Source organism: Eschscholzia californica, unplaced genomic scaffold (genome assembly GCF_041429995.1).
Source record: "Eschscholzia californica isolate CP2 unplaced genomic scaffold, dmEscCali1.0.p SCAF_5, whole genome shotgun sequence".
Lineage (NCBI taxonomy): Eukaryota > Viridiplantae > Streptophyta > Magnoliopsida > Ranunculales > Papaveraceae > Eschscholzia > Eschscholzia californica.
This window is the reverse complement of record NW_028238472.1, coordinates 40,395,842-40,510,378: the sequence shown is the minus strand read 5'-3', so window position 1 is coordinate 40,510,378 and position 114,537 is coordinate 40,395,842. Positions and strand designations below refer to the sequence as shown.

At 35.5% G+C, this 114,537-nt stretch overlaps 10 protein-coding genes across 18 annotated transcripts; 5 read left to right on the top strand and 5 right to left on the bottom strand.

The window, feature by feature from the left end:
• Positions 1–10,393: 10,393 nt before the first annotated feature.
• Positions 10,394–12,311, top strand: LOC147539217 (threonine synthase, chloroplastic-like). The gene has a single exon (XM_086642109.1). It carries the CDS (start codon positions 10,474–10,476, stop codon positions 12,070–12,072), a length of 1,599 nt encoding a protein of 532 aa, XP_086498235.1. The 5' UTR covers positions 10,394–10,473; the 3' UTR covers positions 12,073–12,311.
• A 6,069-nt stretch (positions 12,312–18,380) lies between these two features.
• Positions 18,381–27,336, top strand: APM1 (aminopeptidase M1). Its single transcript, XM_086642107.1, has 19 exons — positions 18,381–18,675; positions 18,803–18,948; positions 19,040–19,142; positions 19,470–19,656; positions 19,741–19,834; positions 20,003–20,156; positions 20,276–20,380; positions 20,492–20,608; positions 20,730–20,843; positions 21,856–22,038; positions 22,155–22,443; positions 22,533–22,654; positions 22,757–22,854; positions 23,926–24,103; positions 24,195–24,309; positions 24,550–24,617; positions 24,720–24,794; positions 25,738–25,815; positions 26,920–27,336. Exons 1-19 carry the CDS (start codon positions 18,448–18,450, stop codon positions 27,100–27,102), a joined length of 2,637 nt encoding a protein of 878 aa, XP_086498233.1. The 5' UTR covers positions 18,381–18,447; the 3' UTR covers positions 27,103–27,336.
• A 730-nt stretch (positions 27,337–28,066) lies between these two features.
• Positions 28,067–30,042, bottom strand: LOC147539215 ((RS)-norcoclaurine 6-O-methyltransferase-like). The gene is made up of 2 exons (XM_086642108.1): positions 29,205–30,042; positions 28,067–28,685 (listed from the first exon to the last, which is right to left on the bottom strand). Exons 1-2 carry the CDS (start codon positions 29,985–29,987, stop codon positions 28,389–28,391), a joined length of 1,080 nt encoding a protein of 359 aa, XP_086498234.1. The 5' UTR covers positions 29,988–30,042; the 3' UTR covers positions 28,067–28,388.
• An 8,152-nt stretch (positions 30,043–38,194) lies between these two features.
• On the bottom strand, positions 38,195–39,845 carry LOC147539214 (uncharacterized). Its single transcript, XM_086642456.1, has 2 exons — positions 38,826–39,845; positions 38,195–38,505 (listed from the first exon to the last, which is right to left on the bottom strand). The coding sequence occupies exons 1-2, from the start codon at positions 39,766–39,768 to the stop codon at positions 38,468–38,470; spliced, it is 981 nt and encodes a 326-aa protein (XP_086498582.1). The 5' UTR covers positions 39,769–39,845; the 3' UTR covers positions 38,195–38,467.
• Positions 39,846–42,926: 3,081 nt separating this feature from the next.
• On the top strand, positions 42,927–59,924 carry LOC147539213 ((S)-coclaurine N-methyltransferase-like). 4 transcript variants are annotated; one of them, XM_086642103.1, is made up of 9 exons: positions 42,927–43,207; positions 52,204–52,312; positions 53,016–53,240; positions 57,861–57,960; positions 58,081–58,191; positions 58,372–58,461; positions 58,556–58,614; positions 59,319–59,733; positions 59,843–59,924. In XM_086642103.1, exons 1-8 carry the CDS (start codon positions 42,997–42,999, stop codon positions 59,512–59,514), a joined length of 1,101 nt encoding a protein of 366 aa, XP_086498229.1. In that variant the 5' UTR covers positions 42,927–42,996; the 3' UTR covers positions 59,515–59,733; positions 59,843–59,924. The 4 variants fall into 4 exon arrangements, with proteins under 4 accessions (XP_086498229.1, XP_086498228.1, XP_086498232.1 ...); XM_086642102.1 differs by having other exon boundaries at positions 42,943–43,207; positions 59,319–59,769; positions 59,850–59,924; XM_086642106.1 differs by lacking the exon at positions 42,927–43,207 and adding an exon at positions 48,188–48,811.
• A 2,795-nt stretch (positions 59,925–62,719) lies between these two features.
• On the bottom strand, positions 62,720–65,621 carry LOC147539212 (uncharacterized). 6 transcript variants are annotated; one of them, XM_086642296.1, is made up of 6 exons: positions 65,173–65,489; positions 64,405–64,460; positions 64,026–64,093; positions 63,343–63,469; positions 63,148–63,265; positions 62,720–63,045 (listed from the first exon to the last, which is right to left on the bottom strand). In XM_086642296.1, exons 3-6 carry the CDS (start codon positions 64,027–64,029, stop codon positions 62,992–62,994), a joined length of 303 nt encoding a protein of 100 aa, XP_086498422.1. In that variant the 5' UTR covers positions 64,030–64,093; positions 64,405–64,460; positions 65,173–65,489; the 3' UTR covers positions 62,720–62,991. The 6 variants fall into 6 exon arrangements, with proteins under 6 accessions (XP_086498422.1, XP_086498424.1, XP_086498421.1 ...); XM_086642298.1 differs by lacking the exon at positions 64,405–64,460 and adding an exon at positions 64,802–64,897 and having other exon boundaries at positions 65,173–65,406; XM_086642295.1 differs by lacking the exon at positions 64,405–64,460 and having other exon boundaries at positions 65,173–65,621.
• A 4,952-nt stretch (positions 65,622–70,573) lies between these two features.
• Positions 70,574–73,855, top strand: LOC147539211 (ran-binding protein 1 homolog c-like). The gene is made up of 4 exons (XM_086641541.1): positions 70,574–70,940; positions 71,069–71,220; positions 71,338–71,463; positions 73,263–73,855. Exons 1-4 carry the CDS (start codon positions 70,780–70,782, stop codon positions 73,481–73,483), a joined length of 660 nt encoding a protein of 219 aa, XP_086497667.1. The 5' UTR covers positions 70,574–70,779; the 3' UTR covers positions 73,484–73,855.
• Positions 73,856–78,920: 5,065 nt separating this feature from the next.
• Positions 78,921–81,304, bottom strand: LOC147539210 (nuclease). The gene has a single exon (XM_086642277.1). It carries the CDS (start codon positions 80,756–80,758, stop codon positions 79,190–79,192), a length of 1,569 nt encoding a protein of 522 aa, XP_086498403.1. The 5' UTR covers positions 80,759–81,304; the 3' UTR covers positions 78,921–79,189.
• A 13,755-nt stretch (positions 81,305–95,059) lies between these two features.
• On the top strand, positions 95,060–99,680 carry LOC147539209 (conserved oligomeric Golgi complex component-related / COG complex component-like protein). Its single transcript, XM_086642101.1, has 13 exons — positions 95,060–95,148; positions 95,287–95,414; positions 95,501–95,653; positions 96,123–96,271; positions 96,916–96,993; positions 97,081–97,174; positions 97,321–97,395; positions 97,562–97,858; positions 98,135–98,202; positions 98,289–98,343; positions 98,462–98,600; positions 98,721–98,905; positions 99,117–99,680. Exons 2-13 carry the CDS (start codon positions 95,295–95,297, stop codon positions 99,426–99,428), a joined length of 1,725 nt encoding a protein of 574 aa, XP_086498227.1. The 5' UTR covers positions 95,060–95,148; positions 95,287–95,294; the 3' UTR covers positions 99,429–99,680.
• Positions 99,681–100,583: 903 nt separating this feature from the next.
• Positions 100,584–103,919, bottom strand: LOC147539208 (uncharacterized). The gene is made up of 2 exons (XM_086642100.1): positions 102,349–103,919; positions 100,584–102,165 (listed from the first exon to the last, which is right to left on the bottom strand). The coding sequence occupies exons 1-2, from the start codon at positions 103,494–103,496 to the stop codon at positions 100,908–100,910; spliced, it is 2,406 nt and encodes an 801-aa protein (XP_086498226.1). The 5' UTR covers positions 103,497–103,919; the 3' UTR covers positions 100,584–100,907.
• Positions 103,920–114,537: the final 10,618 nt, after the last annotated feature.

Sequence of the window (114,537 nt, the reverse complement as noted above, 5' to 3'; positions counted from 1 at the left end):
GTAACAATACGCCCAATTTTTCAGTTAGGATAATGATGAACTTATTCGGAAGATCATCCAGTCCGTTCGAATTAGGAGTCGTAATGCTTAGCTGGAAGCCCCTCACGATTGTCGGGTCACTTCGGTGGTTCACGGCTAACATAAATCAGATCCTACAACGGGTTACACCAAAGAGTGGTGGCTTAGTTGACTAATGGGAGTGTGCCTATAAATGGATATGATCCAGTTTGATAGAGGCAAAAGGATAGAAAGAATTGGGCTCGAAAGAGAGGATCCCGAAAAGGTGTAAAACCCACTTCTGGGTCGGCCAGATTAAGCCCATTAATGGGTTGATCAAAACCGACCAGAAGGGGGTGTGGGTCGGATATGCAAAGCCCATAAGGGGCTGGTATGGCCGGCCATACACAAGGAAACACCCTGATGGGAATCCCTCCCATTCTGGGATTTCTTGTCAGATAGGGTTCTGACAAGTTTATCTTTTCTGGGACTCTTATTATTTTCTCTATATAAGGGTCATTAGAGAACCAGAAAAGAGTGGGATTTTCTCAAGAGAAAGTCAACTCTCTCACACATCTTAAAAAGAGAATGTTTTAGAGAAAAACCCCAAATGATCTACCTAGCCAAAAGAAGATTAGTTCTTCTTCTCAACCTTCAAGAACGTCCTAGTTGTCATTCAAGAAGGGAGATTAAGTCAACTTGCTCGGGTGTCTCAAGTAGAGGAGCGAAAATTGGAGCTCATCTTCGGGATAAAAGCATCGCAATCTAGTTCGAGGGAAAGCGTATTCAGGTATTCTTCTTCCACTTTTTAGTTCATAGTTAGTATATGCATGTGATCCTGGTAATCAGCGTTAAACATATGATGTTTGAGATTCCGCTTACAACCTTAGTTAGGTGAATAGGTAACACCATAACCCAACAGTGACGTCACACAGAGTCTTATTTTGGATAGGACTCTGACTTTATGGTTTCTATATAAGGACCTTATTAAAATAGATGTTGATTTGTCTCTTAGATAATTTCAATCTCTGCCACATTAAGCAGAGAGAGGGAGAAAGCTCTGAAGCTATCTATCTAGTCTAAAGAAGAATCGTTCTTCGTCTTAACCTCTGAGTAAGTTCGTCCTTGAATCTAAAGACGGCATATCGAGTTGATTGCTCAGGTGTCTCAAGCAGAGTAGTTATAATATGGAGCTCTCCATCTTTGGGATAAAGGCGATCAATTTAGTCTGCGGGAAAGCGATACAGGTATAATCCTATTCTTAAGTAGTTCATTATTAGTTTATGCATGAGATCTGAGAAACTAGTGTTAGACATACTAGACAACTGATCTTCCGTTTAGATTATTATGAGACTTCATAACCTAGCGGTGGCGTCAGAGCCTCTTGCACGAGCTAATTTTGGCTAGTTGGACTAAAATCTGGACTTGTTTATTTAGATAGATGAGCCCGAAAAGTGTTTCAGACATCAATTTGATTAGTTTTGAATTGGATTTAAAAGTTATTCAAATTGATTTCAAAATTGAAGTTTGAAAAGTTTTTAAAAAAAATTGATTAAAAAAATTTCGGCTTTTTGAAAAGTTTTTCACAATTTGAAATTAGGGTTTTGAACCTTGAATTTACAATAGGTCAAACCAGAAAGAAAAAAAAATTAGACATGTGCTCTGGCCAAGACGCGTCTCGGGCCAAACGCGTCAGGGCCAAACACGCGTGCCTTGGGCTTTGACCAAGGGTTGTCCCAGGTCAATCTGAGATCTATCTCGGACAACAGGCTGAGATTTTTCGAACTTTGACCCAAGTGGGAGTTTTTCGTCTTTTCTCCAAACTTTATCTCAGTTACACGTAAATTTTTCCCGAAGTTGATCCGGAACGTCTGAAGGTCTAAACAGACTTTTTCTTAATATTAATTTTCAAAATCATTAAGGACAAAACGTAATGCGACATTAGTCCAAATTTCACTAAAATTGACTTAGGGCTTGTTTGGCATAAAAATGTCAATATTTTTTCCCGAAACACTATCTAGATTGTAGCAAACCCTGATTCGACCTCTAGAGAGGAATCTTAACTGGCATGCATACTTTATTATTTTATGAATATCATACTATTGTGTTTGTTTGTATGTGAATGAGAAAACTAGTATGACCACAAAAGTTTTTCTATTTATTCTTGTTTATAAGCACAAATGTGTACCCAATGTAATTATATTTTAATTTCAAGTTAATACGATCTGCGAATCATTGAGTCTTGTAATTAGAGTTTATAATCTGAAATGCCCATTAAATAACTCAAGGATGAGATCCTGATTAGAGTAAGAGAGTTCAATGGAGGTTAAAGGATGAAGATCCAGGCCAAAGAAGAAAAATCCTAAGAATATTAGAATTTTTAGGTTAGGGTCCTTACTAGGATCCATTTGTGCTTTGCTTTCTCGCACGCATTTGCTTCTTTATTTATGTTTTTTGTCGTGGATGATTATATTTGAGTTCATAGTAATGCATGCTTGACAAAAACGTAAAAGTCCGAAACAAAATTTTGAGTAAATACCAACCCAAACTAAGACACTTGTCGAGTCCTCGATCATTGATGAGTTGCCTCTGCAGATTTCCATCTTTCATCGGTAAAGATGTTACTCATCTAGGACGACGGGGTTAAGGGTAGGACCCTAATCGGCTTAACCTCGAAGAAATGAGGTCTTGCATTGATAACAAGTTTTAGAATTTTCATCTTCTTTTAATGTATTGTTGATATGGCTAGTACAAAATTATTTTCCAACATTCGATCCTTGAGAAGGAATTAACTATAGTAATTTCCTTTATTAGAAAAAGGAATATGTGAGTCGTTTTCAGATTCAAAACAAATAAGAACGTTCAAGAACACCCAAATCCGAATGTTGACTGCTACCTCGCCAGTCGAAGATAGAAATAATACATTACTTATGGAAAAAGGTCGAAACGAGCCTTTTGTGAACATCCATATAACTTTCTCTTTCTAAGAGATTAATGAAATGGATGCATACAAACCATTCGACAACTAAGGAACAAGTTCCTGTAGAAGTCGTGAATGAAGAGGTACGCGACCTCTAAGGACATCTGAAAGTTGTCTTGAAAAGAAAAAATCGAAAGGTTCTCATGTCTTCGATATGAATTGTCTGTTCTAAAAGATGGAACGACTCAGATTATCCCATCATCGAGAAATAACAAACATTATCTCTCAAAAATTTCAACAAAGATTGAACAAAGATAACTAATGAAGGTGATGTCCTTCGGACAAAGATGCAATGCGAGTAATTTGCCAGATAGGACAATTGATGAAGAAGATCATCAAGTCCGGACGATTTAGGGATCGTAGCGTTTAGCTGGAAACCAATTACGATCGTCGAATCACGGGGCGATTCGAGGGGCTAAGTTAGTCCGAATCCTACATTAGGTTACACCAAAGAGTGTCGATTTGATCAGAAGATATGACTAGAGGGATGGGACATATAAACATGGGTGAGACCCATAAATATGTCCAAAAAGCCTAAAGAAAGCTAAGACAAAGATAATACGAAGGTCGGAACGGGAAGGTTTTGGTCGGGGCACTTAAGGGCACTTAAAGGGCCACAGTATAAAGGGCCCGACCAGATCTGCCCATTAGGGCTTAATATGGCCGGCCACAATAGAGAAAGAAAGAGAAATAGAAACTAGTTTCTATTTCTACAAAATCCTAAACCTTCTTCTATTTTGGTCTTTTAGGAAACCTAATTAAGGTTGAACTCTAACTTTAGGATTCTATATAAGGACTTCATTAGAAGAGAATTAGGTGTGGAAAATTCTTAAAGAGATTTCTAACTCTACAACATCAAGTAGAGAAAAAAGAGAGAATAGTTCCCAACTATCTTGATCTAGTCTAAAGAAGTTGTTCTTTGTTTAACCACCATTGGAGTTCTAGCTAAACTTAAAGGTGGGAGATCAAGTTGATTACTCGGTGTCTCAAGTAGATGAGCTACAATTTGAGCTCCTGGTCTTCTTATTCAACCGCCGTATTGGTTCGATTGCAATTAACGATTAAGGTAATCTCTAACTACTTAGTTCATATTTAGCTTATGCCTAAGATCGTGGGATACTAATTTTAGACATTAGATGTCTGAGATTCCTCTTAGAACACTAGGAAACACCATAACTCAACAACTAAGACCTTGGATAAGTCACTCAACTTGTGAAAGACAACTGAGCATAACATTTGAAACGTCGAGTCTAAGAAAAGTTCTTGAGATTTAGAAACCAAAGGTCCAAGAAACGGTTCTTATGATTCACAAGGAACATAAAGTTTGAGTAAAGAAAAGCTAAACACTTGGGACAAAAAAAAGTCAAAGTAGTTACCTAGTCTAGGGAGATTTGTTGTTTGGACCCCCTTTCGTATAATTCACTTGCTGTTTGGACTCTCTTTTTCCACAGTTGCACTTTCGACTCCCTTTTTCAAAAAAATAGTTAAATATAACAGTACAAAATTATTTTTGAGATAAAAATACTATTTTACCCTAAGTAAATGAGAAATACTATTTTACCCTCCACATAACCTAACCCAACCTATTTTTTAATCCACATGTTTACTAAACCTAACCAGTTGACCCACAAGCTGACCCTACGAGAGAAATCTATCGACTGCCAAAACAACAAATTGACATTCGTCTTCTTCCACTCTCTCGCTATAGCTTACAGACAAAATCGACTGGAGAAAGCGAATTGTGAGATCCCCTTCTTCTTCTTCTTCCATTCTCTCTCAATCGACCTTCATCATCTCCACTGACCTCTTGTTCTTCTTTTTTTTTTTGTAAAATTGTTTGCTTTTTTCTTGCAGAAACCGATTGGGGTCCAAATTGTGAGTTTTTTTTTTACAAAAATCGATTGGAAGATGACTATGGCCGCATTTGGCTAAGCTTAAAAGAGGCTAAAAAGCTGCTTATAGCTTATTAGGAAGTGCTTATAGGAAAGAGTCGCGTTTGGCGGAAAAAGCTTGGGCTTTTTAAAAGCCATAAAAGCACTTGTTAGGGAAAAAGCAGAAGCCACGATTTGTGGCTTCTGCTTTCTGCGTTTGCGGGAAGCCGTACGGTAATTATTCTTAAGTCTGGGACGCACAAATAACTCTCCCTCCCTCTCTCTCATCTTCTCTCACGTTTCTCTCTCTAATCTCCTCTCTGTAATTTGAGTGATTTGATTATCATTACAATTAGAAGACGAACAAGGTGTATATGAAATAAAGAAAAACAGTACTCAAAGTCAAGGTAAATTTGTGGTGTTCTTCATGTTTATGATCAAGATTATGATGTGGCTATGAAGGGGAAAGAGATTGATGGATTTCTCTTTTATATCCACTTTGTGATCAATCCATTCCTTTCATACTCTCCTTTATACCTAATTCTTAGATCCATTTTCTCTCTCTACCCATTCTTCAATCCGTTTTCTCTCTCTACCCATTTCTTCAATCCATTTTCTTTGATAAGAGGAAGAGAACTAGTTTCATTAATGGCCCCCTTCTCTTTCAATTCAAGCTTATCAAAGCTTTCTTTAATCGAATCAATGTATTCATCCAATTTCTTCCATTGAAAGGCAAGAAAGAAAGCAAAGATGATTGAGATTCAAGATCTTCTAATACCTTATTAATATTTTGGTTTTTTTCATTACTCCTTTAACAAACTCAGTTAACAAATATGAGTAAGGTTTGAGTGCCTCAAATCAAAACTTTATACTAATTAACATTCTCATGGAATCTCTATTAAACCAAGTAAGGTCTAAAAATCTTTCAAAAAAAAGTAAGGTCTAAAATGTGCGTCTGTCGTCTAAAATCTTTTGGTTAATTTTGTTTCGATATTGTTGTTTTTGAAGGATATATTTCAATGTAGGATGACCATCACAACTTTTGTTTCATAGATCACCATGACGACTTAGGTAGTTGGAACTGACCGATGGAGACAACTATACAAGAGAACAATATAAACTATAAGGTTTGTTTTGATGAATAAGATTAACATGTAATTGTTAGGTAAAAACATTTTTAGTTTCTTTTTGCCAAATGCGCGCTGTTAAATTTTATTTTCGAAAAAGCGCTTTTATAAGATATTACCAAACAACAGAATTTGACTTTTATGAAACACTGAAAATTAAGCGCTTATAGAAAAGCAACTGCAAATACAATCCGTTTATCCAAATGAGGCCTATAACAAGTTCGAAGAAGCTGTAAGTTCTTTTTTTGCTTTCACCTTTCTACATATTTTGAATTTCATACAATTTTGGGTTTCAAATATTTAAGGTTTCTGAAAATTGGGAGTTTTCTGAAATTGGAGTTGTTCTAATCTTAGGGGTTTTAAAATTGGGAGAAACCTTAAAATTGGCGGTTTAATTTTGTTACTTTTCTACCATTGCGTGATAGTTAAGCATATCTCATTTCACTTTCAAGTGAAGCATCAATATCTCATGGTGTTAATTGTGATAGACATATCTTGTATAGAATGTCTGCTAGTTAGAGAATATCTATTGATTTCATCTTTCTGATTTAGCCAAGGAGAACATCAACACTAAAACAGAGAATTTGGGAATATGGTGCATACTCAAAGTTGTACGCAACCACCACCAGCTACTCAAGGTTCTACACAACCACCACCTGTAGAGACTAGTACACCACCACCATCACTTACTCAAAGTTCATGTGAGTATATTAAGTATACAATAGTTTGTTTTTTGTTTAACGAATCATTAGTTGTTACATATTTTTAAATATTTTGTTAGGGGGAGACTTGGAATTACCGTCCTTTAACCTGCCAGCTGATCCCGGTATCCCCTCATTTGATTTGGGATTTGAATTTGATGGCATAGACCCTGAAAAAGTTATTCCCAAATTTCATGAGCCTGAGCCTGATCCAGAAGACAACACTATACTCAATTTAGATGGGATTCCTACTGACGACGAAAGCGAGGATGAGGAATTTCTTTTTAAATCTAGGCTTGGGTTTGATGACGATGAATATAATGAGGATGAAGAGATGGAGCAAGTGACTGAGGATAAAAATGATGAAATTGAAATTTATGAAGAATCAGATGAAGGTGAAGAGGATGAAACCAATGTATCTAGAAGTGAAGTTGTTATCGATGAAGAAGAAAAAAATATCACCAATTTGAGAGTGACACAAGAGAACTGCAGGAAGTAGACTTTGAGAGGGAGTTTGAAACTAAAAGTGTGATTAAAGTGATGGGCTTTGAAGTAGGTATGTTATTTAAGTACTAGACATATGAGACAACGTATCAGAGCATATGCCATATGCAATCAGGTTTTGTTGGATTAGAAGAATAATAAGTCTTTTAAGCTAATTATTGGGTGCAAAGAGAAGACTAGAGAAGTGAGGGAAAAGAGAGTGTGCCGTGTGATTGGAAACTTTACGGTCGAGTAATTGGTTGTAGGAAAAACCCCATAAACATGGTTATGAAAGTGAGGTCTTGCCACAATGTGCATACATGCCAGAAGCTCATTGACGGAATCAATCCATGTGCCAAAGTGACTTTTTGTGCAGATGCAATTGAGGCAAGATGTAGAGAAACCCCAAACATTTCAGCCCGTATGACTGATTCCGTCAATGAGCTTCTGGCATGTTCTTTGGTTATGAAAGTGAGGTCTTGAACATGGTTATGAAAGTGAGGCAAGATGCAATTGAACAATTGATTGAGAAGAGCATTTTTTGTTGTCATGTTCTTTTGTTAGGGGAAGTTTGAAGAGATAAACAACTATTTTGTCGTATTATTCACTGCTGAATTTTCAAACCATTTAGTGTTACATAAAAAGACTATATTTTGTTGTCATATTTTTCATGAATCAAATACTTGCTTTATGAGGTTGTAGTTTCTTCCTGTTATTGTTAGGTATTCTGAACTCATGAAGTTTTTCAAATTAGGATGGGTACTTCATGAAGTTGTTGAACACATGAAATTGTTATTGCTAGGTGTTCTGAACTCATGAAGTTTCTCACTATTTTTAGTGGCTCATGACAAAATGAATAGGATTGACCCCTCCACAAGAAACAATATTGTTAATGTTTACTGTTATCCATTGATCAATTTTTGGGGACTTCATGAAGTTGTTATTACTTTACTTCCTTTATGGAACAACAAATTCCAAACTTTCCAAGGATTCAGATCAACTGTTCAATTTTTTACTGTTATCCATATTTTTTAATACCAAAATTAAACAAAACAATCAAAGAGAAAAAATAATTTCAACAAAAAGTACATCTATTACATAATTAACATCTATCCTTACATATAACATTCACAATTAACATTTATCCTAACATAACTAAAATCCACAAGTAATATCTATCCTTACGTAACTTACATCCACAACATAATTAAGAACATTAAGAACGCAATTTCAATTTTTTTGCGGCTTCCTCGCATATATTTTCAGGATTGATTTCTACTTTCGATTTATTCTTCATTGATTAGGCATTTCAGAAATGGCATACCATTGTTAGGAATCTTCTTACATATTAGGAGCTTCATTTTGCCGGTGCATTCGTCGAGATAACAAGGAGAAAAATTCCAAGGACAATTTTGTAAGTAATGATTACTTTTCCCACAACCATAACAACCTTCTTGGTATACGGATCTTGTAGACGACGAAGAAGTCGACAAATTTATTTTTGCGATTCCAGAATCCAACCACTGAAATGCACCGCAATCGGGAAATTGTCACGAAAGGAACTTCGTTCCAAATGAATGAGGTCTAGTCGACATCCCTAATTTTCTAATTCTATTGCAATTGTCGTTAATACATCTCGAGTACATCCATGTGCAATGGAATGATTCATGGCTAATTTGATCACATATTAAACAATTGTCTTTGCAAAATGAACAAAATCAAGTAATTGATCCTCTGAACCTCGAGATGGAAACAAATGAGAGAGAGAGATAATTACATTAATCAAGTTAGTAATTATAAAGATTAGGTCAAAAAATTCTAACTTCTCTTACTTTGATAGAAAGAGTTCAACTCAAATGAACAAAATCAAGTAATTATTTCTCTAAACCTCACAAATGGAAACAAATTAGAAAGAGTGAAAGTGAGTTTAATTATTTCAGTAATTATAAAGATTAATAGGTAAAAGAACCCTAATTTCTCTTACTATGATGAAAATCAACTCAAAAACCCGAGAGACTTCATTATCCGAAGAGAAATCAGAACATTTAGATAGAGAGAGAGAAGGAGAGAAATTCTTCACCGATTAACAAACATTCAGATATCAACTCGGTTTGAGATTAACATGCGTTTAGAGAGATAGAATGAGCGCGACAGAAAGAGATTCTTCATTGATTTCTTAGGGCAAATAAAAAAAATAGAATTTTAGAGAGCGAGATTGCATCAGATAGAAAATGACTTGATGATTCTTCACCGATCTACAATCTTCAACAATCACTAACTCATGCTTTCTTCACCGATCTACACTACCGGGTGAAAATGGTGAAGAACTTCTTCGCGACGGTTGTGACGCTCCAAGCCCAGCAATTGTCGATATTGTCCTCCCTTTCACCACCACCCTCGCACGGATGGTAGGAGATTTTGTTCTTGGCGAGAGCACCACGGACTCCCCCAAAAGGCCTCGGTATTGGGCGAAGACACGCGATTCGCCCGACCTATCAGAGCACGCAGCGACATCGTGGACCCCCCCCCCCCCACATACACGATTTTGTCCTCACTTAGCCACCACTCAGCGTGGTGTGAGGTTTTGTCTTGGCGAAGGCACCACAGACCCTCCCAAGAGGCCTCGGTACTTACCAAGCTTGAGCATACACCTATAGCCCAGGCTCCGGACACTCTCGTGAGCGATGTGGGACTATCACAACGGTGATCGAAATTTCCCAAATAGAGGTGCGCGAGCTCACTAACCATGGTAAGGGTTGGGCTAACGACCCCCCTTTTCATATAGCTTGAATCTTTGAACCCTCGATCTCCATACACGTGGCAGACATCGGCTTGCTGAGTTAATAAACTAGAGGGTCCTCAGTGGAATATCAATTATACAAGGGTATGAGAATTATTTAAAGTATAACTTCAGAGACAGAATATTCCCTTTCGATTCAACCAAAAGGGAGACCAAAGTGCAATTCTGAAAAAAGGGAGTCCAAACAACAAGTGATTTATACGAAAGGGAGTCCCAACAACAAATCTCCCCTAGTCCATGACCAAGATTTTTTTTCACACGTGTAACCGTTTATTGGCTTCTCCACAAGTGTTTTAAGGCGCCTCCATTCACAAACTCCTCTCAAAATTGCCTTGATGGAGGCGCTTTTAACAATTATAAGTGGCGCTTTTAAAACTTCCCTTACATAACCACGTGCATTTCATGTGTTTTGTGTATCAATATAAATTGCCGTACAGTATCAGAAATCAGGTGACGTTTGCCCTCACTTTATTAGAGAGAATTTTGTTGAGAGAGAGAGAGAGAGAGAGAAAAAATGGCTGCCTATTCACTCTTTCAAGCTTCACCTTGTTCACTCAAACCAAAACCTAAATCAGCCTACCGAAACCCTAGAACCCAGTATCATCATTCTCTCTCTATAAGATCTTGTGCCTCATCATCACCATCATCTGATGTTTCAGTCACAAATCACTCATCAAAATCAACAATCTCTTCCCCAAAACACCGTCGTCATGCTGATGAAAACATTCGTGATGAAGCTCGTCGTCATCACACAACAACAAATGATCATGGATTTTCAGCTAAGTATGTTCCTTTTAATGCAGATCCATCTTCAACTGAATCTTACTCACTTGATGAAATCGTTTATCGAAGTAGTTCTGGTGGATTATTAGATGTTCAACATGATATGGAAGCCCTAAAGAAATTTGATGGTGAGTATTGGAAATCTCTTTTTGATTCACGTATTGGGAAAACTAATTGGCCTTATGGATCTGGTGTTTGGAGCAAAAAAGAATGGGTTTTGCCTGAAATTGATAGTGATCATATTGTAAGTGCTTTTGAAGGTAATTCTAATCTTTTTTGGGCTGAAAGATATGGTAAACAAATTTTAGGTATGAATGATTTATGGGTTAAAAACTGTGGAATTAGTCATACTGGTAGTTTTAAAGATTTGGGTATGACTGTTTTAGTTAGTCAAGTTAATAGATTACGAAAACTAAATCGACCCGTAGTTGGTGTTGGTTGTGCTTCAACTGGTGATACTTCTGCTGCTTTATCTGCTTATTGTGCTGCTGCTGGAATTCCAGCTATTGTGTTCTTACCTGCTAATAGGATTTCCATGGCTCAATTAGTTCAACCCATTGCTAATGGTGCTTTTGTTTTGAGTTTAGATACTGATTTTGATGGATGTATGCAGTTAATTCGCGAAATTACAGCCGAATTACCGATATATTTAGCAAATTCTTTGAATAGTTTGAGACTTGAAGGACAAAAAACTGCTGCAATTGAGATATTGCAGCAATTTGATTGGGAAGTACCAGATTGGGTTATTGTTCCTGGTGGAAATTTAGGAAATATTTATGCTTTTTATAAAGGTTTTCAAATGTGTAAAGAATTAGGGCTTGTTGATCGAATACCTCGTCTTGTTTGTGCTCAAGCTGCAAATGCGAATCCGTTATACTTACATTATCAATCTGGGTGGGGAGAATTTAAGCCAGTTAAGGCAAATACAACATTTGCTTCTGCAATTCAGATTGGAGATCCTGTTTCTATTGATAGAGCTGTTTATGCTTTAAAAAATTGTAATGGTATTGTTGAGGAAGCAACTGAGGAAGAATTAATGGATGCAATGTCACAGGCAGATCTTACTGGTATGTTTATTTGTCCTCATACTGGTGTTGCTCTTTCGGCTTTAATCAAGCTTCGAAATAGTGGAGTTATTAAACCCACGGATCGAACTGTTGTTGTTAGTACCGCTCATGGTCTAAAATTCACCCAATCGAAGATTGATTATCACTCAAAGGAAATTCCAGACCTGGCTTGCACTTTTTCTAACCCGCCTACGAATGTGAAGGCAGATTTCGGATCGGTTATGGATGTTCTAAAGAAGTATTTGTTGAGTAAGAATCATTAAGAGCAGGGCTGTTGCTTTCTTTCGAGGTCTAGGTTTATGCATTTTCTCTTTAATGTTGTTCCTAGTTCTTGTATTTCGTCGTTTTTGTTTCCCATTTGTAGTACAAGGAAAACCAGATCTTTAAGGGTGTATGGATCCCGAAAAACTATCTGATTCAGTAGAGATGGTAAGCTTTCAGCTTCATATTAAACCATGTTATCATAAAGTTATTATCAACTAAATGAAGGGCAGTTTTTCAATGCTATTGTTTTAAGAGAGTAGTGTTACTTCATATGAGTGCTAATATAGCATGGTACCTTAACTTACTCAATAGATGGTGAGCACTTGGGATTGACTGACACATAAATCACTCAGGGATCAGGCCATAGGGAAAGAAGAGCTTAACTCCTGAATACACACACACACAAGCTTTCTGTTGTAATACAAATATGTATCGATAATTGATACATGGCCACTGTTCTGGGGAAAGCAAAAATGTTTCCGGGGAAGACGGTGCAAACCCAAAAAAACTCAAACCAAACACTCCCTCCCCCTCAAGTTGCCGGAATAAAGTTAGCCGGCCGGAATTCTCTCTCTCTTCTCTCTCTCCTCTCTTCTCTCTTCTCTCTCTCTCTTCTCCTCTATCTCTTCTTCCGATCTCCCTTCTTTTCTTCTCTTTTTTTGTTGTAGTTCCGGCGAAGGGAGATCCCCTTCGCCAGAATTTTCGTGAGAGGGAGAGAGCATAAGATAGAAGAAAGAAGAGAGAATTAGTTGAGGTCGCCGGAATCCGGTGGAGGTCGCCGGCATTAATGGTGGAATTTGGTGGAGGTCGCCGGAAATTTAGTTAAGGTGAGAGGAGAAGAAGAAAGAACAAAAAATTGAAAGGGTGATGTTTGGAAGGAACCAAAACATTTGTTTTCACCCAAAACTTATTGCCCTGGAAACTTTACTTATTTCTCCGAAACACTGGCCTTGATACATAGGCCACAAGCTTTCTGAACTCTAGAGCACCTTCCTTTTTTTGTCACTCCTGGCACGTTGGGAGAGAAAAGGAATGGGTGGAGAGAAGAGAGACAGCGATACTTGAAATGATTTCAGCACCATTCTACTCAAATTAACATTTAAGATCATTATCCATCTAGGGCTTGTGGATGTGAAAAAGTAAAAGAGGGAAGAGAAATGAACAGATTTGCTAACTATCATTTTGTTTCTCTCGTATTTAAAACCACCAACCCTTGAAGATTTTCAAAGATGAGCTCCTAAGGCAAACTGCTACCATTATAATGAATGATCCGGTTGGAGTTGTAAGAGGTTAGTCTTCCACCCTAGAGGTTATGGGTTCGAGGCACGCTAAAAGAAAAAAATGATGCTAATAGGTTGGAAGTGTATAAAACAAAACCAAAGTTGTGGTTTGCAACCGTGAGGATTTTCGGCGTGACCTTTCTTTTGATTATATTTTCAAAAAAACAACAGAACTGACTAAAAATATGGAGAGAAATAAGGCAAATTTGAATGAAATTTTCAAAAGAACTACAACACTAAAAACCTTCATAGTTAGAAGCATCCATTGGCTGAAATACTCTTCATCATTGAAAACTTCTACAGGCCGAAATTTTATATAATTCGTAAATTAAAAAAATAATAATTTAACTTAGAAATCTGATTTTTTTTTCAAATCACCGTAAAAAAGTTTATCTTACATCTAAAATTATTATATGATTCTTGGTATTTTGATTTTGTGAATGTCAACCTCCACTGTTAATAAAACTTTTGATTATCGAGACTCTATATCAGTGAAACATCATCACTGTCAACTTCTTGTAGGGTCCGTTTGATACGTTGGAATGTCTGAGTAAGAAAATCAACCTTTTTCTAATGGGAAAGAAAACATTGTTTTCCATGTGAATTGAGTTTTAAAGTGTTAGATAGAGTTGTAAGAAAATGGTGGGGTTCCTTCAAAAAGTTATGATATTTTCTTTTATATACCAATTCACTGAGGGAGTGCCTTTAAAAATGATGTTTCAATAAGATTCAACTTGGGTGCCTATAGAAAATGAATTATTAATTAGATCTCATCTTCCCCAATTTCAGGATACCCTAAATATCTTCTTTTCCCCAAATCGAAACCCTAGATTTGAGGGAAGAAAACCCAAAAATCTCCCAAAAAGTAACGTAATCATCCAATTGTGTCAGTAGAGATTGAAATGGAAAGTACCAGTATCCTCTTCCTCTTCTCCTTGGAATCCAACAACCTTTGTTGGTTTAATACTTTAATGCTCTGGAAAATGACTTTTTGTTTTTGAAATGGGTGAAAGGATGGTCATGATTTCTGATGGGTTTGTAGTAAAGGATTTCTGGATGGGTAAGTTCTCCTGAAGAATCTAGCCTTTCATCACTGATTAACCATGAAGTCCTTAAATCTATTGTAATTGGAATCCTCAAGATAGAGTGAACTTCTGTATAGTAAAGAAACCCTTAACCGATTGAGATGAACAGTTTCCTTTTATAATAAAGTTTCAAAATAACGGTTTCCTTAACCGATTTCTCTATGTAAGTATCCAGAGCTGCAACAAGGATCTCCAAGAACAATAATAAGCCTGTGAGGGGGGAGAAAGAGAGCTTCAAAATAGAGAGGAAAAAACATAGTAAGGGGGAAAAGCAGAGAGAGGGAGTTTGAGTCGAGAGAGTAAGGTGCTGTTTGTTTTTTTAACTTTTCAGATCTGAAATATGAATTGAGATCCAATTCAGATTTCAGATGTTTGATTTTTAATTTAAGGAAATCTGAAAACTTGGCTGAATTGGGTGCTTGGCTGAATGGGCTGAAAAAGAACCCATTTATTTCAGACTTTAAAACAAGTCTGAAACCAAAGCCCAACTGCTGAAATATAAAAAATGACGTTTATGCCCCTGTCATTAGGAAAAATCATGTCTCACTTTTCATCACCACAAAACCACCCCACCATAAAACCACCACCACAATAAAACCACCACCACCACTACCACAAAACATATAACAACCACCACCACCAGAAAACACAAAACCACACCACCATAAAACCACCCGCACCATAAAACCGCCACCACCACCACAAAACATAAAGCAACCACCACCACCAAAAAAAACATAAAACCGCCACCAGGAAACATAAAACCGCCACCACCACCACCACCACAAAACACCACTGCCACCACCACAAAACACCACTGCCACAACTAATACTAACAGAAAACTAGAGAGATGTTAAGAAACCTATGAAGTACTAATAGGTTTCTATTCGCTTGAAACCCTCGCCGGATCTGGCGAGGGTTTAGGTTAAGTACTAATACCAACAGAAAACTAGAGAGAGATGTCAAGAAATCTATTAAGGATCTTCAACTGTTAAGATCTTTCTCTGATCTGGCGAAAGCTTTAGTGGATGCTTAATTGTTAAAAACTTGGAAACTATGGAGATAAAAAGAGAAGGAGATGAGAGATGAGTAGCTGACTAGGGCATAACAAATGGGGGGAGAGAGTGGCAGGAAAGATGAGGAGAAGATAAAATGAAAAATTAGGGTTTCTTTCATAAAAAGATCCATAAGGGTATAAATGTCAAAAATCTAACTCAGACTTCCTCATTCAGATCTAGAAAACGAACATCTAACTTGTAGATTTTTCAGATTCAGCTAATTCAGATTCAGCCAATTCAGATTCAGACGCTTAAAAAAAACAAACACAACCTAAGAGAGGGAGAGAGAAAAGAGAGCGCAAAAACGAAGTGTGAGAAAGTGATTTCACATGTTTTAGATGTGAAAAATATATGACTTGGTTTTCTCACTTTTTTTTTCTTAGGAAATTCAGTTTCCAACTCTTTTGGTTGAATCAAACAACGGAAAATCGATTTTCACAAGTATCAACCAGACCCTTATTTATTTAATTAAAATAAACTTTCAAGATGGTATTTTAAATTTTGATGGTGTTTGTGGTGAGTGGTTGCTGGTGGTGATCCTTAATTTGTTTTCCAAAAATATTTCAGATCTGAAATCGTAATTGGTCCGAATTAAGATTTCAGATGTTTTTATTTTTCATTCAACAAAATCTGAAGTATGGACGGAATGGATCACATGTCTGAATGGGCGAATAAGGGCCTAATTATTTCCGAATTTAAAACAAGTCGAAAATGAGTTTCCATCAAATGAAAACATTTAAAAAGATATGTACCCCATAAAATTTTGGAAAACATCTCTATATCTCCATGTTCATATTTGTCACCTCACCACCACCATTACACCACCACGATCATCATCGTCATCATCATCATCATCACGGACCACAACCACCACCATGACCAAATGAATGTGCTTGGGAGAGGACCCTTTTTAACACAAGTGGAGGGAGATCCTGTAAAACTTCAAAGGGGTTATTTCCTGAAAGGCCCCCTTACTTTATGACCAGCTTCCCGCGTAGCTCTCTACTTTATCAAAAATACCTAGAAGGCCCCCTTTTTCAATTACCATTAATTCTCTGTTAACTAATCATCACCTCTCTCTCCTCCATCTCATCACCTCTCTCTGCCACCTCATCGTTTTCACCAACGACGGTCACCGGACGGGGCGACCTTCAAACATTAAGAAAAAATTTTCTCTCTTCTTCTTCTTCCCCACTCTTCTCTCCCCTTTCCTCTCTCTTCCCCTCTCTTCTCTCTCTTCCTCTCTCTTCTCACTCTCTCTTCTGACTTCATTCTTCTCTTGGTGGAAAAAAATGTGAGTGAAAGACCCCACTGGGGCAGGAACTGCCATTCTAACCCTTCTCGGGGGATTCCATCCACAAACGCAAAGTTTATGGCTGACCGATATGGCCCACGGATCCTGAATTTGAGACTTTCTACACCAAAAATATTCTTTTAAACGAAGGTATTCGTGCTTGGATGGCGGCTCAGGATCAGATTCAACATTCTAGATGTATATGTATCAAAAGAAAAAAAAAGAGTTTTGTCTATTCTGTTAAAAAAAAGTGGGGAATGCGAATTCACCCGACCCGATAGTACCCATTTTTGGAACGTCTAGTGCCAAAGTCACTGGATGGGTAAGTCGCCAATCCCTAAAACGGACTATCTAATGTACTTTATCTGCTGGGCGGAATAGGAGAACACTCATCTTGGGGTGGGCTTACTACTTAGATGCTTTCAGCAGTTATCCGCTCCGCACTTGGCTACCCAGCGTTTACCGTGGGATTCGCATATTGCGCACTTACTCTTTGTTTTATACTCCTAGAAATCTCTTATTTATACTTTATCGACCCTGGTTTAAGCGTTCGAAATCCGTGGGATCTACTACTCTTTTTTTTCCAAATCTCTACCGCACATGACTTCGAGAGTTATGATGATATTACTGAGGAACGTCTTTATCAGAATATTTTTGCTTCTCAGTTCAATATGTAACAGGTGTATTTTCTTTGAACCTAATTTTTGTATTTAGTAGCTGGTTCTAATGATTAATTGTAAATCAATGAAAAGATTCTTGACCTGCCATTTTTCTAGTTCCTATGAGGCACTTGGAGCTTATCGGCAGAAACGAATCAATTTAGATAGTCCTTTGTGGCTCCGGAAGGTATCTCTGAAGTAGGTCGCGATTGATAGAGTAATTCGCACATACACCCTAGTACATGTTCCTCGACGCTGAGGACATCCCCGAAGAGCGGGGGATTTTGTGACATTTCTGATTGACTGTCTTGTGTTTCTAATAAGTTGTTTAATAGCCGCGGGAAGGACTGATTTGAGGATGAGGAATTAGCAGACCCACTCGCTTTCTTTCTTCCCGTTCTTACTCCAATCGAAACTCTTTGGTTTTTAGAAAGCGTTGCAACAAACGAGGTATTTCACAATTGACATGAGATCTGGACCTAATTCGAATAAGTATTTTTCTTAGTAGGAACTTCAATTACAATAAATAATAAAACAATTGAAAACTCCAACCGATTAAGCTCAACTTTCCCCAGATCTGAACTGTGCAATAAAAATAATAACTAATAAAAATCTCTCTCTCTCAATAAAATATAACAATAAATTTCGTAACATTTGATAATACAAGTGTCCGTGCCCTAGGGCACTGGATATATCCTCGTTTTTGATAAAGTAGGTGGCTATGCGGGAAACTGGACATAAAGTAGGGGTCTTTCAAAAAATAACCCAACTTCAAAAGAAAATATCAACCAAACAAACGCTAGTCCTTTTTGGGCTATAACTATGTTACATGTGGGCAAAATAGAAACACTTGATCTTGTTAGGAGACACGTACACATAGAAAAACCTACATATATTAGCGAGCTTAATATATCTATCCGTTCCGAGCCTCCGAGAAGAAAAACGAATAGAGAGAGAAAGAGAAGAGCGTTAAAAAATTTAGAGAGAGAGAAAAAGGATGGAGAAGAAACACGAGCAATTCAAAGGTCAACCAAGACTACCAAAATTTGCAGTACCAAAACGTTATGATCTCAAACTTAAACCTAATCTTATTGAATGTAAATTCACTGGAAACGTTGAGATCGACGTTGATATCAAATCTGAAACTAAATTTTTAGTTCTTAATGCTTCTGAACTCGTCTTTGATCTTGCTTCTGTTTGGTTCAAAAGTCATTCATCCGAGAAGGTAATTTGGAAAGAAAATGTTTCTTTTTTTGTGATTTTTTTTTTGTTAGATCTATGTTTTATTGATTTGGATTGAGTATTGATGATAAAAACTGTTTCATTTTGATTCAATGTTCTTGTTCGATTAGGAAATTCGTCCTTTGGCTGTTGATTTGGTGGAAGAAGATGAAATTGTGGTGTTTGAATTTGCTGATGCTCTTCCACTTAATGAAGGAACATTAGGTATTGGTTTTGATGGAATCCTCAATGACAGGATGAAAGGATTCTATAGAAGGTAATATTTTGTTTCTTGATCCCTTACTTTATAACATTAAGATGAATTTTGTTTTCTTAATAATGTTTTTTTTTTCTGTGTGTGTTTGTAGTTCTTATGAGATCAATGGGGAGAAGAAGAACATGGCAGTTACTCAATTCGAACCTGCTGATGCTAGGAGATGTTTCCCATGCTGGGATGAGCCTGCTGCTAAGGTAAAAGGGTGATTGCACTCTACTCATAATGAATTTTATATTCCATCTTAGGGATGAAAAGCTATTGCTGTAAAATTGTTTATTCTCAATCTGGGTTTATTTTTCTTGTTCCAAGTATATTAGTACTCATTTTAGGGGGTTGGGAAGTTAATGGGTGAAGTATGATGCATACTGACATTTGTTCTTTGGGGTGTTTTTCATGTTAACCTTGAAGTGTCCTTTTATACGCATCGTACTTTGGTTGCTTGTCAGTGTAATTATTGAAAAGATGAAACACAAATAAGCTTTATTGCCTTAAGTATTGACTAATCTATTATTATGTTACAGGCTAAGTTTAAGATGACATTGGTTGTACCATCTGAACTAGTGGCATTGTCAAATATGCCAGTCGAAGAGGAAAAGGTTGATGGGAATCTCAAGACTGTGACTTTTGAGGAATCACCCATTATGTCAACTTATTTGGTGGCTGTTGTTGTTGGTCTGTTTGATTATGTAGAAGACCATACCCCTGATGGTATGATTGTATGCAAGAGCTTACTTTTTTATTTGATAGACAACTCATCTTTTAGGGACTTGATTACATAATTTATATATGCAGGAATCAAAGTTCGGGTATACTGTCAAGTGGGAAAGAGAAATCAAGGGAACTTTGCTTTAGATGTTGCTGTGAAGACTCTTGATTTATATAAAGAGTATGTTGCATTTCTTTTTTATCAATTGAGTATCTGAATATGATTTTCCGGCTTTACACTACTGATTTTGATCTTGTATTTTGTTAATGATTTTTCTCCAAAATTGATAAGTGCTAAGTCAAAACTTCTTTGGCAGAAAGCAACTAACTTACTGAGTGAATTGGACAGGTACTTCGAAACTCCATATTCACTACCCAAACTGGATATGGTAGCCATCCCTGACTTTGCTGCTGGGGCTATGGAAAACTATGGTTTAGTCACATACCGAGAAACTGCTTTGCTTTATGATGATCAACATTCTGCCGCTGCTAACAAACAACGGGTAATCGGCGTTCCTGAAATCTGATCTGCATATTGGGATGCAATTATAACTATTGAATATGTTAAATCACTATTTAGTCATATAGCATATTTTGACTATTTCATTGTACTTCACTTCAGGTTGCAATTGTTGTTGCGCATGAGTTGGCCCACCAATGGTTCGGAAATCTTGTAACCATGGAGTGGTGGACACATTTATGGCTGAACGAAGGATTTGCGACATGGGTATTTTTAGCTCTCCTTCATCTGAAGAATTGAATACCCTGGTCTATAATATGATGTTTACTTATATTACTTTACAAAGAGCTACTAACATCTGTCCTTCGATTCTTGTAGGTGAGCTATTTGGCAGCTGATAGTTTGTTCCCTGAATGGAAAATTTGGACTCAATTTCTTGACCAAACTACAGATGGTCTTAGGCTGGATGGACTTGCAGAATCACACCCAATTGAGGTAATTTTTATTTTGGATATTTAGTTTTTGGTTTTCCTTTGAATTTGTCATGCTGAGGCTGATCTTGAGCTTCCATGGTACCATCTCTTTTATGTAAGTTAACGAAAAGTTTGTGCCCCAGGTGGAGATAAATCATGCTAGTGAGATTGATGAAATTTTTGATGCAATAAGTTATAGAAAAGGTGCCTCCGTTATACGGATGCTACACAGCTATCTTGGTGGTGAAAGCTTTCAGGTTGGACCATTCCTCTTAACTGCTTTAACCTCTTTATATCCCGGTTTCTCTCAAGGAATGAAATTTCGAAAAAATTCGGTCGAAATGACCGAAAATTTTCGGTATTTCACATTACCGACACGAAATGTAGCTTACGTAAATTTCGTGTCAGATTTAGGTCGAAATCTGCACAAAATTTCCATATATTCGAAACAATGGTGGATTATTCAAGAGATTTCTTCCCTAATTTGATCATAGACCCATACCTTCTTGTCGGATTATTCAAGAGATCTCTCTGTTACATTTCTTCAATGGATTTCTTCACTGATTTGGAAGTGAGTTTTATTCAAGAGATTTATTCCCTAATTGGAAAGAAAATCTAGAGAGAGAGAGGAGAGGAGGCGTCGGTTTCTCTGGACTTGACGAAGGTTAAATATGAGAAATTAGGGTTTATCAGGGAGACTTTTTGTTGTTACTAAGCAGTTACTTCGAGTTTGATGTTTAGTTTGTTTTAACGTCTTCAATATTTAACCCCTATTATAACTGTTTAGAAGTTAATTTTATTCAATTTAGCCCCCTGATTTTACTGTGTTCTTTCATTTTAGCCCCTAAACTAACAGATGACTATTTTGTGGGTGTTATTTTCGTAAAGAAATTCAATTTAGCCTTAAATCTAACTGTTTTACTGCATATTAACCCTCTAAGTAACAGTTTATTACAGATTAGCCCTTTGTAAAATTTCCACACAGACCGAAACGTTTCCACGAAACGGTTCCACTTGTGGACCGACCGAAATTTCCACCGAAACTGACATTTCATTCCTTGGTTTTTCTATATCTGTTCTCTTGTAAGATTTTGACATCAATGAACATCTCTATGTTTCTAGCTCCACTTTTTTTTTGCATTTTTACGCAAAATGCCTAGATATCTATTACTATGACCTAAGGTATGGTGTAAGTCTTATTTATGTTTGTCGTCCCTTGCAGTGGCAAGCTACTAACTATTTGTCTGTGGATATGATTTCTTCATGCAGAGATCACTTGCTTCGTATATAAAAAAATATGCCTGCTCAAATGCAAAAACAGAAGATTTGTGGGCAGCTCTTGAGGAGGGATCTGGTGAACCAGTGAACATACTAATGAATTCATGGACAAAGCAACAAGGATATCCAGTAGTATCTGTACAACTAAAAGATGGCAAATTGGAATTTGACCAGGTTTATTTGTCGCAATTTCAAACCTAGATTGGCTTTATGTCTTGTTCTAGTTTAAATTTCATTACACATCTTAGGATTGCTGATAGAAATCTTACAGATTATGTAACTTATTGCAGACACAATTTTTACAAAGTGGATCCAGTGGGGAAGGTCAATGGATCGTCCCAATAACATTATGTTGTGGTTCATATGACTCTCACAAGAGTTTTTTGTTACAAAAGAAATCGGACTCCCTGGATGTAACAGATATTCATGGTTCTTCAGATGGAAATGGAAACCATCAGAAATGGATTAAACTTAATGTTGACCAAACGGGTTTTTACAGAGTGAAATATGATGACGATCTGCAAGCCAGACTTAGATATGCCATAGAGGCCACTAACCTGTCTGCAACTGATAGATTTGGTAAGATAGTCTTTCAACTACTTAATAGCTAATTAGCGTAGTAAATTGAATCTTGAAATAATCTAACTTCATATTATTTTACTGGACAGGTATTTTGGATGATTCTTTTGCTCTCTCTATGGCCTGCAAGCAGACGCTATCCTCTTTGGTTGCCTTAATAAGTGCTTACAGGAAAGAACTCGACTATACTGTCTTGTCACACTTGATCACTGTAATTTGCTCGCCCATCCATACTTTGATCATCGTTACCTTTTTTTTTCCTTATCTAAGTACCTTGTTTCTTGCCTCTAAAACTAATTTCCTTTCCACATAGGTGAGTTCCAAAATTACAAAAATTGTTGCTGATGCAGTTCCAGAGTTATCAGATTACATTAAACAATTCTTCATCGGCCTATTCCAGAACTCCGCGGAGTAAGTTGGTTCTCTTATGTTTCAAGGGTTTAATGTCATTTCTTTTGTACCCTTAAAAGCGCTATAAGTCCATAATCAAGGAAAAGTGTATTATTGACGCAACGGAAAACTCAAAAAAGCTTTAGATCTTTGTCCAGAACTTAGAAAAATCGAAAACATACAAAGAGTAGAGAAACTGCGGTCATTTTGTCGATAGACCAAATTAATTAAACAACTACTAGATCTCCTTTATGTGTATTATGATTTCCTAAACCTAATCAAACTCGAATAATTCGAATTAAGAACTTCTAAATAAATAAATAATAGAATGTAAAATCTCGAAAGTTTCCTAAAAATTTAAAACTATTAAATATAATAAATTATCTACTAACCCAATATATTAAAATACAAAAATTACTAGGTTTTAAGATATCTAAGATTCTCGAAATATGGTCTGAGAATCTCCTGCATCAGTTGTTGTCCTTGTAAGTTGTAACCATATATATCCTTTCGAAAGGGCGACTTTCTTATTTTCATCTGTCGCCTTCATATTGCACTGTTCTTGGTGAAGAAATTTGACTAGTTAGTTTTAAGTTTTGACACTGAAATTGTCCTTGTGAGTTGTAACCAAATATATCCTTTGGGAGTGACGACTTCCTTATTTTCATCTGTCACTTTCATATTGTTCGATTCTTGGTGAAGAAAATTTGACTTCGCTGGTTAGTTTAAGTTTTAACACTGAAGTGGCATGTAGTTTATCAAATAAATTTAGTTTATGTGCAAAAGAGAATCATGCCAGAGATCAAGAGCATAAAAGTGATTCCTTTTGCAACTCTCTAGTTCTTGAAGATATTTATCATTTCTAAAGCAGAAGACCATGAATTGTTTTGTTTTTGAACAAAGAAATCATGCCTTGTAAAGTTGAGCAGATGATATAGTAGTAAAATTTAAGATTTTTGTGATCGAGCTAGCAACAATAACTTAACAAATAATAGAAATTACTTTCTTATTAATTGTTTTTAGAACCTCCACGAAACAAAACTTATTCCTTTTTTTGTCTTAAGAATGGCTAATGTTTGGCTTTATCTGCAGGAAATTAGGATGGGAGGCGAAACAAGGTGAGACCCACTTGGATGCAATGCTCAGAGGAGAGATTTTGACTGCTCTTGCCTTGTTTGGGCATGATTTGACACAAAATGAAGGGGTTAGACGTTTTCGTGCATTTTTGGATGATAGAAATACACCTCTTCTCCCTCCTGACACACGAAAGGTAGGTGGAAAGACTACTTCTGCTGTCTTCATAATATTTCTTCTGGTTTCCTTGTATTTATATATTGTTTATTGTTATCAAAATTTTGCAGGCAGCATATGTCGCAGTCATGCAGTCTGTTAGCACTTCAAATAGATGGGGTTATGATTCACTTCTAAGAATTTACAGAGAGACTGATCTAAGCCAGGAGAAAACACGTATCCTAGGTAAACTGGATTCACGTACTTGCGTGATATATAAGTACACACACACACACACACACACACACACATATATATATACATATACATATACATATACATATACATATACATATACATATACATATACATATACATATACATATACATATACATATACATATACATATACATATACATATACATATACATATACATATATACACCTTTCCTCCACATTGGCTGAGAACTTGCTTCATGTTGCAGGTTCACTTGCCTCCTGCCCGGATCCCGGCATTGTTCTTGAAACTCTGAACTTCTTGTTGTCATCTGAGGTGACTTAATTTTCTATTATCACCTCAAATATTTCTTTTCCCAAGTGATGAACCAAACTTTTTCTAGTGAAGATTTTGAGTAGGTGAATATTCTCAATGTAGGTTCGAAGTCAAGATGCAGTCTTCGGACTTGCTGTAAGTAGCAAAGGACGTGAAACAGCATGGTTGTGGCTTAAGGTATTATTTGTTTTCTATTCTATATAACTGCATTTGCCGTTTAGTTCGGCAAGGCGATTTAAGGCCATAAGCCTATGCCAAACTAAGTCTGGCAAGGTTTTAAAAAACGTTTTTACGCTTCAAGGCGGTTTGCTCTCACAAGGCAAGGCGGTGCCTCGAGGCGCGCCTCGATGCGTAAAATACGAAAAGGATTTGCTAAAGCCAATGACATCAATTATGTAAAAACATTGCATCACAAGTTTTTCAAATTTACTACCGTAGTGAAAAGTCTGAAGTGTTGCCAAACAAATAAAAAGTAACAGTGAAAAGTTTACTACCATTAGCAATAACAAGCCCCCTTAGCCTAAAATACATACACCTCGTCCGTTTTTCAAACGTTGAAGTCGGGTTAGACACCCTAGGGAAGTCTGGGTTTAGAGCAAGTCTGTTTCAAGTTTCAACATATTCTATTTTGTTTAATTCTTATTTCTTCGAACAAGGTTCATTATTACAATAATGTCACGTTTACACTATTTTTACACCAGTTAACACAGGTCATCTGATCGTTTCTTTTACTGTTTTTGAAATGTGAAAATGCACTCTGTATAATGTAAATAATGAATGGCCAGTATGTCTAGCCAGAAAACTCGTGTCAAAGACTTTTGTCCTTATTTTTGTTTCTAGCTTGAGGATTATCTGTCGGCATAGGAAATCTAATCTTAGAATGATATAAATGGCATTTTGTAATTCGAAGTGGGAGCTTGTTTAAATAGACATTTTTCCTCATTGTTCACCTTCTAATGTGTTTAGTAAAACTTTTCAGACCTTTATAATGAACATTATGGTACAGTTCTAAGTAGGCAAATATCTAGCGTGCAAAAAAAAAAAATGTTTGTGGGAGCTAATGAAAGAATACCAGTAACACTTCTTTATAGAAATAATGCGTCCCGTGGCTATAATGCAGGATAATTGGGATCACATCTTGAAGACCTATGGTCCTGGATTTCTGGTGACTCGTTTTGTCAGTGCTGTTGTTTCACCGGTCAGTCTTCTCACAATGATCTCATTTCTTGTGTTTACTACGTATAAACATGGTTGAAATTTCAAATATTTCAGAATTTGATCTTATTAGTTTGTTCTATAGCATTCTTTATCTCTTCTACAAGGGATAGAAGATAGAGAAAGGAAAGAGAAGAACAGAAAAGAAACGGAACTAGTTCATGACGTTTATTTCGTGTTTTTAGTTACTAAACTGAGACCTAATCTAACAACCCTATCATTAAAAAATCAACTACATCATCATTGATTTGGGCAAGTCAGAGGTTCACTCTGCCAAATGTAGATGGTTTCTTCTTGGAAATGAGCCTGTCCTTGGACTACCATATGCTTCCCCACCTGACCAACCTAGATTCTATGGAATGTGTGAGAGGTTCTTTTTTTTTATAACTTAACAAAGTCGCTTAGGCTATGTGGGACTAAGTGCAGTAGTCAATCAAATTTTTGAAAAAAAACATAAGCCTTTCAGCTCACATCAGGACGACTTTGGGTTTTCTTGTATCTATCAGTATTATGTGTTATACTTTTGATTGTTTCGACATAATTAAAATCTATTGTTTGACCTTTTTCTAAATACATGACTGAAACCTCATTAGTCAAATAGATACTGGGAAACATTGAAAGGGGCAGACAGAGCTACCATTTTTCTCGGGATTGAGCCTGTCTGAGACTAGCCCAGGTTTCCTCCACCTGACCAGCCTAGTTTGTAACTCCAACCAAAAGGCCTAGTTGGGATTTAAAACAAGATGCTATGTTAATGATATAAGATATAGGCAGGTCAGCGAAGTCTTCCTAAGCACTAAGGCCTGATCAGGATCAGGAAGTTGTCCCAACTCTCCCAAGCAATACGGAGCTAAATGAATTGCACACGAGCCTTTCAGCTCACATCAGAATCACTTTGGGCTTTCTTTGATCGCCAGTACTAATCATTATTTTTTTTAATGTTTTCACACTAATAATCCTTATTTTCGACCGTCTTGATTTAATTATGACTATATTATTGAAAGCTCATTAACCCTTTGATATAATACTAAAAAGCACTAAAAGAGCAATTTGGGCTGACAGAGTTACTATTTTTCTTTGGTTTCAGTTCTCATCCCCCGAAAAACTCGCTGAAGTTGAGGAGTTCTTTGCTGCTCGTACCAAGCCATTCATTGCAAGGACGTTGAAGCAGAGTCTGGAGCGAGTTAATATCAACATAAAGTGGGTTCAAAGCATTAGAGATGAAAAATCTTTCGGAGAAGTAGTGAAAGAGTTGGCATGCAGGAAGTAATAGTAAGTTAGTTCTTAGTTTAACTGAGCGTGGATCTCGGTTTCATTTTCGTTTTCTGTCTTTAACAACAAGTTTTAAGTTTTATAGAATTTATCAGATCAAATAAATTTCAAACCATGTAGCTCCATAGGACAATCGCGTTTTAATCTTTTTCTTTTAACCAGTGTAGAACAACCGAAATACGATTCTATCTTTTAATGAAATTGCTGAAATAAACTATCAAATTCATGAAAATAGATGCTCTTGAACACTTGGTTCAAATGATTATTATACCTTAGCGCTGCTTTGTCTTGTTCAAATGGGACGGCATCTTTAACATAACTCTTGAATTAAAAATCTCAATCTGCATATATGTATATTCATGTTATCTATATAGCGAAATATTATACATAGAACAGAAGGGATAAAAATATTTATCAATAAAGAGAGTTGCATTTTACTAAAATTGGATCACATAGACTTGGGTGTGGTTCCTTTTTTTCGTCAAATCTGAATTAGTTTTGTGTATGCTTAGTTGTTTTGTATACTTTTATCTTGAGATCATAAAATAAGTATTTGTATCTGTTGCATGTAATTTATGCTTATAAATTAGATAAGAAAAAGTTTTAAGGTTTGAATATACGAGAGAAGTAAACACATGCAAATATTCAAATTATACATGCATGTAAATTCCATAGGTTGGTTCAAATTTTAGATTAAGACAAAAAACAAACAACACCTTAGAAAATACATTTGTTTCAAGTTGTATCATGGGATAGTAGGGCACAGGTTATGTCGTTCCACTATTAGTTTAGTATAACACAAAGGGCTACAAGTACGGTTTTTTTTTTTTTTGTTAAGAGGGCTACAAGTACGGTTGTGAGGGAGGCACGAATGCACAAATATATTTTTTTTGCTAGAGAAAACACTGGTATTTTATGAGGGTTACCTTTGGATCTATATCCTGATAAATCATTCTGTCCAATTCTCATCAAACAATTTAGATCCAAACCACCCACAAATTATTACATTATTTATACCTTTAATAACCCAAGTCCAACAAACGATGGATTCCAACACTTTCGAGAATCGAATCTGGGACCTTCAGGGTTTTGGTGTTTATGTCAACACCCCTTTGCTCCTCATTCTTCGAGAATCAGAAAGATCCTTTTCAAGTTTGAATTTGTTTATTTGGAATCTGGGTTCCACTTTCAACCACGACTACTTAATATTTAGATATAATTAAGGTACCCATATATATACACACATATATGGATTTCAAATTCCATTCTTCGTGTGAGAATAAGTTAAGGATAAGCTTCAATTACAGATTGGAGAGCAGATATTTGTGTGATCTTGTAGGAAGTAAATCCTGCAGAATGAACCAGCAAGTTCTTCCATTCTTCTTCTGTTCTTTCCTTCCCTCCGCTGTTAAGCATCATGTCCAAATCGAATGTGAGTCTTGTTTTCGTGTGTGGATGCTTCGATTTCTCATCTACAACAATATCGAGGATAATAACCTTCCCCCCAACTTTAGGTACTGCCTTTTTACATTGCGTTAGAATTTGAATACATTCTTCATCTTCCCAGCAATGAAGTATCCACTACAATTCAATGAAATTATGTCATTATGAGTTCATTAAAATTGATTAAAATAGAACCGTTGTAATTAGCCAACGAGTGATTCTGTCGATGCTACAATATTGCTACAGTTATACGACAAATTGCAATAGTTGTACAACAATTCATTTTCTGTTTTTCAGATTGTTTTCAACAAGTGTCGGAATTACAAAAACCATAAATGCAATTGAGGTGGAAAAATTATGTCCATAAGAAAAAAGGTTGTTGTAATTCAGTTGTATGAATAGTTCTTTTTTTCAGCGAAGAGCAATATTTAAAGTATGGATGAGTATAATCTCTATGAAAGAGATAGAGGTGTACCAGGAGTGGAATCTAGTCTTCATATATTATATAAATCACAATTGTCTTGTTTGAGCTTGGCCATAGATTTATGTCTTAGATATATATTCATGTCACCTACAACTTTTTGATCCGATGTTTTAAGTTATATATGTATAAACTCAAAAAAATGAGTTATATATGTTGAGAGAGAGAAAGTGTACCTTCATTAAGATTGCATCTGCACTAGGCATATATTTAAACATGTCACCTTCGATCCAAATGACATCGGTATCGGTAGAAGAAGACTCGGCAACAACATGAGGTAGATCATAAACCATACACTTTATGTGTGGAAAAGCTTTAGAAATGGCTTTAGCAGCTGTTCCGGGTCCTCCACCGACGTCTACTAGCGTCGTTAACCCTTCAAATACATTCTTACAATCGCTAATCAACGCGGCCACCATTCTTCTACTATCACTAGCCATACACTCATTGAAAAGCTTATTCATCTCTTGATTGTCACCCATATATTCCCATATACTCTTCCCTAAAGCTTTCTCAAATATAGTACCACTTTGACTAGAATCATGGCTCAAGCTCTCCTTTAGGTGATGCCATGGAGCCATGAAAGCTTCTTGATGTGCTCCTAGTATTAACGTAGCCATTGATTTATCGTCTGAACTTCTAACGAGGAATTTTCCTGCAGATGGTGCAAGTCCATATTTCACTTCTCCGAGGTCATTTATCTCTTTAGTGAAGAGCTTCATATGGATTAAGTACCGCATAACTCGGTATAATCGAGATAAATCGGTTGGCTTATTGACAGGAAGTTGTGAGGCTAATTCCGATAGTGATATTGGCTCGCCATGTTTGTGAATTATATCGGCAATTTCGAGCTCTATTGCACATTTTAGGACAAGCGACCCAGCGAAGCCGTAAGTGATATCCCATATTCTAGTTTCCATTGCTTGATCTTCAACATTATTATTCTTGTCGAACTCCATGAAGAATTTGTCAGTTTTGATTTTGTTAAAAATGAGAAGTTTTAGTGATATATTATTCTTCAAATTCTCTAAGAACGTGTCTAATAGTTTAAGACTGAATGTTAGACACGAGAAACTCGTGCCCTTGTGAAAGACAAAAGAAAAAAAGTGGAGGAAAAGATAAACAAATTATACTGTGTCCCAGCAAGTGTCCTGTGTCTAAACTTTGCTTTCTAGGGTTTGTTAATTAATCATTGGGGTTCAAATTATTAATGAATCAATAGTTTGGGGGAAAAAATTCCAAATAGATATTCACAAAATCTGAGTCTTATATTAGGGACTCAAAAGTTTAGGAGATTAACAATGCTAGTAATCACACTAGTAATTACTCGATCACTAGACATTCATATGGTACCTTAATACTTTTACGAAAATGTAGTTGTTTTTTATGAATAGTTGCACCACAATTTTATCTGTTACAAAGAAAATACTAAGAAAATATGTTATAGATGATTGTTTCGAGATGTCAATTGTTACGTTATGAATCTTGATGTCTCTAAGTACCACGAGTTCTACTATTTGTGAGATATGCATTGAAACAAATAATTCAGAGTGGTACTATTTATGATTTATAGACTGATTTATCTAATGTTGATTTTACTATTTATTCGATAACTACTGAATGGACATTTTCAACGATGAAACTTGTCAAAACGAGATTTGACTACATGATGGAGGACAACTTGCTTAGAAAATTCAAATTGTACACGTTGAATGAGAACTTGTTGAGAAAATTTTCTCAGATTCAATAGTGGAATTGTATTATTCGAAAGACTGGTAGGACGTCTACATCTTTATTGATTCTAATCAGGGGCGGCCCAAGTAGTTGGGGGGCCTAAAGCGAAAAAAAAATTTGGGGCCCTTTTTACATTAGCTATAAAAAATTATTTTTTCGCTGTAACAGATAAATTAGTATGAAAAACATAACTAAACATCACAAACATGAACTTTATACTATATAAGAAGACAAATTGTACATATAGAGTTGAGCTAAATATGTTTCGAAAACATTCTTCTTGCCTATTGAGATGCAAAATTACAAAATACTATATAAGAAGACAAATTGTACATATAGAGTTGAGCTAAATATGTTTCGAAACCATTCTTCTTGCCTATTGAGATGCAAAATTACTAATTATGCGTTCCTAGTCAAGTTCTTGCCTTTTGAGGTGCAAAATTACTAATTATGAGTTCCTAGTAGTTCAACAAAAAAAAAAGAATATGAGTTCCTAGTACTATACGAGAATTAGGGCCTACAAAAGAAAAATTAAATCAAATACCTATAATCTAATTGTACAATTCTATAAATTACCAATGTAACCTTTAATGTAACAAAAAAGGTGTGTAGTTAAAAATTGAATAGAACACAAACAAACTAACTATTAAATTATGACTATGAATACTTATTCGTTGTATTGGAGGAAATAAGATTTACAAAATAAATTTAAATATATATCTTATAAGGAGTAGAGAAGATCTCGAGATGAGTCAATCATAAAATATAATTTTTTTTCGTTGAGACCTAAATTTAACACTAAAAAAATCAATCTCTTTGAGTATAGGATTGAAATGAGATACATTAAATATAATAAACTAAAATAATACTCCCTCTGTCCCAAATTAAGAGTCCACTATTCCTTTTTTGGATGTCCCAAATTAAGAGTCCCATTCCTTTTTTATCACATAAAATCCCTTACTTTTCCATAAATACCCTTTCTTATATGTTTCCAATATGTGGTGCATTAATTAAGCTAATTAAGACATTTGATTATTTCCAATACAAAAATTTGTTTTTCAATGAACAAATCCATTTTTTTTAGATTAACCAAGTGAGAAATTATTATGGTTACATGTATTTCTAGGATAAAAACTGTAATCTTTGAACTAGTTCAAGAAAAATTATCAAATAAATAAGGGTAAACATAGAAGAAGAGAAAATGTGAAAATAAGTTGGATTCCCAATATGAGACTCTTAATTTGGGACGGAGGGAGTAATAATAATGAAATTTACCATCATAAAATAAGAGAGAAAAACAAAAAAAACCATTAGTTGCTTTTAGAGTTTAGAGAGATATTGCAACAAAAAACATTGGAGTGGTAATTGGTAGAAGTTTGGTTTTGAGGGTTTTTGCACCATCCACAGGAGAGAAAAGTAAATATTTACTGTCTTGAAGAAAACAAAAAGTAAATATTTACTATTAATTTACTAAATTAGAAAGAGAGAAGGAATAAAAGCCTCTAAAAGTAAATTAGGAGTTGAAAGTTTTTAGGTCTGCACATCAAAAAGTAAATATTTACTATTTAATTGTTTTTGTGGGCCCCAAACATTAATTGATTCTCCCTTCCAAATAAGTAACGCGTTTGGGAACCGTTTCAAAGGTTTAGGCATTTGGCCGGGCTTTTCAATATTTTGTTTTCTATTTCTTGGGGGTGCCTTTAATCCACTTGTATTTGTATGAGAATAACAACTAAAGAAAGACAAGCAACAAAATTCTTATACCTACGAACATTTATAGCTAAACTATAATGACGTGTAAATAATTTAAGGGTTATTTTCCAAATGGCCCCCAACTTTGTGACCAGAGCTTCCGTCTTGGCCCCCTAGATTAGCAAAAATACCCATATGACCCCCTTTTTCCGTTATCTCTAACTGTCCGTTACTCTAACTCCTCCACTTCATTTCCTCTCTCTGCCAAGTCACCTAAAACGCCACATCATCATCTTCTCCGGCAGGGCACGCCGACCGGCGACTTTCAAACATAAAAAAAAAAATTAAAGTTTTTTTCTCTCTCCTCTCTCTCTCATTTTTTTTCTTTCCCCTCTCTCTCTAGATCTAGAGAGAGAGAAGGGAAAGAAAAAAAATTTAGAGAGAGAGAGGAGAGAGAAAAACAAACTTTTATTTTTATTTTTATTTTTATTTTTATTTTTGAAGGTCGCCGGCCGACGACCCTGCCGGAGAAGGTGATGATGTGGCGTTTTAGGTGACTTGGCAGAGAGAGGAAATGAGGTGGAGGAGTGAAAGTAACGGACAGTTAAAGATAACGGAAAAAGAGGGTCATATGGGTATTTTTGCTAATCTAGGGGGCTAGGCAGGAAGCTGGTCACAAAGTTGGGGGCCAATGGGAAAATAACCCATAATTTAACTCTCATCCGGTAGCTTTAAGGATCTTTATATGACTTTAGGACCCGGTTAATGATGGTAATTATAGGGTTTACTTAATTCATGTATCTATAAGACTCTCCATTAAAAAAAAAACAAAAATATCATTATAAACCTTGTGTTTTTTTTGTTGTTGTCTAAGAGATTGATAGTGTCGTTGGTTTTCTTGTTGTTGAAAGGTGTTGATGGTTAAATGATCAAAACCAATTTAAATAAAACTCAATATTACAATTTCAACTATAAAAGCAGCTATAAGGCTATCTGGCCTATGGTAAAAATAAATGTGTTAAAACAGGATTTTAGGTTTGGGCCAATATACAATTAGTTTCTGTATTTCTTCAATTATGATTACTCAAATTTCTTCACCTAACAATCATTGAGGAGTGGATTTCTAAATCCATGTGATGTATGTGCAGTTTTTTTGTTGACACACGATGGTGACCTAAAAATTAGTCATCAGTTGATTAGGTCAATAAGTTAAGAAAAGACCAAGAATCTAACATGTCATTTCGTTTTAAGTCACGAAGGAGGTGAATCCAAAAGAGTTCTATGACTCAACCCAGAATGGGGGGGGGGGGGGGGGGGTCAATACGAGTGTCTTAGGCGCCTAAGTCCTGATTTAGCTCTAAAAATGATTAGATCTGCCCTGGACTTTGGAGAAGTAAAGGAGGTATGCGGCAGAAGCGTGCCTACTGCCTTCCCAAATTAAGCTCGAAGCTGATCCAAGATCTCGGGTAGAAATATCTTAAGTTCTTAAATGACTTGGGATGCAAAGAGTCCCACGGGGAGGAAACTTTCCCCACAAAATATGCAAGATCGACAATACAGTCTATCCAAAATACCAAATATCTTTAAACAAGGAAACTTGTTATTATCACAATCTATCAAAGATGTGGGATAAATCCGAAGAAGGAAGTTAAATCTCATACGACTACGATATAGTAGTTTCACCATAAGAATGGGGGTCCACACCGCCTATTAACATTCGGTTAAACAAGTCTATATAAAGCAACAAGCTCACCTTAAAAGCACGATCACAAGCTCAAACAATCAATCGAAGGCTCAGTTCCTAAACTTGGAACTTCATACTCAATTAGTTCAACTGGAAGAACGCCTTATTTACTTAAGCGTCGACGAGATTCAAAGAAGCAGTCTCTTTATCCTGAGTGATAACCTAAAGTCAAATCTAGACATTATCACAACGCACCCACTTTTATGCATTTATCATCCTCTCTTATACACAAGCGAATGATTCTTACAAGCAAAACACACAACTAAATTGTGTACAATGTGAAATGCATAATGTAAACACATAATGCATCTAAACTTATATGAGATATAAAGAAAATTATGTTCCATACGATGGGGTATATGTTACATACAATTTGTTTTATGCACTATAATCGGCAATTTTTTCTTCTTTATCGCGAAAGTATGACTTTGAACCACTATAAACCTGACTCTTGGACTTGTTCTTCATTTTTGTTTGGAAGATGACCCTTGGCATATTTGGGGTTTGTTTTTGGACCTCTCCCCAAACCCTCTCCAATTTTTCACAATCGGTTTACAATGGATTACCGCTACACTTAGCCCAACTTACTTCACTCTACATTGCATTGTAATGTGCTAAACTTGTTAAGACAAATCTGTTTTGCACAATTTAGTTATATCGTCCGTTTGTATGATATTCTTGTATCACTAAGGGTCGTTCTATAATATTCACTAATGGAACATGATTAGTCATAGATTCTTGGCAAAATGAAGAATCATCCTTAATGTGAAATCAATCTGCGGCAAAAAAGAAAGAATGAGAAATTTTTCCACCAAATCAGGTTGGAAACTGAATTGCAGGGTTCGGCTGATTAAAGTCAGGTTTGGATGTGCAAATATCGCATCTAAGGGAGTAGAAACTAATACAAATTAATAATAGATTGAGATAAACTCTTTTCTTTTAATTAATTCTTATGTATACAATAGGAGATGTTCTTCCCCTTATATAATTACAAAAGTTACATATATAGAATATATTATATAACGTATTTAGTATATCCCATATATCATATATATCATATATTCAATATATATCCCATATTAAGAGAATATATTCTATATTATGTATATATGCTATATTGAGAGAATATATCCTATATTCAACAATATCTCATATATCATATATATCAATATATTCAATATATATCCCATATTGAGAGAATATATTCTATATTATGTATATATGATATATTGAGATAATATATCCTATATTCAACACTCCCCCTCAAGATGGAGCATAGATGTCAATCATGCCCAACTTGTCAATCGCTTTGTTAAATATTCGTCCGCAAACTCCTTTTGTAAGAATATCTGCAAGTTGATCTTCTGATTTTACGAATGGAAGACATATGAACCCTTTGTCAATATTTTCTCTGATAAAGAACCGATCCACTTCAACATGTTTCATACGGTCATGTTGAATTGGATTATGTGCAATCATAATTGCCGCTTTATTGTCACAGTGCAGATCCATTGCTTTCACAAGCTTAAATCCAAGATCCTTCAATATATTTCGTATCCATAGTAATTCACACACCCCTTGAGCCACACCCCGTAACTCAGATTCTGCACTTGATTTAGCAACAACTTTTTGCTTCTTAGCTCTAAATGTTACCATATTCCCACATACAAACGTAAAATATCCAGAGGTTGACCTCCTGTCTGTTATATCTCCTGCCCAATCTGCATCGGTGTATCCCATTACTTCCATATCACCACCTTTCCGGAATAAGAGACCTTTTCCCGGAGATTTCTTCAAGTACCTTAGTATTCGAAAGACTGCCTTCATATGTTCTTCACTTGGATTATGCATGAATTGACTCACGACGCTAATGGAATATGCAATATCCGGTCTAGTATGAGAAAGGTAAATTAGTCTCCCCACTAAGCGTTGGTACCTTCCTTTGTCACATGGAACTTGATCTGAAAATATTCCCAAGTGATGATTTGCTTCAATCGGTGTATCTACCGGTTTGCAATCAAGCATCTCAGTTTCAACAAGAAGATCTAATATATACTTTCGTTGGGACATGAAAATACCTTGACTTGATCTTGCAACTTCAATGCCTAAGAAGTATTTTAACTGCCCCAAATCCTTCATCTCAAATTCCTGCGACAAATAGTTTTTCAGAGCCTCCATTTCCACTGAGTCATTTCCAGTAACAACCATATCATCAACATAAACAATAAGAGCAGTAAGTTTGCCTAACTTTTGTTTTATAAACAAAATATGATCAGAATTACTTTGTTTATATCCAAATGCCTTCATGCTCTTTGTAAATCGTCCAAACCAAGCTCGTGGTGACTGTTTTAACCTGTACAATGCCTTCTTTAATTTGCAAACTTTTCCTACTTCAGAATTCGTGACTCCAGGTGATAACTCCATGTATACTTCTTCTTCTAAGTCTCCATTGAGAAATGCATTCTTCACGTCAAACTGTTGTAATGGCCAACCTTGATTGGCTGCAAGAGAAATGAGTACACGAATAGTGTTTATCTTTGCCACCGGGGCGAAGGTCTCCTCATAATCCACACCATACGTCTAGGTATACCCTTTGGCAACAAGTCTGGCTTTGTACCTGTCAACACTTCCATCTGGATTCGTCTTTACTGTAAAGATCCAACGACACCCAACAATACGATATCCGTGGGGTTTATCAACAAGTTCCCAAGTGGAATTCTTCTGTAATGCATTCATCTCTTCATTCATAGCTTTCTTCCATCGTGGATCTGATAATGCTTCCTGCAAATTACTAGGAATAGATACAGAGGATAATTGATTCATGGTGCATGTAAATGACTTAGACAACCTATTGGTGGACACATAATCAGAAATTGGGTATTTGGCTTTAGAATTAATATCTGGTTCATAAGTAAATTTTGGAATACCTTTAGTAGATCTTTCTGAACGTCTAGGTTGAACATCATTAACAGTGATAGGATCAAGTAATACCTGAGGTTAGACATTCGGAGGCATGTCTTCGGTAGATGGTGTTAGAAAGTTGGAGTCACAGGCAACTTCTACTATTTCAGCTTGATCTCCCCCTGTTGTCTGATCCTCTCCATTCTCATTAAATTCATCTTCACTACCCTGATCCCCCCCTGTAATCTGATCTGGTTCACTCCCCTTTCCATCATCACCTAGATTACTAGGCCTATTGAAATTACTTGTCAAATCCTCTAGTTCCTGAAATATATCCCCAATAATGGGGAACTTTCCTTCACTATCATTTTGTTTCTCCCCCTGGAAGATCCCATAAAATATGCATCTAATTCTCGAAACGAAACATCTAATGAGATATATACTTTCCCCTCCTCAGGGTCATAACACCGATAACCCTTTTGAAAATCAGCATATCCAAGAAACACACACTTTCGAGCACAATGATCTAATTTTCCTCGTTGATGTTTAGGTATATGAACAAAGACAACACACCCAAAAACACGTGGTTCTAGGTTTGGCATTGCAGGGATGGTGATAAGGTCATGGAGTTTTTTGAAAGGGGTCTGAAATTCAATGACCCTAGATGGTGTGCGGTTTATCACACAGGCAGCAGATTTTAACGCCTCTCCCCAATAATTTAATGGCATATTCATTCCGAAAAGAGACGCACGAACAACTTCTAACAGTTGTCTATTCATTCGTTCAGCTAACCCATTTTGTTGTGGGGTATAAGCGTTAGAAGTTTGATGTCGAATGCCATTATTTATCAGGAACTTCGCCATGTCATTACTAGTAAATTCTCCTCCGTTATCAGATTGATACACTTGTATCCTCCTTTGGAATTGGGTCAAAACCATCTGAAAAAATACTTTAAATACTTCAAAGACTTCACTTTTATGAGTGAGTAGCGATACCCACGTCATACGAGTACACTCATCGATAAAAGTCACAAAGTAACGAGCTCCAGACAAAGAAGGAATACGTGCAGGACCCCATACATCAGAGTGAATAATACTAAAAGGTTCTGAACTTTTATTGGAACTTGGAGAATATGTAATACGGTGACTTTTAGCAAGTTCACAAATATCACACTTAAATTCTGAAACACTACACTTCGAAAATAACGATGAATTTAATTTCTGAAGATATCCGAAGGAGAGATGACCCAATCGCCGATGCCATAACCAAACATTAGCTTTTGCTTCTTCAATTCCTCCAACTTTATTCACCTGATGAATCCTCTGCTCTCCACTACTAGACAGGTCCAAATAGTAGAGATTGCCCTTTCTAACACCACAACCAAGAACCTGCCGCGTCACTATGTCCTGAAAAATACAGAATTGAGGCCAAAACGTCACAGTACATGCAAGTGCAGCAGTGATCCTACTGACTGATAGGATATTATACTCTAGCGCGGGAACAATGAGGACAGAGTTTAATGTCAGATTTTCAGATATGTCAGTGGAACCTTCCCCAATTACAGGAGAGGAACCAACATTAGCTGTGTATATAGAGGTTTGGGTTGAAGGTATAATGGATGATAATATGCTAGTGTCATTTACCATGTGATCTGATGCACCAGTATCAATTAACCAAGTATTATTCAAAGAATTTACAGATAAAACACTACCTTTAATTTTCATACCTGACTGGGCAACATTCACTGATGGAGGAATTATAGCAGAATCCTTCTTCGCAGATATGTTTTTCCTAGGTCGCTTTGTAAAATCCCACCATTCCGGATACCCAATGACTTCATAACACTTCTGTTTTGTGTGTCCCTTCTCTCCACAGTGGGTACACTCAAGATCAAGGCGTAAGGGTCTAGCCTCTTTGTGAGAATTCCAGGAACCTTGAGGTTGTCCCTTTTTATAGTTGACTGCCATAACTGAAGACTCAGTTACAAGTGTTTGGGTTCCCATCACCTGTTTGTGAACTGACACCCTTCGTACTGTCTGATAAGACTGTTCCAAAGTAAGTGGAGGGTCTTTTCGAAGAATCTCACCACGCACCTGATCATACATACTATCTAATCCAGAAAGGAACATGTGAACTCTAAGACGTCCTACATATTGTTGTAAGATGGCGATAGACTCAGCACTTTTTCCTTTCACATTGTTGCGTTGGTCAATTTCTTGAAAAATTGCTGCTAATTCATCATAATAGGTCGCAATAGATCGACCAGCTTGTTTTGTTGAGAAACACTTCCTATGTAACTCAAAGATTTGAGTTTCATCAGATGTGTCTGTATACATAGCTTCAAGAGAGTCCCAAACTTCTTTCGCAGTTTCCAAACAAACATACCTGTTCATTAGTGTTGTGGACATTGAGTCGCACAACCATCCCTTCACCTTATCATTCTCCGAGTACCAATTTTCATATTCTTCACTTCCTTCTGCAGGTTTCGCTTTAGTGCCACTAATATACCCCCACATCTTCCGACCATTAATACGCATCTTCATGACCTTTGACCAAAGGGTGTAATTATTCTCATTCAGGGTATTACCTAATGGAAAGGGTGCATCGATGTGGTTATGAACAACGTGAGGGTTTGATAGTACCATTGTTGCATCATCATTGGAACCCATTGAGCTTTCAATTTCAAGATTCGCAGCGGAATTCAATTCAATTCAATTCGAAATAACCAGGTTCAATTACCGAACCTGCTCTGATACCAAGTAGAAACTAATAAGTAGAAACTAATACAAATTAATAATAGATTGAGATAAACTCTTTTCTTTTAATTAATTCTTATGTATACAATAGGAGATGTTCTTCCCCTTATATAATTACAAAAGTTACATATATAGAATATATTATATAACGTATTTAGTATATCCCATATATCATATATATCATATATTCAATATATATCCCATATTAAGAGAATATATTCTATATTATGTATATATGCTATATTGAGAGAATATATCCTATATTCAACAATATCTCATATATCATATATATCAATATATTCAATATATATCCCATATTGAGAGAATATATTCTATATTATGTATATATGATATATTGAGAGAATATATCCTATATTCAACAAAGGGGGCAAAAGATAAACATGCGTCAAGCAGACATGAGTCTATGCTAGGCGGATATATGTCTATTCTAAACGCACAATACTAAATGGAACATGAACATTTTAAATTATTTATAATTGTTTGTTACAATGACATCTATGATTTCGCCATCCGCTTATACGCATAAATGACAGATTTTTGTCAATAAACAACTGGATTATGTACAGTATAAAATGCGTAATGTTAGATGCACAATTCATTTAACATTATGTGATATACGACTAAAAATGTATTACATTTAAAGGGGTTTATGTTACATACGATGTGGTCTAACAACAAAGAGGACAAATTTTTCAAACGCAATAGTACATTGACGGGTGACATTTTTGCCACTCCGAACCAAACTTTTTGGACCTGTCCCTTATTGTTTTTTTGGACCTGAGACCCTCTCCCCATCAACCTTTAACTTTGAACTTTTTGCCCGATCCCCTTAAACTTGCATCGATTTTAAGATATTCATCTAACTAATGAACACATGATGGAAAAGTCCAACTTTGATCCTAGAATTCTAGATCTGGTCTTTAAACGAGCAATTATTTCTTAGGAGGAATTATATAGGTCTTAAGTCCACAAAATTGTGGACTTGATATACTTTTGGTGCAAATATTTCAAGGAGTATTAAAATGTTCAATAGGTGCACAACAAGTCGATTTAAGGGACTACGTTGTCTCCTATAAAATATATTAAGCGAAAGCCTCAATGAGGGTTTTTGTTTGGACTTGTGCCCTAATGATTTTTGCCGTCATCCTTTCTCTTGCTTTCGTCATGATCAAAATCCATACATCATTTCCGTCTAAATTTATTTATTTTTTTTCGAACAACAGTTTAGACAATCAAACGATTTGATAATCACGTCAGGATCCATAAGTCAAATGAATTCTTGATTATTTCTTCAATCTTTGTGGTCTATAACTGGTATGGCAAACGAATCAACTCATTTTATCTTAAATGTGATTCATCAATCATTATTCACCATCCACCTAATTGTCATGCAACTAAAATGTGAGAAAGATTTTTTTTTTTTTTTTGTTGAAAAAATGTGAGAGAAAGATGCAAGAAAAAGATCTAAGATGTTTGAATCCACCTAGTAGTCATGCTTGAGCTAATATTCAACATTAAATTATTAACTATTACACATGCTTTCTATCAAAAAACTATTACACATGCTTGGTGTCATATCTATGATCAACTTTAAAAGAACATTATCATCCTATCGAATAAGCATACACAATCAAAAGTAACTAAACATTGTGTATCAAACAAGCATAAAATATCAAAGAGTTGATAAAAGAGCAATTAAAATCAAGTTGTATCTACATCGAAACAAAAATTGATTGAACCTAAATGAAAATGTCAAACTCTAATCACATATAATAAAACGTCACTAAGCATTATATGTCAAAACATAGATCTAAAAGAACAAACATCAATCTCTAGAGCATGCCATAGCCCATAGGCGATGTCGTGAATTCGAAAGCTTAAAAAAATATTGTCTTAAACTCGAAGGTTACTTGAAGCACGACATGCAATCTGATATTGATGTAACTCAACTGTTTGCGGAACTCAAAGTTTTAAATGTAATTTTACCAAGTGGCATAAGAAAAACGATTGAAGTGCTTGATTTTATTAGTTCTAATTCTAGAGAATTAAATATTTTTCCAAATGCTTGGATTGCTTACAAGATTGTATTAACTATACCAGTTACAGTAGCCTCTGCTGAGAGAAATTTTTCTAAGCTAAAATTAATCAAGTCTTACCTCCGCTCCACCATGTCACATGAGAGATTGAACGAGCTAGCTATTTTATCAATTGAACAAGATATGACGAAAGAATTGGATTATGAACGCATAATTAGTAATTTTGCGTCTCAAAAGATAAGAAGAATGTCTTCTAGACATATTTAGCTCATCTACATGTGTAAAGTTGATCTTCTTACATTGTATATAGTTTAGATTTATGCGTTTCAGTTATGTTTTTTATACTAATTTTAGTATAATAGATTTATCTACTACATCAAATAATCAACTTTTTTCTATAACTAGGGTAGAAAGGGCCCCAATTTTTTTTTGTTTTAGGCTACAAAATTCTTTGGCTGGCCCCTCGTGATAGCATTTCATTGTAAACTTTTTGCTGTGGATGATGGGTTGGGGTGCCGAAGTAAATTAGTACTAACAATTAATAAACAACTGGATTGCATTATATACTCCATAGTTTTCAATCCCCAATTAAATGGCAATTAGTCATTGGGTTAGTACTAGTAATCAAATATCATAAATGATGGGTACGTAAGAGAAGACTTGGAAATAGTAGTAGTAATCAAATGTCATAAATGATTAGGTTAGTGGTAGCTCAGTTGTAAGTGCATATCTTCCATAATGCGAAGGTCCTAGGTTCGATTATGTATTAATGTCTCTGTAATGACCATTATAGTAAAGAGAGATGCTAGAATCACAAAAGATTTTGACCAAAAAAAGTTCCCAGCTGATGTGGCGGTTGTGATTTTCATCTCTCAACGGCCTAGATTTGGTCAAAGTTTGAAACCACACCCGCCACATCAAGAACCTTTTTTTGTCAAAATCTTTTGTAACTTTATCATTTCCCTATAGTAAATATTAATATTTTTTTTGTCTATTCTCTATAAAAACTAACGTGAAGCAATCAGTTTCTATCTCATAATCCTCCTCTAATTTCTCCCCCTCTCTCTCTAGAATATACATATAGATGGCTAGTTTGGTGGAGGAGGGTAGTTTTGTTAATAACAAAGAATCAGTGAAGGAAAGGGTTAGCGAATTGGTTAAGCAATTAGAGAACGGATTGGTTTCAGATGAGGAGCTCAGGAAGCTCATGAGAGTTGAATTAGAAAAGCGTCTCGAATGGGGTTATAAATCCACTCATGAACAACAACTCTCTCAACTCATTGACTTGGCTCACTGTAATCTCTCTCTCTCAATATATATATAGTGTTATACATCTTCTTCAAACTAATTAATTTTAGGATAGGTTAATTAATTATACTAGTAAGGTGTATTTTTCGTTTGAATGATAATATAAGTAGACATTCGTGTCTCAGTTCGAGACCTATTGAGTAGAAACCAATTTGACAACCAATTCGGCAACCAATTAAGGATTGACCTAGTGAAGTACTTTGTTAAAGATTAATTAGAAAAATACTGAGCAACCCAAAACTTCACCCGAATTTGTATTCACTCTTTTAAGACTAGTCACCAAATAATGTTACTAGTTGTAATTTCTGTTTTTTCAAATAGACATAGTTCCTAATCACCTACTTTATCTTTCTTCATTATACTACTTTTTTAAAACCCTAATTTCACACTTTGACTAAGAACTATCTAAACTTTTACGATGGATTTAAAAATATAATAGGTCGTGGCTCTTCAATCCAACCTGCTTTACTCTGTATTACAGCATATTAAAGCCATTAGAACAAATCTATTTTACACAATTTAGTAGAACATATAATATATATATATATATATATTTTATAAACTAGATCTTGCAAATGTGATATAATCTATTCTAATTGTCAATTTATAACATGCAAAAATTAAGAATATTATACTAATAAACAATTGGATTGAAATTTTATCACCCAATTACAATTAGTGGTTGGGTTAGTGGCAATGGTGAGGAAGAGAGAAGTCTTGGAAATAGAAAAGGAGAAAAAAGTGGGAGTGAGTGGAAAAATGACAAAAAAAAGTTGAATTTAACCAAACTTATTTCTCAAAAAAAAAAAAAAATGGATAGCTAATTTGTTGTAATTTGTCCAAATCACAATGCGCTTTCGGAGGGTAGTGGTCTTGTTTACGTCTAGATATAGACTACACTCGGATTATCATCTGCAAAAGTTAGGGGGTGGTAGTGGTAAAGATATGTTTGTGTTATTGGTTGGGACATTTAAAATGTCTCTAAATATTTGTGTTATTCGTTTGAGACATTTCAAATGTCTTGAAATGTCTGTGTTATTCGTTTGACATATTTGTGTTATTCGTATTTAATAGAGCAAGACTGATTTTGAATGATACTTTATTCATCTCATATGAGGAGTATATATAATGTTACATGGTAGACAAGAATAGAAATATAGATTAAGTTTATGTTACAATTTTCTAACATTGCTAATTATAAGTTCTAGTACTGTGTCCTCCTAATCTGTTACCAATTTCTCTATGGACTCCTCGATTTAGGCTGTCAATATATGGACAATCAGATCTCTCTTTAACAAGTATCCACCATTAGATCCACAACGGAGCTATCTTAGGAGGTGCCCAACATCTCGATTGTCAGATAAGATTTCTAATCTTAAAAATGGAAGGCTCCAATCACTATTGCGACGATGCAAAGTGTATGCAGACGCCCTAAATGCATGGGCGTTGCGCAGTTTGTGTAGTGCAAACTACGCAAAGCACCTTATCATTTCAAAATCTCTCCTTAACTTGTCTAATGTCTTAGATGTTGGACAAACTCTAAATACGTTTTTTAGTTAGCTTTTTTGCATACCAAAGTAATTTGTTAATATCTCATTTATACGTAATTGATTTTGGACAAACTTTAGGTCTAAATTCAAGAACTCAAAACGACCAATTCAACAAGACTTCGTGCTCGTGATTTCGATAAGTCTAGGTGCCTCAAATTAAAAAATACCTGCCCAGCTAATGTTTAGTTAGGGTCTGATTCCAACATCACTTCTCTTAGTGGAGGTCTTTATTAGAAGAGAAGATGAGAGAGAAAGAAGAAGAGATCACAGAGGATAGATGGAAAGCATGAGAAAAATACAAGAGGAATTGAAAAAGAAACAAGAATAATATTCTCTTAGCAAACTCTTATTTATGGGACCAAAAGACCGAGTTGGACAATTTTGGTGACTAAAATGATGAGTGATTGTTCGTATTTATTAGTATTTGATAATGGTCCACACTTGGTTGGCCAAGTGGTTGATAGTGTTTACGTAAATTCCAAAACTCTGGAGGTCTCTAATTTGATTTCCGGAAGAGGTGGGCCCCATGGTTATTGAATTTGGGTTATCAAAAGTATAAATAATAAGTTTGTCGGGCTTTGGCCTCTTTAGTATGTTTGCCTTGAGGCCCCTTTGATTAGTAGTTCAACTTAGGTGGTTATCGTGCTTATCACTTATTGATGATGTATCAATATCATATAATGACTAAAATATGTATATCATAGTCGACTTTCAAAAAAAAAATTATTTGATAATGGAAAGTTCTATACGCGACCCACATAAATACTACGGGCGCCTTTTTATGAAAGCAAAATTGGTGAAAGATTCACGTGGAAACAGAGCGCCTATAACAGTTATGTAGGCACCTATAGAACACCCATTCGTTAAGAACGTTTAGACGATATTTAAGGTGTGTAAATAGAATACGACTAGCAAGGATAATGACCGGATAATATGATTTTATAATGCCTTACTTTAGTGTTGGGTTTTAGTCAATAATATGACTTCTTTGTTTGTAGATTATCTTATTTATGATTCTAATTTCTCTACGCCCAACATGGCCATACTATTTTGTTAAAAATAGTAAGTCCAAGGTAGTAGACTCAATTACTAATTATTAAGGGTGTAAATTCAATTACCAATTAGTATTTAGGGGGTAAAGTAAGAAAACCATAATATAAATTTAAAAAAAAGGAAAAAAAATTGGTTTTATCAATGAGTGATTATAACATTTTAAATTTTGCTGTTAAGCAAAAAAGAGAAAAAGAAGATAATAAATTTTTTGTCTTTAAATTTAATATATACTAGGTTTTCGTCGTATCTTACAGACGCGACAGATCCCTCTTGACTAACGCCGGTAAATCACATTTTTTGAAACCTACATTTCAAAAAATAAAAACTGAACTTGATTTGTTATTTTCTTTCGGGTGAAAAAGACACTACAAAAATGAAGTCTATTTGTGACGACCTGTGGCCGTCGAAGATAGGTGAAAATCCGTCGGAAAAAACCTATTTCCGACGGAACCTAGCCGTCGGAAAGTGGACGTAAAAAGAGGCATAGCAAATACTTTTTACGACTCATGAACCCGTCGAGAAACTAGAGGGAGAAATTACGTAGAGAGTAGTTTAGATAGTTTGAACATAGAGATATTTTAGGGAAATTGTAATCGATTTTGGGTAAACTAATTATTGACACTAACACCCTTTTGTTTTGATTCGAATTACAGGAAGAGGATTTTATATAGGTCGTCGGATGTGATTTCTGTCAAACTCTGAACAAAAATGAACAGTCAGACTTATACCTCACATAACCGACTAACCTGTTTTAATATATAGGGTTCCCTTTATTGGGAAATTGGGTAAAATGACCCAACTCAATTTTGACTTTGGCCAAATGACCTAAGTTTTGTAAAAACTGCTCAAGTAACCTAATTTGAGATTTTCTCCCACCATTACTCCTTTATAAAACCAAAATCTAGAAAATCTAGACTTGGAATTTTCACATACTTAGCAGCTCCGGCTCTAACAATAACCCATTTCTTCCTTTTCTTTCAAAATTCTTCACCGAAAATCACTAACATTGGCTCCAACTTTTTTTGCATCTTGGATCTTTGCACTTGGTTAGGGTTTGTCTCTTGTATTTCGGTCTTCTTCTTCACAGACTGACTTGAAAGTCACTAGGGTTTTTCATCTTTGTTAGGTTTTGCTAGGGATTTTGGCTAGCGTTTTCATCATCAAGTTGAGAAATAGAGTTTGGAGTTGAGAAACACCTAGAAAGAGACAAATATTGTTATGGAGGTTCAATGACTTCTTCTCAAACGACCTAAGACTTCCAAATCCATATATAAACCTAAAGGGGGAGAAAAACTATGTTGAATGAAAGGAAACATAGAGAGATAACCAAATCTCAAATGAAAAACATAGAGAGATGATCAAATCTAAAATGAAATTGACTTAGCTCTGTTATGGTTATGCTTGCAAGGTTTCACTTGGTTTGAAGAAGAGATAGGAAGAAGTTGGGTATACAAACGGAAAGAAAGAAGAAAAAACACAACTGCAATTTTGAGTAAAATTTCGGGAGTCTAGAATGTCTAGACTTGTTTCTATATTATGGGTACAATTTACTAAAATACTTTACGAAAAAAATTATTGAAGAAACAAAATAAAATACTTAAAAGAGGTGAAGAACTTGGATTGTCGAACAACTTTAAAAAATTCAAACAGCTATTGTGATATGTGAGAAAGTCAATAGTTATTTTAGGATGTAGATATTCAGTTACAACTAATGAGTTTACATTATAGACTATGAGCAAGAAATTAGAATGTCCAAACATTAACCAAGAAAAAAATCACAATACAATGAGATTCAACATTATAGATTAAAAAAATAAAAATACATTATGGAATCAGATAGAACAAAAAGAATCAAAGTTACACAAACTTGTACTTTTTACAAATTCTTAAATGATACAGTCACATCAAATATAGAGAACACACACAAAAAGAGAATCAATGGAAGAAAAAAAAAACCATCCAAACAACTATTTTCTCTACAAACACCGAATCCAACAACTATTTTCTCTATAAGCATCAGGTTAGTTGACCAAGTTCTTATAGAGAACTCGAGTCAAGAGGCATTGACCCTAGTTCATGATATGACCATTCGCTTACAACCATTTGGCCCGGTAGCTATAAAAGTGTCCACCAATAAGTATACGATTAAAAGTTACTAAGCATTGTGTATCAAAAAGCATAAAACATCAAAGAGTTGAATAGTTGATAATAGAGCAATTAAAATCAAGTTGTATTTACTTTCCACCAAAAAGTGATTGAACCTAAATATCAATTATCAAATTTTAAATACATATAATCAAACGTCACTAACCATTATATGTTAAAGCGAATAACATAAATCTAAAGGAACAAACGTCAATCTCTAGACTAGCATGCCATTAGATGATAGGATTTCTCTATAAATTCTAATTTTTGGGATGGATGATGATGGGTTGGGGAACTGAAGTTGACTTGCCACCCATGCCCCCTCCCTCTAGTTAAATCTACTAATCTAGAACATGCTGTAGGTAGGAGAGACCAAGAAGTAAATTAATACTAGTAATAAACAATTGGATTTCTACATTTTATAATCCATTGTTTTCAATCCCCAATTAAATGACAATTAGTCAATGGGTCAGTAGTAATCAAATGTCATAAATGATGAGTAAGAGAAGACTTGGGAATAGAAGAGAAGTGTAGATCTAGTGATTGATGATATTTCTATTCAAGCTCTATAAAGACTAATGTGAAGCTATTAGTTTCTAGCTCATAATCCTCCTCTCAATTTCTCTCCTCTAGAATTAGAGAAGACTTGGAGGGTTAGTATTGCTAATAAGAAAGAATCAATGAAGGGAAGGGTTAGTGAATTGGTTAAGCGCTTAGAGAATGGATTGGTTTCAGATGAGGAGCTCAGGAAGCTCATGAGAGTTGAATTAGAAAAACGTCTCGAATGGGGTTATAAATCTACTCATGAACAACAACTATCTCAACTCATTGACTTGGCTCAGTGTAATCTCTCTCTCTCCATATATATATATATATATCATATTTCTTCTTGAAACTAATTAGTTATAGGATAGGTTATTTGATTATGTTAGGATGTGTTTTTTTTTTTTTTTTTTTTTAAACTAGATCTTGTAAATGTGATCATATAATCGATTCTAACGATCAATCTAGAACATGCAAAAAAATTTAAGAATACTACACTAATAAACAATTGGGGTTGAATTTATATATATTCTCTCATCACCCATTTTCAATTAGTGATTGGTTTAGTGGTAATTGAGGAAGAGAAGACTTTGAAAATAGTAGGAAAAAGAAGTGGGAGTGAGTGGAAAAATGCCAAAAAGAAAGTTGAATTTAACCAAACATAATTCTGAAAAAAAGAAAAAGGATAGCTGATTTGTTGTAATTGTGTCCAAATCACAAAGGGCTTTTGGAGGTGGTGGGTCTGGTTTAGGTCTAGATATAGACAACCTTGAGATTATCATCTACAAAGTAGTAAGATCTAACAATTCTCATATCTACTCATTTTCTTTCACTTCCCATATTTAGTCTCCCACACACTTAACTCCATAATAAATACTATATTATTCCCACTTCTCATCATTGTCTTCCATGATTTTACAACCATGGCCACATTATTTAATCTTTCTCTTCCATCTAGTGGTCACGTTGCACGGTCAGGATTCAACCCAACATAAGATTTTTGCTAATTTATTACTCCTACTTCTCATCATTTTCTACCATGGTTTTGTTATGACTTCAATTTTATTTTCTAATTTCTTTCAAACTAATAATTCTAGTGTGGCCTTCTAATCTGTGACCAATTTCTCACTTAACTCTTTGATTTAGGCTGCCACTATATGGACAAATAGATCTCTCTTGAACAAGTGTCCACCATTAGATCTGCAACGGATCTATTTTGGAGGCGTCCAACCTCTTGATTGTCGAATCAGGTTTCTGATCTTAAAAATGAAGGATTTTTTAGTCAAAGGTCCAAAATCTAGGGGATAAACCCAAAAAAAATCCACTCTTGCCCAAAAATTAGTTGCAGGTCCAAATGTCAGTTTTTTATTTTTATCCCCCTCTTGCCCTTGGACGGGACATGCTGACGTTTTCCTGAAAAAAAAAACTGACTGGTAAATAAAATAATTTACCAGTACACGAAAAATTCAAATTCCCGCCCAGCAAACCATCTCTTCCCGGTAAATAAAATAATTTTCCGTACACAAAAAATTCCAATTTTCAAATTTTTTTGAAATTTCAATTTTCCGTCTAAAATTTCAAATTTTTTTGGACGAAATTTCAAATTCCCGCCCAAATTTCCAGTAAATAAAATAATTTCCCGGTCACAAAATCTTTTTTTCGAAATTTTGAAATTTTCAAACGAAATTTCAAATTACCGCCCAGCAAAAGTGTCTAGTACAAAAAAAAATTTCCAGTAAATAAAATAATTTCCCGAAAAAAATTTCGTTTCCCGGGAATTTTTCGGTGGCAGTTCCGTAAATTTCTGAATCCAGTACAGATATTGATGGACGGGTTGTCAGATTCTTTTTCAAAAAAAAATCGTTTCCCGAGAAATTTCGATGGCAATTTTGTAATTTTTCGATGGCAATTTTGTAATTTTCGATGGCATGAACCGTAAATACTTTGTTTTCCAAGGGCCATTTCGTCATTTTTTTTCTAACCTGACACTTTGGACCTGCTTTTTATTTTTTGTCTACCTAGGATGGGAATCCTATTAAGGGCCTCCTTTTGGACCCTTCCCCCAAAAATGAAAGACTCCAATCACTCTTACGATGATGCAAAGTGCATATGGGCACCCTAAACGCGTGGGCATTGCGCAGTTTGGGTAGTGCAAACCATGCAAAATACCTTATCATTTCAAAATGGGTTATTTCCCAAATGGCCCCCTACTTTGTGACCAGCTTCCCGCCTGGCCCCCTACTTTACGAGAAATACCCATATGGCCCCCTAAAACCGTTAACTTAAACTTTCCGTCACTCTCTCTCCTCCATCTCTTTTTCTCTCTCTGCCATGTCACGCCAACTCATCTGTTAGGCCACCTCATCACCTTCTCCGGCAGAGGTCGCCGGCCGGCCAAATTTCCGGCCGGCGACCTTCAAACTAAAAAAAAAAAAAAATTTTTTTTTTTTTTTATCTCTCTCTCTCTCTCTCTCTAAGAACTCCGGCGAAGGAACCCTTCGCCGGAGTTCGTCTGTTCTCACGAACAGATCTGGTCTGTTCGTGAGAACAGACGGATCTGTTCTCACGAACAGACCTGGCCTGTTCGTGAGAACAGACGGATCTGTTCTCACGAACAGACCTGGCCTGTTCGTGAGAACAGACGAACTCCGGCGAAGGGTTCCTTCGCCGGAGTTCTTAGAGAGAGAGGAGAGAGATAAAAAAAAAAAATTTTTTTTTTTTTTTTTAATTTGAAGGTCGCCGGCCGGCGACCTCTGCCGGAGAAGGTGATGAGGTGGCCTAACAGATGAGTTGGCGTGACATGGCAGAGAGAGAAAAAGAGATGGAGGAGAGAGAGTGACGGAAAGTTAAAGTTAACGGTTTTAGGGGGCCATATGGGTATTTCTCGTAAAGTAGGGGGCCAGGCGGGAAGCTGGTCACAAAGTAGGGGGCCATTAGGGAAATAACCCTTTCAAAATCTACCCTTAACACATGGGAGCCACTATATAATGAAGTTAAACTTGCCGTATGTCTTAGATGTTGGACAGATTCTAAAATATATCTTTTTTTTTTGAGAAATCCATTACGATCTAAGTTTGTCGTTACAAGGCATTGTTACATCATGAAGACATGATAAGCATGATAACCGCCTAAGTTAAACAAATAATGAAAGGGGCCTAAAGCCCAACAACATGAAAGAGGCCTAAAGCCCAACAAACTTCTTACGTTATTTATACATTTAATAATCTAAATTGAATAACCATGGATTCCACCTCCTCTGGGAATCGAACCTAGGACCTGAGTTCAAAAAGAGGAATTCAACAAGACTCCGTGCTCCTGAATTTAGATAAGTCTACGCCCCTCAAAAAATTAGGAAATACCGATCCAGTTAAGGTTTAACCAGAATACGATTCCAACATCACGTCCCTTAGTGGAGGTCTTTAATAGAAAAGAAGATCAGAGAGAAAGAAGAAGAGATCACAGAGGATAGATAGAAAGCATGAGAATAATTAGAAAAAGGATGACAGGAGAAATTGAACAACAAAGGAAGACAATTTTCTCTTAACAAACTCTTATTTATGGGTCCAATAGACCTAGTTAGACAATTTTGGTGACGAAAATGATGAGCCATTGTTCCTTTTTATTAATATTAGATAATTGGAAGCTTAAAAATAGTTTTTAATTAGTAGTTTGATGCATATTTGTATGAACAGCCATGAAGAAAATGGAAATTGCCATGGAGATAGATGCATTAAACTCCACTGTGTATGAGGTTCCCTTATCCTTCCTACAAATAATACATGGTACTACTATCAAAGAAAGGTATGTATTTATAGTAGAAGGGAAATAAAGAATTTTATAAATTTCATTTGCGAATAGAGTAATTAATGTAACAACAATAAAATCTATATACACGGCACTGAAAAGGAAAAGGAAAAGAAATTAGGATTGTAACACATTAGATCAATCAACAATGCTATTTGGCCCGACAATGAATGATCTGAGAAAGCAAAGTTTTCACACGACATCACCAATTTTGCTTTTTAGGGCCATTTGGTCTATTTATTGTCGGAGCAAATAGCATTTTCATAGTCCAATTTGTGTATGAAAATGTTTTTCAAATTTGATTTTAACAATCTATTATATTCTCTTAGTTTAAAAATAATAATAAAAAAATAAGGGCCAATTCTTGTTTCATCACTAGTTTATTGTCGGACCAAATAGCATTTTCCTAGTCCAAACTGTGTTGGGGTTGTTTTTTTCTCTCCAAATTACTCTCATAATTTAATTGTTTTTTTTTTCTATTTCTTATGCGATTCCTCACTTTCCTCTCTCGTCTTCCTCTTCCACCCCGTTTATCTTTACTCTCTCCTATCTACATTTTCTTTCCTATTGTCTCCATTAAGTCAAACTAGCTATCAATAACAACAAATGCTAAATTTTACATAATAATTCATATCTGCAGATAGAAATATAAGAAAATTTACTTAGAAACTAATTTAAATATGTAAACAAACTTGTGCAGTTGTCTTTACTTTAAGGATGAATCAACAACAGTGGATGAAGCTGAAATAGCAATGATGGATTTATACTTAGAAAGGGCACAAATAAAAGATGGCCAAAGTATTCTTGATCTTGGGTGTGGACTTGGAGGATTCTCATTCCACATTGCCTCAAAGTTCACAGGTTGCAATATTACAGCAGTAACTAACTCTGTCAAACAAAAAGAGTTCATTGAAGAAAAATGCAAGTAAGTATATTTTATTACCTTTTGGGTTTGTGAAGCGAGTAAATTCATGAAACATAAATTACTTCGATATAAACTACTTTTCCTGTCAAGGATCATTATGACTTATATATTAGGGTCCACGGGTTTTAGGCCTAAAATAAAATTCAAAAAGGGATTAAGGTCCAATCTTCACAGAAAATATGATTTTAGTCATTTTTCCTTTTGGAAGAAACATTGTTGATACATAATGTGTTATGTATGCTACATAAAAAAAATGAAATAAAGTATAAAACTTTAACAATAAATAACACGTTATTTATGAAACAAAACAAGAATCAATAAACAGAAAAACACTGTAACTTTGACATCTAGACATACTTTAACTACACTAAATGTGTTTTGTTGTAGAAATATACGTAATTGATACTAAATAACGTGTATATTACGAAACAGGTAGTAAGTTTGAAATCAATCAAAAAAATCTGAGAAAAAAAAGAAAGAAAATTTTGGGGATTGGTTTTCGAAAGTGGGTTTTTTCTAATATAAAAGGTTATAATGGTATTATGGTTAAAGAGATATGATAGAGATATGTTTTTTTTAAAGAGATGGGTCAATTTGGACCAGGGCCGGCCCAAGTAGTTGGGAGGCCCAAAGCGAAGTAAAATATGGGGCCCTTCATACACTAACTATTAAAAATATTTTTTTTGTCATGACAAATATATTAGTACGAAAAACTTGACTAAAAAATTGTACACTTGAACTTATATACTAAATAAGAAGTGAGCCCAATCTACATATAGAAATGAGCTAAATATATTTTGAGAACATTCTTCTTACTTTTCTAGATACAAAATTATTAATTATGCATTTTAAATAAAGATAAACATATAATAAATCTAAAAATAGAAAAAAAAAATTAAATAATATAATCAAATATTAACTAACAAGAAATAAGACAGAGTACCTTTAAATTGTAGTTAAGAATTAGAGAAGAATTGTTACCCGTGTTAGGATCAAAGAGAAATAGCAACGAAAATTTAGGGACACAAAATAAAGATTTTTTTTCTTTTTTTTTTTGTTGAAGAAAATAACAGAAGTTTTTAGAGAGAAAGAAAGAATAGTGGAGTATGAATTATTTCATATGAGAGAGATAGCACACCAACAAAAATTTAAGAGAGAACCAAAAGTTTTTGGGGGAGAGAAATACAAAATAAAAACTATAATAGGTTAGAGTTGTTGTCTTATTACCTCAACAAAAAAAAAGAGTTGTTGGCTTATTGGGCCGTGCCAATTTACAAATAAAAGATGAATTAGGGTTTGACCTCAATGTAACATTTTAGAGTGGGGCCCATATAAAGAAACTTCACGTTTACTTGTATTTAAAACTTAAACTTTCCCAAAACAGTACTCTGATTAGTTTGTTCTTATTTCTTTTATGTGTGCGCCTTTAAGATGTCAATATTTGGGGCCCTTGCGCAAGTGAGGCCCAAAGCAGCCGCTTTGGCTGCTTTGGGCCTGGGCCGCCCCTGATTTGGACTAAATATCCATTATAATTATTATTTTGGCTTAAAATCTTATATTAATATTAGGGTGGACTAAATGTGTTTCGAGATGTAGATTTTTAGACTAGGAACCCAAAAATTATATATATTATTGGATTGACGGTCACGATGTACCTTATCGGACACTAAGGTTGTCACGGTGATGAACAAGCAACCAAGAAAAATAGTGACAAAAATAAACTCACACAAAACACATGAGATTTACGTGGTTCGATTTATTAAACCTACTCCACAACAAGTCCGTGGCTGAAATCTTAGGGGCCCAATGCCAAATTTTATCAGGGGCCCCATGTATAAACATGTGAAAGAAGTTACCTGCCAAATAACAAAAAGCAACTAAAATAATTCGACTATGAAAAGACAACAAGTGGTTTATTATTCAAATCACAATATATTTTTTGGTGTCATTATCCGTAGACATACTAAATATTAACTTACAAACAACATAAAGATCCGAACCACACACCTAATTGAATCCTTATTAAGAAAATATTAAATTTTTACTATGATACATACTGTTGTAACTAAAAAATTGCGGAAGCTATCGAACCTATCCTAGAATTTGATCCGATTATGAAAATTAATCGAAAAGCTAAACCAAAACTAAATATGTAAACAGAATTAACAAGGTTCGGCTTAAAGGATAGACAAAGACAACTCACACAAGCCGCAAGTTCGTCCTAAGACGGTACCATATAGAAATTTAACCTTCTATACTAGATCTTCGACGACCGAGAAATTAAACACCGCTCAAACACAATGAATAAAATTTCTCTCTCACCTGCTCTCTCCTTCTCTCTTGCTCTCTATTGAATTGTTGTTGTTTGTGTTCTGTTTTGATTGGCACTCAATCCTCATATATATACTAGGGTATAGCCCGTGCCTCCGTCACGGCATAATTTCGTGTGAAAATAAGTTGGAAGTGGGGAGGAAAAGAATTTAGTGGGTGGTTTGTAACTAATTTTCTGAAAAAGTGGGAGGGAGAGAATTGTGGGTGAGTGGTTATTTTTTAGCAGTGAGAAACCGTGATTTTTTGTGGTTGGTTATCAAAAAAGTGGGAGAGAATTAAGGAGGCTCTGATTTAGTGGGTTTGAAATTCAATTTTAGTCGTTAGATTAGATAATTCTTGATGAATATCGGATGGACGTGAATATCCATGACATAAATCTACGGCTCACCTCAAAAAACACCATTGTGTTATATATAATAGATATATATATATATATATATATATATATATATATATGAGGATTGAGTGCCAATCAAAACAGAACACAAACATTTAGAAACCAACCAATTACAAACCGCCTCTGCTTCTCACAAAACTGCCTTTTTACACATACAATCATGACGATTAAGTAATACCAAGAAAAAATAACAAAAACATTATCGATATATAATGATCTTGACGGAGTTGTTTTCAATTTGGGTATTTTATCTCTCTTTTACTTGTAAAAAAGTATTAGTATAACAAATATTCATGTCAATAAACTATGAATGAACAATAAAGTGAATAAACTGAAGAAGTAAGTTAATTATCATGTCTTAACTCATGTTAATAGTTAATTTAATAAAACAGTTTAAATTAGTTGAATTATAATTGTTGATTTATATATTTTAAAGAGACTAGCTATAGTGGAAGGCTGCTATAAAGATTGAATTATAATAAAAGACTAGGGTATATCCCGTGCCCTAGGGAACGGCCACTTGTATCAATCAAATGTTACGGAATTTATTATTATATTTTATTGGGACAGAGAGATTTTTATTAGTTATTATTTTCTTGAGAGAGATAGAGAAATTTTAATTTCTTTTTTTAACCCTTGAAATTTATTATGTTTTTTTTTTCTTTAAATTAAAATTTTTATTTCTAAGAAGGAAAACTCTTGAAATTTATTATGTTTCTTTTTTTAATAAAAAATATTGGCCAAAATATTTTATATCTAACAAATAGTCTTTTTTTTTTGTTGAAAATCCAACAAATAGTCTCTCTTCTAAATCTATAGAGGGTAAATTACTAATCTAGGTAGAAAAACTAAGTTATTCTAGAATGAGAGTAAATGGAAGATATATAGTGAAACAGAAAAACAAATTGGGGATTTTAAAAGGTAAGAGAGAGAAGTTGTAGATGCTTTTTTTTTATGAAAGGAAAGTTGTAATGCTTAGAAAGAGAAAATTACTGTTCAACAAAAAAAAAAAGAAAAAAAAACAGAGAAAATTATAGAAAATTGGGAAACAAGTGGATAAGTTACCTGCGTGAAAAAAGAAGGGTTATTTCCTAAATGGCCCCCAACTTTGTGACCAGCTTCCTGCCTGACTCCCTACTTTAGCAATAATTTATGTATGACCCTCTTTTTCTGTTATCTTTAACTTTCCGTTACTCTCTCTCCTCCATCTCATTTTCTCTCTTTGCCACATCATTTCAGCACGCCACATCATCGTCTTCACCGGCAGGGGTCGCCGGCCGGCCAAATTTCCGGCCGGCGACCTCCAAACTTTTTTTTTCCTCTCTCTAAAAAAAAAATTTAATTCTCTACTCTCTCTCTCTCTAAACTACGGCGAAGGGGGTTTTCCTTCGCCGTCTAGTCTGTTCGTGATGAACAGACCTCCATAAAAGACAGAGAATACATGCTTTGGGTTTGTGACCTTCTAACTCATAAACAATTAGAGGTGACATATTTTCACACGTCTCAACTTTTAAACCTAATACTCATCTTTTTTTTTTTTAGTGTTGTCGAGCACATGTTTAGTCATTAGGCTTATTACATATGGATCTACTATGACCATGTTATGTTTATAGTCTAACTCAAAGCCAATTAACAATTAGTAGGAAAGAAAGAATTATTGTATTCTTACTTGTTAGAGTATCTTTCTATGATGTCGAACTACTCTTACATAAAGACATTTAGAGAAAGAAGTTATAATTATTGAGACACAGGGAGACAAAGTCAGTACAACCCTACTAGGCAACTGATTGCCATGAAGAGAACTGAATGTTGAGAAATACACAATTAAATAGATAAAACTCTGAATATTGTTATACGTCTTCCATAATACTCACAATCTTTACTTCTTGCAGAACTCTTAATGTCCCAAATATTAAGGTTATTTTAGCAGACATATGCACTACAGAAATAGAAAATGTCTTCGACCGCATTATCGCCATCGGATTAATCGAGGTCAGCATAAAATTGAAATTCTTAATGTCTTTTTTGCCTAACTAGGAAATAAATATGTGATTTTAAAACATTTAATTCTTTACCAGAGTTAAACTAGGTGTTTTGTGTTTGAATTGGCAGCATATGAAGAATTATGAATTACTTCTTAAGAAGTTTTCAAAATGGATGACACAAGATGGTCTTCTCTTTATAGAGCATCTTTGCCACAAGACATTTGGTTACCACAATGAGGTTCAAATTTCTCTCTCATTTAAATTCATATGTTGCTAAACTCCTAGTTAGAGCTATTAGCCGATTAGGGCAGTTTTACTACTATCTAGCACAAAAAACCAAGAGTTTGTACTTTTCAAAAAGGCAAGGTTTCATTTAATTTAGGAGTTTGCATGTTTTTCTTCTTTTGGTCCATTGTAGCCTCTTGATGAAGATGATTGGTATACTACATATTTCTTCCCAGCTGGAACATTGACGTTTATACCATCATCCTTTCTTCTATACTTTCAGGTAAAACCTTATTAATTACATGAATTTATTCTGGTTTTTAGTTTTAATTGATCAACTTTCATTAATTAAAATTGAGTTCCATTTGGTCTTGCAGGATGATGTTTCAGTAGTTGATCATTGGACTCTGAATGGAAAACATTTTGCTCGTTCAAAGTATGTATGAAGAGTAACCACATTCTTTTTGGTGCTAGACTGCTAGGGCAAAGACCCCAAACCTAGGATCTACCCTGGTCGTCTTTGCTCATGTTAAGTTCGTGATCATCTAACTCAAAACCAATTAGCAAAGAGTGGAGTGGACCTAGACATTATATGCTTGGTTGCTAGATATCACTTCTCTCATGTAGGACTATCTTCACACACTCCTTTATGTGTGGTGTATTTCAGCCTAACACGTGTTTTTTCTTTCTTTTCGGGTGATGTGGGGCAAGTGTGGCTTTTAAACCAATCACGTGTGGCTTTTGAACCAATCACGTGTGGGTCTAACTCTGATTCCATGTTACATTTGTGGTCATCTGACTCAAAATCCATTGGCACTGAGTGGAGAGGACTAGACATTATATGCATAGTTGCTAGATACCCCTTCTTTCATGTGAGACAATTCTCACAGCTCTTATCTCTCTCATTTTGTTCTTATTCCAAACTTCCTTTGCATCCTCTGTTGATGGAAGTCCTCAACAAATCAAAATTGAACAGAAGGGGCGATGACCTCCCCTTTGTCTAACAAAGATGTTCATTTCGTTTTACCCGGCATTGCGATGGCTAAATTCCCTTCCCCGATTATAAACTAGTGCGCCAAATAAATTTTAAGAAAAGGAAAATAACTTGGATTTAATTATTTTGGTTTATTAAATTTGCAGCGAGGAGTGGTTGAAAAGAATGGATGAAAAGATGGATGAAGTAAAACAAATATTTCGTTCAAACTTAAAAAGTGAAAATGAGGTTACAAAAACGATAGGAGAATGGAGATTCCTCTCCATGAGTGCTGCTGAAATGTTTGGTTACAACAATGGTGAAGAATGGATGGTCTCACAACTTCTTTTCAAGAAAAAGTAAATTCTATGCAAGTTTGATTGATTAATTAATGAGACTATATTATTTCTATCTTTAATCAATAATGTACCTTGTCAACAGTTGGTAGCCCAAGTGGTTCCAAGGTGTTGACATAAACTCCAGAAATCCCTGGAGGTCCCAGGTTCGAATCCCAGAGAAGGTGGAATCTTTGGTTATTTGAATTGGGGTTATTAGGGTGTAAATAATGTTGTTGGGCTTTAGGCCATGTCTTGTTGGGCTATAGGCCCGGTTCTGTTAGTGTTTGAGTGGGCGATTATCGAGCTTATCACATCTATGATGTATCAAGTGCCAAATGTAACGACATACGTAGATCGTAGTCGACTTCCAAAAAATAAAAAAAAATAATGTACCTTAATATTTTGTAACTTGATAAAGTTTGCTTTATGTTTTTATTTTAAGGTCGTATATGCCTCTGGTCTACAAAAACTACAATTTGTTACCCTTTGGGGTCTAATCCGTGCTTTAGGCCAAGCTTTTCATTGGTGTATTACCGTTAAATGTGGAGTGGCATGTAAAAGGTCAGTAATTCTGTTGGAATCAGAATCAATTTTCGACCAGTTCCATGCTTTTAGCCTCAAGAATCACTCACACCCAATTCCAGGTGAATGAGATATTCAAGTTTGAATCTTTTTTTTGAAGTTAATTATTTTAGAATAGGGACTAAAATATAACATGGGAAAGTTAGGTTGAGGGTTGTTTTGGCAATAACTAAGAGCCCGGAGACCAAACGACTCATATCACATCGAAACGAAATAATCATAACAGTGCTTGTTTTTAGCGTGTGGGGTACTTTCTTTCATATGCTATGATCCTATGGATCACGTTATTCCCCTCGTGCCTCGTTCGCAACGGCCAGACATTAGGGGTGTTCGTTGGTTTGGTATCCGGCATTTTGGTGGCATCCGTTACCAAACCACTCATGGTTTGGTTAGTGATTTCTCAAACCGTACCACACCGCTCATGGTTTAGTTCGGTTACCAACCAAATCGTTGATGAGCGATTTGGATACTACTGGATACCAAACCATTCATAAAAATAGTTTGTTCTCTATGAAAATCAACGAATCAAGTTACTTTTTTTATACATTGACGTTAAAATCAAGACAACACTCCTTAAAAACAGGAAGAAACAATAAAACAATTATGATACGTCGAAAAACATTTAAGCATTTAAGACATGTGAAAGCCATCGACTGAACCAATATATAGTAGCTAGTAGTATTAATGATACATGGATCGTTTTAATTTAATACTAACTAGTACCATTATATTGTAGTCGTGTTGCTTTGTATGGGTAGTAGTTATTCTTGTTTTGGCAAGAACTTGATGAAAGATATGTATTTGTATGAAATTATAGAGATACGATAGATATATTTTAAAACAAATTATGTATATATATAATTATATATATTAATTGAATTTGACTGGTTCGGTTTAGTTTTAATGGTTCCAAAAAATTACATCCACTTATCGAACCAAACCAGTTGATTTTTGAAAATCTACAACCGTACCGAACCACTCGTTGTTTGGTTCAGTTTGAAAACCGACTAGACTGGGTTGGATTGGTTTAGATTGGTTTGGTTTGGTCTATTTTTGCACACCCTTACCTAAAGTGGTGATAATACGGCTAGCGTCCTGACCTAAAGTGTTGGTAATAAGACTAGCATTCCAACTATTATTGCTAATGAGTTGGGCCACATTAGTGAGCGAGGAGTTGTGAGGGTTAGGAAGGGGAGCCAAGAGAGTGGGAATCCAATTATCCTTCCAGATGTTGATGGATTGGCCATTATGAACCTCCCAAAGGGTAAGAGGCGATATTTTGTTGAGTTAGTGGTGAATGGTTTTCCAGATTCAGGAGTGAGTTTGCCTTATGAGTCCCGGAGTGGTAGTGTTGGGGAAGTATTGTGACTTAAGAATTTTGACCCAAAGGGTAACGGGCTCAGCCTGGAGATGTCAGGCTAGCTTACCCAAGAGGGCTTGGTTATCCAAATACGGATCACGAAAGCCTAAACCTCCATAATTCTTTGGAATGCCTTTGGATTTTCCCCACCAATAACACCATTGATGTGATTGCACGCGCCTTTGAGGATGGCGAAGCATTGCATCTGGTATCGGGGAACGGTCGAAGCTATTGTCGACACACAACCGTTTGGCTAGTTTAGGACAGAAAATTATTATGCCACGTGGACAATTTAGAGTAATTTGGTCGACCAAAGCATTGAAGACTTTAATTTTTGTTAGCTCCGATAATTAGTTGGTCACCGAGATATTTATGAGAAAGGGAAGGCTGACGAACTTTGAGGCTGCGAATTGATGAGATTGTTTGCTTCTGGTTCTTCATTAGAAATTTGCCCTCATCGTATCTTACAAATATTGGGTCAGGAACAAAAGTTCATAGTAGTTTTGAAATGCTTTATAAGATTTTACAGAAGTTTCATAAAATCTTGTGAAAGATTCATAAAATAATGTGATAGCACTAGGAAGATTTGTAACCTTTTTGGTGTTTTTAAGTACAAAAAATTATGAGGCATCATACAAAACAAAATATAAAGCTTTATAACAAAGTATGAAGTTTCATTAGATAATATGTAACTTGATAACTCGGTATGAAACATCATAATAGTACGAAACTTCGTAACATGGTATGAAGTTTCAAAAGGATTCCGATGTTTCTGCTTACCTTTCATATTTTGTCTGAAATTTTGATACTTTTGTTTTGTATTGTAGGTTTATCACTTCATCATCATGGAAGCGGATAGGCTTGAGAATCTTATGGCAAAAATGATCGACCTCTTAGGCCATAAAGTTTTGACAAGTAATTATAAATATGACTATATGAATGAGAAGAGCGCGCTTGTAATAGGGTGTTAACATCTTGTAATATCAACTTATGTAACTTCGAACATTTTGTTCAAACTCAAGTACAAAATAAATTCATGATATATTTTGTAGTAGCATTTTTCTATTTCGGGATTGTATTTCACTATGAAGTTTGATACAATAAAATTTATAAATTATAAAATGGACTTAAAACCCATGCCCTCTTTTCTGTACTGCAAATTATTGAGAAAATATAATGAAACCAGATCCTCTTTAAAACACAGATAAGAAATCATTTTCAAATTTATAAATTTTATTGCCATTCACATTGATGCCCTGATGTATATTTTTAAATCCAGAGGATGCCATTTTAGAACAGAAATGAACCACAATATACATGAAAATGAAGTCATGAAATTACAGAAGTTACTTCTAACTAGAAGAAAGAAAATAAAAACTTTCATTTTCTGACAACCAACAATCCGAAATCTGTACAGACAACTAAATTGGCACCTTTGATACATAACACCATTATGCTTTAGCTGCACTACTAAAAGTACAGAACAAAGAATAAGTACTTTACCGGAAATTTGATCGTCGTGTTTGAAGCTTAGAAAAGATGGATCTGGCGAGTCTAAGATCAGATTAGTAGCACGAGCAATGTGATCGACAATGCAATTGAACATGCCAAAGCCTGTAGCGACAGTCTAGCTCATTAAATTTACGAACTACTTTCAAAGAGAGGAAGACAAGATTATCGGTTTCACAAGTAGATATCAGAGAATGGGGAACTTACAGCGACAGCAGAGGCAGCTAGACCTGCTCGCTCTCTTGGGTCCTTACGGTAGTAGTTACTGAAATAGAGAATCGTAGCGTAGTACCACATTAATGGGAACACGAACCCAAGTAAGAAACTGCAAAGAGACAAAAACATGAATGAGAAAAGAGAGATGGGGTACATAAGAGAAAGAGCGTGAGAGAGAGAGCTTACGAGAACCATCCAATTCCACATCCAAAACATGGAAGGGGTTTGTCAAACAATCCCAATCTCGGGTCTTCTGCATCCCTAATCTGAATATAATTGCCCTTTTCATGGTGCATAATTTGTGTAGATTGCCCTGTATTCATAAGAATACCTTCTCATTTTGAAGTGTTCACAACTTCTAAAACATGTAACAACTTGTTGTATGATACTATGATGTGCACAATAATCTTATAACTCTTTTCAGACCTACTTGCTTAATGACGCGGGTGGTCAAACATTTCATGTGGTTGGAAAAAAATGCATTATAAAGTTAACTCTTTTGCCATTGCTACTTGTGAGATTTACTTGCAAAATGACCAATATTACTAAAACGTGGTAAGAGATACGAAACTTAAGCGCAAGAACTTAGAATGAAGTCAGAGGGCTCTGAACAAACTGGTCAGGCTTATAGAAATCTTTAATCACAGTTTAAGGCTGCCCTTTTTAGACATAAAACTAAAACTGAGTCAAAGACTCGAGTGTTCGGATTTGAATTACTTTTCCAAGATATGAATAATGAGCTAGAGATATATCAATAACATCAAAATATCAAGTGCACAAATTACAAATGAGAGAAATCACAAATAATCATAACAAGTCTCTAAAAAAACTTAGGCAAATGAGTATATAATTCCAATGAAGTGAAGTACCCATTTGTGTTAGAGCCAAAATGATCAATTTGTCAAGATCCTCGGTTCTTCAGCTAGCTAGAAAGCACCTGTTTCAGAGAAGACAATTTTTTGCTGGTTCTCACTCAAGGATTCAACATAACATTAGTTTCAAGATTTTCATATTCACTTGCCCAAAATAATGCACATATAATTTACCACAATAGCTCTATAATGCATTCACGAATCCGAGGACACATAATATAAATAGACCTATAATCGTACATGATGTGCTCTATGAATTCACTGAACCGCAATACTAAATTGACCTTTCTGTGTTGGACAGGAATTATGGATGCTTTTTAGAGCCTATAGATACAATTTTCTTCCTGACTATACTAATTCGCGCGGAATTATGTACCCATAAAGTAGTCAATAGAAACCAGCCTCCGGTTATAGAAATCCTGGCTCCACTGCCTGTAAGAAGTACAAAATAGAACTAGAACTAGATGACGTTGAAAACCAATCATAAGTTGCACCGGGAGATACTATGAAAAACAATAAAGTTGACAACCTCATTCATGCCTAGTCGGAAATGGGTCGAGCAAATTATCGAATACTAAGTATATATATGTTATAAATATCAAATTAGGTATCTAATATATCTTTCCAAACCTGAATTTAGCTAATCAAAATTCAAATAATGAGTAAATAGTCTCAAGATCTAAATAATTAAGGCAATAAAAAGAAGATCATATAAAAATCTAACTGAAATTCTAGAAAAAAATCTCAGAAAAATAGGGTGTTCAAATTCAAACCGCAAGCTTGATCTCACCACCAGAGACATAATAAAAACCTAATTTGTGTTCGTTTCCCCTAACCAATCATTTGCCACCAACAAACCCCAATTTATTCTATACAACATCAAACAAACCAATAAAAATTGGATCAAAATGGGAAATCCAGGCACCCAAGTGAAATTAAACTAAACCCTAACATACCCCAGTCATCAGAAATCAAAATCTCTTTGTAATTCAATCTAGACTCAAATAAATAATGTGGGTAGTGAAGAAAATAAACTATCTAATAGAAAAATCAAGTTATAAAACAGGAGAAATTGTACTAAATCAAAAGAACCCTAAAATTGCAAGAACAAATTAGGATTAATTCGATTAAGAAGAAAAATTACCTCAAAAGAAGTTAATCCAAGAAATGAATCCTTCTTTATATGTTTACACAATAAAAGATTGAGTGAGACAGAGAGAGTTCTAGGTTTTAGAGAGAGAAAGAGTAACGTTTTAGGTGATTGTTTTACCAACCGACCTTCAAATTTGAGAAATGAAGAAAGAGAGAATTAATCAAGTACTTCCTTTGCTGATGACATTCATGGGAAGAATGAAAACTTTGTGAATTTATTTTATTCAATTCGATCATTGGATCCAATTATTCAATATGATCTCTACTGAAATTTGCCTTAACCCCAAAGTTGACTGGAAATCCATCCTTGACCGTTAGTCAATGTTTACCATTGGGGTGTTTGATTTTGGTCAGTATTTTTGGGGAAATAAGAAAAGTTTACGGTGCAATAAGTTTTGGTTGGAAACAAAAATATTTAGAAATTTTTTGTTTCATCCAAACATCACCTTCACGTTTTTTTTAGTTTTTTATTCTTTCATTTTCCCTTCCCACCTCCACTATAACTCTGTCGACCTCTACCATAGTACTCTTGCGACCTTCACGGTTAACGTCGACGATCTCCACCACAAAATCCGACTGTCTCCTCTTTCTCTATTTCTCTCTCTTTTCTTCTCTCTTCTCCCTCTCCTCTTTTATCACTCTTATGTTTTTTCTGTTTTTTATTCTTTCCTCTCCACTTGTGTTTTTTATTCTGTCCTCTCTCTTTTCTTCTATCTCATCCCTTTCTTTTTCCTCTCATTGCTTCTCTCGCTTTCTCTTTCTAAGTCCCGGCGAAGGGCAAAGCCCCTTCGTTAGAACCTCATTTGCATGTAGTTCTTCCAGATCCATATGGAACCCTACCTTTGTCCACTTCGTTAGAAACTCATTTGCATGTAATTCTTCCAGATCCATATGGAACCCTACCTTTGTCTAGAAACTAGATGCGGTTTTCATCGAAGAGCCTCTCCCCTTTGCCGGAACTTAGAGAGAAAAAGAAAGAGAAGTAGGGAGAGGGAAAGAGGAGAAAGAGAGAAAACAAAAGCAAAGAAGTCGTCGTCAACTCCGACCATCGACTTTATGCCGACAACTTGAATGGTGTGTTTTGGAGAATGGTTGTTGGGTTTTCCACTATTTTCTGCAGAAATCGTTAGACTTTGAACAATGATAATCACCAGATCGATAGTATGACAATGTATACTTGAGAGTAAAAACTTTATAACCCATGCAATTATCTGTTTTGAGCAAGGTCGGCCCTGGGGTGCAAGCATCGACTTTATGCCGACAACTTGAATGGTGTGTTTTGGAGAATGGTTGTTGGGTTTTCCACTATTTTCTGCAGAAATCGTTAGACTTTGAACAATGATAATCACCAGATCGATAGTATGACAATGTATACTTGAGAGTAAAAACTTTATAACCCATGCAATTATCTGTTTTGAGCAAGGTCGGCCCTGGGGTGCAAGCGGGCAAAGCCTCGCTTCGGGCCCCCAGGGCCAAAGGGCCTCACATAAAGCCTATAAAGACAGAGTTAAGGGGCTCCCATTTATTTGATCTCTCTAATAAAACTACCAAAGACAACAAATAGGCTACTTTAGCTTGATTAGTAGTAAACATGTTAGAGAGTTTGAATTGTAATTTTTTTTATTACATCAGTTGACACTTCTAAATTCTAACACCACCACAATCACTAAACCTCCTCTACCACTACACTTCCACTACCACTACCATTACTAAGCTTCAACGTCATAACCACCACCATTAAATTGTGTTTTTTAAAATACTTTAGTTGACACTTCTACCACCACTACTATTATTAAACTTCCACGTTGTACCGCCACTATCACCACGATTACTAAACCTCAACCACTGTACTACCATTATCACCATCATTACTAAACTTCACCACCACCATCAATACTAGACCTCCGCCACCACTAACCACCATCGAACAACAACCAACACTATCACCCCAAGCACCAAAAAAGAACGCCGAATTTTCTTTGGGCTATTTTCTCAGGAAATTATTTTCCAATATTTTTTTGTTTGAACAAAAAAGAAACTGAATAAGTTACTGACTCGTCGAGTTCCTCGCTGAACCACTTGATCGGGAGATCGACTAAGGACTGTCGAGGGTTATCTCCGAACCCAAACTGATTTTTGAGTAACTCAATCAGATCGTTCGATTCAGATTACAAGTTATGAACACACAAACATTTTTAAACCTCACATTATGTACAAGAAAAATGTAGAAAGTTTTGATAGACAATTTTTTTCTTGTGAAACGTGTGTAGACCACATTCTTGAAACTCGCTTCGGGCCTCCAAAATCTCAGGACCCTGGTTTTGAGGCAAAATCTCCTTCTAGCCAGCATAGAGCCATGTGAACCATTTTAAGCAAAATCAAATTTCTGATCTTCATTCAATACTCATGGATTTAAATAGATATTATTCAGAATTGTCACTGTTGTGATTCTTTGAGCAATAAATGAGAACATTTAAGGTTTTAAGCGATCAAGATGATGAGTTAGGTAAAATGAAACTCGTAACTGTGCAATCCAATCTGATTTTGTTAGAAGTAAATTAAGGCCGCGGCTTTGGGGAATAAAGAAAATTCTCCGGGGAATAAAGATTTTTCTTAAAACTAGTCAAATAAGATTGACTTTTTATGTTTCTTTTTATTGCTAAGGGGCTTCTAATTTTAGAAGATGCTATAAAAAAGGCTCCTCCATCTCATCACCTCTCTCTGCCACCTAACCTTCTCGCCACCTCATCATCATCTTCTCCGGGAAGGTCGTCGGCCGGCTAATTTTCCGCCCGGCGACCTTCAAACATAAAAAAAAAATATATTTTTTTCCTCTCTCCTCTTTCTCTCTCTAAATGTTTTTTTTTTTATCACTCTTCTCTCTCTCTCTCTAGATCTGGTGAACCAAATCTGGTTCACCAGATCTAGATGGTCTGTGAACAGACCTTGTTGAAGGTCTGTTCACAGACCATTAAAGGTATGCAAAAAGACCTTCAACAAGGTCGCCGGCCGGAAAAAAAAATTTTTGTTTGAAGGTCGCCCCGGAGAAGATGATGATGAGGTGGCGAGAAGGTTAGGTGGCAGAGAGAGGTGATGAGATAGAGGAGAACTTTAAAAAAAAATGTATTTTGTATTCCCCATAAAAATTTATTCCCCGGAGAATTTTAAAAAGAATCTGGATTTCTTCAAGAATTTATTCCCCGGAGAATTTTCTTTATTCCCCAAAGCCGCGGCCTAAATTAATAACCATTGAATCTGATAAAGTGGACGGGAGAAAAATCATCCGGAGACAGGATCACATGAATGAGTTGAGCGAGATAAATTAGTGATTGAAAGTAGAGAGAAAGGGCATTCAAATTCCATAAACACTCCATCAATTGTTTTAATATACCACCTTCATTTTAATTAGTGTTGTTTATCCTAGTCAGTCCACTCTAAATATTTGAGATTTATCGTAATCAATAAAGGAGCATTAATTTAGTCTGATTCATACTTGAGGAGTATTTCTATGGCACAGTGTGTTCGTTGATCACTTTACGCGTTTAAACGCTATTGGTATTAATGGTAAGTTATAGTCCATGGTTCTTGCTTAGTGATACCCAGATGTAACAACATAAAAAAATGAAATGATACATCATGAATTTCATATCAACAATGAAGATATAACAACATACTGTGGTTCATGAAACAAACATTTATAACTAATATTAATGTTCATTTTAATATTGAGAAATTTTTGATGTTTTGCAATTTAAGTTTACAATGTTAGAAAATATAAGCGGACAACCACCTGCTTCATAGTCAAATTGTATAAAATCACATATGAATAAATGTAGTAGTTTTCACAAAGTCAAGATGTACTATCTAATAAGATATTGACGAAAAAAAGTTTGGGGTCTACTATTAAAATTCAACAACTACCAGTATTGATCATTTTAGAAAAAAAAATTAGAGCTAGAAAATATGAGTCATGTTCTTTATGTAAAGTAAGACAACACTTGCAAGATTGAATGACCAAAAATCGATGTAATTTCACTTAAGAATCACGTTTAACAAATACAATTACAAAGAAGAAGATTTTAATCATTTCGACTAATCTATTTCAGTCGTTTCTAATCTACTTTTGTAAATTCCAAAGCAATCAGTAGGAATTAACAAATTTCAATTAGTAACATAAAAGCAAAAACAAAAATTAAATAACAAGTCTAATATCCTTAGACATTCTTATAAGGTACCATACAAACGATAGATAACCTCGTCTTTTTTAACTACGAATACGAACATGCAAATATATAATGGAACCTGAAAAAGTTACTGACCAAAAGGAGGAAACATTAATAATGTTAAAACTTACTATGTTAACCATATTCCACTCAAAATCAAACATTCAGAAGATCAAAAAATTTCTTTCTTGCAAATGGACGGGACCATAAATTTAATTCGAAAAAAAAGACAAAAACATTTGGAGGTTAAAACAAACGGACAAATTTCATGGAACAACTTAACTCGACTTTGACTTAACGGTCTTTCAACAAATAAATGAGAAAAAAACTCTCCAGTGATTTAGAGGACCACACAGGAATTTAACTGTAAATGAAGGAGCTAATCCGAAAACACAAAATAGACAGAGATACGTTGGAAAAGACAGGTATTTACAAATGGCCAGCGCTTTGGGGAAAGCTAAATAGTTTCCGGGGTGTAAAATTTTAAAGGGAATATGTAGAATTTTAGAGATTTTCCGGGGAAATAAATTTTAAGGGGAAATAACAAAAAAAACATTCCACCTCACCTCACTCTATCTCCACCTCACCTCACTCTATCTCCACCTCACCTCACTCTCTCTCCACCTCACCTCACTCTCTCTCCACCTCACCTATTTGTCTTCTCCGATATGGTCGCCGGCCGGAAAATTTTCCGGCCGGCGACCATGAAGAAAAAAAAAAAAAATTTCACTCTCTCTCTCTCTCTCTAGAAACTCCGGCGAAGGGGTTTCCCTTCGCCGGAGTTCCGGTTTGTTGAAGAACTTCTCTCTCTCTAGAAACTCCGGCGAAGGGGTTTCCCTTCGCCGGAGTTCCGGTCTGTACTGGTCTGTTCTTCAACAAACCGGAACTCCGGCGAAGGGAAACCCCTTCGCCGGAGTTTCTAGAGAGAGAGAGAAAGAGAGTGAATTTTTTTTTTTTAATGGTCGCCGGTCGGAAAATTTTCCGACCGGCGACCTAATCGGAGAAGATAGAGGTGAGGTGGAGAGAGAGTGAGGTGAGGTGGAGAGAGAGTGAGGTGAGGTGGAGAAGTATTTTGCTTTCCCCTAAATAAAATTGTCAAACAAAATTGACTAATTTTTGACCAAGTCTTCACACCCCGGAAACTATTTAGCTTTCCGTAAAGCGGTGGCCTTTACAAATTTAGCCATCTTGGTTAGTTTTCTACGTTTTATTTTCAGCGTCAGAATAACGCTACCAAAATAGTGAAAGATTTTTATTTCTTAATAAAACGGCGAAAAAATTAGTTAAAAACCCTAGCTCCATATTCTTCACCGCCACTCTTCTTCTCTACCAAAAATTCCTCCAAATTTTACTTTCTCTCTCTAGAATCTTCAGCCATGTCTAGCACTACTCCGGAACGCAAAGAAGAAGAAGAAGAAACCACAGAAACTCTAGCAGGTGAAGATGAAGATACTGGAGCTCAGATCGCTCCTATCGTTAAGCTTGAAGAAGTTGCTGTCACAACTGGTGAAGAAGAAGAAGATATTCTTCTAGATCTGTAAGTAACAAAAATAAACCCTAATTCTATAGGTTGGTTTTTTAGTTTTACACTTCGTTCTTGATTGTTTGATCTGTGATCGAGTTATTATTGAATTGATTGAGTTGATCGTGTGTGTTTGTTAATAGAAAAGCGAAGCTTTATCGATTTGATAAAGAAGGAAATCAATGGAAGGAAAGAGGTGCAGGAACTGTTAAGCTTCTTAAACATAAGAAAACTGGAAAAGTTCGTTTGGTTATGCGTCAATCCAAGACGCTCAAGATCTGCGCGAATCATTTAGGTTTGTCGAATTTCACTTTTTTTTCATTTTATCAGATTGATTTTTCTTTGTTTTATGTCTTAATTTGTGAATTAGGGTTTTCTTATTGTTGTTGTGGTATTCTTTATTTGATTTCAGTTCTTCCAACAACTTCAATCCAAGAACACGCTGGAAATGAAAAATCCTGTGTTTGGCATGCAACTGATTTCTCTGATGGAGAGCTAAAGGACGAAATGTTTTGCATTCGATTTCCATCAATTGAAAGTAAGTGACTGTCTCTTCTATTTTCTTCTTAGAGTTTAGTACTGTTGTTTGTTTTTTGTATTCCTTTACGGCAGTGTGTTATCTGAATTAAAACCCTAATTTCCTATGGATATAATTTTGTTTGTGGGTATAAAGATATCTTGTCTCACTTCACTCATTACTAGGAATTTGGCCCAAAAAATTATAACAGTAACTGTTTGGTCATATCAGACTCCTATATAGAAACTACCAGAACGTACGAAATATTTCAAAGCTATAGACTTTTAGAGCTCAACAAAGGCAATTTTATCCGATCATCGCATTAGATCTCTCTCTTTTTGCGTTATCTTAAATCTCATTAGCGAGTTATGTAAAAACTGGGACCGTGGGACGTTACGGACATAAATGTCTAAAACCCAAGTTTGCTATTTTTTGTTTTTCCGTATTCCTTTTACACCAACGTATTACCTGAATAAAAAAACCTAATTTCCTAAGGATGGAGTTTGGGGTTATATTTTTGTTTGTGGGTATAAGTATATCACTATATCTTGTCTCACTTCACTTATTAGTAGGAATTTGGCCCAAAAATTTGAAGAAGTAACTGTTTGGTAATCAGACTCAGATAGAAACTCAAACTACCAGAACATAGGAAATATTCCAAAGCTATAGAATTTTAGAGCTCAATGAAGGCAATTATAATTGATTATCGTATTAGATCTCTCTCTCGTTTTGCGTTTTCTTGAACGTCAGTAGTGGGTTATGTAAAAAATTGGACCTCACGGACATAAATGTCTAAAACCCAAGTTTGCTATCGTTGGTAATGTTCTTATAACTTGTTTGCATTATGGATATATAGTCTTCTTGCATTTGCATCTCAAAGCTAAATATTAGGTCTTCTGGACTGTTATTTTCAAATAGGGCATGACTTAAGATATTATAAATTTGCTTTGGTAAATGATTGTATTGGTGTTAGTCCCGCATTGGCTGTGGGAGGGGTAGTGGTCACTTTGTAAGTCTTTCAAATACATTATTGAGGGAAAGATCGATGGTGTTAGCCCCACATTGGTTGTGGAAGAGGGGGGCCTCTTGAGCTAGCATTTGGGGCGAGATAGGCCCATGACACCTTGGGGCCAATTAAGATCCGTGGACCACAACCACAGATTGGATAATTATATGATGGGTCAGCTTTTGTAGTTTAAAAAATGTGGAATACTTTGCAGTGGTATACTTCTTTAGACAATTGAGTGGTTTCTTGCTATCATTGCAAACTAATACAAATAGTGGTTTGCTTAATAACGGAAAAAGTACCGGAAACAATACAAGATTTAGTTACATGCTCACAATATTCGTAAACTTGTCATAATGTTATTTATGTTAAGCATAAGTAGTTTCTGGAGGTCATCCTGTTTCACTGATTGAGCTCCTAGGTTTTTTGATCTTATAACATCTTGATACACTTGTGTAGTAATTTATTCTTGACTCTGCCAAAATGCATTGCTTTTACTTTTCATTGCACATCTTTAATTTGTTGAAGTACGCGTATAGGCGGCCATTGTAGTTCAAGTTAACGAGTTTTAATTTCAAATCCGAGTCTTTAAATGACAACTCTTACCATGATGTTTTAAGAGTTAAACATGTCCAAGCTTTTATGTTTAATTGTTTTAATAAGGAGTTGATCACAAGAATTAGAAGTCTACTTTGAAAGGAGGGTGATAGAATAAGGGTGCCATACTTCCATTAGGGTTAATCAGATATTAAAAATGGTACTTGCGATTATGCTTTTTTTCCCCTTCCCTGACTCTCTTGTTTTGTGTTTCAAGACTGCAAGACCTTCAAGGAAAAAGTTGAAGAAGTTGCAGAATCCCAAGGGAAGAAATCCGAGGAGACCAGTGAAGGTGCAGCAGCAGCTGATCTTATAGAGAAGTTGAGCGTAAAAGAGAGTGATAAAGCAAAAGAAGATGAACCATCTGCATCAGAAACAGAGAAGAAAGAGGAAGTAGCATCTGCTTCAGCCGATGAGAAGGATAAAAAAGATGAATGAGTTTTTTTATCAAAATCATTTACGGAGTCTCGATTATCTACAAGTAACCCAAAATCCTTGAAATGAATTACAAATTGAACAGTGAGAAAATGGATTTGGGGTGAGTCAGTTGTTGGTTCATTAATAGTTGGCATTAAGGTTGGTTTTAGTGCCCATTTTGTTGGAAAGGAAGGATTCTGGGTTCTTTTTTTGTGTCAAGTATAGGTTTGAATTATAAGAGAGTGATATTTGTTTTCTGCTCTGTTGGTTTGAGAGTCACAATATGTGTAAGTGAAATTGATACAATATTCTGTTCTTGTTTCGGTTTTACTTAGGAGATATTGACCTTGACCCTTACTTTTATATCAATATTAGGTAGTTTCGTTTTTTTAACTTTTGATTTACACCCCCAATATTGTAATTGACGGCAAAGTCTCGTTAAATTGTGTTTGTGCTTGTGGCACGTGTGCAAGCGGACAAAAATACTCCCCTCCCCCTTTTTAGTTCTGCATTTCTTCGTTCCTCTTTATTTCCATTTACGAAACCCTAATTTTGAACAAATCCTCTCTTTTTTTCATAACTTTGGGAAATGGCACGTGGGTTGCAGGTTGTATACTTTCTCGCTCTATAAATCTACTTTGATCGGGTTCATCTCTTGGTAATAAGGATGGAGATTCCCTTTCCCATGCTGCTTTAGAAGCTCTGAATGTAATAACGATGGAGATTCGAAAAGAACAGTGGAAATGTTTGATTTAATTTTGTTCGTGAAGGATTTATGGATCTCGTCAACTATATAAGCTTATGTTTGTGTATGTACACTCTCCTAATCGTCGTGTTCGTGATGAGGATAAAATGATTGTGGTGGTGGTCATGGTGGTCGTGCGTGCACGATTAATATTAAGATGATGGTGGTGGTTTGTGAAGAGGAGAGTGGCCACAAAGGTAGTGGTGGTGGATGACGGTAGTTGGTGGAGAAGGAGGAATTGACCACGAAGAAAGAAGATGGTCTTGAGTCGTCAACTAAAATGTAATAAGGGCACTTTCATCCTAATTCATGTGTGCGATTGGTTGAAATCTAAAAAGGAATTAACGTTTTTTGTCCACATGGAGGTGTAAACAAAAGTTAAAAAAAAAAGCTGAGGTGTAGATCTTATATTGGCATAAAAACGAGGGTTAATGTCAAACGAAAATGCTAGAATCACAAAAGGTTCTAACAAAAGAAGTTGTCCAGCTGATGTGGCGGTTGTGATATTCATCTCTCAACTGCCTAGATTTAGTTAAAATTTTAAGTCACAACCGCCACATCAGCTGAACAACTTTTTTGTCAAAATCCTTTGTGATTCTAGCATTTCCGAATGTCAAAATCTCTCTTTTACTTAATATTTTCTATCCCACACCTAAAAGTGGATTACATGTAGGGCGCGGAAAAAAGTCGGAAAATCCGAAACCCGTCACGGGTACCCGAGTTTGTTAGAGTCCACGGGTACCAAAACCGAAGGCGGGTTTAGCCCGACCGACCCGGTGAAATAAACGGGACGGGTTCGGGTTTTGAAGTGCTACTTGGCATCCCGCCCGCTAATATTTACACGACATAACCCGCTTAATAATGTCATCTATTTATACAATAATACCTATGTACATTGTACGTATTTATATATATATGCATAACATATATGCATAATATATATATATATATATATATATATATATATATATATATATATATACTAGGTGTCCACCGCGTCCTACGGACGCGGTAGATCCCTTTTGGCTAACGCCCTCATGTATGAGCCAACCTAAATATGTAACCTTGCTATTCATCGATTGTGTTGACTATATTTTAGTGGTGCGTGTACACTGGGATCATGCATAACCTAGACGTGTATGTGTCGCGATACATACACGTCTAGGTTATGCATGATCCCAGTATACACGCACCACTAAAACATAGTCTAACACAATCGATGAATAGCAAGGTCACATATTTAGGTTGGCTCATACATGAGGGCGTTAGCCAAAAGGGATCTACCGCGTCCGTAGGACGCGGTGGACACCTAGTTGTTAAGGAAATATATAACCGGCATTAGGAATATAAAAAAGAATTAATTTAATTTAATTTTAAAAATTAGTACGAATGTTAATAAGAAAGGGTATTAAAGGCACTATTAACTTTGATATGAAATAGAAATCAGATAATTACAGCCATTCAAACTTCATGGATATTACAACAAACAGAAAGCAAAGAAGAGATAGGTATACATTTTTTTAGACTAATTGGAATTAAAGTTATCAGAGTACACTCAACTTTGATAAGAAAAGGATATGAGAAGCTAAAAAAAACTCAAGGACCAAGAAAAATATAAATTGATGATGAATTGTAATAATTTTGGAGAGACACATAGAGAGAGTGGGTACTTTGTAGTTATATATAGTGAGAGAGTAGGAGTAGTTATTTTCAGAAAGTGGTTATAGCAAATTATTTAATTTTTTCGATAAATTTTATAAAAGATTAGTGGGAGCAGAGAGAAATAAGTGGAGAGGGGAGAATTTAATGCATAGTTTCTTAACTGCTTATCTAAAAAAGTGGGTGGGAGATAATCTGTTCAGGTAGAGAATAAATGGAGAGAAAATGGGGGGAGGTGAGAGGTAGTTTATAACTCCTTATCTAATTAAGTGACACATGGATGGAAAGTTAAATAACTTATTTTCAAGCAATTTGAACCATTAGATCAAGAAACTACATATTATAATCCGACGGACAGGAATATCCGAGAGATAAATCGACGGTCCACCCAGAAAAACACCATTGTGTTTTATATAATAGATATATATATAACATATACATTAGTACATATAGGTATGATGGTGGACCGTGCATGTGATGGTTGTATGGTGATGGTGATCAATGTGACAAAATATGGTAGTAACCCGCCGGTCAAATGATGTAAAAATAAATTAAATGTACTTTGATAACTTTTAAATATTTTAAGTATATAATATTTATATAAATATACTCTTGTCCAACGTATCTTTTGACAAAGCATTGTTAAGAAAAACTTAATTAATCTTCAGATTCGATAGAAATTTTGGTACCATAGAAATAGTTTGGTCTGTTCGACTGAGATAGTCTGAAATCTTGGTGAAAGACCGATACTCGACCGCCTGATACCCGAGAAAGCAGAAAGGTTTGACGGACTTGGACGGATTTTGGACACGAGGATTTTTACTCAATTAAGCCCGAATGGACAGACAGTTTCACAACCTGACCGAACCGACCCGACCCGAGAAATTATATGAACCCGATCGGCCCTATCCGGACGGATGCCCACCCTAATTACATGTGTGTTTGGTAAATATCTGGGTTCACTAGGTTGCAACTTTGAGTTCCATAATTTTTTTTTAATGAAACTAGGCAATCGCCTTAATCTATTAGCTACTAGAGCAATAATTCATTGTGTTTGCATCAGTCGCCAATTGGCTTAAAATGTACCCAGGAGTATCATATATCTCCAAAGTTTGCTTCAAATCAACATTAAAGAATTTTTTTGCTAGTAGGTGTGCTACCATATTAGCTTCGCCAGAACAAAATCTGAATTCAATATTTCGAATGTTACCCACATTACCTTGAATCTCCATAATGATAGGTCTAATTTTCCAAGGAGTCCCCTCCGAATTCATCGTCCATAGAGCAAGCATCAATCACAGTCTTCGCCTCACCTTCAATTATACACTCGTACTCCGGGAGGTTTAATGCCAAATATGTCGCCAACCTTGCAGCTCGTGGTTCCGCTTCCATGGCTGAAGTCGCTGGCCAGGTTTGAACCATAGCCATTACAAACACCCCATCATTATTTCGACATATTGCTGTCCCACTGCCCGTCCATGAAGGAATGAAGCATCAAAGTTAACCTTCAGTTTGTCCTCCTGTGGTGCTGCCAGAACCGAGACTAAGGTGTCTGTTCAGCTACTTAAAGAGGTCGCAAGAATATACGATGTTCCCCTAAGGCCTCAACGCTCCTATCTTTCTTTTCGTCAGCGAGGACCGTCGATAGACTGCTCAGCACTCCTACCAAACTTCACGTCAGCAAGAATCATCGATAGATTACTATCTCCCGCAACCCTTGGAATTGGAAAAACTCAAATAACCACCACCGTTTCTCCCTCCTTTCTTTCCACCAACACCTCCAACTAGTGCCACAATTTTAATTTCTCCCTTTCACTCTCTAAGAGGGTCTCACATGAAATCCTAAAACCCTGGAGAAGGGTATTAGACTCCTCTCTACTACCACGTTTTACCACTACCACAATTTTCTCTCACCGCGAGGGGCTAGCTTGAAAACCTAAAACCCTTTATTGTGTTTCATCCGAAATCCTAATATCCTCGATGAGGGTTTTTAGTGAAGTTCGAGAGTCTCGTGGTCGCCCGACCACAAACTATGTTGTGGTCGATTGGCTCGCCTAAAATCATATTTCTTCGTCTTAGACCTCGAGGGGGTTCGGTGGTGGGAACCTTTTCCTCCCCACAAAACTGAGTTGATGGAGAAGGTGAAAGTTTTAGAGATTGAGAGTAAAGTTTTAGAGATTGAGGAAGAAGAAGATCTGAATTTACTTTTTAAGAGTTGTCGGGCGTATCGGTCTGCCAGCTACCCTTGCGGGCATGAAGGAAAGAAGATGTGGTTGGGATTTGGGGACAAAATGGAAAACGGAAAGGAATTTCTACTCAAAATTTTGTATTCCAACAGAAAAGAAACTCATACCACTACAACTCTTTGGAACTGCACCAATTTTAATTTTTTTTTTCTTTTTGTTAAAAGATTTTTAACCTAAATTTGATAGGGAGTACAATGGAAATACAGACAGTCACTACAATGACATTGATGTGATAAGCACAATAACTACTTAATTCGAACTCTTACAAAACAGATCTGAAACCCAACTAAACTATGACCTAAAATCCAACTCTTTGGGTTCAGATGGGCTGCTGAACTATATCTCTTTAGACAGAGTATAGAAAGATAAAATGGTAGCTTTATCGAATCTGAAAACAAATTAAAAAAAAGATTAGTCTCCCAAGAAATTCATGTTGGTTCTTTCTGGTCTTTTAATATCCTTTTTTTTGTTGAAAGGTCTTTTAATATCCTATGTGACTTTAATATTTCCTAAGCACTTTTCATGCTTACTTTGAAAATGGCCTGTTTCTTGGCTAGCAAGCCTTGTACTAACTTTCCCTCAAGAAGTGAAAAAAAAAAATCAAACTAGTTCACAACTGTCAACTACATATTAAGTAGGAGACCTTAGGGTTCAACTCAAAACCCCAAAACCAAAATTGTGACTCTCCAAGAAAATGATCTTAAAACCATTCTTCTTCTCAAATCAGAGAAGAAAACCACCAAATTACAAATAAATCATATTCAAATTCAAGTTTGAGAACACTAAAAGAATGAATGTAGTTTCCATCTTCACTAATTGTAATCATATTGTCATATATAATTTCGATAGTTTCGAACATAAATTGGTATCAAAATTGAGCTTTTAAACAAGTACACTAATACATGAAAAATCAAAACCTCATCTCTCTAAACTTCTTCATTATACATTAACCTATCTCTTCAATCTTCATTAACTTAACCCTAGATTCTTATTTATTTGTTTGTTGGATTAGGTAAGTAAATTTCTTGACACAATCTAATCAAACGAAGAATTACAAAAACTCTAACTTAAAAGAAATCAAACAAAACTAGTACCTGCTAATCCATGATGCAACAAATTATGAGCTATATTATCTCTAGCTTTCATCGAACTCATCGATCTCAAACTATTCTCAGGAACCATTTCATCATCATTCAATTCGAAATCCAATTCGGGATCCATTTCTTCATTCATAATCTCACAAATATTGTGTAAAACACAACAAGCTCCAAGAACAACAGGTAGATCTTGAAGTTTCATCTCTGTTCTTCTCTGTAAACAACCCCATCTTCTTTTCAATCTTGTAAATGAATCTTTAGCTACATTTTGAATTTCTAATATTTTCTCATTAAATGCATGTTGTGTCCAAGTTAGATTTGTTTGAGTATAAGGAACTAAAACCCAATCCATTAATGGATACCCTCTACTTCCAACTATCCAAACTCCATTTAATTCACCACCATTAGCTCTTTTATATAAAGCTGATTTCTCTAAAACTTGATCATCTGGCATTGAACCAGGCCAACCAATACAAACATCTGTAAAAACCCCTCTTTTATCAACTACCCCTTGTACTGTTATTGAATATGAAGTTTTCTGATTTCTTTCTGTGTGTTTCTTGTTGAAATAAGCCGAAACACTAATTTTCGGAGCGATTATAGGTATATGAGTAGTATACATTGATCCAATCACATTGGGTATTCTTGAAATTGATTCAAATTCTTCCCCAATTTTTCTAAGTTTTTCTTCATTAGGCCATTGAAGAAATTTAGGCATTAAAACAGTTTTAATAGCAGAACAAACTTCAAGAACAAGTTTATGACAAGTAGAAATACCTAATCCGAAACGTTTCGAAACCAATCGAAGTGGATCACCAGTTGCTAATCTCCATATACAAACAGCTACCCTTTGAGGAACTGGAATTGCATCTCTAAGCATTGTATTTTGTTTAGTAACAGCTAAATTCAGTTCTTGACAAATCATATCAAAAGTTGCCCTACTCATTCTAAATGATTTTCTAAATTCTGATTCAGGAAAATTAGGGCTATTACATTGATCCCACCAAGCTTTTGATCTATCTTTTACCCATAGTCTTCTTTGATGATTTGATACTACTGGTTTTGTTGTTGATTCATTTGTTGATTTAGGGTTTGATGCAATTTGGGTAGCAATTTTATTGACAGATAATCTAGATTGTTGAACTAAAAATCTATCAGATTCATCAATATCAGAGTAATATGTTTGAAGATCAGAGTAATAATCAAGCATAGTTTGTTTTTTCTTCTTATGATTTGATTCAAGAAATGAAGATTCTTGTTGAGAAATTTTATCTAATTCTTGTTGATCTGATTTTTCTTGTTCATCAAGTAATAAAAATGAAGTAAGTAACTCTTTCAATTTAACTTTTTTCTGTTTCTTCTTGTTTTCATTATTACTAACCTTGACCAACTCTTCTTCTTCTGATTCATCTTTTCTTTTCCTTTTGTTGTTCATATTCTCTTGTGGTGGTGGTGGTGAAGCTTCTTTCATGGTGTCTTGAAATAAACTGTACATGTAAGAATAATCTTCTTCAGTTGTGATTAATAAATCAGGAGAAGTAATTATCATGAAACAGATAGAAATGGAAAAAGGGTCGCTGGCTGTTTCTAGAGAGAGAGAGAAAGAGAGAGAAAATGTAAGACTTTTTGAGCTGGAATAGCTGACTTTTGGGTATTTTTAGATAGAGAAAATCTTGAAGACTTTGAAGGCTAAAATGAATACTAGTAGTACTGGATAAGATTCTGAACAATGGGAAAGTTGTAGATAGAGAGAGAAAGAGAAGACTGAGGAGGAGGAGGAGGAGTTGTAGAGAGAGAAAGAAGAAGGATGAATGTGCTCAAAATGTGAACAGAGATTGAGGTGTTTATATATACGGTAAGAGTGAGTGGGTGGGGGAAGATAGATATAGAGAGAGAGAAAGTCTAGAGAGAGAGAGAGGGTTCATTGGAAGGTGGGGAACTGTTGGGGAGAATGGGAAGGCGTGTCGGTGAGAAGGATTAACGCGGTGAGGGGCTGGCTCGTTTATAGATGTAACCGGAAGACACTACGAAAGGGCTCTTTTTATCTCTCTCTCTCTTTACCTCTTTAGAGTTTTAAAGATTCAAACATTCTCTAGTTGACACTTTGGTTTGCCTTTTGAGGTTTGTCTTATCATCTTACCATTTAATCTTACATGTGATTTAAAATTTGACCCAATATTATATGGTTTACCTCAATAAAAAATTAAAGGATTTTTGAGTGAGATGCCCAAAAAATGGAGGGTAAATAAGCATTACCCCGGCCAAAAAAAAAAAAATTAGAACCCAGTCTAAATTGTCAGGACAGCTCACAGTTTTCTGGTTTTTATTTTATTTATCCCTCTTTTACCCCTCCACGGGAAAGTTCTGTGTTTTCTGACAATCTGACGGACGACAGCGAAGCAATTAATTCCCCGTACATGACGTCATGTCAGAGAAACATTCAGATTTTCTGAAAATTTAAAAATGACGCCATTTTTTGACGAAATTTCAGCCAATTTTTTTGGATCCCTCCCATTATATTTTGTTTCAACTCCTTCTTTCTTCTTATTTATACATCCAAAAATCTTCTTCATCATTCTTATTTTGTTTTTCACATTTTATCTTCTTCATCTCTTTCAATCTCTAAAAACATAAATTTTCTTTTCTTTCTCTCTCTAAAAGTTTTATTTTCTTATTATTGGATGTTCATCATTCTTTTTTGTTTCACATTTTATTTTCTTCATCTCTTTCAATCTCTAAAAACATCAATTTTCTGTTCTTACTCTCTCTAAAAGTTTTATGTTCTCATTTTTGGGTGTTCATCATTCTTATTTTGTTTCACATTTTATCTTCTTCATCTCTTTCAATCTCTAAAAACATTAAAGTTTTCTGTCTTTCTCTCTCTAAAAGTTTTATGTTCTTATTTTTCTTCTTCATCACTCTTATTTGTTTCACATTTTATCTTCTTCATCTCTAAAAACATCAAAGTACATAACCAAATGTCCAGTGCACAGAACCATTTCCGGTACAGGAGAAAATTCCCAGTTCAAAAGTGTCCAGTACTAAACCAAATGGCCAGTACATAGAACAATTCCCGGTGCACAAGAAAATTCCCCAGTACAAAAATGTCTAGTACATAACCAAATGGCGAGTACACAGAACAATTCCCGGTACACAAGGAAATTCCCACTACAAAAATTTCTAGTACATAACCAAATGGCTTGTACACAGAACAATTCCCGGTACACAAAAAAATTCCCAGTACAAAAATGTGTAGTACATATCTAAAAAATGACCAGTACACTAAATAGTTCCCGGTACACAAGATTTCTTTATACAAATCAATGAAATACTAACAAAAATGAAGAAATTTGTTGAGATTGGAAAGAGATCAGAAATAAATCTGGAAAAAAAGAACGAAATTTGTTGAGATTGGAGAGAGAAATATGTGTGGGAGAAAATAAAAAAGAAATAAGAAATAAATCTGGAAAAAAGAACGAAAATGGCAAGTTGGTAAATTTTGTAATGGCAATTCTGTAAATTCGTGGAAAGTACAAGGTTTAATGTCAGGTGCGTCAGACTATTTCTCAAAAAAATTCGCATTTCCCGGGAATTTTTCGGTGGCAATTTTGTGAATTTATGGAAAGTACACAGTCTGATGGGAGGTGTGTCAGATTATTTGTCAGAAATTTTCGAGTTTCCCGGGAATTTTTCGATGGTCGTTTCGTAAATTTCAAAAAGAAGAAGGGTGTTTCGGAAATTCCACCCCTAGCCTGACTTTTTTGGACCTGTCCCTCATTCTTTATCTGCAGTGGGCCTGATACATATTGTTGGGCTGATTTTGGGCCTTTTGCCCAACCCCTCAAAATTAAATATATTATATGGTTTTGTTTCATGTGCCCTAACCCCACATATCCATTACTCTAGATCCCTTTGGGTTGTTTTATATTTTATACAGTGTCTCAAATTTGGGCATTAGGTTTATCTAAAATAAAATTTGGGCATTAGGTTTGTAAATTACCCAATATTGGTCACGATTAGGGGTGGGAATCGGGCGGGTTCGGACATAATATAGCCGGGCTCAGGCGAATCGAACACTACATTGCATAGCCCGCGACAAGTTGTCGGGCGGATCGGACCGGACAAAAGCAACCAATTCAGAACCCGTAGCCCGTCCGAGCCCGTCAGCCCGAGCGGGCTCCATCGGACTCGGGCCGGACGAGCTCATGATGGCATTTCCAGGATAAAATTTGGGCATGAGGTCTGTCTAAAAGTTTTAGTCTAATTAGGATTTTTTGGTTCATCTCTAAACCAATAAAGAATTTTGATAAAAGATAAAAGAGATATAGTTCGAAACGTGTTTTCTTCGTAGCAATGTGAATCTACAGGAAGTTCTCTTTTTTATCTAAATAATCATTTTAAACCTTTTATTTATGAGTTAATTCCTATTTGGCACCCTACTTTGTGACCAACTTCCTTTATGGCCCCGTATTTTCTGTAAATTCAAATTTGGCACCCTATTTTCATGTAAATGCCATAATTACCCCTCCCATTAATATATTTTTAAAATAATTTTAATTAGTAAATATCTCTCTCCACCTTACTTCCCTCTCCACCACACATATCTCTCCACCTCACCTCTTTCTTCTCCGACGAAGGTTGCCGGCTGAAAAAAATTAAAATAAAAAATTCACCCTTCTCTCTCTAAATATCCCGGCGAAGGGGGTTCCCCTTCGCCGGAAAAACCAGACCTTCAAGGTCTGGTTGGAACCAGATTTGGTTTCGAAATGAAACCATATCTCGATCTGGTTTAAACAACCAGATTCCGGTCTGGTTTGAAATCATACCAGAATCTGGTTTCATCAACCAGAACTCGGTCTGGTTTCACTTCGAAATCAGACCTTCAAGGTCTGGTTTTTCCGGCGAAGGGGAACCCCCTTCGCCAGAATATTTAGAGAGAGAGAGAGAGAAGGGAGGGAAAGAGGGAGAGAAGAAAGGAGAAAAGAATTTCCCGGTCGGCGACTTTCGTCGGAGAAGAAAGAGGTGAGGTGGAGAGACATATGTGGTGGAGAGAGAGATGAGGTGAAGAGACATGTGTGGTGGAGAGGGATGTGAGGTGGAAGTGAGGTGGAGAGCGATTTTTACCAATTAAATTTATTTTAAAAATATATTAATGGGAGGGGTAGTTTGTGGAATTTACATGAAAATAGGGGACTAAATTTGAATTTACAGAAAATAGGGGGCCATAAAGGAAGCTGGTCACAAAGTAGGGGGACAAATAGGAATTAACTCTTTATTTATATATACACACACTACCGACTCCTTAGAAATGGTGTAATTTGTCAACAGTTGGTAGCCCAAGTGGTTTCAAGGTGTTGACATAAACTCTAGAAAGCCCTGGAGGTCCCAGGTTCGAATCCTAGAGATATGGAATCTTTGGTTATTTGAATGGGATTATTAGGGTATAAATAATGTTGTTGGGCTTCAGTCCATTGTCTTGTTGGGCTATAGGCCCGGTCTTGTTAGTGTTTGCGTGGGCGGTTATCGAGCTTATCACACTATGATGTATCAAATGCCAAATATCACGACTTAACGTAGATCGTAGTCGTCTTCCAAAAAAAAATGGAGTAATTTTTCCCCCTTCCAAGAGCTATTCTCAAATCTAGTTTTTTATTCTTCCGCTCTCTCATTCCAATGGTTGGAAAAACATGTCCCATACAAACAATTTCTTTTTTACTTTAACAGTTTAAATATAGACCGTAAAATAAAGCATTCTTTTGAAGAACATATTCGAGCGTCTCAGTAGATTTTGTGCGATTTGAAAGGTTAATGTTGTAAGGTCTAGCTAGTGTTCGTCTATAGGTTATAGTTTTCTACGTTTTGAATTTAAGGTATATATTCCGAGTTTTTAATTTTGGTTATAGTTTATAGGTTTTTCGAGAAAAATATGTTTTACTATGACCAAATAAGTAATGTCAGGGGCGGCCCGTGACCAAAGCCACCAAAGCGGTCGCTTTGGGGCCCAAATAATCAAGGGCCTCATGTTTCCTATTTCATATATATCTTTCGAAAAACTAACTATACTTTAAACCAATTTCAAACATAACTTAATGCATAGCTTAGTGGTAAAGAGTTTAAATATTGGGTAAAAGGTCAAGGGTTCGATTCCTACCCTTTGCATTGTTTAAATTTTATTTAATTTTCAGGACATTGGGTCGGAGGCCCAATTTCATGTTTTTTGTTAAAAAGACAAGTTATCTTTTTGTCCTTTTAGGCCCCATATATAGTTTGGAAATAGTCTTGAAGGACAATTCTAAAAGCACTCCCATTTCTAATACCGAAATTGCCCTTACAATCTTAGCTTGCGAAGCTTTGCAAACTGGTTTGCAATCTAGTTTACAGAGCTTTGCAAACTGGTTTGCACTGCTTTGCAATCTGGTTTGCAGAGCTTTGCAATCTGGTTTGCAGAGCTTTGCAATCTTGTTTGCATTGCTTTGCAATCTGGTTTGCCTTGCAATGACTTTGCACACACTTTGAAATCTGGTTTGCAGAGCTTTGCAAACTAGTTTGTAATTTGATTTGTCTTGCAAAGCTTTGCAATTTGGTTTGCAGAGCTTTGCAAATTGGTTTGGAATCTGGTTTGCAATAAGGTCAATTTTGTCTTTTCCTTATATTAGATTATTTACAAAAATGTCATAGGGAGTTGAAGCCTATACAAAGTTGATAAATCATTTTTAACCAAAACTCAAATTTTTTAGGGAGTTTTGGCCAAATTTCCCTTTAATTTTTTCTAATATCCATTGTATGGGCCCCCATTTTTTATTGAGTCCATGGGTATATACACCAAAATAAAGTTCAAAAAAGGTTTATGATCCAATCTTCCCAAAATATGAATATTTAGTCCTTTTACATTATGGACATAAAAACCCTCACTTTCTGAACACAGTACCGTCAATGTCCCACACTCAAATTTCGAGCGTTTTGGAAAGATAGATTTGGGCGTGATTTGGGGGATTTATTAGCAAAAAATGGATTGAAACAAATCATTATTTCTCTCTCCTCTAAACAGATTTGAAAATCAAATTTTCTCTTTCCTATTATCCGAATCAATCAGAAACCAAAATCCTAACCAAAACAAAACGCCATCACCAAGGATATTTCCAAATCAATTTCTCTCTCTTCTTTACAGATTTGGAAATCAAATCAATTTTCTCTATCTTACTATGTAAATTTTTTTTTTATTCAAATCAATTTTCTCTCACTTAACTTTCAGATTTGGAAAGAGTATATTTTCTCGGATCAATTTAGCTTGATTTGGGGGATAATATACAAAACATATATTATCACTTTCTCTCACTTAACTTTCAGATTTGGAAATAGTATATTTTTTTGGGAACATTAAAGCAGCATTTGTTTTCGTTTTTACTCATACAAATACACATCAAATACAAATTATGAAACAAATACGTAAATTATGTGTTATTTAAGATGAAAAAAACCAACATTTGTCATGTATACAACATAATTTATCAAATGTATGTGGGTCTTGTTCAATAAATTACATATAATTTCTTTTACATTACACATCGTTTACATTCTATTACCAAAAAAACGTACAATATCTTTTCTGGTTCAAAAAAAGTGCTTATCCATGTACTCTCCATTTGTAGTCTTGAGCAGGACAAACAACAGTTACACTATATTGTCGAAGAACATATCCAAATGCTTTTGCACCACCAGGAAACAACTGACCAACTTCAGTAAATATTTTATCCGAGCCATCAGGTTTTAGTTTCGTTGACTTACTTTGATTTGATGATTCTGTTTCGAATTTCATCTGTTATATCAAATCTAAACACATAAATAAACATACATTAATAAAAATCATATATTGTATTATAAACTACATGTACAGTTCCGTAAATTATGTGTAATGTTTGTCAAATTTTGACAATATTTGAAGATTTTGAGTAGTTTAGTAAGCTTAACAAGGCTACTGTTTTGTGTGAAAAGTACGTGTAATGGTAAATAAATAATACATAATTAATGTGCACTTTTGGTAACTGTTCTGGGAAAAAAAATGACGAGAAATGTTGGATAAATTTTTCATACTGTATGAACTTTTGGTAAAATGTTTTTGATATCATTGATAAAGTACGTATAATTTGTATGATAAATACACATATATATCATTCAGTAATAATAACAATTTACTAGAAATTTTGCGTAATGTACTGTAAAGTATGAGAATGTATCATACATTACCTATATTGTATATTCTGTTATGAGAAACCGTAAGGATAATCACCAGGTTCCAAAGTTGTACGGATGGATAAATCTAATCTGAAGAAATATCATAAACCACAGAAGATTAAACATAAATCTAAAGAAATATGATATTATCATTGAATGCGAACATAAAATATCAAATTTGAAGGAATTGTTGAATATGGAATAAACATCAAGATCTAAAATAGTTATGAAAATTTTAGAGAGAGAAAATAAACATCATACATTAGAAGTAAATGAATTAGTAAATAGATCTGATAGAATTGGATCATAAATCTGATATGATCCATAATAGAGCAACATAATCTGATAATTTAACATGAGAAACAATATTAGATCTTAACAATGGTGATTATAATGAATTTCACAGTGTCAAACCTGATAAAGGATGAATGCTTGCACAACAATATAATGAAGATGAAACAAGATTTCTGAGTTTAATTGAGATTTATTAAGTGAATCAGTTTTAGTGAGAGATCATAAATTGTTTCCTTTACTGAAGATAATGAAGCTAACATTACTTTGAATAGAAACGTGATTGGAGAGAGAATGTGGGAGATAAATATGAAAAAAGATATTCAAGGATTTTGTTAGTAAATCAGTTATAATATATGAGGAAGGTTATATTAGGTATTTTGAATTAATATATATTCTAGGGATTTGTGTTTTCTCTCTAGATGTATACCAATGGACTAGATATCCATTTACAATATTATTTTGGTTTTCAAACCCTTAATGGGATTAGAGTGGACTAAATGTCATATTAGGCCCGGTTTTTTGGGTTATAAGCTCAAAAATTACTTTTTATTTCACTTGAGGCCTCTAATATACTTAAGCAGGCCCTGGTAATGTCGTGACAATATATGTTTTGTCATGGCAAAATAAATAATGTCATAGTTCAATAAAAAAAAATAATGTCATTTTGGTTTATAATCCAAAAAACGGACCCTAATAGGACTTTTAGTCCTCTCTAATCCTATAAATGGTTTCAAAACCAAAAAAATAATACAAATGGATATCTAGTCCATTTGGTGTCATCTAGAGACAAAACACAAATCCCTAGAATACCAAATAATTTATAATACCTAAACTAACCTTCCATATATATAAGATCTAATTTAAGCTCAAATCAACCAATATTCGTTTCCCTATTTTATCTCCCTGTTTCTCTCTCCAATTACCGACTCTAAAGGAAGAAAGAAATCTTTATCTTCCTTAAATTTGTAACAGAACCTTCTCGTCCTATCTTTCTCTCTCTCTCTACATATTCATCTTCTGAAACTATCCTCCATTAAAACAAAAAACTTTGTAACTGAAACCTTCTCGTCCTATCTTTCTCTCTCTCTCTACATCTTCATCTTCTGAAACTATCCTCCATTAAAACAGAAAACTGAGTTTCTAAGTTCAGGTAAAGCTCAAACCAAATTTTATGTTTTCTGATTATGTTTCGATTGAAAATCTTCCATTAACTTGTTTCATTATCATTAGAGCTATTCAAAATCATCATCTTAATTGTTAATCAGGTAAACAATTTTCTTATGTGATGATTCTGTTTCAGATCAAGAAAGTTATTATTGTCTTTCTCTCTCTAAAGTTTGTGTTAATGATCACGATCTTCATGAGATTAATACTTCATTTCTAAATCTTACAAATCGAGTTTACTTATTGTTTGCAATCAATCGTCATATCAGTTATCAATAGATTTGGAGTTTATGCAAAGTATGATATTCAAATTTTCTTCAGATCTGATTTTTTTCCGTACAGATTGATGAAACGTGATTCTTTCGCACGGTTACTCATAACAGAAAAATCATTATATATACTTTAGAATAAATTACCATAATGTAACGTAAATTATATAAACTTTTCCCTGCGATGTTTATCAAATTGAGAACATGATATATGTTCTGGTTCTGCAAATTTTTAACGAATAACATTAACATTATATTATTTTGTGTAAATCATACGTAATTTATGGAACATTATGTATGATTTAATATCAAAACAGTTCTCGTTTCATTATTAGAACATCTTTGATTTACATATGTAAATCCTGTGTACTTTTCTGTAAAGTACATGTAATTTATTCAAATGTTCATATAATTTACTGCAAATAATATACTTGTATGTATAATTTATTTGAATTAATCTATCTCACTTTGTTATCACAGATGGAGTTCCAGGCAGAATCATCAAACCAAAATAAGGAAATCAAACTGAAATCAGATGGTTGGGATAAGATATTTACAGAACTAGGACAGTTATTTCCTGGGGGGTGCAAAAGCTTTTCGATATGCTCTTAGGCAATATAACATCAACACCGGGCATGATTTCAAATTCATAAAGAATGATTCTAAGCGTGCTACTGCTGTGTGTCCTGTTGAAAATTGCAAATGGATAGTGCATGGATGATCACCATTGAAATGCGATTCTATGTTCATATTGAAAGACATGGAAAGGAAACATGATTTCATTATTTGTGATAAATGTCTCATTATTTTTCATAAAGTTTGCATAATTTATTGTAAATTATACATAATATCGTATTTACAGTTTAGGTATATAACGTTTAAAATTATACTTTATCATTAGTATATCAGAATTTGCGGTACATCATTAAATCCCATTGTAAAACATACTTATTGTATATCAGTATACAATATAAATTCCTTCATATAAATGACCACTATCAGAAATTACAAGGTTTGATCAATTAAAAACTTTTAAATTTTTGCTGTTATCATTGGTTATTTATCAAAAATTACCGAATCCTGTGGTAAACCACGGATACTTGTGAATAAATTATACATACTTTATAGTAGTTTAAGTTATACCAGACAGAAATTGACATAATTTATCAAACAGATCTCTAAAAATTGATTTATGACGAAGCTTTGAACATCAGAAACTATGTCACAACAGAAAAAACCATAAAAATCAACCCAAAATCTCACCATAACGTTGAAACAAACTTCTTTATGATGAAAAATAACCATGCAAAAAAAAACTTGTGAATAAATTATACATACTTTACAGTAGTTTTGGTTAGGATTTTTGTTTCTGATTTATTCGGATAATAGGAAAGAGAAAATTGATTTGGTTTCTAAATCTGTAAAGAAGAGAGAGAAAATTGATTTGGAAATATCCGCGGTGATGACGTTTCGTTATGGTTAGGATTTTTGTTTCTGATTGATTCGGATAATAGGAAAGAGAAAATTTGCTTTCCAAATCTGTTTAGAGGAGAGAGAAATTATGATTTGTTTCTATCCATTTTTTTTCTAATAAATCTCCATATTTTTTGCTAATAAATCTCCACAATTTTTGCTAATAAATCTCCACGTCAAGTTTGAGCGTGAGACATTGATGGTAATGTGTTTAGAAAGTGAGGGTTTTTATGTCCATAATGTAAAAGGACTAAATATCCATATTTTGAGAAGATTGGATCATAAACCTTTTTTGAACATTATTTTGGTCTATATACCCACCGACCCCTAAAATAAAGGGTCTTCTAGGTCTCACATCAATCTCAGAGTAAGTCCTTAGTTACGAGGAGCAAAATAGACATTGTTATACAAAAATCAAAGCTTTAAACCAATACGAAACTTGAAAACCGAGACCAAAACTTTAAACCAACTCCAAACTTGGCCACAAAAAAATATTTTGCCCTATAAGTATGAAACAATGAAACTAGCATGACCAATTTCCATTTTGCTCTACAAGATATTTGAATAACGTTTTGGTTGACCTGATTTTAGATGTCACGCAAAGGTCAAATCAATCGATAGCGCCAATTTTTTTTAAATAGTACAAATGGATTTACTGCGATAGCAAATGACATTTTCCTTAAAGCAACACATCTTTCATAAAAAATGAAAATACAATTTTCTCTTGCCATTAAATAATTTGGTTTGTAGAAAACAATTTCAGTTGAAAAACCAAAATTTGATAAGAGAGAAAACGAGAAAGATGGATCAAACCTGTACTTTTTTTTCCTAAAAAACTTTGAGAATACATTAAAAACCAAGAAGAAGATAAATCTAAAGCTAAAAAAACATATTTGCAGATGTAAAAAAAAACATATTTATAGCTACTAAAATCTGATTTGGAGTATCAAAAATCATATTTGGAGTTTGATAAGCCAAAAAAAAATCATTCAAACTGTTTAAAAGAACCATGTTTATCGCGGTGTCAATGGAGAAAAACAAAACCTAAACGAAGCATTTACAATATCAAACACATGACTAAAACGAAAACGAGACATAATATAAAAAACAAAACATGAAACGAAATGCAGGACATGAATGAATATAAGAAGTCAAAAACCAAAACCAAACTTGATGATGGTGAGAAAGAACAGAGAAGAGGGAATACATTAATCTGATATGAGCAAAATGTATATTGGTAAAAAGACATAAAGGTTTTTAAAAGATGATTGGAAGGTTTTAATACCTTATAAGAGGGTTCATGGAAAACAAATGGGGATATAATTTTTTTTTTTTTTTTTTGGAAACCGATTACATTGTCGTACAATTGGCATTGAATACATCAAAGATGTGATAAGCTTGCTACCCGCCCACTCAAACTCTAACATGACCTGGCCTATAGCCCACTCAAACATAACCTGGCCTATAGCCCAACTAGATAATGGCCTAAAGCCCAACTACACTACCTTATTTATACCCTAATAATCCCAATTCAAATAACCAAAGATTCCACCTTCTCTGGGATTCGAACCTGGGACCTCCAGGGATTTCTGGAGTTTATGTCAACACCTTGGAACCACTTGGGCTACCAACCGTTGACAAATGGGGATATAATTGAGAAATCACTAAAAGGACAAAATAAAATTTAGATTGGGCCCAGAATAGTTTGTGGGTTTTATTTTGGACTATAAACCCATAACCCCTTTCCATAATAAATTTGTAATTTCAACACAAATAAAAGGTTCCAATTGATTCCACATTTCTACTAGTGATGTATTTAACGAAGTATTCCAAATAAAATATAGGTAGTGATGATGTCGAAAAGTGGTTCCCCAGATATCTTCTAGGTGATCAATCTTCTCGGTCTTACTGATGAGCTTTTCTTCATGTTCTGGTTGAACTCAGGTAGGTGAAAGACCTGCACAAATAGAATAAGACATTCCGATGCCCAAGCCAATGAGGTGCCCATTTGATTCAGTGGGGTATTTCTCCCAAAGAAGCTGAAACAAGTCATGGACATCCGAGCCCATCAGAGTCGATAGACATCTGAAACTAAAAAGTTGGCCCAGCATGACCTCCCTGATAAAATAAGTAGGTCGAGTCAGATTTTGAAATGTTACTTGGCATTCCGCCCAAACCCTATCTGTTTGTATTTGCCCGACATCACCTACTTATTAAATGTTTATCCATTCAAGAATAAAGAAGGAATATAAGTGGTTTCATTTGCACCGAAAAGAAATATCACATGTTTGGATGACCTTCATTTATAATTGTCGAGCTTCTCAAAATTTCATTAAGCTCGAGTAACCTAGTGGGTCTTAGTAGTGTTTCGTTTATGTTGATAACGTTTGTAGGTGCTTCTCTTTTGAGTAGTGTGTAAAGGAACCCTCCTATTAGATAGTGGAAATTCGAGGCTGGACCACCTACTACCCAATAGACTCCGAAAGATTTAACTGAGTGTGGGCATATTTTGGACTCCAGTATTTTACAAAGAACCTACCCGAGTCTGCCAATAACACTAATGGATATAAGATTTTATAGCCTGGCCCCCTGACCCGATGAGGGATTAAACCTGTTGTGACCCGACCCACCTCGATCCCACCTCTATGTAGACGTCTCTTGTTATTGCCGAATGCACCCCTTCCCCACATGAATACTCGGGTAACGATACGAGGCACAACCCTAAATGTTTGATCCAAGTTTTCTACTCTACGGTTTTTCTTTTTTCGTTTTACCTAAATGTGAATCATTTAATTAAAATGGACTAAAATCAACCATTCAGAGGAGTCATGTACTACGAGTTAGACATAAACAAATGAAATCTGAATCAAGTTAATTTAGCTTTGAAGTCAAATTTTTTATCTTACGAAAAAAACTTACACCATGGAGGCTGCCAATAGACGAAGAGAAAGCAGAAAAGAAATAAAGAGCGCCTTATTATTACTTGGTCGCGGCTTTGGGGAATAAAAAAATTCTCCGGGGAATAAAAATTTAGTAAATAAATATTAACTCACGGACATATTTTTTTTTTTAGTCCAAAAATTGAGTTGATCTAACATTGCCCCTTAATCTTCATCTTCCCCCCTCTCTTTCCCTCTCTATCTATATCTCTCCAAACAAACAATCACCCAAATATAAATGGCGTCTAAATCTCCTCCTCCCTTCTCCCAGATATCCTGGAACCTTCATTCATCATCTTAAAAAAACAGGTACCGTTGATACATACATCCATCAATTATCCACATATCATCCATCAACATTATCGTAATCATCTTTGTCCTTTCCTCCTCTGTTTACTTTATTAATTGTTGTTCAATCAAGCTGTCAAACAATCGATCGAAATATCACATGAAAAAGTGAATCGAGAATAACAAATTCAACACCAAATCAAATAGTAGATAGAGATGGAAAGAGAGATCTTTCCTTCGTAATAGGGGGTAAAGGAGAAGGACGAGCAGGAGGAACCCTAGCTTGTTTGGGGTTAAAAGGAAAAGAAGCCATGGCAGATAGGATGTGGATCGAGTTGTTAGTAGAAGAGAGTTTGAAATAACATTCACTGGTTTTACCAATCTTTTCCTGAGAACTGGTTTGGTCATGAAATTCACTAAAACTTAAAAGCAAAGGATATATAACAAAAGGGAAAAAGATTTGAGACATGATTCCTTTGAAAACTTGTAGAGAGAGAAAGAGGAATTATTGAAATCAATCAAAATTTTCCATCAACAGTGGAGCTTATGTTAATATTAACATAAGGGTTTTAACATTCAAAGCTTTATTGAAATTTCTTTGAAAAAGTTCAATTCTAATGTTTATTTGGATTGTAACTGTTTACTTTATAAACCTCTAAGGTTGCTTCCACCTGTAAGTTAACATCAAATTCGTTTCGACCACTGACTCTAGGCATTCAACGACACCCAAGGTAAAATCATTTGGCGGCAACCACCCACCAATCACCTCTAGAATAATATGGAATCAGTATGAAAAGAAAAAAGTGAAAAGATGACAATGGTGATTGGAATGGTAGTGGTGGGAAGTAGTGGTGGTGAAGGTGATAAAGATTAGAGAGCAATATTTGATGAAGTAAATTTTTGGACTAAAATATAATATTCTCCCGAGAATATACAAAAAAGTATATGGATTCCGTAAAGAATTTATTCCCTGAAGATTATTTTTATTCCCCAAAGCCGCGGCCTATTATTTTTGACGTGGAAGGTCATTCTACTTCTAGGTGCATAAAAGACCGTTCGTACTTACAAAAGATGGATTTTACCTCGACTGTAAATCGAGTCTCTGAATAAAGGGGTATTTTTTTTTGTTTTGTAAATAAGGGGCGCCTTAATTTTCTACCAACCCATTAGGCACCCGGCCCAATTAAGCCCTAAAACTGTTCAGTCCAACTCTTCTTTCTTCTTCTCCTTCTCATTCTTCTGTGAGAGTTGGATCTGGAACTGCATATATCAAATTCAAGGTAAAATCTCCGATTTCATACTGCAATTCAGAGAGGTGGTTGAATTTTGAAGAATTCCTTTTTATCAAAACAAAGATTTTTTCGAATTCGATCTCCTTAATTCGTCAGACTTAAAAAAAATCGTATTTTGATCGAAAGGTCTAATAATGGAGATCGAAAATCCTGAAGATGCAACAAAGGTGGCTAGTTTCCTTCCTCTTGCTTCTGTATCTCAACAACCTTATGTTTCTGAACTACTCTCTTTCACTCTTGAACGTCTCCATAAGGTCAGATCTCAATTCTCTCTCTCTCTCTCTATCTCTAGATATGTTGTTGTATAATGTGGATAGTTGATGAACTGTGATACTTTCAGGAACCAGAGCTTCTCCGGGTTGACTCTGAGCGTATACGAAGACAGATGCAAGAAGTAGCAGTAGGGAATTACCGTGCTTTTATCGCAGCTTCCGATGCATTAATCGCAATTCGACAGCAAGTTTCAGCTGTTGATAAACATCTTGAAGCTACGGTGAGGTGTTTTTCTTGTTTGTTTAGGTGCATATAATTTGACCTAATCATTTAATATATTGCTATTGTTCAACTAGTAACACGACATAGCGTTAGTTGAGAGGCTAGTTTATAGGGAGATTGAAAGTTTAAGCATGACTAATCATTTCAAGTTTAAAATGCTAGGATAGTTTATGATCTTAGTGTAAGAATTGTGTTGATGAAAGTTAAAGAAGACATTGAGATGATTTTTATACGAACCCGTGAACATTCAAAGCGTGATCAAGATAGAAAACTTCTCATTTCGCAAATTTAATGAAGTTTGCAATTCTCGTAATTGTACAAGAGATACTTACAAAGAGCAGCGTATTTTTGTTTTCTCTTTTCTGGAAATATGAACAATGTTGTATCATGTATTCTATGGTTTGAGTTCCAAATATCCATTAACGTGTAACTAATCGACCAAAAATTTTTCTTTCCAATTTTTGCAGATAAATGAGATCCCGAAGTTGACATCTGGTTGTACCGAGTTCATTGACTCTGCTCAACAGATTTTGGAGAAGAGGAAGCTAAATCGAACATTATTAGCAAACCATAGTATTTTGCTTGACTTGCTTGAAATTCCACAGCTTATGGACACGTATGTGTTTTTTGAACTTACTACCTTCATATGTCTGCTGAAATTACCACCTTAATGTTAAACTCAAATATATGCTATTATGTTGCCAGTTCTTAATGACCTAGTTATATGAGTAACTTTATCGATCTATTTGGCTGAACAGTGATCATAGAGATGTCCACATACCCAGCCATTAGGAACAAGTATTTCAAATTTTTATGAACATAAAGTTCTTCTTTCTTCTATTTACAATCACCACTAGGCACTAGTTACATTATTTGAACTCTGCAATCAGTAATGATAGGATTTGCCTTAATTAGTAGTCCGTCATCCTAAGTGGTGCTTGAACTATTTTTATACTAGTGTTATGTGCATAGTCAGTCGTTTTATGTTTAAAAAGGTTATAAACCTGAACCATCTCTGAATCACTTGATGGAAGGTCTCTAGCTAAACCGATCAGTGCTCTTCCCATCGGACAATAAATTTTGGATAAGATAATGATAAGTATAAGTGCAGTTTTTAGTTTAAAAGAGATATTTGCTTGTAATTCTAATCTTCAGTTTCAATTTATTTATGTAATTTACATTCTTCATTAGTTAATTTTTGCCATTAACAACTGAAAATAATGTACGAGCATTTTCAACTTCTTGACTTCTTTGCTGCAGATGTGTACGAAATGGAAATTATGACGAGGCCCTAGATTTGGAGGCCTTTGTTTGTAAATTGTCGACTATGCATCCAAAGTAAGTTTTATTAATGTTCTCTCTTATTTGGTTACTTTAATGATAGACTCTATTTAGTGAAAATAAGACTGTATTTTTGCTGCCAAGGCTACCTGTTATTCAGGCACTAGCAGCAGAAGTTAAGCAGACAACCCAATCTCTTCTTTCACAGCTTCTCCAAAGACTCCGGTCTAATATTCAGGTACTTATTTTCAATCTGAGAGTCTGATTAAAAAAAAAATAATCAGGAAGCACCACCGAACCAACTTTTCTGTCCTCTAATTAGTGCTTTTGCCTGAACCTTGCACACAAAATATGAATGTTTTATTATCCTCTTTTCCTTTGCAGTTGCCGGAATGTCTTCGAATAATTGGACATTTGCGCCGTATAGGAGTCTTTAGTGAGTCTGAAATGCGCTTACAGGTAATGCTCATGATTTATTTTTGCTTGTATTTTTGCCTTTTTGGGACCTTCGACCCACCAATTAGTTATATGAAATGGTTTAGTTGCCATTGCACTCAGCTAGTTCTATTCTTTTGACGGCATTAAATATTTCTGTTTTAAGAGATTCCTTTTTCCATGAATTCAGTTTTTAAGATGCAGAGAATCATGGCTTGCTGGAATTCTGGATGACTTGGACCAAAGAAATGTTTACGACTACTTAAAACGGATGGTAGATTGTCACAGGATGCATCTATTCGATGTTGTAAACCAATATAGAGCAATATTTGCTGATGATAAGTCTGGAAGTGAAGAAAATTATGACGGTGGCCTTCTATTTAGTTGGGCTATGCATCAAATTACATCTCTTCTCAAAACTCTTCAAACCATGCTTCCAAAAATTACTGAAGGTGGATCACTATCAAATATCTTAGATCAGTGCATGGTGAGTTTTTTCCTTCACACTTCAACTTTCAGGAAGTGAATGCTCTTTCACAATCCCTAGAAAGTTATTTTCATATACCCTATCAACAAACGGCAAGAAAGTTGTCTTAGTGCTGTTTCATTATATATATGAAGTGCAAGGATCTTCGGTTTCACCCTTCTTATGTTATAGTCTTCCAGAATCACAGAATGTATATTAGTAATCAAAATTTAATTGTATAAAGTGTTATTATACACTTTGCTGCATGTGGATAACCATTATTTTTTGTGTTGACAGTATTGTGCCATGGGTCTTGGTTGGGTTGGATTAGATTTTCGGGGCTTGCTTCCGCCACTTTTTGAGGAGTGAGTTGACATTAACTTGTTCTGCCGTAACCCTAAAGTTGTGTCTGGGCATATAAAATATGAACTATTTTCCGTTTTCCTTGCAGTGCAGTGCTCAACTTATTCTCGAAAAATATGAGTACAGCAGTTGAAAATTTTCAGGTATGTAAGCTAGTAGCTTAGAATTTATTTTTCATTTTTATCATGTTTGTATATTTATCCGTCTACTTGAAGGGCAAATGATAACTGACTACTTTCTCTTCCAATCGACGTTCATTAGGTAGTTTTGGACTCCCATCGTTGGGTTACACTGCCTGCTGTTGGCTTTTCTGCCAATGGCGCGGCCGAGGGAAGCCAGGACGATGTGACACCACCGCCTAATTTAATGGAGCATCCACCTCTTGCCGTGTTTGTTAATGGTATTAAGTCTCATAGATTGGTACATGGATGTTTATGAATTTCACTAGAAATATTAGACGTTTTAACTTATTTAAGGCGAATTTCTGTGGGTTAGGAATGATTTTTGTTCGATTTTTCAGGTGTCTCCGCGGCCATGAACGAATTACGACCTTGTGCCCCAGTAAGCTTAAAAGTTTTGCTGGCTCAGGAAGTCATAAAGGGATTACGTGCAGTTTCGGATTCTCTAATGTTGTATAATGCTACTCGAATGTTGCGGCCGAACGAATCTCAACTTTTTCTCTCTCTATGCCGAGCATCCCTTGAGGTGAAAATTTAGAAACATTTTGGGCTTTGAAGACAAGTTTTACACTCTCTTTCCACTTTCTGGCAACTATTTTCTTTATATTTATGAATAAGAAACTAGGTTGAATGGGGCGAGTAGATGTATCTACCGTACCCGTATTGTCAACTAGCAACTATATTTTGCTTTTTTCTTGTTGGCTTGGAAAATTCTTTCTGAATTTTTTAATCTTTAGGTTGCCTATCCACATTGTGCCACATGCTTTGGACGGTGCTATCCTGGTGGGGCGACTTTGATCACAGACTCGAAAAGTTTATTTGATGGAGTTAGCCAACTATTGACAGTCGCTCCAGCTCCTCCTACTACTCCTGCTAGGGAACTCCCCAAAGTGGATAATGATACAGAAGCGAAGCATAGGGAAAACGGTGAAGATCAAGTAGTCGTAGAAAATGGAAGCCCTCTAGATGTCGACAAAGCTAACCAAATCAATGCCCTAAACACAGATGAAGGGGTTCAGGATACAAGTGAAAAGCAAGAAGAAATTTGAGCCTTAGTTTAATAAAAGATCTTTATCTCTTCATGGGTTGTGCAACCTATCTAGTTTGCGCTACTCTTGCCTATATTTTCGCTTACGTATTTGTCATATCTGAAGGAGTGTAGAACTTAATTTAAGGGTGTACATCAAGATGTGAAATGTTATTTAAACTCACATGGATTGTTTGAGGAAAGACCAATATAGCTAAACGATGTAGTCTCATCTTTTTTAATAGAAATGAGCCTTAGGGCACATAATAAGTCAGTAATTTTTTTTATATCGAAAAAGGTTCGACTCCTCTCATGTCTTGTATACTGATTTCAGTGGATATTAATTAAAAGTATGGGAGAGATTCCATGCTTTCTGCATTTTCAGTGAGATTCATAAGCTGCAAAAATTCAACAAAACTTTAATGGTACGAGTTAGAAAAAAACAACTACACTGCCTAAGTGGCTGAGACACCCAAAACTTCATCCCCTAAAGAAATCAATATCAACAAAAGAATAATCACATGGGTGCATAAAAGAAAAACCACACTTCTTGAATCCCATTCCAAAATGAGCTTTGACATCTGCATCTGCTTGGCAAAGAGTAGTGCATCAAAAGCGGCCGATGCTTTAACTTCATCTACTGGCCTGCACCCAAGGAGGATCCATTAAATCCCCTGATTTCCTCTGACCCAACTGACTGAGGTTTAGTGTTTGAATAAAGTAGAAATCCTTTACTTGGTATATTCCATTCATTTGAAGGAGTGAGTAATGAGCTGGTTTGCTGCAGATGTTTGTGTTCATTTTGAATTTCTTAAATTACGATTTGGAAAATAGTCTAAAGCTGGAGATGTTCCACCCAGAGAAGGCTTTTGTGTCTTGAGCTTCCAAATATTTGTCATTCTCTTCTCATATGATTATTGGAGTTAATGGAGAATGCCTAGTTTCAAGAAGATAGAAACCGAAACAGAGCTCACTGAGCTTTAACAATCTCATCAACCACTAACACACTCTTAAAGATTTAAGAAATAGAAAATACTTCTTATTAGTTATTACACTTGGGTTACACTCCCTATCTTCTTACCCTATGTAATTGACAATCTGTACAAACAAGAATGTGTGACATGAGATCCCCAGAAAGAACAATGTCAATAGAAGAATAATAAGAGTACCCACAATAGGAAACAAATATAAAACTTCATTAATTTCATCTATAAGCTATGAACACTGAGAATGAAAAACAAAGAAAGAGATCAAGGTCACTCTTGTTGAGTAGTTCCAATTGCAATATCTAACCTCTTAGGTTTAAAACAAATAACTTTCGCCCTTGCAGACATGGATTCAAACTACCGCTTTGACAAGAAGCTTCGTATTCTTAACTGAAATGTAGTATCTTCAACCATTTTCCATCAAAATGAGAGAATCATATTAAAGTAAAATGAATGTTACCAATCAAGTTCGGTACTTCTGACAGAAGTCAAGATGGGTAGTTCATGTTCAAGCTTCAGCATTCTTCAAGAGTAACACCATTTTCTACCTCATGTTCAGATAATTTATTTACCCAATTGAGCTCTTCAACTGTGTTCTTGGACCAATTAGGCTCAATCCAACTGCTATATAATTGTTCATCGCAGTTGGTAAAATCCTCGGCAGAATGTTGACCCCCAACAGAGTGATACGTACCTGTGTTGAGGGAGAAAAATATAATCTTTTCGTCGTGGAATCTGGAGAAGTATATTCTGTTCTCCATGGAAGCATCTGGAGCTATTGCTGACAAACATGAGGTACTGCTGATAAACAGCATATTCTTGTGTAAACTTTCAACTTCAACCCAGACCTTCTCTTCCCAATCGAGTCTGAAAACACGAACTCCCTTTCCAGCGTGACCAACAACTACTGATAAAAGCTTTCCTTCGCATTCCACCATGTAACACTCATATATAGAACTACATGGCCTTCGGGACTCGTCAAGTGCTCCCCAACTAAACTCTTCTGGAGAAAAAAACCCTAAAGTTCCATCACGATCTATGCAAAACAAGTTCCCATTGTAGAAAACTGGATTATTAATCCCTCGAACAAATTCCATGTGTAACTCAGTCGCAGGAACGCTTCGCCCGACCCAAGCAGCATCTCCTCGTGAAGTGATGAAGAGTTCACAATGAATTTTACCCAGTAATGGACGAAATACAGTCAAGAAAAAAACTTTACAGTCAGAAGACGTAGGTATGGACGAGAATGACAATCCAGCAAACATGTCAACTATATCTGGTAACTCTGGAAGATGGATAATATCCCTTGTGAAAGGATTGAAGAAGAATATGGATTTCTTTCCTTTTGACATTAATAGCCAACCACCCTTTGAGAATCGTATTGTAGAATCTAACAAAAACTCCGAGAGGTTCATGAGATACCTTTTGTTATTACACATAGGATCTATAAAGTTATAGATGGTATCGTTTTTTCTAGAGAAAACCAACCATGGAGGTACAGTGGCATGAAAGATATCTGTAGAAGACATTCTCGACTTCACTTCAGGGATTGCCAATTGATTTTCTCGACAAACTGCACGGAAACGCAGGTAATCTGTTGCGTGGAGATAACTAGCAATTAAGCCTATGGCATTTTGATTAAGAGTAGCCCAAGCTCCTGTCTGTTTTAATTCTCCTCCATTGATCATCTTGCTGCCCTCATCACAATTAATGTCGTTTTCTTCGACCTTATCGCTGCCTAACATATGTGTTTCTATGCTTCTCTCAGTGACCCTGCAAAAATTAATTGCACCCAGACATTATTAACTATTACATAGATATAATGTCACGGATCAAATTATGATCTACTAAAGAAAACAACATAAGTTTAATTCATATCACTCGTCAAACAATGTATATAAGTAAACCCAAAGTAGACTTTTAAACGTCAAAATATGTGTTATTGTTCAAAGTTACCTGAAATTTGTAGGCATTGACATCCAATCCGGCCTATAACAAGGCGTTGTAAAATTTGTGCATGACAAAGAAACTGAAATTCTTTCCAAAAGTGGGTCATATTTGTACAAGATATTTTTACCATCTTGAGTATAATAGATACAACCCCTTGTTAGACCCAAATCCGTAGCTGAACAAGAAGCTGTAGTTTTCGCGCCCCAAAACAGTACATGATCACCCAAGTCATGAACTTCTTCCCACATCATCACAGAGAAATTCATCTTATAGACTTTAAAATTAAGAATGTCTGGACATCCAGGTTTCTTAACATATTTAATAACCTGAAAGAGTTCATTACTAGATTCTATATAGTTTACGCGGGGATAAGCTAAACGATATGAATATTCTATATAGTTTACTTCAAACTGCTTTATAGAGAGACTTTCACCATCACCATCACCATCACCATCACCATCACCATCACCATCACCATCACCATCACCATCACCATCACCATCACCATCACCATCACCATCATCATCATCATCAAGATCAAGTTTTTTCTCCACGACGATGTGAAATTTTTTGCTGAAAGTGTTGTATGGAATGTGTAACTTACCTTCGACGCAAATCAGATATGAATAGATACTATTATACCACCTACAATCATCCTCAATAGGGAGCTTCTGGGTTCTCCATGTTGGGTCTCTTCCAGGACGGCAAAACATAAGATACTTACTTTTTACAAGGTTGAAATAAACCACGGAATCAGAATTAGTTGGAGCTGAGGATAATACAAACCCATATAATCCAATATAGTTTTTCTGTTCGACCCATTTAAGCATATTGGGTAGCTCAACTGTTTCTAGAGACTCTGGATTCCATAAAAAACAATCCCCATATTTCCAATCTGAGTAATGATAATCTGGTTCCTCAAAAAGTATAATAAACCATCCTTGATGAGAATTAGATTGCCAATATGAAGTACCACTCAACTCTGGTATACACTTTCTGTAAATTTTGTTGTGGGGTTCACATAGATTAACGAAATTTTGATCTTCTCCATCTTCACCAGTGGGGTAGACGAGCCAAGGTGCCGCCATGGGACGTGGTGGCCGACTGTATAACGTTCTCTCTCCCTTTTCTAGTATTACTGAACTTTCTTCCATGGATGTGTGTGTGTGAGAAACAGTGTCTTAAATTGTATAGCAGACAGTAATAACGAATGAATAAATACAAGGAAGAAGAGGAGAAGAAGAAGAGTAACCTTTTTATTGGATGAGTTTGAGATTATTAGGTTTTCCTTCTTCATGTTGAAAATGGATTACTCTGAATTAGTAATATCTGTCAGTAGGATTATCGACCATAAACCCTAGTCCCAAAGGAACTCCCCTTGTCCACAAAGTCTAAAATTTCGAAATTACAAACTAAATAGTACTCAAATAGATCTACTTAGATGATCTTCTCTCCAAACCCATCCTTTTTTTTCACGGATTGGGGTAGTCCGATGACAGGGAGAGGCTCACGAGTAAAAAAATTCAGATAGCTCCTATAAATGCACTCTTAATTCTATTTTTTCAAAAGAAAACTCTAAATCTATCCTTCGAAAAAAACTCTAAATTTGTATTTTTTTTGTTCGGACCTGTAATTCAAAGGCCAAAAATATGGGAGATAATAGGAGAGGAGGCCAAATCATAAATATTAACCAAAAAAACCTCACTTTGTGAAAATGCAATTATGATCCTCTATGGGAAAAGACGAGACCACCGAATTCCAGACCTATTCCCACTCAAATCAACGTGAAAATATTTGTGAAAATATCAGAACAAATTTTAGTTTGTTCTTAATCATTTTTAAACTTCTAAACAAATTTGTTTTTGTTCAAAGTTGGTTTCAAGATGTTTTAGACTAACCTAATTGGATGCAATTTTTTGGGTTGGTATTAGTCATTTTACAATTGTTGTGAACATATTTAAAAATGTTTGGTTTTTTGTTGTTGTGAACATTTTTCTAAAGGGCCCGTGGGTATATAGACCAAAATAATATTCAAAAAAAGTTTATGATCCAATCTTCTCAAAACATAAATATTTAGTCCTTTTACATTATGGACATAATAACATATTCTTTATGAGATAACTACCGTCCATGTCCCTCCTACAAAAATCACGGGATTTTTAATTTTCTAGGGTGAATTTGGAATGTTTCTAATGTGGGCGTGATTTAGGGGATTTAAAGCAGCTAAAGTATAAATCCGAAATTGATTTTTCTCTATCTTCTAACCGTTTTGGAAAGAAAATCCATTTCCAAATCAATTCAAAACAAAAATCGTAACCAAATCAATTTTCTCCCTCTTTACAGATTTGGAAACTAAATCAATTTTCTCTCTCTTACTATGTAAATTTTTTTCGATTCAAATCAATTTTCTCTCACTTAACTTTCAGATTTGGAAATAGTATATTTTCTAGGATCAATTTAACGTGATTTGGGGGTTAATATACAAAACATATATATATCACTTTCTCTCATTTAACTTTCAGATTTGGAAATAGTATATTTTTCTGGGAACATTAAAGCAACATATGTATTCGTTTTTACTCATACATAAATACACATAGAATACAAATTATGAAACAAATACGTAAATTATGTATTATTTATGACGATGAGACCATCATTTGTCAAGTATACAACACAATTTATCAAATGTATGTTGGTCTTATTCAATGAATTACACATAATTTCTTTTACATTACACATAATTTCTTTTACATTACACATCCTTTACATTATGTTACAAAAAAAAGTACAAAATCTTCTTTGGTTAAAAAATGGTGCCCATCCATGTAATCTCCATTAGTTTCGTTGACTCACTTTGATTTGATGATTATTTTTGAAATTTAATCTGGTATATCAAATCTACACATATAAATACACATACATTAAAGAAAAAAACAATCATATATTGTATTATAAACTACATGTACAGTTTCGTAAATTATATACAATGTTTGTCAAATTTTGACAACATTTGAAGGTTTTGAGTAGTTTGGTAAACTTATCAAGGCTACTGTTTTGGGTGAAAAGTACACGTAACGGTAAATAAATAATACATAATTTATGTGCACTTATACGTAAATTATATACATAATGGTAAGAACATTAAGATATACGTAAATTATATATACTTTATTGCAAAGTACACGAGATTTGATAGTAAAGCGAAATATTTCTACTAATGAAATGAGTACTGTTTTGGTGTTGAAGCACGGGTAATGTTCTATAAATTATGGTAATTTATGATAAAGTACATGTATTGTAAATTCTGTTATGAGTAACCGTACGAAAGAACAAATGTTTCATAAATCCGTACGGATTGAAAACCAGATCTGAAGAAAAAAAAAAGAATATCATTAAGCTTAAACTACAAATCTAAAGATATCTGCTATGATGATTGATTGCAATAATGTCAAACTCGAGTTGAAGGATTAAACATCAAGATCAAAAACATAAATGAAATTTTAAGAGAGAGAAAGAAAATAAACATCAAACATTCGATTGATGATTGATCTGATCTCACGAAATATCAGAAACAACAGAAGATTAAACATAGATCTAAAGAAATATGATATTATCACTGGATGCAAACATAACATACTAACTTTGAAGGAATCATTGAATAAGGAATAAACATAAAGATCTTAAACATTTATGAAAATTTTATGATTTTAGTTATGAATCATTGAATAAGGAATAAACATAGAGATCTTAAACAGTTATAAAAATTTTAGAGAGAGAAAATAAACATCATACATTCGAAGTTAATGAATTAGTAAACAGATCTTATAGATATGTATCATAAATCTGATACGTTTTATAATAGAGCGAAATAATTAGGGTTTTAGTTATAAGAAGAAATATTAGATATTAACAATGGTGTTTATAAAGATTTCGAAAGTATTAAACCTGATAAATGATGAATTTGGACAGCAATATAATATAGAAGAAGATGATTTTCTGAGTCTAATGGAGGTTTGTCAACTGAATCGGTTTTAGAGAGATCAAATAAAGAGTTTCCGTTACTGAAAATAATGAAGATATCCTTACTTTGAATAAAAACATGATTGGAGAGAAATATGGAGATAAATGTGGAAAAAGATATGCATAGATTTCGAAGGTAAATCAGTTATAAAATATGGAAAGGTTAGATTAGGCATTATGAAATAATATTTATTCTAGAGATTTGTGTTTTCTCTCTAGATGAGACCAAATGGACTAGATATCTATTTATATTATTTTTTTTGGTTTTAAAACCCTTTATAGGATTAGAGAGGATTATAACTACTATTAGGACCCGTTTTTTGGGCTATAAGCCCAAAAATTCTTTTCTAAATGTGCTAGACTAGCATGGTTGGACGCATTGTTTTTTTGTTGGTATTAGTCCATTTACCTCTGTTGTGAACATATTAAAAAATGTTTTAGTATTTCATGGTGGATCTTAATTGTTATAACTTTTCACATTCTATAGGATTATTCGGTTGCACATTTTGCATTGGTTAAGTAAATTATGTTTTTAGTGAACATTTCCCAAATGGCCTCCAACTTTGTGACCATCTTCCTGCCAGGCCCCCTAGATTAGTAATAATTCCCGTATGGCTCCATTTTTTCGTTATCTTTAACTGCCCGTTACTCTCACTCCTCCACCTCATTTCCTCTCTCTGCCAAGTCACCTAAAACGCCACATCATCATCTTCTCCGGCAGGGGTCGTCGGCCGACCAAATTTCCGGCAAGCGACCTTCAAACATAAAAAAAAATTAAAGTTTTTTTTTTTCTCTCTCTCTCTCTAAATTTTTTTTTTCTATCCCCTCTCTCTCTAGATCCAGAGAGAGAGAGGAAGGATCCGTTCAAGGTCCCGGCCAGACCTTGAACGAATCCTTCCTCTCTCTCTAGATCTAGAGAGAGTGGGGAAAGAAAAAAAAAATTTAGAGAGAGAGAGGAGAGAAAAAAAAACTATAATTTTTTTTTTTTTTTTTTTTTTTTTTTTTTTTTATGTTTGAAGGTCGCGGGCCGGAAATTTGGCCGGCTGGCGACCCCTGCCGGAGAAGATGATAATGTGGCGTTTTAGGTGACTTGGCAAAGAGAGGAAATGAGGCGGAGGAGTGAGAGTAACGGACAGTTAAAGATAACGGAAAAAGAGGGCCATACGGGAATTATTGCTAATCTAGGGGGCCTGACAAGAAGCTGGTCACAAAATTGGGGGCCATTTGGAAAATAACCCTTTTAAGAAATGTTCTAGTTTAGTTTTGCATGGTTAGTTGTTGGGTGAAAACATTTTTTTGGACTTATCATTATTTGTTTGCGTATTTGTGATTGCTCTAAATTGGTTTTTATTTGTTGCGAACATTTTTCAAGATGTTATTACTTCGGTTTGTATTAGTACTTTTACATTTGTTGTGAACACATTTAAAAATGTTTTAGTATTTCATGGTGGCTTTTAATGTTTATAACAGTTCACAATATTGATGATTATTTGGTTGCATATTTTGCATTGGTGTAAGTAGTATTATGTTTCGTTGTGAACATTATGTTTTAAGTTTTCTTTGTTTTGTTTTATCTATTCCTTTTATTGTACGAAGACTTGTCTAAGAACCTAATGTTTGTGTCGGTTCTTTATGGTTTTGGTAGAGGGGGGAGCCGGAGCTTATCGTTGACAATCATGCTACGGTTTCGGCGGAGTTGCAATACCGTCAGGTAGGGGTTCTGAATCCTTTTCCCAACATGTTTTTATAGATAATGAAATATGCTAGGTCCTATAGTTATATATGCGCCATTATAACTAGAGTTTAGGTAGCATGAAACTTGATTTTAAGTGATAAACTGAAATATGCTTGAATGGTTTTACTGTGATGCGGAAAATGTTTTCGAACTGTTTTACTATGATTGTGAACTACTTGGGATTTTCTTGTATGTACCTGACTGCGGATTATGTCAACCTACGGGCACGTAGCCATTAAGGTTAGGATGACATGTGGATACGGGTGTGACCGGTGTGAGACCAGTGAGGTGGGCGACACTAGTCATGAGACCCATGGGAGTAAAGTGTTTCACTTGCTTGCCATTGGTGCTCGTGCCTCTAGCTCGAGGCTCAGGGCCGTACACCCTGACCGCTCGCCTGAGAGCTGACATGGATTGAGAATCCCTTTGCTTTGTGTGCGATATGGCTCTTGGTTGTTCCACTTCCGTGTTTTGGTAAGATAATGAATCGAATATGAATATTGGTTTTGAGATATGAATGTAACTAATTTTGAAAGATTGCATTAGATGCATGACAGGGTGCCGAAGAGAATGAGGTTCAGGTCCTTCCATGGTAAGTGGGGGACGCCTCTCTTATTCGAACTCGGTGATGAAAAAACGTATGTAGGTACTTAAGGTATATGTGTATCATGAGGTAAACTCTTCAATGCTTGTGGAGTCCCTTGGTGGGAGAGGGACTTACCGGCTAAGGGTAAGTCTCTTTCTCGAGGAGATGTGAGTGCATTAGCTAGTGCCTAAATGGACTGGTACTATCTAACGCACTCTAGATTCTCTTGAGGTACTCTCTTTTAATTGGGAGCGCACCATGTGTGGTCAGCTAATCACTGCTATTGATTGCTAGATGTAAAGAAAAGTTTTATATCTAGTATATATAGTAACTGATTTGATAAATCGTTTTGTCAGGATGTTTACAACTTATTGAATGAACTTTTGAAAACGTGATAGGATTTGGATTGATCGTCTACCAGAATAACTCGTGTCGGTGAGTATTCTGACCTCCTACCAGTTGTCAGTGTGCAGGTGCTTTGTCGTAGCCTCGAGGCGGAGTGTGTATTCCAGCCGGTGATCTTGTCTCGTGAGGCTAGTAGTGTTACGTCGTTTTCTTTGGGTTTCGTTTATTGGATTTTCGTTATTTCCAAGTTATGTAGTTATTGCAGAACCGAACTCGAATATGTATATATATAACACTTAGTTGTTTATAAGTTGTATCGATGTGTAAGAGGCTTTTGTATTTTGTTTTGTAATTCGAGTTTCGACCCGATGTTATGTTGAGCTTGTTTAGCTTCCGCTCAATAGTATATTTCTGTGTATGCGAATATATGGTTTGCATGAAAGGTTTTACAAGTGCGACCGGTTCGATTTACAGAGGGGGCTCTGCTGATTTTTTTGTCTCGTCTGTAAATTGCCGAGGCGTGGTCGTGTCTATTTTTGAATAAGAAACTAGGTTGAATAGGGCAAGTAGATGTATCCACCGTACCAGTATTGACAACTAGCAACTATATTTTGCTTTTCTCATGTAAGCTTGGAAATTTCATTCTGAATTTTTCAATCTTTAGGTTGCCTATCTACATTGTGCGACATGCTTTGGACGATGTTATCCTGGTGGGGCGACTTCGATCACAGACTCAGAAAAGTTTATTTGATGGAGTTAGTCAACTATTGACAGTCGCTCCAGCTGCGACTCCTGCTCCAGCTAGAGAACTTCCCAAAGCGGATACTGATACAGAAGCGAAGCATAGGGAAAATGGTGAAGATCAAGTAGTTGTCGAAAATGGAAGCCCTTTAGATGTCGGCAAAGCTAACCAAATCAATGCTCTCAACACAGATGAAAGAGTTCAGAATACAAGTGAAAAGCAATAAGAAATTCGAGCCCAAGTGTAATAAAAAAACCTGTAGTCTCATATATTTTAGTTCACATGGTTTGTTTGAGGAAAGACAAATATAGCTAAACTATGTAGTCTCATATATTTTTTTTAATAGGAATGAGCTTTAGGGCACATATTGAGTCAGTAATTCTTTTCCTTTTCAAAAAGGTTCAATTCCCTTCACTTTCTTGGTACTGATTTCAGTTGATCTTAGTTAGAAGTGTGGGCAATGTCCCATGGTTTCTGCATTTTCAGTGGATCTATAAGCTATGAACACTGAGAATGAAAAACAGAGAAAGAGATAAATGTCACTCTAGTTGAGTAGTTCCAATTGCAATATCTAACCGCTTCTGTGGTTTGCTTGAAACCCTTAGAGATTGAAGGAGGGTTAGGAGAAAGTGAAATGGTTATACAATGATAAACTTAGCTAGCTGGAACGTGAGGGGTCTAAATGATTCCCTCCGTACTAAAAGTGTTCGAGATTTTGTGAGACTCAATAAAATCAGCTTCTGTGGTTTGCTTAAAACCCATGTACGTCAGGACCAAAAAATCACGATTCAACGACGACTTAATCCTACATGGGTGTTTATAGATAACTATGAGGTGGTTCCAGGAGGGAGGATATGGATTGGTTTCGATCCTAATCGAGTAAATTTTGTTGTCTTGCATATAGGTGGGCAGATTATTGCAGGTAACTTGATCTTGAAAAACGGACTAAGTTTTCACGTGGCTATCATTTATGGTAGTAACTCTAGCACTGACCGCCAAACTCTCAGGCAAGAAATCTCGTCTATTGTGTGCAGGTCCAGTATCCCATGGCTATTGATGGGAGACTTTAATACCACAATGTTGACGAATGAAAAACTAGGGGGAAATCAACTCTATACCAAAGGTATGCAAGAGATGTTCGATTGTGTCACAAGTGTGGGTCTATTCGACTGTCCATACACGGGGTGTCAGTATACTTGGTCAAATAAGCAAGAAGGACGGGCCAATATTTGTTCTAAAATTGATCGGGTGCTCATAAATGCGAAGTCGCTGGAGATATTCCCACTAGTGAAGGCCGACTTTCAACTTCCAGGAGACTCGGACCACTCCCCTATGGTGGTGCCGTTAGCTGACCTGTCCCCAAGTCGACACACACCGTTCCGTTTCTTCAATGCGTGGACAGAAGACAAGGACTTCCATGAACTGGTAGCAGATGTTTGGAGTGTACCAGTGCGAGGGAACCCTATGTTCCGTATAGTCACTAAACTGAAAGCGCTCAAGGACCGACTCAATGCTTGGAAAAAGGAAAGATTCCGAACCTCCAATGCACAGGTAATAGCGGCTCGTAACTCTCTATTTTCAGTGCAGGATCATCTACAGGCACTCCCAGCAGACCCAAACCTGAGAAGACTAGAAAGAGAAGCAACAAAGGAATATAACCAGGCGGTCCGATCGGAGCTCTCTAAGCTACGACAACGATCTAAAGTAGAATGGCTAACCCTAGATGATAGCAATACTGCCTATTTCCATGGTTCTATAAAAGATCGTAAGTCACGAAACTACATCGGACGTCTTACGACTGAGGAGGGTGACATCATTGAAGACCAGACTACTATTGCGAATATGTGTGTGTCTTTTTACAAACACCTATTCGGGGAAGCAGGTCCAGACCCATTGGAAGAACAACAATGGTCCAATTTTGATTTTGATAGCCCACTAACAGAAGAAACTTCTCAATTTCTTACGGAGGAAGTAACCCGAGATGAAATTATAGAAGCACTCTCTTCAATCGGGTCAGACCGTTCTCTCGGTCCAGATGGGTATTCATCCCATTTTTCAAAGCCTGCTGGGACACAGTAGGGAATGACTTTGTAGCGGCAATCGAAAATTTCTTTAGATCCGGAAATTTGCTAAAGGAGGTAAATTCTACGTTTATCACGCTTATTCCAAAAACTTCTAATGCTACTTCTGTTTCAGATTTCAGACCCATCTCCTGCTGCAACGTCTTGTATAAATGCATTACAAAGATCCTCACAAACCGTTTGAAAAGAGTGATTTTTACGATGATTAGCCCGAACCAGTCAGCTTTCATCTCGGGTCGCTCGATTCAGGATAATATAATGCTGGCTCACGAACTGGTCCAGAATTATCACCGTCCCGGGGGTTCTCCTAGATGTACCGTAAAGATTGATCTTCGAAAGGCATATGATACAGTACGATGGAATTCTTTACTTAAGGCTTTGGAGAAATTCAACGTACCTAGGAAATTTATAGACTGGATACGAGTTTGTGTTACTACATCACGGTTTTCGGTCTTGGTCAATGGTGAAGTCCATGGGTTTTTTGAGGGTAAACGAGGACTCCGCCAGGGGTGTCCTCTCTCTCCCTATCTATTTGTTATAATGATGGAGGTCTTTGCGGCTCTTATTAAAAAAGAAGAAGCTGAGGGTCGTTTTCTCTTACATCCGAAATGTAACAACCCAAAGGTCACTCATCTATGCTTCGCAGATGATTTAATGGTTTTCTTTAAGGGAGACATTAGTTCGGCTACGTCTCTCAATGGGGTACTTTTAGACTTTTATTTGCTAACTGGTCTTCAAGCAAAAAAGGATAAAAGTACCATTTTCTCAGCTGGACTGGTGGAAGAGGCAAAATTAGAAATCAACACAATTCTAGAATTCGGATTAGGTCAGTTACCGATTCGGTATCTAGGATTACCACTCGTCTCAACTCGGCTTACTTATCAAGATTGTTGTCCCCTCATAGAAAAGATAAAAAGTCGTATAGGAAATTGGAAAAACAGGTTTTTATCCCTTGCAGGCAGGGTATTACTTATCAAGGTAGTACTTAATAGTATGTTGGTGTATTGGGCTTCGGTTTTCGGAATTCCAAAGAGGGTCCTAAATGATATTAATACAATATTCAGCAAATTCTTATGGACAGGTGGAGTGGCATCGAGCAAGAAAGCACCCATCAACTGGGAAAGTGTATGTTATCCTCCGAATGAGGGGGTTTGGGAATTCGAAACATTGAAACTTTTTTTCAAGCTTCAAATCTACGGCATGTGTGGAATATAGTAAGTGGCCAGAGCATACTTTGGGCCCAATGGGTCCGACATAACCTCATCAAACAGCAAGACTTTTGGACTTTAAGGGCACCTAGTGATTGCTCATGGTGCTGGCGACATATATTGGCGAGTCGAGCCGTTGCTAAACAGTTGTTTATGATATCTATTGGTAACGGAGAAAGTACGAAATTCTGGACCGACGTGTGGCATCCTCGGGGACTACTCATTGATCATTTTAATGTAAGATATCGATACGACTCTTATCTTAATTTGAATGCAAAAGTTTCTGACTTTCTGGGCCTAGAGGGGTGGGAGTTCCCAAACCACATAGCTGAAATGTTGGGGAGCATTGCTAATGAAGCCCGGTCAGTGGAGTTTGATACTTCTAGTGGGGATGAACCTATTTGGAAACCGAATTCTAGAGGAGTCTTCTCTTTAAAAGAAACCTATGAAGCAATTCGTAACCATCGCCCGACGATACAATGGGCCCCCTTAGCCTGGTTTTCAGGGGGTGTACCTAGACATTGCTTTATAACGTGGATGGCTCTTCGACGGCGTCTAAAAACAAAGGAGTTGCTTCGGAACTAGGGTTTAGATATTGATCCGACATGTATTTTCTGTGGTGATCACGTGGAAACAGACTACCACCTATTGTTCGACTGTACCCAAACACAGGTAGTATGGGTTTCCCTTTTGCTGAAAATGGGCTATGACAGGTCGATCGCGAACACATGGGAAGGAGAGATAGAATGGTGCCTTAGCAGATTTTCGGGGCACTTAATCAGAGCTAAACTGGGCCGACTTGCCTTCTCAGCCTCTATATATCACTTATGGAAGGAAAGGAACAATCGGCTGTTTAGGGGTGTATCAACTACAATGCATAAGATTATCACAACTGTGGCTGAAGAAATTCGAATAAAAATGAACGAAAGTGACTGAAAATTCGAAGGTACGGAGGCAAACCATAGGGCAGCCGACAGATGGAATCTATCCATTGTAATGACCAACCCGAAGATTACAATCTGCCGATGGGAAAGACCAGAAATGGGCCGCTTCATGATAAACTCAGACGGTGCACTTAACGACACAGACGCGGGCTACGGGGCTATTATTTGAGATTCTCAAGGTACTGTGATAAGGGCGGCAACGGCTCAGGTCGAGGGCCACACGATATTTCTACACGAATTACAAGGAGTGGAGCTGGGCTTATCTCTAGCCCAATCAGCTGGTGTAGCGCCCTGCCCTTCGAGTCGGAGAATCAGACGAGTTAGAACGTCGAGCGGATCCAATAGCTTCATTTGGGATTTGATTTCGAATACCTATTTTGATTGATTCGGACAGCTCATCGGATAGTTTGAAGATCGGACATTGTTTGGGTATCGTTCTGTATTTGATAGTTTTCTTCGTTATCGAATTAATAAAAACAGTATATTTTCATCATGGTGGGAAGAAAAAAAAAGGAAAGATTAAAGTAAGGG

Coding starts and splice junctions, on each gene's coding strand:
- LOC147539211 (XM_086641541.1), top strand. CDS start 70,780: ATGTCTAGCACTACTCCGGAACGCAAAGAAGAAGAAGAAGAAACCACA. Junction 70,941..71,068: donor GAAGATATTCTTCTAGATCT/GTAAGTAACAAA, acceptor GTTTGTTAATAG/AAAAGCGAAGCTTTATCGAT. Junction 71,221..71,337: donor GATCTGCGCGAATCATTTAG/GTTTGTCGAATT, acceptor ATTTGATTTCAG/TTCTTCCAACAACTTCAATC.
- APM1 (XM_086642107.1), top strand. CDS start 18,448: ATGGAGAAGAAACACGAGCAATTCAAAGGTCAACCAAGACTACCAAAA. Junction 19,835..20,002: donor ACTCTTGATTTATATAAAGA/GTATGTTGCATT, acceptor TGAATTGGACAG/GTACTTCGAAACTCCATATT. Junction 24,618..24,719: donor ACTTCTTGTTGTCATCTGAG/GTGACTTAATTT, acceptor TTCTCAATGTAG/GTTCGAAGTCAAGATGCAGT.
- LOC147539213 (XM_086642103.1), top strand. CDS start 42,997: ATGGCTAGTTTGGTGGAGGAGGGTAGTTTTGTTAATAACAAAGAATCA. Junction 58,192..58,371: donor CATTTGGTTACCACAATGAG/GTTCAAATTTCT, acceptor GGTCCATTGTAG/CCTCTTGATGAAGATGATTG. Junction 58,462..58,555: donor CCTTTCTTCTATACTTTCAG/GTAAAACCTTAT, acceptor TTGGTCTTGCAG/GATGATGTTTCAGTAGTTGA.
- LOC147539215 (XM_086642108.1), bottom strand. CDS start 29,987: ATGGAGTTCGACAAGAATAATAATGTTGAAGATCAAGCAATGGAAACT. Junction 28,686..29,204: donor CAGATGCAATCTTAATGAAG/GTACACTTTCTC, acceptor ATTGAATTGTAG/TGGATACTTCATTGCTGGGA.
- LOC147539208 (XM_086642100.1), bottom strand. CDS start 103,496: ATGGAAGAAAGTTCAGTAATACTAGAAAAGGGAGAGAGAACGTTATAC. Junction 102,166..102,348: donor TCAATGCCTACAAATTTCAG/GTAACTTTGAAC, acceptor TAATTTTTGCAG/GGTCACTGAGAGAAGCATAG.
- LOC147539214 (XM_086642456.1), bottom strand. CDS start 39,768: ATGGGTTCCAATGATGATGCAACAATGGTACTATCAAACCCTCACGTT. Junction 38,506..38,825: donor AGTGAATGTTGCCCAGTCAG/GTATGAAAATTA, acceptor TGTATTTTTCAG/GACATAGTGACGCGGCAGGT.
- LOC147539210 (XM_086642277.1), bottom strand. CDS start 80,758: ATGATAATTACTTCTCCTGATTTATTAATCACAACTGAAGAAGATTAT.
- LOC147539209 (XM_086642101.1), top strand. CDS start 95,295: ATGGAGATCGAAAATCCTGAAGATGCAACAAAGGTGGCTAGTTTCCTT. Junction 97,859..98,134: donor ATATCTTAGATCAGTGCATG/GTGAGTTTTTTC, acceptor TTGTGTTGACAG/TATTGTGCCATGGGTCTTGG. Junction 98,344..98,461: donor CAGCAGTTGAAAATTTTCAG/GTATGTAAGCTA, acceptor GACGTTCATTAG/GTAGTTTTGGACTCCCATCG.
- LOC147539217 (XM_086642109.1), top strand. CDS start 10,474: ATGGCTGCCTATTCACTCTTTCAAGCTTCACCTTGTTCACTCAAACCA.
- LOC147539212 (XM_086642294.1), bottom strand. CDS start 63,479: ATGAATACAGGGCAATCTACACAAATTATGCACCATGAAAAGGGCAAT. Junction 63,266..63,342: donor TGTGGAATTGGATGGTTCTC/GTAAGCTCTCTC, acceptor GTCTCTTTGCAG/TTTCTTACTTGGGTTCGTGT. Junction 63,046..63,147: donor TAGCTGCCTCTGCTGTCGCT/GTAAGTTCCCCA, acceptor CTGTCGCTACAG/GCTTTGGCATGTTCAATTGC.